This window comes from Pan troglodytes, chromosome 8, assembly GCF_028858775.2.
Source record: "Pan troglodytes isolate AG18354 chromosome 8, NHGRI_mPanTro3-v2.0_pri, whole genome shotgun sequence".
In the NCBI taxonomy this organism is placed as follows: Eukaryota; Metazoa; Chordata; class Mammalia; order Primates; family Hominidae; genus Pan; species Pan troglodytes.
In genome coordinates, this window is record NC_072406.2 from 92,690,729 (window position 1) to 92,834,363 (window position 143,635).

Below are 143,635 nucleotides of genomic sequence, written 5' to 3' on the forward strand. Positions count from 1 at the left end.
AACGATGTAGGCAGGCACTGACAAGGCACAGCAGGAAGGCAGCTCAGTGCCCATGACGGCCAGGAACTGGGTACCATTTCCTCAGCAAAATGGGATAGTAACTCCCACACTGCAGCTACGCACTTGGGCAGTGGTTCACAAGGCCAGCAGCCACAGCATCACCCCAGACCAGCAGCAGCTGCAGCATTACCCCCAGCACTTGTTAAAAGATGCAAATTCAGGCCAGGTGCGGTGGCTCGTGCCTGTAATCCCAGTACTTTGGGAAGCCAAGGCGGGTGGGTCACCTGAGGTCAGGAGTTCGAGACCAGCCTGGCCAATGTGGTGAAACGCTGTCTCTACTAAAAATACAAAAAATGACCCGGGCATGGTTGTGGGCTCCTGTAATCCCAGCTACCCAGGAGACCGAGGCAGGAGAATCGCTTGAACCCGGGAGGCAGAGGTTACAGTCAGCCGAGATTGCGCCATTACACTCCAGCCTAGGCAACAAGAGTGAAACTCTGTTTCAATAAATAAATAAAAATGCAAATTGTATGCCCCTTCCTTCAGGCCTATGGGACCAAAAACTGGGATGGGGCCCAACAAAATGTTTTAACCAGCCCTTGGGTGGTTACAGAAGGATAGAGCCAGAATAGACTAACCACTGTAACAAACATTACCTATACTTGGGAGGCTTTGAAAAATGTTTATTTAGCCGGGCGCAGTGGCTCACGCCTGTAATCCCAACACTTTGGGAGGCTGAGGTGGGTGGATCACGAGGTCAGGAGATTGAGACCAGCCTGGCTAACACAGTGAAACCCCGTCTCTACTAAAAATACAAAAAATTAGCCAGGCGTGGTGGCAGGTGCCTGTAGTCCCAGCTACTCTGGAGGCTGACGCAGTAGAATTTCTTGAACCCAGGAGGCGGAGCTTGCAGTAAGCCGAGATCACGCCACTGCACTCCAGCCTAGGTGACAGAGTGAGACTCCCATCTCAAAAAAAAAAAAAAAAAAAAGAAAGAAAGAAAAATGTTTATTTTTTTGCTCATGCCACAGTCTCTGGTAGTTGCTGGGAACTAGGGTGGGATTCTCTGCTCCACACAGTCTTTCATGGACCCAGGTTCCTTTCCTGTTGCGGGTCCAGCCTCCTGTAGCTGTTGGAGGCATCTCTAGTCAGCTGGTGGTTGGGGAAGAGGTGAGGATCAGGGAGGGAAGATGGAGAGTACCCTGCTTGTTCTCACATTCTGCTGGCCGGAACTCACAAGCCACCTGAAATGATGCAAAGGTCTAGCTGTGTGTGTAGGAGAAAGAAGAGAGGCCAGATATTGGAAGACAGCAGTGGTCTGTGCCCCAGGTCCCATGGTTTAGGGAAGTGAACCTTGGCACTGGATTTCCTGGCTTTCTAAATCTCCCTTTATAGGCAACTTAGGGCCCAGTCTGTGGTGGGTGGATTTGCCTGGTTCACAGCCTCTGGTCAACCTTCTTTCTGCTCCACAGGGCGGCCTGGAGATGGTGGGCTCCTTGTCACACTGGGTGGGGATGTGGGCTCCATGGGGCCAGAGATGTGTGTGCTCTGTGTTCAGATTAAGGGACAGACGGCACATGAATTCCTTCAGTGCCCTCCAGATTTGGTCACTGGGGAGGGGTAGGCTGAGCAGTAGCTCTTGGGTCTGTAGCAGTGTGACCCTGGAAGGACTGTCCAGCTGAAAACAAGAGCCTGGGGCGTGGGGAGGGGAGGGGTTACTCAGGGTTCCATGAGACCTGGGTTTAAGTCCTGGATCCATCATTAGCAGCTATGTGAACTTATGCCTCACTTTCCTCAAATATGAACTTGAGATAATGAAATTACCTTCCTCATAATACTGTTCTAAGAATTGAATGAGGAAAGGTTTACAATTCGGCCCTGGTTGTTCCACTGGGGAGGGAACAGAGATTGGGGGCACAGGGCTCCCCTGGCCTGGGGGAGTCTGGCTCACTCAAGTTCTCAGTCATTTGCAAGGCAAGGACCCTGCTTCTTGCTCTGGGTCCGAGTGGCCTCAAGCCCAGTGGGCAGGGCCTGTGGTGTGGATGGACTCGTCTGCAGTGAGTGAGGCAGCAGGCAGAGCTGGCAGGCTGTGTGGTCTTTAGTGGGTACCAGGGGACCTGGGAGGGCCTTGTGGGAGGTTGTCCACGGTGTGAGCCAGTTTGCCATCTGGGGTCCTGGAGTTCCCTCCCGCCCTTTGAGTTAAAAAGAGTCAGTCCTGGGCTGAGACTTAATTGCGCTAGTGCTGAGTGACCTTGTGTCAGGGGAAATCGGATGGGGCAAAGTGTTTTCTAATTAGCAGGACTCACTGACCTTTCCTTCACTGTCAGCGACTTCTCACAGGGAGGCAGAGCAAGCGGGGCTGGAGCCCCGCATCTCTCTAATGGAGCCTATGTCCAACAAGGAGGTGGATGGCTGGATTCAGGGCCCTGGGAGGACTTCATGTGGGAAGCAGACCTCAGGAAGGGCCCTTAGTGATGGTGTGGGCCAGGGTTCTCACCTCCTTAGTCTCCTGTCCTGTCCATCTCCGCAGCATCCTAGGCAAAAGAAGCGGAGAAACACTCAAGCCACTGGGGTGGTTAGGGCATACTGGTGGCAATTGTTTAAAACCTTAACTAAAACAAGGTTAAGCAAAAGGAGTTTACAGGCTCTCATAGATGGGAAGGATGTGGGAGGGTCACAGACTGAGAGGAACCAGGGCTGTGGCTGCTGGAAGGAGCCTCACCACCGCCAGTGTGTTTCCTCCCCGTCGTCAGCATCTCTGCTTCTCTCTGCACGCCAGCAGCTCTCTCTTAGGGCACGCAGACCTTTCCTCTGCAGGGGAACACGAGTGCCGGCAGCCCCGAGTTAGTGACTATCATAGAAACTCAGTGTATTTCTCTCTTGTTTATCATTCCGAGTCCTGAGTCACAGGCTTGTCCAGCACTCAAGACTTTTTCTTTTCTCTATTTTTTGAAACGGATTCTCGCTCTGTCCCCCAGGCTGGAGTGCAGTGGCCCGATTTTGGGTGCAAGCGATTCTCCTGCCTCAACCTCCGGAGTAGCTGGGACTACAGGTGTGCGCCACCACATCCAGCTAATTTTTGTATTTTTAGTAGAGACGGAGTTTCACTATGTTGGCCAGGCTGGTCTCGAACTCCTGACCTCCCGCCCGCCTCAGCCTCCCAAAGTGCTGGGATTACAGGCGTGAGCCACCACGCCTGGCCAAGATTTTTTCTTTTAAACCTGGCGTATGGAGATGCTCACTAGGCAGACAGAATCAGCCACCACAGCCCACTCCCTCAGCCAGTATTACTTTGACTAAGTTAGTGAGGAACCGGGCCCCAGATTAAGAAGCAGAACTCACACTGTCATCTGCTGTGTGCCTGGCTGGCTCATGCATACCTTGTCTATCTAATGCGGACCAAAGCCCTGTGGCACACCCTGCTGGTTACCCCCAGTGATTACCCTGGCACAGAGGAGGAAAGGGAGTCGTGGGAGGGAGAAGGACTTCCCTGGGAGGTCTCTGGGCTGGCAAGTTGGGTGACACAGGTCCGGTTGGCTGCAAGCCTGGGCTCTGCTGTTGTAATCATAAATGTGTGTGTGTGTACAGTTGTTTACAATGTCAGCATGGGTGTCCTTGTTTGTTAGAGATACATGCCACTGCTCCCATCATGAGGAAAATCCTAAGCCCTCCCCATGATTTTTGCCAGTTTCTGGGGACTCATGCTTCTGGCAGCCCATGTGTCCCCAACTCCTGTGTCCTTTAGGGACCTCTTTTGAGCCCTGCCTCTATTCTGGCAGAATTAGAGAAAATTCTTTAAAAAAAAATAAAGTTTAAATTCATTTAAAAAAATAATAAAAAATCTCACGGCACGAGTTTTGATGAGATTTGGGGCAAGGTGGGCCACAACCTTGGGTTGTATGGCCACCTCCCCCTCTTCTTCCCCTGTTGTCTCTGCAGCTCAGAAACCCCAATTTCCTGGCCTGTGTTATGTGGAGGAGCTGAGCTCACCCCCTACAGCTTCATCTCCGAACCTAGCAAGGATCCTGCCCAGATCAGGAGATCCTCCTTTTAATAGAAGTTATTTACACTCCTTAGAAAGCAGTGGGGGTAGAACGATTCTTTTTCCTGATGCAGAGATGTAAAACTGGGACATTGCTACACATAATATTTTAAACCTGTCTTCCCTCTTACCAACGAACACATCACCAGCACCATCTATGCCAATACATTTCTCAACATCAATTTCAGTGGCTGTATTACATTTTATCCTACGGATGTGCTCTCATTTATAATCTAAACCACTTTTATTGAACACATCAGTTATTCTGAAATTTTCAGTGTTATGATGGATGTTGCAGTAATTATTCTTATATATGCACAGAACCCCCAGAGGACATGACTACTGAAGGCTGTGCTGGCAGGATCACAGGTAAGGATCTAGCAAATTGTCCCAGCTTCATTGACTGAGCTTTCATCCTTGTTGCACTACTTTGAGCTGCCATTTTGATCATATAATAATGATTTAGTAGAGCTCTTTTTTGGTTCAACCCACCTGTTCTTGTATCAGAACTGAAATGTTTAATTTTATAAATTTGAATAGTGGCACAATATAGAGTTCACTATTCCTCAATATTTTCAAGGCTGTTTCTTATCTGTTCATTCTTTTGGTTAACTTGGGAATCATTTTATCAAGTCTCTCTACTTCCCAATTTCCTTTCACCTTTGGCTCGAAATGATATTCAATGTATACATTAATTTGAGTTACATTTTGCTGCATAATGCTTGAGTTACATTTTGAGTATTACGTGTTACTCATAATACATATTGAGTTACATTTTGCTGCATAATACATTATCCCCAAGTTTAACACCTTAAAGCAGCACATATATATCTCATACCCTTCTGAGGGTCAGGAATCTAGAAGCAGCTTAGCTGGGTGACTGTGGCTCCGGGTCTCTCATGAGGCTGCAGTGAAACTGTTGGCCAGGGCTGGAGGATCCCTTCCAACCTCACTCCATGACTGTTGGTGGGAGGCTTCAGTTCTCCACCTGGCTCTCACAATATAATTTCCCCCAGAGTGAGTTATCAGAGAGAGTGTGCAACCAGTAATCTATCTGTTAGAATATGTCACTTCTGTCATATTCGATTGGTCACTCAGACCAACCCTAATACATGCGAGAGTGACTATGCAAGGGTGTGAGTTCCAGGAGGAAAGCATCATTGGAACCATCTTGGAGACTGGCTAATACACAGATAAATGGCACATCTGACAATATGGCATCTTTCTGAGTGTCAGTGTGGTGTGTTCCTATATGAATTTAATGCTATTAAACTTAATTAAATTGTAGGTATGCTCTCAGTGAAGATTTTTACTTTTTACATTACAGGTTTCCACACTGTTAAATTCATTCCAAGTATTTCATACATGCTGTTCCTATTATGAATGGATCTTTTTTTTCACATGGCATTTTCTAAGTAGTTGTTGCATTCATATAGGAGATGCTATTGATTTTGACACCCATAATTTCTCAGTGGAGACAAGGCAGAAACTACTCCAGACTCTCACCTGCTGTTGCTGATCCTTACATGGTGGCTGTGCCAGGCTCAGCCGCGCTGAGATGACAGGGCTGTCTGGCCATCATTGGTCATATGGACTTCAGATTTGAAAGGATTTTATGTAGAAGCAGAGTGCCTGATAGGACTCTCCGGGACCCCCATTTCTGCCCTGCTTGGCTCCCACTGGCAAGGCTGGCTCAGTTCCTGTCACCTTCTCCTGGACTTTGGCCAGAGTCCACTGGCTGTTTCCCCTGCCTCCTGCTCTCCCAGTGCCCTCTCCACACCAGTGCCAGAGCTGCTTCTAAGAGATGCCTCAAAGCCCGCTTCCAGCTTAGGAACCCCAGGGAACATGGATGGTTTCTCCATTGCCACTTCCTAGCCTTCCTGGCATAGGCAGGTCTGGTTTGCCTGCAGGTCCCTCTCTGGGGGGGTCCCTGCTCCGTAGATGCTGAGCCTCCAGAAGTCCGTTCTTTTATATCACATTTGAAAACCTTTGAAATGCATTATAGTTGAGTCATATGAATTATGTAAGTATATCCTATTCATTGTATAAAACAACACAGAATTGTCTAAAGTGTCATTTTTCTCCGCATTCCAAGAAAAAGCTAAGAAGCAATGCTAAACAATTAGGCGTGTGATCTTCTGTATTTTTCCCTTTGTCTCCACAAAAGTAATCGGACATACAGAATTTTTTAAATGGATTACCCTGTGCACAGTATTCTGCCTGGCGTCTTTTCATTTTATCAACGGTGGCCCACTTCCCTCGACGAAACAGTCAACTTCATTGTGACAGGAGTAGAGGTCCATGCTGGGCAACCCACCCCCATGGAGGGACACTCAGGTAGTTTCCAGTCACTTGCACAACATTGTTGCGTGCGTGGGCCTCCCGGGCCCGGAAGAAACTGCGTTCGCGTGCAACATTAAACACCCTACATGGGCTGGTGAAAAATGAAAGCAAAATAAGACCAGTTGAAAGGCGGCAGAAAACCTGTGTGACTACTCCGTGGCTCCCCTGCCTGGTTTCCAGCCGCGGACTCTGCTCTTCGGCGCGACCCCTGCTCCTGGGGTCCTCTGGGGTCCTCCCGCACCCAGGCCGCGCACACCCAGGTTGCGAAGCCGAGTGCCTCCCCGTGCGGCCGCCAGGGAGCGCCCCAGGCCTGGCCGAGCCCCCCGCCCTCCACCCCGCCAGGCCCAGGAGAATTGACAGGCGGGCCCCGAAGCACGTCTTCCCGGAAACCGGACCTCACCCGCTCCCGGGCTGCCATCCGCGGCTGGGTGACGCTCACGTCCCCGCGATTCGGTGTCTCTTGGCCTCCTGCCCCACTGACCTGGGAGTGCCAGGGATCACCCCGCCCCCAGCGAGATCCCCTCTATCGCACAAAATGGGCGCTAGCGGGGGTCATTCTAGTCCGGCGGCCTCACCCTCCCGACGGTCCTCCAGGGTGGCACCATCACCGTTCTCGCCCGCCTCCAGCCGGCCCATTCCTGCTGCTCCCTACAGCGTTGTCCCTGCCCCGTGCCCTCTTGTGGTCGTAGGTATCTGGACGGCCTGGGAAAGATAAAAAGAAGCTGCCCGCAGGAGCCCAGACCCCGGGGGCCTTCCTCCCCTTGTCTCCTCTTTGGACTCGGGGGTCCCCCACCAGCCACGGCGAGGGGGAGAAAGAGAATAGCTGGGCAGAGGCTAGGGAAGACCCCTGGTCTCAGAAACTGAGGGGAGCCAGGACTCCCGGTGGGGGAGTCGGTGCAAGCCCTGAGGTGGGTGGATGGGAGTCCAGGGCCACAGCTCTGCAGCGGACAGGCGAGTCCTGTGGCGGCTCTAGGAAGGTCTGGGCACACTGGGACCAGCCAGCTGGACCTGGGTCGGGAGGGGTGGGGCATCTGACTCCACTCCTGTGACCTGGACATTGCCTAGCTGAGCAGGAGCTTTGACCCTATGGGCTTACAGCTCATCTGAATCTGCTTAGTCCATCTTCCTGTTGTGTTAACCTTGCAGAGGGGGAAGAATGCCAACTCTCCACCCCCCTTCCATCACTCTTGGGTACCTGATCCACCTTCCACCCTCATGGGCAAGGAAGGGGACAGGAAGGTCACCAATCCAACCAAGCCACAGTGCCAAATCCTGTTGGTTCGTTTGTTTTCCCCTGGTTGGGTTATGTTTTCAAACCATCAACAGATTCATAGTTGCTAGTGGATGTCAAATTTCAAAACGGGGGAGTCCCAATACAGTGACTTGTCCATTAGGAAGCCATAGGCAAGCCACTTACTTTCTCTGAGCTTCAATATCCTTGTCCCAATAAGAAGGCATCTGTGATTAGCTCTGAGCACATATTTAGGGTGAGCTTTCACCCTAAAGATCTCAGCAACGGCAGCTTCTACCCACCTTCACACACCAAAGAGAGGGTGGGTTCTCTCCCAGCAGAAGGCAACATCCCGCCATTCCAGTGTGCTTCTGATCAGGGCACAGAGAAGAGCCAGTTTCATCTTCTTTCTTTTTGGTCAACTCCAGGCATCTGCAACAAACAAGATTAACAACAACCATTAAAACTGGCCCCTGGAGGGTTTATCTGTCAGCCACTCATGGCTGCAGGATCTCATTATATATAGGCCAAAGGGAAAGGATGTCTGCTTCCTTTCTGTCCTGGAATTCCAAGATAAAATCCCCTCCAGTTGTCTCTACTGATTCCATTTTGTTTTCTTTCTTGGCTATAACACAGATAGGAGGAAAAATCTTTCCTCCCCCAAGGCAGAGTTTTAAACGCATCATCTCAGAATGCCAAATGTTCTGGAAAGGAAGAAAGTTGGCAGCGAAGGAACCCGCAGAGAGAGGGGCTGAGAGGGCTGAGGGGCCCAGCAGCTTCTGGCAGGCTCCTCTGGTCTGTGTTTGAAATTGGCTGAAAAGACATGGAATTTAGTAGGCAAGTCTGCCTCCTTCTCCTCCTCTTATCTGCAGAGGAGAGATCAGTTCCCAGCTGGCCGGGGCAGTGTCATTGATATAGCTGGTGTCATTGTTACCTTCCACTAACAGATCACTCGACACCTACGGGCCCAGGCAGGGCTGGGACTGGGCATTTCCTGGCTGAGCTGGAGGCTTGGGCCCTTCCCATTGTCTCAGAACCCCAGGTGATGCCAAGACATGGGCTCTGCTGGGATGCCGTGCTTGGTGACCCAGGAGAAGGACTAGATTGCTCCTGGTGGTTGCTCCCCCTTGCAGAGTCCCACCTGCCCCTTTGGGTCCTGTTGCCTGGCCTCTTTTGCTGTCCTGGGTAGAGGAGATGAGTTCGTCGCTGGCTGCAAGCTGAGGCCAACTGACAAAGCTGCACAGAGAAGGGGCACCGAGAGTGGCCCCGGATTGAGCAGTCTGTAGTGCAGAGCAGCCCCTCGGGCGTTCTGCCTGGCCCTGCTTCCCCTGCTGGCTGCCCTTCTGGTGCGTGCATCCCAGGTGGCATCATGCTGCAGCAGATCCTGCACGACATGTACATCGACCCTGAGCTCCTTGCCGAGCTCAGCGATGTGCAGAAGCACATCCTCTTCTACAAAATGCGGGAGGAGCAGCTGAGGCGCTGGAAGGAGCGGGAGACTTGGGAGGCCCTGGCCCAGGACGAGGGTCTCAGGCCTCCAAAGACCAAGCGAGGTACGTGGCTGGGAGTCACGGAGAGGTAGGCCACCAGTCCCCCAGGAGGTAGAAAAATTAGCAGGGCCAGGCTGTGCCCTTCTTCAAGATGGGCACTGGGGTGATGAGGGCTGGGGGCTTGAAACCCTTGTCTTGTGGGCATCAGGTCCCATGAGCCTGTGCTTTTGCCTTTTGGCCAGGACCTTAGGGCTTCGAGGCTGCTGCAGAGGCTGTCCAGCGGCCCTTATTGGAGTCAGGGAGTTGGGACTTGCTTTGTCTTGTTGTGGAAGACCCGAGTTCTGGGAAGACACCATTGAGACTTCAGATTGTGCTCCGACGTGGTTGGCAATGGTAGGGTGAACGAGGGCATATTTGTGACCCTTGCCATTGGTTCTGGGCCAGGGTGTGGTGTAGATATGCAGTTCCTCTCTCCTTGGCATGCGTGGCACACCAGTTCTTGGCTAGAGCCCCTTCTGTGGACTGCGCCTCTCCCTCCAGATCCTCTGGCAGGAGGATGCTGTGGGTTGTCTCTGGAGCCCCACTGGGCATCCGGAGAGAGGGCATCAGGGAACGTCCCACACAATGAATGACCATCCCCAAATGGTCGTAGCAACTGCAGATGAGAAGCAAGGGCCTAGCCTACATTTCAGGTGTTTTGTATGCAAAGTCATGTGCCAGTCAATCCTATGGACTGGTACACCTGTGGGTGAAGGAAATCATCCGGGACCCCTGGGCCAGAAACTGGCAGGCTGCTGAGGCTTGGCTTGGCACAGGACTCAATCCTGCCAGGGATGGTAGTTTCTGTGGATGCTGCATGCACTTTACAGTTTGCAAGGCTTATGTGCCTTCACCCTTTGAAGTTTTCAATCCAGGACAAAGTCCTGTTTCAGAGCTGAGCACACAGCTCCCTTGGTGATCTGGCTCTTCTCCATGCCAGGCTCACTGCTGGCCAGTCCCCACCAGGTGCCACAGGCCACACCCGCATCATCTGGACATGCTTGCTCTTGTCTCTGGTCTTCACATGAGTGGCTCTCACCGTTGGGAATGTCCTTCTGCCTTCATCCACCTGACAGACTCCATCAGGAGTGGCCCCCCTGCCCTGGAGTGTTCAGGGATGCTCCTGCATAGGGCAGTACTTGCTCCTCTGTGTCTGCCTGGCATGTAGGACCCATGCCTGCCCTGGCACTTGCCACCCTGTCATTGTCATTCCTCATCTGCTTGCCTGGCTCTCCGATGGGCTCAAAGGCACTGGTGTGTGAGGGCTTCCTCCACTCTATCTTGCTCCCCTGGGCCCAGCACAGAGCTGGCACATGGTGTTAAATCCTTGTTTTGAACAAGACACAGCAGGACCCTGCCGGGGAGGTTGGGGCAGAGCTGTGACTTGGCTGCAGGTGGCTGCTGCCAAAGCTGGGGCCTTCCGGGCTGGGCTGCGCTGGCAGCTGCATCACTAACTGGTGAAATGACAAGCCACCTTGCCAGCACCACCCGGCCTGAGCCCTGGGGACTCGTGATGCCTGCATGATGACTCTTCTGGGAGGGAGACAGATGCCTGACAATTTAACTGCAAAAATATTTATACAGAGATTTGTCACACATTGACATCTACATTTTCATGTATAAATTATACATTAAACTCATTTGAGTTTCTGGTGCAGAAGATCCTTTTTCTGGTAATTAATTTTCTGATTTATAAAGAATGGAAAAGCAGGAAAGCACGCCGAGGAATGTGTGTATCCCAGGTCAGGATCCCACTTGGATCCTGGCTCTTTGCTTCGGTCCTGCCTTTTGGAACTGTCTGGGCATGCCACTGGGGAGCCTGGGGGCTGGCCCTGCCCAGGAGCCGGAAGAGCTTTCGGCCGGAGGGTCCAGGATATACAGTATCTGCTTCATGTCCTGGGGTCGTGATGAAGGGTGGCAACAACCTGTGAGCTTTACGTTGACTGGGTGCCTACCCAGCCCTTGCTGCTCCCGTGTCCCTGCGGGGTGGCAGGGCAAGCTCCCTGATTTCATTGCAGATAAGGAAGGTGAGGCTCAGAGAAGTGATGCGCTACATCCAAGGTCATCCAGCTGCTACATCTCATGACTTGGATCTGGGGTCTGGTGACTGATTTTTTTTCCATTCATTCACTTCCGAACTCGGGACTCCAATTAAACAAGTGAGCTGTGCACACATTCACTTGTTCACTCATTAACCAATTCATTCACTTATCCAGCATTACTATGTGCTGATTTCAGTGAATGGGACAGTGCTTGTCCTGGAGACGGTGGGTAGATGGATCATAGGGAACACAGCCAACTCGAGTGCCAAGAGTGAGGCTTGGTGCAAAGCAGCCGTGCCGTGTCCCAGGGCGGGAATTGTGCGGGGACGGGCTCCACGGAGGAATCTTCTCTTCCTTCCCTTGATGTTGCCAGAGGACTCAGGAGGCTCTCCAGATGCTGGTGAGACCCCAGCCCCAGTTGATGTCCAGGCTCTTGAAACTGTCTTGAGAAAGAACTCGGGAATGAGTCAGAATGATAGGAAAGGCAAGAAACTGTTAGTGAGAAGCGAAAGTACACACTTGAGAGAGAAGTGCGGGCGTGCTCATGAGAACGTGTCACACCCAGCAGAGTCTGGGTTTCTAATTTTATGGGTGTTTCTTTAATTAGGGGATGGAACACTTATTAGGTGTTCTGGAAGAGGAGGAGATTTCAGGGAACCCCCTGGGTTACTGTTTCCTTTCTTCCTTCTTTGGGTTTGCCCAGAAGAGCCATGGACAAGTCACCCTGAGTGGGATTTCAGCTGTTTTTACTCTCTTCCTTTGGGTTTTCTGTTATCTTGTTGTTTCTTTGTCTTGTTCTTGTTTTAGCTGTTGTTTGGGTTTTTCCATGCTCCTGTGACCACCCAGTGCTATTCTTGTCTCATTGACAGGCATCCTCTTTCCTGGTCCCCTCCCCACACATTTTTTTTCTGAAGGAAGCACCTGCTGTAGCCCTGCTGAGCTGTTTGCTGGCCCCTTGGGATCCCTGAGCATGACGTGGGTTAGTCCTGGTCAGCCTAGATTGACACTGGGCCTCCTCCGGGCCATCGTCCCCAGTGCTCTAAAGCCTTCCCTCTCCCCTCTTTTCTGGGAACATTCCTCACTCCTGGCAAGCCTGGCTTTGCCATCCCTTGGGCTCAAGTATCACTCCCCATGTCCCTACAGACAGGCAGGCAGGACAAGGTGTGCCTTGTGCCTGAGAACCTCACAGCCCCGGAGTTGTGCCTGGTGAGGGTGCGAGTAAACACTGGTGATGTGAATCATTCTCGTTTACAGAACCTAGGAGGTTTTCTTGATTCTGAGATCCACATTTGGAACCCACAGAAGTAAGCTTGGGTGAAAGCTTAGAGGCAGACTGTGAAAGGTAGGAAGGAGAGGAGATGAGGGCACAGCTGGACACATCACTTCTCTGAGCACATGGCATTTCTTTTCTGTTTTCACTTTACGCTTTGGCAAGAACCCTCTGATGTTCTATGCTGTGGTGGATGGTGTGGACCCCTCAGCTTGGTAGGATTTTTAAATCTAACATCATGCTTATTGTGCTATCACGTTTCTGACAAAGTTCGTTGTCCAGTATATTGAGTATATTGAGACTCAGAGAAGGCATGTTATCACATTATGTCCCAGCAAGACTTCAGTCAAACCCCTCTAGCATGGCCACGACCTGTGCAAGCTCGTTCTCTCCTCATTCTCCTTGGCCACCACAGGAATGCACATCCTGTGTTAGGAATTATGAACTTCACAACCCTGTGGACTCCTCTCTGCTTACTCAGTCATCCCAGGTTCTCAGGGCCAGAGCTGGGTGTGACCAGGGGACACAGGACTGAGGACACATGTCCACACTACTGACCCAGGAAGCTTCCCTGTTTGGACCTGTCAGTTCTATCTTTTTTTTTTTTTTCAGACAGAATCTCACTCTATTGCTCAGGCTGAAGTGCAGTGGTGTGATCTCGGCTCACTGCTACTTCTGCCTCCCGGGTTCAAGCGATTCTCCTGTCTCAGCCTCCCAAGTAGCTGGGATTACAGGCGCCCACCACCACAACCAGCTAATTTTTGTATTTAATAGAGACATGGTTTCATCATGTTGGCCAGGCTGGTCTTGAACTCTTGACCTCAGGTAATCCGCCCTCCTCGGCCTCCCAAAATGCTGGGATTACAGGCACGAGCCACTGTGCCTGGCCCTGTCAGTTTTATCTTGATTGACAGTTTCTGCTACTGTTAAATTGGTTCCTCTATGACCGCCTCTCATCCTTCTGGATGCTTTTGCCTGGGAGCCAGACGTCTTTCCCTCCCTCTCTTCCCACTCTCCTGTTTGTGAATCAAGGCTGCACACTCAGGAAGCTGCTTCTTTCCTTTAGGTTTCCTACCAGGCAGCCAGCCTTCCTATGCCTGCTCACTGTCCTGCCCTCATTCCAGCCAGCAGAGTGCTCTGAGCCCAGTGGGGTTCCAGCCTCTACTGCCTCCATTCTCCACAGCTGGGCTCAGGATGTGCTCCCAGATGCAGCCCTGGCCTGGGGCCTAAGGGACTCACCCTCTTTAGCATCTTCTTTATTTCTCAGCATCAAGTTGAGAGGTGACAGCGTGCTGGCTGTCCTCACAGCCCTCTCTCGCTCTCAGTGCCTCCTCTGCCTGGGCTCCCACTTTGGCGGCACTTGAGGAGCCCTTCAGCCCGCCGCTGCACTGTGGGAGCCCCTTTCTGGGCTGGCCAAGGCCGGAGCCGGCTCCCTCAGCTTGCAGGGAGGTGTGGAGGGAGAGGCGCCAGCGGGAACCGGGGCCAGCGTGAGTTCCGGGGGGCGTGGGCTGGGCGGACCCTGCACTCGGAGCGGCCGGCCAGCCGGCTGGCCCCACCGGCCCGGGGCAGTGAGGGGCTTAGCACCTGGGCCAGCAGCTACTGTGCTCAATTTCTTACCGGGCCTTAGCTGCCTTCCCGCGGTGCAGGGCTCGGGACCTGCAGCCCTCCATGCCTAAGCCTACCCCCTGCCTCCATGGGCTCCTGTGCCGCCCGAGCTTCGCCGATGAGCGCCGCCCCCTGCTCCACGGCGCCCAGTCTCATCTACCACTCAAGGGCTGAGGAGTGCGGGCACACCGCGAGGGACTGGCAGGCAGCTCCACCTGCAGCCCCAGTGCGGGATCCACTGGGTGAAGCCAGCTGGGCTCCTGAGTCTGGTGGGGTTGTGGAGAACCTTTATGTCTAGCTAAGCGATTGTAAATACACCAATCGGCACTCTGTATCTAGCTCAAGGTTTGTAAACACACCAATCAGCACCCTGTGTCTAGCTCAGGGTTTGTGAATGCACCAATGGACACTCTGTATCTAGCTACGCTGGTGGGGACTTGGAGAACCTTTGTGTAGACATTCTGTATCTAGCTAATCTGGTGGGGATGTGGAGAACCTTTTTGTCTAGCTCAGGGATTGTAAATACACCAATCGGCACTCTGTATCTAGCTCAAGGTTTGTAAACACACCAATCAGCACCCTATGTCTAGCTCAAGATTTGTGAATGCACCAGTCGACACTCTGTATCTAGCTACTCTGGTGGGGACTTGGAGAACCTTTGTGTCCACACTCTGTATCTAGTTAATCTGGTGGGGATGTGGAGAACCTTTATGTCTAGCTCAGGGATTGTAAACACACCAATCAGCGCCCTGTCAAAACAGACCACTCGGCTCTACCAATCAGCAGGATGTGGGTGGGGCCAGATAAGAGAATAAAAGCAGGCTGCCCAAGCCAGGAGTGACAACCCACTCCCGTCCCCTTCCACACTGTGGAAGCTTTGTTCTTTTGCTCTTTGCAATAAATCTTGCTATTGCTCACTGTGGGTCCACACTGCCTTTATGAGCTGTAACAGTCACTGCGAAGGTCTGCAGCTTCACTCCTGAAGCCAGCGAGACCGCGAGCCCACGGGGAAGAATGAACAACTCCAGAGGCGCCGCCTTAAGAGCTGTAACAGTCACCACAAAGGTCCGCAGCTTCACTCCTGAGCCAGCGAGACCACGAACCCACCAGAAGGAAGAAACTCCGAACACATCTGAACATCAGAAGGAACAAACTCCGGATACACCGCTTTTAAGAGCTGTAACACTCACCGCGAGGGTCCGTGGCTTCATTCTTGAAGTCAGTGAGACCAAGAACCCACCAATTCCAGACACAAAGTCACTCCCACTGCCCTCATGGAAACTGTATGACACCATCCTTTTCACTAGGCATCTGGCTTCCCTGTTTCCTGGGCCCGTCCAGTAGCCACGTCAACCTTGCCTGCTGGGCTTGGGCCCTCTTGGCTTCCGTGTGTCCTCTTTCCAGGCATGGATGTCCTGACCTTGCATGCCAGCCCTGCCTGGACCCCTGCACGGAGCCCTGCACCTGCCTGCAGACATTCCCATGGTGGCCCTGATCTCAGTGCAGTCCCTGCCCACCCTACCTCAAGCTCATCCCTACAATTCCTTCCCACAGCAGCTGCAGACCTTTGGACACACGAGTTAGCTCACGTATCCCCCTGCCTCGATGGTTTTCATGGCACTCATGAAAGGCACAGGCCTTTGCTGGCACCTGCCCACCTCTTCAAGCTAATTTCCACCATGTGCATCCCTCTGCATGGAATGCCCTTTCCCCAGATCCTCATGAGGCTCTTCTGGGTCATCATTCATCTCTCGGTTGAATGCAGAGTTCTTCACTGGTCACCCACTCGCAATGAGCCCCATCCCAATCTCTCTCTTTCAAAACCTGCCTACTTTTCTTCCTAGCACTTAGCATGTCTGCAAGTATATTTTTAAAAATTATGGTAAAATACACATAACATGAAATTTACCATTTTATCCATTTAAAGTGTGTAATTCAGTGACATTTAGTACATTCAAAATGTTGTCCAACTATCACCACTGTCTAGTTCCAGAACATTTTTCTCACTTCAAAAACAAACCTCGTAGCCATGAATGGTCACTCCCTAGCCCCTCCTGTGCTCAGGACCTGGCCACCACTGATCTGCTTTCTGTCTCCGCGAATTTGCCTCTTCCTCCTCTTTCTTCTCCTTCTCTCTCTTCCTCTTCTTCCTTTCCTCCTCCTTCTCCTTCTTTTGCTTCTCCTCCTCCTCTCCTCTTTCTCTTACTTTCTGTCCTCTTTCTTCTTCTCCTTTCTCTCCTCCTCTGCCTTTTCTTCTCCTTTTTCTCCTCCCTCTCTTCTCCCTTTTCTTCTTCTTCTTCCTCTCCTCCTTTCTTTTCTCCTCCTCTTCTCCCCTTTCGTCTACTTCCTCTCCTCTTGCTCCATGTATCTGTTTGCTTGTTTACGGTCCATCTCTTCCATTAGCCTAAAAGTGCCATGAGTCCATGGATGTTGCTTGCATTGTTACAGTTTCTATCCCAGCATCGAGAACAAGGTCTGGGGCAGAGATGGGGTGTGCATGGGTGAGTAGCGGCTAAGGTGCTTAAATGTGTGCTGTGACAGAGGGGTTTGACTGGGGACACAGATGCTAAGGGATTGCTTTTTTGAGTGAAAGGCTGTGTGCTGCACAATGTGACCTCTCCACCCCACTACACATAAAAAATCCTCACTAAAAGTATAGAAATCAGAATATATGTGTGCTTTGGGATTTGTTGTAGAGGCTGATATACAATAATATATGTATAAGCAATGATAAATCTGTCACCTTTTCACTTTTACTTACAACTCATTTCATTTTCTTATTTTCTCTCCTTTCTCTCTCTTTCTTTCTTTCTCTTTCTTTCTTTCTTTCTTTTTCTCTCTTTCTTTTTTTTTTTTTAGACAAGGTCTTGCTCTGTCATCTAGGCTGCAGTGCAGTGGTGCAATCTCAGCTCACTGCAACCTCTGCCTCCCAGGTTCAAGTGATCCTCGCACCTCAGCCTCCTGAGTAGCTGGGACTACAGGCGTGTGCCACCATGCACGGCTAATTTTTGTGTTTTTTGTAGAGACAGGGTCTCAGCATGTTGCCTAGACTGCTCTCAAACTTCTGGGCTCAAGCAATCCACCAGCCTTGGCCTCCTAAAGTGCTGGGATTATAGGTGTGAGCCACTGCGCTGGCCACTCATTCAATTTACATTTCTTGTTTTAGGATTTGAACTTGGGTTTTAGCCTGACCAATGCTACTTTTTTTCTTTGCATTTACTTGGTGTATATTTGCCTGTATCTCCCACCACAGCCTTTTGATGCCATTTTGTTTTAAGAGACTGTCTTGGAAAATGTATATTAAATAGCATATGGTTTTTGTTTTTTTTTTTTTTTTGATACGGAGTCTCACTCTTTTGCCCAGGCCGGACTGCAGTGGCACTATCTTGGCTCACTGCAAGCTCCACCTCCTGGGTTCATGCCATTCTCCTGCCTCAGCCTCCCGAGTAGCTGGACCTACAGGCACCCACCACCGCGCCCGGCTAATTTTTTTTGTATTTTTAGTAGAGACGGGGTTTCACCGTGTTAGTCAGGATGGTCTCAATCTCCTGACCTCATGATCCGTCCGCCTCGGCCTCCCAACGTGCTGGGATTACAGGCGTGAGCCACCGCGCCCAGCCAGCATATGGTATTTTAAAACTTACTTTCATAAATGCATTCAAGCTAATTATCTTTATCAGGAATGAAACATGATCTACTGAAGATAAGAAACATAAGCCTATTTTTATATTCTTCCCCATGATTTTGTTGGTGTAATCAAGGATGGTAACCTCAGATTTTAGTTGATTTTGTTTATATATTTCATCTCTCAAGATTTATTTTTTATGTTCATAGTAGAGGTTTTATAATGAAATCCCAATAACAATAGTTGCTTGCATGTTAACTCCACTTTGTCTGGTTTCATTGCTCCCTATATGTTTTCCCTCTGAGGGGCAGTGATAAATGCTTTATTTCCCCTTTGCCCCACTGTACAAGTGATTTGTCCAATCAAGCAGCGCACCCCTCACTGTTGGGATTCTTAGCACATTACACTGAAGTCACTAAACATCATGGGAAATTCTTGCTTAAAGCTGCCTTGCGCCCCATCCCTAGTCTTGCTGTCATAATATGTTCTTGGGACACCATTGATTTTGGCATGCTGATTTTCCTCAACCTCCTTCTTCAGTGTTTTCTGTTAGTTCCAACAGCTTTTTGGTTGATTCCCTTGGACTATCTAGGGAGCCATGCTGCACAGGAACACTGGGAAGTCAGGGGAGCAGATGCCCCGGATATCTGGACCATAGCTCTTTGTAGCTGTTGTTCACAACCCCTTTCCTGGACACTGGGGACAGTGATTCCAGGACAGTGCTGGGAGCGGGAGGGAGGGGTTAGGGAGGTGACTGACAGAATCTCCTCCCTGGTGTCTCTTCGTGATGTTTATTTACCATTAGTGCCCCATTTCTTTTGTTAAGAAAACACTTCCTGTCACCATGTAAATATTCAAGGAACAATTCTCTGGAGGAAATACTTGATCACATGTGTATAAGGAGAGAAAATGAGGTGTCTAGGGGTGAGGGACAGTGTCCAGAGCCCTATGGAGGACACTAGTTATTTCCAGGAAGACAAGAAGTAAGAAGCCTCTTGTGCCATGAGAGTTGGAAAGTTGGGGCTGAGTGTGGGTCTGAGGGACCAGTTAAGGCAGCTGGTGATGAATGAGATATTGCCAGCTTCTGAAGGGGAGCCCCAAAATCAAACAAGAAGAAAATCATTAGAAGTGGATTTATGGTGACACAGGGCTGTCCACCTGACCCCAGAGAGATGTCCTATCACCTGTCACCTGTAGGTAGGTACCCCTTGAAGCTCTGGTAGGTATTTGGAAGGCAAGCAGACCCTGACACTCTTCCAGACTTCCCACCCAAGGGATGCTCCCTTAGCTCATTTTCTGAGGGATTCTAAGGTGGGAAATAGTGTCATAGATCATTTTTCTTTCTTCTTAGACAGAGTCTCACTCTGTTGCCCAGGCTGGAGTGCACTGATGTGATCTCAGCTCACTGCAACCTCCGCCTCCTAGTTTCAAGCGATTCTCCTGCCTCAGCCTCCTGAGTAGCTGGGATTAAGGTGCACGCCACCATGCCCAGCTAATATTTGTATTTTTAGCAGAGATGGGGTTTCACTATGTTGCCCAGGCTGGTCTCAAACTCCTGACCTCACATAATCCGCCCACCTCGGCCTCCCAAAGTGCTGGGATTACAGGTGTGAGCCACCGTGTCCAGCCTCATTTTTCCACCCTTGGGTGGGCTTGATGTTATTTTCAAAATGCCTATGGCATGGTGGATGGATCCAGGCCAACTCAATTTCATCCTGATTCCACTGGGGTGGCTTTGGAAAGTCACCCATGCAATGAGAATAACAACTCTTTCCCAACAGTTTTTGGAAGAATTAAAAATGCTTCTTCAACAAGGGGGACAGCTTCTGCCACCATGCAGGTACCTAAGAGCCAGGTCATGCTCGTCTCCTTCCTTTCTTGGTTCTGCTGGCAGATCCCCTTGGAATTAGTCTGGGCCTCTTCCTGAGTGCTCCATCGCTAGCCCTAGTCTATGGGACCAGCCACATCACTGTCTAGCCAACCTCAGTTTTTCTGGAGTCTCAGCAATGTGGGGTGACTTAGGGAGCGAGGGCTTTCCTGTGTGTCTCAGATCATCAACCCTTGTGTAGTTTACACATTTACTTTTACTTTTTAGGATATATTGGAGGAAATTCAGTTTTTCCAATGAAGGTTCACTCTTGATTCTTGGGATGCTGATAAGCTTTTCAGATGAATGATGTAAAGATGAGGCATCATGGTGGGTGCAGGAAGAGCACACAGAGAATTGCTGTGATCTGCTGGTAGCTGTCGGCACAGCCTGTGGCCTGGGACTCCCTGATTGTGATTGTGTGGCTAAACGTAGGGCTCCCTCCTGAGCCAGGCAGTGGAACAAAGGCTAGGGATCTCCGAGAGCTGTGATGGGACTTGATTGTGTGTGTGTGTGTGTGTGTGTGTGTGTGTGTGTGTGTGTGTGAGTTTGGCATGTGTTCTGCTGGCGTTTGGGGCATGGAGAGAGAGCTGGGGCCAGACCTTTCTGTTCCTTCTGCCTGGACCTTGAGATCTGGTATGGCCCTGCCGTGCAGTGGGTGCTTCACCCAGGTTTGTGGCCTTGACATTGATGGGGCCTCACTTTCTGGCTCCCAGCCTCCTGTTCTGCCTCCATACAGCAGCCAGAAAGGTGAGACAGCTGTGCAGATGAGTGAGCTCCTCAGGGGTGTAGTCTGAGCATCTCCCCTGGAGCTCAGACCCTTCATCTGTAATGGGCACGGTCTTTACTGAAACCACCTCCCTCCAGGGGAGGTTGTGGGGATTAAGTGAGCCATGTGCAAAGTGCCTGAAGTCCACCCGGCGTGCACAGCAACTGCCGAGGGCTTCTGGTTCCTTTGCAGCCTGCCACCTCGCTCTTGTTTCCTTCCTGCCTTCCTCAGGCCCAGCAGTGAGGTTCTTATTGAGGCAGCTCCACCTGCAAAGGCCACCAGGGCCCACTGCTCCCCATCTTTAGCACCAGTGCTTTCCGAAGCTGCACAACCTCGACTTACCAGGTGGGCAGTGAGAGGAGCCAGAGCAGAGGCTGCTGTGAGCAGGCATGGGGTCACCCACAGTCACCGGTGCTGATGGCACTTGGTACCTGGCAGGCATGGGCATCCCCAGCAGTGAGGGTGGTTTTTGTGGCTGTGGAGAAAGATTAATATTTAATTAATTTAATTAATTAATAATTAATAATTAATTGTCAGCTTTGAGTAATCTGTGTCCACAAGGAAAGAACTTGCAGCCTTAGTCAGCTAAGGGCTTTTGGTGGGGAGCGGGGGGTGGGGGAAAGGGGTCCCTGGAAGCTAAGGAGGATGGGTCGGATGGCAGAGCAAGAAGTAAAGGCAGCTGCATTCTATAATATGAAGGAGAACTCCTCCAGATGGAGGGCCTGTCAGGCCTGTGCTAGGCCCTTTAAGGGCCTCAGCTTATCTGACCCCTCAGTGACCTGGAAGATGCACCCCTATGCATTTCATAAAATCTAAGAGTGCTTGATTGAAAGACACATCATTGTCTGGGCACAGTGGCTCACACCTGTAATCCCAGCACTTTGGGAGGCTGAGGCGGGCAGATCACGAGGTCAGGAGATTGAGACCATCCTGGCTAACATGGTGAAACCCCATCTCTACTAAAAGTACAAAAAACTAGCCGGGCATGGTGGCAGGCGCCTATAGTCCCAGCTACTCGGGAGGCTGAGGCAGGAGAATGGCGTGAACCCAGGAGGTGGAGCTTGCAGTGAGCCCAGATCGCGCCACTGCACTCCGGCCTGGGTGACAGAGTGAGATTCCGTCGCAAAAAAAAAAGAGAAAGACACATCATTATTTTATGTCCTACTAAGAAAGCTGTAAATTAAACTATGATACATCAATGGTTGTAAGTACATCCTGATTGAAGAAATGTTAAAATAGGTGTCTTTGAATCAATGAATAAGGTATTATTTCCATTTTAGTTGAGCAAGTGGAATCTCAGAGAGGTTTAGCAACCTGCTCTAAAAAACAAGTAGGAGTTGGAATTAGAATCTGATCCTAGGCCTGTTCTTCCTGCCACAACATAGGAAGCTTCCTCCACACTGTTTCTGCCATGATGAAAAAGATATATTGCAGGTGGTTAAAGATCAACACAAAAAAAGGAGAAACAAAATTATCAAAGTAATAAAATATTAGACTCTGTTGGGGGAGAGTGAAGCCTTTCTTAGAATAAAGCACAACAAGGAAAAGAAAAAGAAAAAGAAACATGACTTGATTTTTATTTTATTTTATTTTATTTTATTTTATTTTATTTTATTTTTTTTGAGACGGAGTCTCACTCTGTCGCCCAGGCTGGAGTGTAGTGGCGCGATTTCGGCTCACTGCAAGCTCCACCTCCCGGGCTCACGCCATTCTCCTGCCTCAGCCTCCTGAGTAGCTGGGACTACAGGCGCCCACCACCATGCCCGGCTAATATTTTTTGTATTTTTAGTAGAGATGGGGTTTCACCATGTTAGCCAGGATGGTCTCGATCTCCTGACCTCGTGATCTGCCTGCCTCGGCCTCCCAAAGTGCTGGGATTACAGATGTGAGCCACCGCACCTGGCCAACATGACTTGATTTTTAAAAATCTTAATAAAAGATGCCAAACTTAAAAAAAGAATGAAACTGGATTTAAATAGAAAAATATTTGCAACATATATAACAGGCAAAGGATTAGTATCCAGAAAATATAATGAAGTGCTCCAAATCAACTAGCAAAAGACAAACAACCAATAGAAAAATGAAGGAAAAAAAATGAACAAGCAATTGCAGGAGGGAAATTTCAAATCACAATGAAGATGCGAAAATACATTCAACTTCACTAATAAACCACCTCCACTCAAATTAAAGCAATCAGATTAGCAAGAGTTAGGAGAGTCTAAGAGTAGCCATGTTAATGAGGACCCAGGGAAAGAGATTCTCTCCCACACTACAAAGGGTGAGACACACAGCGGGACTGAGTGCCTGTCCCTTTCCAATGCTTCTGCAGGTTCCCGAAGAGCTTGGGCAGATAGGGATGGGGTGGTGGTGTCTTAGTCCAGGCTGCTATAAGAAATTATCACACACTGAGTAGTTTAAACAACAAACATTTCTCACAGCCCTGGACTCTGGATATCTGAGGTCAGGGAGCCAGCATGGTCAGGGGTCTGATGAGAGCCCTCTTCCTGGATGCCGATGGCTGACTTCTCCTGTATCCTTACATGGTGGAAAGAAAGTGTGCTAGCTCTCTGGCCTCTTCTTATAAAGGCACTAATCCCATTCATGAAAGTTCCATTTTGTTGACCTAATTACCTCTTGCCCTAATTACCTTCCAAAGGCCATACCTCCTAATACCATTACATTGGGACTAGGGTTTCAATGTATGAATTGCAGGGGTACACAAACATTCAGAATTTCAGACCATTGTTAGAGAACAGAGGCTCATGCCCAGGGTCACACAGCTGGTCAGTGATCCGTGGACCAGCAGGGAGCCTGAGTTTCGGTGCAGTTTCCCTTTCCTTCCCTTCTCCCAGCTGCTGCCAAAAGCCCAGGGACTGTTTGAACAGGACTGACTTTTGCTCCACTTTGCCTGGAGGGAGGTGCCTCTCCTGCACTGTTTCAGGGCTCCAGCTGGTGGATGCTGACCTGAGCTGCCCTAGCTTCCTGTCTCTCCCCTGGGATTGTTTTCCGTCCCCTCATTTCAGGATGCTAACGCTGTCCCCTCCCTGCTTCCCCATCTCTGCACCTCCCTGCTTCCACTTCCAGCCTGGAGGACAGCAGGGGCAGCTCCTGAGAAAGGCCACCAGCTGCTTATCTCGGCACTCCCTGTAACCCAATCCCAGCTCTCACTCCAGCTCGGAGGAGCTGGGTGGAAGTAGCAGGTTGTAGGCATCTACCTGTCCCTCTGCTATCTCTCCGAGTGGCTAGCATTACTGCTTTCGAGGTTTTTCTCACCTAAGAATCAGCAAAGCTTCCTATGGTTTTCCCATTTGGAAACAGATTTTGCCTTAGATGTTGGGGTCTAAATACTTTGGGTTCATTTTCATGTGTATTTACCCCATGTCGTGTTAGAATTACATAACCCTAGGCTTTAGGCATTTCTTTCTTTCTCCCTCTCTCTTTCTTTCTTTCTCTCTCTCTCACTCTCTCTCTCTTTCTTTCTTAGAGACGGAGTTTTGCTCTTGCTGCCCAGGCTGGAGTACAATGGCACGATCTTGGCTCACTGCAACCTCCACCTCCCAGATTCCAGTGATTCTCCTGCTTCAGCCTCCCGAGTAGCTGGGATTACAGGTGCCCACCACCACACCTGGCTAATTTTTTGTATTTTTTAGTAGAGATGGGGTTTCACTATGTTGGCCAGGCTGGTCTTGAACTCCTGACCTTAGGTGATCCACCCACCATGGCCTCCCAAAGTGTTGGGATTACAGGTGTGAGCCACCATGCCTGGCTGGCTTCATTTATTTCTATCCTAGTATTTCACTGGTGTGCTTTTTTTCTGGGCACCATGGTGGGGTTCTCACCCTCAAAACTGTGAGATGCTAAAGATTTAGGATGTCCTGTCCCTTGTCCCCAGGACATGTGCAGCTCCCTCATTTTACAGATTAAGTGATTTTGATCCCAGAGATTTTAAGGAACAGGACTGACAGCAGGGTCTGGGCTCCTCACTGGCACATTGATTCTGCTGTGTCTCTGTATTGAACAAATTGCAGACAGGGAAGTAGGGGTTGGAGGTGGGGCGTTGTGGATTTCCCAATGACAGTTACACCAAGTCCGGCTACACGTGGGGCATCATGGCCCCGGTGGGAGCTGTTCTTGGGTTTGTTCTTGTTCTAGCAAGAGAGGGTCCAGGCTTCATAGGAGGTGTGTCCTTGAGCTGGGGTAGAGGGGGCGCCATTTCACAGTTACAAGGTTGGAGGGAGTGATGGTGGTGGCTTAGCGTGACCAGCCCCATGTCTATGTTGCTCATACACAGCAAAGGCAGTGCTGAATACAATATCAAACAGCCTGGCTCTATTGGCAGCAGCCCCTGTGCCCACAGAGTGCTGGACTTTTGCCTCCTTTATGCCAGAGGCATGTATGACAGTAAGAGTGTCTGGGTTCCAATTTTGGCTACCCACTTTCTAACTGTGGCTGTTTCCCACTTATTAATTTGGCTTTGGTAAGATACTCATGAGTCTCTGAGCCTAAGTTTCCTCTTACCTAAACTGGAGATGATGATAATAAGTTCTGCATCCCAGATTTGTGAGGAAGACGAAATGATGGTCCCAGTGAAGCAAAGTATGTTGTAAGTACTTGATAAACATTAGCAGAGCACATTCCTCCTGTGCTTAGTGGAGTTCTAGAAGAACTTTTCCGGAAGACTGAAGTTCCAGAAGATTAAAGTTTACAGCTTAGAACAAAAGGCATCTGTGTTAAGAGAACACATCGCTGTTGGGGCAGCCGCTTCCTCGCAGGATTCTCTGAGAGGGGCCGTATCCTCAGCATGGGTCCTGCCTTTAGGAGCTGGTGCTGTAGGCACAGAGGGGGACGTCTGCACTGTATCTTGTGGTCCATAGTGTCTCCTGGTTTCTTACTGTTCTGAAGTTCTGATTCAATCTCTTTATAACCAGCTAGCATTACCAAATGTGTCAGTTCAGTTTCTCCAGAGAAACAGAACCAATTGGATGTACGTGTGTGTGTGTGCTTACATAATTATTTTAGTTTGTTTTAAGGAATTGGTTCATGTGATTGTGGGAGCTTGTCAAGTCTGAAATCTGTAGGACAGCCCAGCAAGGTGGAAACTCAAGCAGGATTTCTATGTTACAGTCTTGAGGCAGAATTTCATCTTGGGGAAATCTCCATTTTTTTGCTCTTAAGGCTTTTAACTGCTTGGGTGAGGCTTACCCACATGTGGAAGGTAATCTGCTTTATCTAAAGTCAACTGATTGAAAATGCTAATAACATCCATAAAATGGCCGGGTGCGGTGGCTTACGCCTGTAATCTCAGCACTTTGGGAGGCCGAGGCGGGTGGATCACAAGGTCAGGAGATCAAGACTATCCTGGCTAACACGGTGAAACCCCGTCTCTACTAAAAATACAAAAAATTAGCCGGGCGTAGTGGTGGGCACCTGTAGTCCCAGCTACTCAGGAGGCTGAGGCAGGAGAATGGCGTGAACCCAGGAGGCGGAGGTTGCAGTGAGCCGAGATTGCGCCACTGCACTCCAGCCTGGGCGACAAGGCGAGTCTCAAAAAAAATCCATAAAATAACTTTACAGTAAAACCTAAGCAACTAGGCACTATAACCTACTTAAGTTGACATAAAATTCACCATCACAGCATGTAATTAATTCCACTCACATGTAGCAAGGACCTACTGTGTGCAGTGTGCTTCTGCTATGAGAGATGCCAGGGTTTTGCTCATCAGACTCCTACAATATAGCTGGGTGGCCAGGCTTTTCAATAAGGACATCCTTTAGGAGGATTCTTCCAAATCATCTCCAAGAGAACAAGAACAGCAAGTACGGTCTAGAACCAGGAAGCTGTCTGCAGCCAGAGTTGTTTCTCTCCCCACCTACTGTTCACATTTCTCTCCCTGCCTACTGTTCACATTTCTCTCTGTGCACTTGCTTCTGCAGACCAGGTTCCAATGCTGTCCATCTGCAAACACTGCCCCCTAATGCTGTCCAGGGTCTGAATCCATGTGGCCTTCCATTTCCAAGATCCATTATTGTCTTTAAACTGAGAGGCTTCATGCCTCTCAGTTTGAATTCCATTCAGTGGGAGTCTGATTGGTCTAGCTCTGGTGCATACCTGTGAGTAAAGAAGCTGAGGTCATGGAGGAGGAGGGGTTGCTGCTGCTTTTCCGTTGAATGTCGTGGGGAAATTGCTAATATCTCTGCTGTGAACCATTTTGTCCTAGTCGGCCTGAAGCTTTCCTAGTTTTAAAACTGAAAGTCCTGCATCTGAGGAAGGCCCTCAGTTCCAAGCAAACTGGTACTATTGGTCACCCTACCTCTGCTATGTTAAACACACCCACGTGAAAGCTTCAGAAGAAAATGTGGGTTTAAGAACAGGTGGGTTTAAGAACAGGCGTGTTCGTGCCATATTAGTGCAGAGGAGGAAGGTAAGAGAAGGAAAATCTCCCTAGGTTATTTCTGGATGCAGTGACCTTGCAGCTGGGTTGTGAAGGAAACCCAGGTAAGACAATGTGATGAACATTTATGGCTTGGGCTTTCCAGCATTGTTAAGTGGAAAGTGCCTTTTTATTTGCAGGGAAATCTGAGTATATATACATATATGACCTTTCTCACTCCTTGACAGCTACAATGTGGACGTATATATGGTGCAAATTAAGAGTCAAGTTCTTTTTTTTTTTGTACATGAATGTCTAATTTTTCTAGTACTATTTGTTGAAAAAAATCCTTTCTCCATTGCATTATCTTGGCACTGTTGAAAAGCAATTGACCATGTACGTGTGGGACTATTTCAGGACTCTCCATACTATTTCATTGATTGTGTATGTCTACTCTTGCACAAATACCACATTGGCTGTTGCTTTAGGATAAATCTTCAAACAGTACCTTTATAGTAAATCTTATAACAAATTGCATGAGTCATTCAGCTTTGTTCTTTTCAACATTGTTTTGACTATTCTAGGTCCTTTGCTTTTACACATAAGTTTTAGAATTAGCTTGTCAATTTCTATAAAAAGCTTTCTGGGAATCTGTAGATCAACTTGGGATGAGTTGGCACATTAACACTATTGAGTTTTTCAATCCACGAAAAAGGTGTATTGCTCCATTTATTTAAGTCGTCAATTTCTTTCAGCAATGTTTTGTAGATTAGATCACACATTTTGTTAATATCTCTTAGTATTTCATGTTTTCTGATGCTATTGTAAATGGCACCTTAAAATTTAACTTTTAATTATTTGTTGCTAAAATACAGAAATACAATGGATTTTTGTGTATTAACCTTATAGCTTGTGACCTTGCTAAAAATCACTGATTAATTTGAATATCTTTTTTTGGTAGATTCTTTGAGATTTTATAGGTAAATGATTATGTCATATGCAAATGGAGACAAATTAAGTTTTCTCTTCAATATTCACAACTTTTATTTAATTTTCTTGCCTTATTGTACTGATTAGGGTCTTCAGTCTAATGTTAAACAGATACGGAGAGAGCTAATAAGCTTGCCTGTTCCTAATCTTAGAGGGAAGTATTCGATCTCCGGTCATTAAGTATGATGTTAACTGTAGGTTTTCATAGATGCATTTCTCAGAGTGAGGAACTACCCTCTATTTCTAGTTTGCTGAGAATCTTTACTAGGAATGGATATTGAATTTGTCAAATGTTTTTCTGTAACTACTGAGATGATCATAATTTGTTCTTTTTTAGTCTGCTGATAGGATTATTTTGATCGATTTTTGAATGTTGAACCAACCTTAAATTCCTGATAAAATCATATATGGTCATGATAATTTATCCTTTTTATATATTTCTGAATTTAATTTGCTAATACTTTATTAAGATTTTAAAAAATCTGTGTGATAGATATTGTTCTGTACTTTTCTTGAAATGTGTTTAGTTTAATATCAGGGTAATGTCAACCTGAAGAAATGTGTTAGAATATATTCTCTCCTCTTCCATTTTCTGGAAGTGTTTGTATGCATTTGGTATTATTTCTTCCTTAAATGTTTGATGGAATTTACCAGTAATGTCTTTCATTGTGGGCAGATTTTAACATATAAATTCAAGTTCTATAGTGGACATAGAGCTATTCAAGGTGTATGTTTTTTCTTTAGTGAACTGTTGTATATTTTGCATCTTTCAAATAATTTGCTTATTTTATCTAAGTTATCAACTTACTGATATAAAGTTGCTCATAAAATTCCCTTGTCTGTAGGATCTTTAGTGATGACCTCTCTTTCATGCCTGAAAGTTGTGTCTTCTCTCTTACTATCTTGATCAGTCTGCTGAGAAATTTATCAATTTCGCCAATGGCTTCAAAAACTAATTTTCGTTTGTTTTATTGTGGTTTCTTTTTGTTTCTCTGTCTTCCATTTTATCAGTTTCTACCATTATCTTTATTATTTCTTTCTTACTTTTACTTTTGGATTTAATTTGTTCTTGTTTTCAAGTTTCTTAGTGTGGGAGCTTAGACCATTGATTTGAAACATTCCTTTCTGAATATAAGCATTTGATGCGATAAATGTCTTTCAGTGCCCTGCTTTAACTACATCACATGAATTTTTACATGATATTTAAAATATTTCTTCAATTAAAATATTTTATAATTCACCTTGTGATTTTTTTTTTAAATTCATGGGCTACTTAGAATTGTGTTGTTTAGTTTCTGAATATTTGAAAGAAATTTTTTCAAGTATCTTTTTGTCATTGATTTCTAGATTTATTCCACTGTGGTTAGAGAACATAACACACATGATTTCAAATATTTTATGCTTGTTGATTTTTTTTTCAATAGCTGAGAATCCTATCTATCTGGTTGAATGTTCTGTAGGTACTTGAAAGAGAAAGTATTCAGCTGTCATGTGAAGTATTCCATAAATGTCAGTTAAGTTGGTTGATAAAGCTGTTTAGATCTTCTATAGCTTAATTTTTCCTACTTATCCTATTAATCACCAGAGGAAACTTTTTAAAAAGCAGCTTTATTGAGATGTTATTAATATGTCATATAATAATCATGCATTTATTTATTTATTTATTTATTTATTTATTTATTTATTGAGACAGAGTCTCACTTTGTCACCCAGGCTGGAGAGCAGTGGTTCAGTCTTGGGTCACTGCAACCTCCATCTTCTGGGCTCAAGTGATTCTCCCACCTCAGCCTCTCAGTTGCTGGGACTACAGGTGCGTACCACCACATACCCAGCTAATTTTTGTTTTTTTCTTGGTAGAGACAGGGATTTGCCATGTGGTCAAGGCTGGTCTTATGTGGTTAAGTCTGGTCTTGAACTCCTGGGCTCAAGCAATCTGTCCAACTTGGCTTTCCAAACTGCTAGGATTACAGGTGTGAGCCGCTGCACCCAGCCTTAAGTCATGCACTGAAAGCATACAATTTAATAGTTTTTAGTATGTACATAGATATGTGCAACCATTTGTTGCTTGTACTTTTGCTGTCATATTTAAGAAACCCTTGTTTCTGAGGTCATGAAGGTCTAACCGGAGCATGAAGATTTATGCTTATATCTATAATTTTCAGTTATTAAGATAGAGTAGCACATAATATTCTTTTATAATCACTTCTTGTTTTATATTGTCCTTTCATTTCTAATGGTATATATTTTTGTTTTATTTAATTTTTACTTAGGTATAACAGGCTGTTTCTTATTTTATTACATTTTCCAAAAAACAAATGTTTAGTTGTATTTATACTATATATGCTTTGTATTTTACTAATCTTAGCTTTTGTCTTCATTTGTTCCTTCTTCCTACTCTCTTTTATCTTATTTTATTGTTCTTTTTCTAATATCTTAAATTGAAAATTAGCTTATTCACATTGTATCTTTTTTACAATGCTTTTAAAATTTCTCATTATAAAACATTTGAATGAACAGGCACAATAGAAAATAATATTATAAATACCCATGGGCCCATAGTATATTTATCAAATGTTAACGTTAGTGTCTTATTTGTTTTTATTTAAACAATTCAGATTCAGTTGAGACCTACTTTGGTGCCTTTCCACAATCTTGCTCCCCATCTCTTATGCAACCCTTATTGCAAATTCAATGTTTATCATGCTTATATCTGTTTCTTACTGTAATATAGACTTTGTCCATAAGCAATATGTTGCTTAATCATTATATAAATGGCATTATATGATTATACTGTGATAACCTGAATTTAATTCTGTGGTCCTGCATTTTTTTTTTTTTTTTTTTTTTGAGACAGGGTCTCACTCTATCACCCAGCCTATAGTGTAGTGGTATGATCATGGCTCACTGTAGCCTTGACCTCCTGGGCTCAAAGGATCCTCCTGCCTAAGCCTCCCGAGTAGCTGGAACTACACGCATGCACCACCACGTCTGGCTAATTTTTTTACATTTTGCAGGAATAGGGTCTCACTGTGTTCCTAGGCTGGTCTCAAACTCCTGGGCTCAAGTGATCCTCCCACCTTTGCCCCCCCAGAGTGGTTCTGCATTTTTAAAAGAGCTGTAACTATGTTGTTGAAATCTATTTTCTTGCTATATAGTACTATATTTTTAAAATACACCTTTTTTTTTTTTTTTTTTTGAGACGGGGTCTGGCTCTGTCGACCAGGCTGGAGTGCAGTGGCGTGATCTCAGCTCACTTCAAGCTCCGCCTCCCAGGTTCACGCTATTCTCCTGCCTCAGCCTCCCGAGTAGCTGGGACTACAGGCGCCCGCCACCTCGCCCGGCTAATTTTTTGTATTTTTAGTAGAGACGGGGTTTCACCATGTTAGCCAGGATGGTCTCGATACCTGACCTCGTGATCCACCCACCTCGGCCTCCCAAAGTGCTGGGATTACAGGCGTGAGCCACCGTGCCTGGCTGCACCTTTTTTTTATTTTTATTTTTTAAAGTAAGGCTATTCATCATTTTTCAATTCATGTATAGGAATTATTTATATATTCTTAGATTTTTTTTTTTTTTTTTGAGACAGAGTCTTGTTTTGTCACCCAGGCTTTGGTATAATGGCATGATTATAGCTCACTGCAGCCTTGAACTCCTGGGGCTCAAGCCATCCTCCAGCCTCAGCCTTCCAAGTAGCTGGGACTATAGGTGCATACCGCCACACCTGGCTAATTTTTTTTTACTTTTTGTAGAGACAGGGGGTCTTGCTTTGTGACTCAGGCTGGTCTTGAACTCCTGGCTTTGAGCAATTCTCCTGCCTTAGCCTCTCAAAATGCTGGAATTATAGGCCTGAACCACCGTTCCTGGCCAAGCTTTTTTTTTTTTTTTTTTAGGGTTTTGTAAGACAATTAAGCTCTGATACACTGGTGGTGATTCTCAAAGTGTTGTTCCTGAATTCCTGGGGTCTGTGAGGATTTTCCTGGAGGTCTTCAAGGTCAACACTATTTTCACAATAACACTAAGAGGTTATTTACTTTCTTTTATCTTTACATTTGTACTAATAATGCAAAATCAATAGTGAGTGAATCTTTGGTGGTAGTCATTGTATTTTTCACCATCACACACTCTCGATAAAATCAATGATGGTTTCATTCCTTGGTGAAACAGTAAACTTCGTACTGTGTGACAAAATGGGAAGTATCCATGAAGCATTTCTGTTGCAAACTGATGTATGATGAGTGTTTTGAGAAAAGCATGTGTGATTGTTCAAATTACTTGCTGAACTAGCCTCTTTATTTGTGGAACACCATTTTTACTTGAAGAAACACTGACAGACAAGCTATATATGTTTTTTCAGACTTGGGTATTTGAAAATAAAGTGAATCTGTCACTTCAAGGAAAACAACTGATAGAATTCATGCCAATGATAAAAATTCAGCTTTAAAGCAAAAATTAAAATTTTTGGAAAACTTGTGTCTGCCACAATGGGCTTATTAGTTTCCAAATACATAATGACTTTTCTTGTAAGATTCATGGTGATATTTACAAATGTGACTTTTCAGATGTTGCAAAATAAAATAAGTCAGTGTTTGGAAGATCTGCTTGACTCAATGAACCAATATTCTCCAAAGAACCAATGAGTAATGTTGCAAAATTATGCATGGGTAAAAGATTCATTCAAAATGAAAAATAAACCAATGGATTTTCAACTTATTTTGCTTTTTAAATATTAAACTTTTTATTTTGAATTAACTTTAGACTTACAGAAGAGTTGCAAAGTAGTTCAGAGAATTCTCATATACCCAGCTTCCTTTTATGGTAACATGTTATGTCACTAAGGTACCCTGATCAAAACTAAGAAATTAACATGGCTAATAAATATCAATACAACAAAGTACAATAAATTTATTGATATGGTTTCAGATACCACATTGCAACTAACATTTAAGAAACTACGACTTGTTTGAGTTTTGATGTAGTATCAGAGATTATCTGAAAAAAATGATTAATTCCTTTTTCTTTTTTCCCAACTACATAACTGGATGAAGTCCAATTTTTCAAAATATACTTCAACCAAAATTACATTTTGCAACAGACTGAATGCAGGAGCAGATATGAGTAATCCACCTGCTTTCTATTAAGCTGGGCATTGAATAGATTTGCAAAAATGTAAAGCAAGGCCACTCACTCTTCCAATTACACACACACACACACACACACACACATATATAAAAATTCCAAAATCTCCTAATCCCCCTCCCTGCCCACAGCCCCCATCCCCTAGTAACAACTTTAACAAATTCCACATGCAAGTGAGATAATGTGGTATTAATGTGGTATTTGTCTTTCTGTGCCTGGCTCATTTCACTTAACGTAATATCCTCCAGATTCATCCATGTTGTCACAAATGACAGAATTACCTTCTAAGGCTGAATAATACTCCACTGTGTACAAGTAAGTCCTTACTTAACATCACTGATACGTTCTTGGAAACTGTGACTTTAAGTGAAATGACAAATATCAAAATCAGTTTTTTTCTCATGAACGTTTTAACAAAATGACATTGAATCAAATGACATTATTTAAAAGACTGACTGTATGTTGTTTTGCTTACAGTTGCAGTTTCCAAGAACCTATCAATGATATTATGTGAGGACTTACTTAATACGTACCACATTTTCTCTATCCATTTATCTGTTTATAATCACTTAGGTTGATTCCATATCTTGGCTATTGTGCATAATGCTGCAGTGAACATGGGAGTTCAGATAACTCTTCAGCATACGGATTTCATTTCCTCTGGATATTTATCCAGTAGTGGGATAACTGGATCATAGGATACTTCAATTTGTAATTTTTTTCAGGAACCTTCATACTATTTTCCACAATAGCTGTACTAATTTATGCTCCCACCAACAGCGTAAAAGGCTCCCTTTTCTCAACATCCTCTTCCACATTTGTTACCTTTCATCTTTTTGATAAAAGCCATTCTTACAGGTGTGAGGTGATATCTCAATGTGGTTTTAATTTGCATTTCTCTGATGACCTATGATGCTGAACATTTTTTCATATACCTGTTGGCTATTTGTATGCCTTCCTTTGAGAAATATCTATTCTAGTCTTTTGCCAATTTTTTAAATTGGGTTATTTGTTTTCTTCTGTTGAGTTGTTTGAGTCCTTATATATTTTGAATATTAACCCTTTATCAGATGTATGGTTTGCAAATATTTTCTTCCATCCTGTAGATTATCTCTTTACTCTGTTAATTGTTTCCTTGGCTGTGCAGAAGCTTTGTAGTTTGACATTATCCCATTTGTCTATTTTTGCTGTTGTTGCATGTGCTTTTGAGTTTATAGCCAAAAAATAATTGCCCAGATCAATGCCATTTTACCCTGTTTTTCAATTACATATTTGTTTTAGAATACATCATTATTTTTCATTAAATATTATGCAGTATATGTTAATATATGATGATTTACCATTATTTGAAATAAATATTTAAAATTTTCTCAGTTTTAACTAGGGGAAATATTGATAGATATAACCCACAACAACAGAAGCTCTTTGTGATACTCAGTATTTTTAAAGAATGTACAGGGGCTCTAAGAGCTAATTATTTGATAACTCTTGTCCTAAAGCGTGCATTATATGTGCTGAGTTAACTCTCCCACAAGGCATATAGGTTGGTACTATCCATATATCATCCTTAGGAAAATTGAGAAAAGGCATCATTCAAATTATGTTTCATAGGGCTTATTTCTCTTACAGAACCCCAATCAAGAAAAATTGTCCTGGATTTCCATACGTTGGTACATATAAAACACGTTGAACTGCAATTAGTAGCTAAGCCCTCTATAGATGTTAGCTGTTGTTATTATTTTTATTAATAGTTGTGATCATTTGATGATTACAGGTATTTAAATGTTTTCTCTCATTTGGTGTTTTGATTTTTAATTGTCTTTATGATGTGTTTTTTGTGTGTAGAAATTTTAAACCTTCATCTGTATTCAAATTTATCAACATTGCATCTTGCTGCTTATTCTTTTTATGTCTTGTAGAACAAATTCTTCCCTTTCCCAAAGTTATAATGATGTGCTTTTATATCTTCCTTTAAATGTTTTCAAGTTTCCAAGTCTTCCTTTTCACAGGCTCAGGAAACCACTCATGTCAAGATCACCAGTGACCTCCATGTTGCTGAATCCAGCATCCAATTCTCAGCCCTCATCTCATCTACCCATTAGCCGCACTTGCAAGATTCCTTTCTCCTTGCTTCCTGAAATTCTTTCTCCACTTGGCTTGGGATACTGCACTCACAGCTTATTCTCCTGCCTCACAGGCCTCTCTCTCCAGGTCTCCTTTGGGTCCTCCTCCTCTTGAAGTATTGGAGTGTCTCTCCTGGGACAATGTCCTTGGGCATCTTCCGTTTTCTACCAATTCTCACTCTCTAGCTGATCCCATCCATTTCCTTGGCTTTAAATATCATCTGTACACTGATGACTCAAAAAGTTTATTTCTTAGTCCCATCCTTTCCCCTGAATCCTATTTTATTCAACTGCCTGTTGAGTGTCTAATAAGCATGTCAAACAATTTGGCCAAAACAGAATATTGATATCTCCAGCCTCTTTCTTCCATGTTCTCCATTTTAGTAACATAACCATTAATTTTGTGGCTTAAGCCAAAACATTCATTCTATTGTTAAAAGGAAAACTTCAGCTGAAGTAAATTGTAGGAATTTAATTGAGGAATGAATGATTTGCCAATCGGGCAGCACTCAGAATCACAGCAAATACAGAGAGACTCCAGGGATGCCTCATGGTCAGAACAAATTTATAGACAAAAAAAGGGACATTGGAAGTGAGGTACAGAAACAGGTGGATTGGTCACAGGTTGGCATTTGCCTTATTTGAGCACAGTTTGAACACTCAGCAGTCTATGAGTGGCTGAAGTATGGCCGCTGGGATTGGCCAAGACTCCCCTGTTGTTACAGGCTGATACTCCTAAGTTACGGTTTCAGTCTTGTATATCTATTAAGTTAGGTTACGGTTCGTCCACAAGGACTCAAATAGAGAACAACAGAGTCCTTCTCAGGCCATATTTAGTTTGCTTTCACACTATCTAACTTTATTTTTGTGCCCATTAACCATCCCCTGTACCCCCCACCCCCAGCCCCACTACCCTTCCCAGCCTCTGGTAACCATCATTCTATCCTCTATCTCCATGAAGAACTTTATTTCTTTTCCTTTTTTTTTTTTTCTTTTAAAGAGACACGTTCTTGCCCTCTTACCCAGGCTGGAGTGAGTGCTGTGGTGTAATCATAGCTCACTGCAGTCTCCAGCTCCTGGGCTCAAGGGATCTTCCTGCCTCAGCCTCCCTGCTAGCTGGGACTAGAGGCATGCACCACCACACCCAACTGAAGAACTTTATTTCTTAAATTTCCTTATTTTTCTCAGATGACAAGAAATCTGGAGATGTGCTGCAATGGGTAATACTAGTTTAGCTGCTCGATAAGATCACCAAGGATCCCTTCCCTTCTTTCTTTTGCCTCCCCATCCTTAGCATGTGGCTTTTATCCTCATGGTTGCAAAAGTTTTCCAGTGGCTCCAGGAATCACTGCTTCATTCCTGGCAAGAAGAAGAAGGTCGGGTAAAAGTGAAGGGTGGTTGGGCATGGTGGCTCACGCCTGTAATACCAGCACTTTGGGAGGCCGAGGCGGGCGGATCACGAGGTCAGGAGATCAAGACCATCCTGGCTAACACGGGGAAACCCCGTCTCTACTAAAAATACAAAAAAATTAGCCAGGCGTGGTGTTGGGCGCCTATAATCCCAGCTACTCGGGAGGCTGAGGCAGGAAGATGGCGTGAACCCGGGAGGCGGAGCTTGCAGTGAGCTGAGATCGCGCCACTGCACTCCAGCCTGGGCGACAGAGGGAGACTCCGTCTCAAAAAAAAAAAAAAAAAAGAGTGAAGAGGAAAGGGGTTTCTCCTAAGAAGACTTATCCAGTTTGTTTGGAGAAGAAGAGCCCTTTACATGGAACGTCTGCCTACATCTTCTTTGTCAGAAATGGGGACATCTTGTCACTCATAGATGAATCACTTGCCAATGAGAATAATATTACCTGATGGGATTAGATCAATTTCTTTTTTTTTTTTTTTTTTGAGACCGAGTCTCACTCTGTCTCCCAGGCTGGAGTGCAGTGGCGTGATCTTGGCTCACTGCAACCTCTGCCTCCTAGGTTGAAGCAATTCTCCCACCTCAGCCTCCCGAGTAGCTGGGATTACAAGCATGCACCACCATGCCCAGCTAATTTTTGTAGTTTTAGTAGAGATGGGGTTTCATCATATTGGCCAAGCTGGTCTGGAACTCCTGACCTCAGGTGATCTGCCCACCTTAGCCTTCCAAAGTGCTGGGATTACATGCGTGAGCCACTGCGCCCTGCCAAATCAATTGTTATTTGTCCTTTGAGGTTGGGGTCAAAACTCACCTTTCCTAAAAGAGGGGGGATCTCTGCTGCTCCCTGAAGAACTTGGGGTTCTGTGGTGAGGCAAGCGTGGAGGGTGGGTAGTTAATTGGCAGTGTCTGCTGTAATAGCTACCCATTTTTTGCTGCTTTATCTTTTCCCCTTGCTTAGCAGGATTGGTAATCCTCTTATCATTTATTTTTACCCACTATTAATTTGAAAGTTTTATAATTCTAAGCAGTGGTTGCCTCTCTGTTTCTATCAGTTACAATTAAATCGGTGTTTCTTTACTATATATTGCTTGTAACATACTTAAAAATAGCAATGCACTCCTATATATATCTGGAGAATTACTGCTGCCTTGAGCATATAGAAAAACCTGAAATTTCAGTAGATTAATATGATGAAGGTTTATTACTTAACTATTTCACGGTTTGATGTGGGTTGGATATTTCTTCTGTGTGGCTTGCTTTCGAATATTGGATCATGGATCAGGCTGCTTTTTTTCCGTGAAATTCCACCATTTATTTCCAGCTGGGTGGACAAGAGTGAAAATGTGGAAAAGGCACACCAGCTGCTAACCACCTTAGCCTGGCACAAATCCCTTCCCTGACATTCCGTGGACTAGAATTCGATCACATGGTCCCACTGTACTGAAGGGAAGTTGAGGAATGTAGTCAGTCATCTGTGGGCTGAGGAAGAGACATAGGGTGGTGGACATTGCATTGTCACTGTCCTAAATTGTCATTCTGGCCATCCACACATTTCATTCTTCTCCTCCATCTAAAATACACTCACCACCTCTTGTAGGGGACACCTTCAGGTCCCAGCCAGTCACTGCATCCAGCTGAAAGTCCACTGTCTCTGGGGTTCTGCACTGGTCTCTATCAGGTCTGAATGTGCTGAGAAGACATATCATTTAAACACCTGTCACCCCTAAGGCACTATATACAGTGCTGGAGCAGGGTCAGAATACCCACTAAGGAAATGCCACCTGGAAAAGTGGAGAACGTGAGAGCCACAGTCTCCAGTCTATAGCATTTCTGAAGTCCTACAGGTCAGGACCGCAAAGTTTCCCTGCCTTGCAGTGAAGAGAATTCCTTGAGTGAACACTGACTTCAGCCTGGATGAGGCTTTTGGTCTATGATTCCCCTTGGCCTCCTCTGAAGGGAGTGTTGAGGATCACACCCTCTAGACCAGTGAAGCCTTTGAAACCTGCCTGCTGGTCATCAAACTTGGATGCCCAAGGGCCATTTAAGTCATGAACAACCAAAGATTTTTTAATCCAGGTTCAAAAACTTAGGGGGCTTCTGTTTGCTTCCATGTCCCAGTAACAACATCTAAAATTCTTTTCTAGACATATTTCTCAACTCGACATTCTTCCTTTGTCCCTTCACCTCTGTGCCTCTCTGTTTCACCTGAGGGACATCTTTCTTGAAGCTTTTTCTAAAAATAAGTGTGAGAGATGACACTTTTTTTTTTTTTTTTGAGACAGAGTCTTGCTCTGTCGCTCAGGCTAGAGCGCAGTGGCGCAATGAGAGATCACGTTCTTAATGTGGCTATGTTAGTCTGGTTTCTCCAAGGAGTACAGACAGGATGGGATTAATCATGCAAGGGTTTTATTAAGGGAAATGTCTGGGAGAGAAAAAGGGCAGGGAGCTGGAGGAGGCTGAGGGAGTCATTGTAAGCTTGACCTTGAGTGAAGGAGAGGGCGAGGGACAGTGGGCAGAGGTGTTGCAGGCAGCTGTGCAGTCCAGGGAAAGCAATCTTTTGGCAAGGAGGTGGGTGTCTCCTGGGAATGAGCCTAGCATCCTCAATAAAAGGCTAACAGCAGCCTCTGGGAAGCAGGGCCTTGGGCAAACGCAAGGGCACAGGAGCTGCGGGGCTTGGTCAGTGATGCTCCCTGTGGTTGAAGGTGGACAGAGCACATCCTCATGGTCACCATAAGAACTTCACAGAGCCTGACCTGCAGGTGCCGTGTGCCCTTCGTCACTTTATTCACCTTAGAAGTTTTCCTGTGCTCTGGCATACAAAACCTTTAAAAATCCCATCTCTTGCAATGTCGATCCTGGTATATGAAGAGATGCTTTTTCAATCCTACAACATCTCAAATTTCTGTATTTGTTCTATTCCCTTTCTTTCAGCTTGCAAAGCACTCAGTTCTTTCTTGAATTCATTTCTTTCTGTTAACACCTTGCCAAACACAGTCACTAGCAACCAACACTTATTCCTAATGTTCTATTTTTCAACCTCCTCCCTTAGAATGAAAAGTTCAGAAAGCATGGGGTCTGCCTTTGAAGTTACAGTGTCTAGCTTTTTAACTGAATGTTTTGCTGCTGCATAACATGGATCTCTAGCCTGTTAAACATCGCTCACCACCCAACTGCTAAGGCAGTAACACAGTTTATATTTCTGTTTCAGCAGCACCCTGCTTCTGGGATACATTTTTATTTTAATCCTGTAATCAGTGGAATCTGCTGCAACAGGCAAACTGAGAAATTTCAGTGGCTGAATTTAACACAGGTTTATTTCTTGCTAGTGTTACTGTCTGTTGTGGGACTGGGAGACTCAGGGCCCCAGGCTGCTTCATCTCACACCACCACCTGATTCCTTGTTTCTAGCCAGTGGACATGAGGCAGAGAGTGCAGAGTGGGCCCACCATCTCCTAACTGCCTTGGCCCGGGAGTGACACAAGTTTCTTCCTTCAGAGAGTGCTGCAATGTCCCTTGATGTTCTTGTAGCAAAGTCCAAAGCTTGTACTGCTCACAACACAACAGCCAATAAGTTGAGAGACAAGGTATTGGGGCAAGGAAAGCAACTTTATTTCGGAGACCCAGCGAACCGAGAAGATGGCAACTAGTGTCCTAAAGAACCTCCTAAGCTAATATGAATTTTGGGTTTCTTTTATGTTAAGGGAAGGGGGAAGAGGCGGGGGGGTTGAGATCGAAGGGTGAGCAATGACTATGGACATCTGGGTGGCAGCGAGGGTAAAGTTCTTTGTCCTTGGTCAGGTCACAATGCTCTTATAAATTTTTAACATGACATCGTTACTTGTGTGTACACCCTCTTTGTCTCCTGGGGGGTTCGTTTTGGGGAGGGGCTGTTATCATCCTTGCTTTACAGTTAAACTATACACTAAATTCCTCCCATTGTTAGCTCGGCCTATGTGCGGAGGTAAGCAAAAGCAGTTAACCTAAAAGATATCACTGCAGGGGCCGGGAGGTTAGGAGTAAGTTGGAACTAGTCATGCTCGGCCTCCTTTTCACTGTACATTCTCTCTGCTGGAGATGGAAGGAGAGCTCAGTCTTGGACGCCCACCCCTGCAGGCTGGTGTGGCTGTTGCGTTTCTCCCTAGAGGAATAGAGAGTGGGAGATGGTTGTGGACCCGCCCCCAGGCCAGTGTCTCTCTGGCATTCTTTTTGTGGATGACAATGTTCCATAGAGTGATGTGATGGTTGTTTACCACTGGGCAGCTTAGGTCATTCCTTACTGATTGAAAATCAAACTTGTTTCTTCTTCCTTCTTCTATTGTGAAGCAGCGAGTGATAAGCACATCCAATGGCTCCTAGGGGCAGATGGCGAGGTCTGGGTCTGGATCATGGGAGAAGGCCCTGGTGACAAGCCCTACGAAGAGATCTCTGAGGAGCTGATTGCAGAGAGGGCGCGGCTGCAGGCACAGAGGGAAGCTGAGGAGCTCTGGTGAGGGGTGTGATGGGGTGTTGGGTGGGGCCTAGGCATGGAAGCTATGCTTAGCCCCACGCACAGCTAATTTTTGTATTTTTAGTAGAGATGGAGTTCCATCATGTTGGCCAGGCTGGTCTCAAACTCCTGACCTCAGGTGATCCACCCGCTTCGGCCTCCCAAAGTGTTGGGATTATAGGCGTGAGCCACCATGCCCAGCCTTAATGATGGTATTTTAATTGAAAGATTCTAAAATCAGGTAAACAACACCGAAAACTATACAAAATAAAGAACAACTCACACCCACCACCTAATGTAACCATAGTGAATGTTTAGTTAATACATGCTTTGTAAATTGTTTTATTCACACCTTGACAAATTGACTTATAGATCCAAAATGCTACTTAAGATTACTATATGGTACAGGTATTTATTATATGATATGAGAAACCCAACTTATTGGTCTTACTGATGGACATTTCGGTTGTTTACCATTTTTTATATTATAAAAATAATCTGACAAGCATCTTTTACATGCATCTTTGTTTTATTTACTTATGAATTTATTTACTTATCATTTTGTTTTGTTTTTTTGAGACAGGGTCTCACTCTGTTTCCCAGGCTGGAGTGCAGTGTCATGATCAAGGCTCACTGCAGCCTTGATCTCCTGGGCTCAAGTGATCCTCCTGCCTCAGCCTCCTGAGTATCTGGGACACAGGTGCATGCCACCAGACATGGCTAATTTTTCAAATTTTTAGTAGAGACGGTGTCACACTATGTTGCCCAGGCTGGTCTTGAACTCCTGGCCTCAAGCGATCCTCCTGCCACTGCCTCCCAAAATGCTGGGATTACAGGCATGCACCACCATGCCTAACCTACATGTATCCTTGTACGCTTGAGTGAGTGTAGAAAATCTAGGAAATGGGGTTTCTAGCATAGTTTTCCTGGCTTCCAGAACAATTGTGCCGATTTACACTCCCATGTGTGAGAATGCCTATTTCTCCCTGTCTTTGCCAACACCGAATTCTGATAGACCAAGGAAAAATTGCTCATTGTTTTTATTTCAAGTTCTATTGTTAGGTGGTCCTTCAGTTTTTCACACAAGCTTATACCTGTGGTGCTCTCTTGGTAGGAGACAGAAGGAGGCAGAGATCACCAAGAAGTTCCGGGATGCTCTGGCCAATGAGAAAGCCCGGATCTTGGCGGAGAAGTGGAAAGTGGAGATGGAAGACCGCAAGGCTGCCAAAGTCCTGGAGGAACGCATCCACGAGGAATTCAAGGTGGGCCAGCGCATGGGGCCCCTGCGTGCGGCCACCTAATTAGCCCCTGAGACCACTGGGGCTGACCTCTGGTTTGGATCAATCCTTGGCCATTGGTTGGTACTGGGTGCTTTATGAGAATAGAAATCTGTAATGTCTGAGCAGGAAGGAACTTGACACACCATTTGGGCCAATCCACTTCTGTTTTTTTTTTTTTTTTTTTTTTTTTTTTTTTTTTTTTTTTTGAGACGGAGTCTTGCTCGTCGCCCAGGCTGGAGTGCAGTGGCGCAATCTCGGCTCACTGCAAGCTCTGCCTCCCGGGTTCACGCCATTCTCCTACCTCAGCCTCTCGAGTAGCTGGGACTACAGGTGCCCACCACCACACCCGGCTAATTTTTTGTATTTTTAGTAGAGACGGGGTTTCACCGTGTTAGCCAGGATGGTCTTGATCTCCTGACCTCGTGATCCGCCCGCCTCGGCCTCCCAAAGTGCTGGGATTACAGGCGTGAGCCACTGCGCCCGGCCGGGCCAATCCACTTCTTATTTTACAGATGAGGAAACTGAGGGTCAGACAGAAGAGACTTGGCCAAGTTCGCATATAGTAGTGGTTAAGGATAGACTCAGAATCAGAACCGGCGCCTTTTGCATCCCAAACCACCGGTCCAGAAATGAGGCCTAGAACATTCCTTGTTCATAATATTCAGGTAATAACACTCTTCTGGAAATATTTATGAGGATTCAAGGAGATGATATAGTCACATTTTGTGGTCTAGGATAAAGAGTTATTGGTCTATTGACAGGTGCTGGTTAGAACAAATAGTAGGTTTTTCCGGTAACGTTGAGCTTTTTAATGGAGGTCTAGAGTCATCCTAGGGACATGACCTTATGCTGCTAGAAGCCATGGCCAGAGTTTGATGGAGCTGTTAACGTGTGTGCAGAGAGTCTTGCAGTTGTCAATATACTCATGGCATTTTCCCATTTAAAAAATTTTAAAACTTTGTTTTGCCCCATACTAATTAGACAGTGAGGACATTGGCCTTGCCTTGCCTTCCCTCCCCTCCCCTCCCCTCCCCTTTCTTTTCTTTTTTGAGACGGAGTCTTGCTTTGTTGCCCAGGCTGGAGTTCAATTGCGCGATCTCGGTTCACTGCAACCTCTGTCTCCCGGGTTGAAGCGATTCTTCTGCCTCAGCCTCCCGAGTAACTGGGAGTACAGGCGTGCATCACCATGCCCGGCTAATTTTTGTATTTTTAGTAGAGACGGGGTTTCACCAGGTTGGCCAGGCTGGTCTGGAACTCCTTTGTGATCTGCCCGCCTCAGCCTCCCAAAGTGCTGGGATTATGGGTGTGAGCCACTGCACCCGACCAGTGTTGGCCTTTTCATGTATGTTGCAAATATATATATATAATTTTTTTTTTTTTTTGAGACGGAGTCTCCCTCTGTCTCCCAGGCTGGAGTGCAGTGGCACGATCTCGGCTCACTGCAAGCTCCGCCTCCCGGGTTCATGCCATTCCCTTGCCTCAGCCTCCTGAGTAGCTGGGACTACAGGCGCCCGCCACCACGCCCGGCTAATTTTTTTTTGTATTTTTTAGTAGAGACGGGGTTTTGTGTTAGCCAGGATGGTCTCGATCTCCTGACCTCGTGATCCGCCCACCTCGGCCTCCCAAAGTGCTGGGATTACAGGCGTGAGCCACCGTGCCTGGCCTATGTTGCAAATATTTTTTATCAGTGTTGATTTTTTCTTAAATTTGGTTTCAGTATGTTCAGATGTACACAGGATTAAACTTTTAATTGGCAAAATCTATCAGTCTATCTTTTTTCATTATTTGCTTCATGCTTAGAAGAATCTGTGACATCACAAGCTTATAAAAATCTACGTTGTTTATATGTCTTTCCTGATTTTACTTCTCTCCAACTAGTTTTCCTTCACTTTGGAGGGTGGTGTAATAGAGGGCTCTTACTTTATTTTCTTCCAAATGGCAGCCAGTAGTCCCCATATTATTTATTATGTAATCTGTCTTTTCCCTTCTCATTTGACTTGCTGCCTTGATTGGATTCTTACTTGTTACTTACTTATGGACCTTTTTGTGGATTTTTCTTCTCTGATTTATTATTCCTGAGCCAGACTTAATTGTTTAATTACTGTAGCTTTAAAATAAATTTTAACATCTGTTAAGGTAAGAACCCTACCATTACTCTTCATTTCCAAAATGTCCTTGGCTAATCTCACCCATTTTTTTTTCTGCCAGGGAAACTTGAATTATTTTGTCATTATCTCCCACCCTCTTAACAACAAAGACCTCGGTGATTTTCATTAGAATTGCATCAATTTATAGCTGTCTTTGTGAAAAATGGACACTTTTACAATATTGAATCATTGAATCTTCTTGTTCAGAAATGTGATATGTTATTCAAAGGTTCTTTTTGTCTTTGTTAATTTTTTAAAATACCTTTATAAGTGCTGACCACCTAATCCCAAACTTTCTCAATAACTTTTATCTATATACCTATATGCTTCTATTTTTTGGAACTTGGTAAAATTTATTTTCTTTAAATGCTCCACATTTGTTTTTTCTTTTTATTTGAGATAGGGTCTCACTCTGTTGCCCAGGCTGGAGTGCAGTGGCACAATCTCAGCTCACTGTAACCCCTGTCTCCTGGGCTTAAGTGATCCTCCCTCCTCAGCCTCCCAAGTAGCTGGAACTGCAGGCATGTGCCACCACACCCAACTAATTTTTGTATTTTTTGTAGAGACAGGCTTTCACCATGTTGCCCAGCTGGTCTTGAACTCCTGAGCTCAAGCCAACCACCTACCTTGGCCTCCCAAAGTGCTGGGATTACAGGCATGAGCCACTACACCTACCCATGCATTTCTTTTTTAGTTAAACTTTAGGTTTAATATTCGTTGTTGCTATTGTGAATAAGATTGTACCCATTATTTTTAAACCTATTGTACTTGCTAGTTATATATTTGGATCCACAGCCTGTGGTTGAGACACTCAGTGAACCTGAGAGTCTGGCCAGATGGCCCTAGTGATCCTCCATGAGTGTTATTAATCTCCTTATTTAATTTTCCCATGAGTTGTAAATTTTTTAGCAGATTTTCCTGAGTTTTTATTATCAATTAATTAATTAATTAATTTGTTTGTTTGAGACGGAGTTTCGCTCTTGTTGTCCAGGCTGGAGTGCAATGGCGCAATCTCGGCTCACTGAAGCCTCCACCTCCCAGGTTCAAGTGATTCTGCTGCCTCAGCCTCTCAAGTAGCTGGGATTGCAGGCACCCGCCACCACACCCAGCTAATTTTTGTATCTTTAGTAGAGATGGGGTTTCACCATGTTGGTCAGGCTGGTCTCGAACTCCTGACCTCAAGTGATCCACCCACCTTGGCCTCCCAAAGTGCTGGGATTACAGGCATAAGCCACCCTGCCTGGCCTCTTGTGAGTTTTTAAATGGAGTATAATGTGGAAAACAGTATTTGGAAACAGTATGTACCCTCCACACATTTTATTTTTTTAAAATTTCAAACATGAAGAAAAGTTGAAAGAAAAAATAAAATGAATACTCATATATTCTCCATTTAAATTCACCAATTATTAACATTTTACCACATTTGCCTTCTCTCTCTGGCAAATGTGGTAAAATATTAATAATTGGTGAATTTAAATGGAGAATATTTATATGCTCACTCACACTCATATACACTTTGTTGTTGCTATTGTTTTACTAAACAATTTTAAAGGAAGTCATGGATGATGATATTCTCACCCAGGGGCTGGCAAACTATTTTCTGTAAAGGGCCAGATAGTAAATATTTTAGGCTTTGGGAGCCAACTGTCCCTGTCACACAACTACTCAACTCTGCTGCTGTAGCGCAATAGCAGCTACCGACAATTTAGAAACAAAGGGATGTGGGCTGGGCACGGTGGCTCACACCTGTAATCCCAGCACTTTGGGCAGCTGAGGCGGGTGGATCACTTGAGGTCAGGAGTTCGAGACCAGCCTGGCCAACATGGTGAAACTACTAAAACATGGTGAAACTACGAACAATACAAAATACTAAAAAATACAAAAATTAGCCACACCTGTAATCCCAGCTACTCAGGAGGCTGAGGCAGGAGAATTGCTTGAACCCAGGAGGCAGAGGTTGCAGCGAGTGGAGATTGAGCCACTGCACTCCAGCCTAGGATCCTTAGTTTGCAGATTCCTGATCAAAACCTAAGAAGTTCAGCATGCATCTCCTATGAAGAAGGGCATTTCCCTCCACAGCTATAAAAGTCATTATCACACCTATTGAAATGAACAATAACTCCATAATAGTAATTCAAATCCAACCCACAGTGGAGAGATACTTAGTTTATGTTGCTGGGTTTTGCATATGATTATTTAAGTCTGTTCGGGAAGAAAACCAATTCTTTTTATCTCTCTCCTAACCGTGAAAGCACCTGCTCTAATTTCTGGCCTTCCTCTTTCCCACATGGGGGCTGAGCTCCAGATACTGGAAGAGTGGCTCTGTGGAGCTGGAGTCCTGGGGCTCAGCTCACAAGGAGATCATGAAGGGATTAAGGTATGAGTGGAGGTTTTCTGGTCAATGGTCTCCTTGAGAACCTCAGTGATAGAGTGGGTGAGAAATTGTGGGATGTTCTATGCTGGGGCTCATGAAGGATCACTAGGGCCATTTGGCCAGACTCTCATGTTCACTGAGGGTCTCAACCACAGGCTGTGGATGTTATTGCCAAGGAAGGTTATGATTATTATGTGTTTGTTTTGGTTCAAATATTAATTTGATAAATGTGAATGTTTAAACTTCATTAGAAATAGTAATCCTGATCTGGCATATCTTCATTTTGAAGAGCCTCAGAAATGCCTTGGAGAGGCTCATTAGGGCACTATCTGTTAACAACATTAGAACAAGTACTGTGCAGTTGAATGGTCCAGGTTCATGAGCTGAGATATCTTCTGTTCACTCTGCCTGTAAGTGCACTGCCCTTTTGCTGTGTGGAACTCTTCATCACAGGAAATAGTTAAGCCTAGGCTAAAACATGATCTGAAAGGTTTCTGTGGTAGGTTAAATGGGATTTGTGGCAAATTGTTTGCCCCTCCTCCCTTTGAGAGGTAGGATCTATTCCCCCTCCCTTTTTGGCTGCGCCAGCCTTATGACTAGCCGTAATGTGTAGAATGCAGTAGTAATGACTGATATAACTTTTTAATTTTTTAATCCGAGATGGAGTCTCACTCTGTTGCCCAGGCTGGAGTGCAGGGACATGATCTTGGCTCACTGAAACTTCTGCCTCCTGGGTTCAAGTGATTCTCCTGCTTCAGCCTCCCAGGTAGCTGGGATTACAGGTGCACACCACCACACCCAGCTATTTTTTGTAGTTTTAGTAGAGACAGGTTTCACCATGTTAGCCAAGTTGGTCTCGAACTCCTGACCTCAAGTGATCTGCCTGCCTCAGCCTCCCAAAGAGTTGGGATTACAGGCATGAGCCACTGCGCCTGGACTGATACAACTTTTGAGGAAAGACTATAAGAGAGCTGAAGTTTCTACTTTTCCCTCTCTTGCGATGCTCATTTTTGGAAGCTGTCCTATAAGAATCCCTACTACCCTACACTACACACTGTAAGGAAACCCAAGTTATCCATGCAGAGAGGAAGAGGCTACATGGAGAGGCACTGATCCACCAGACACATGAGCAAAGCCTTGGTTCTGCCAGCCCATCCCAGTGAATGACCCCAACCAAATGATTGACCTCAATTGATACCAAGTGGTGCAGAAGAGCCACCCAGCCAAGCCCTTCCTGAATTGTTACCTGCAGAATCATACACAAATAAAATAGTAGTTGTTTCAGACCACTGAATTTTCTGTTTTTTTTTTTTTTGAGACGGAGTCTCGCTCTGTCGCCCAGGCTGGAGTACAGTGGCGCAATCTCAGCTCACTGCAAGCTCCACCTCCCAGGTTCATGCCATTCTCCTGCCTCAGCCTCCCAAGTAGCTGGGACTACAGGTGCCTGCCACCACGCCCGGCTAATTTTTTGTATTTTTAGTAGAGACGGGGTTTCACCATGTTAGCCAGGATGGTCTTGATCTCCTGACCTTGCGATCCACCCGCCTCAGCCTCCCAAAGTGCCGGGATTACAGGTGTGAGCCACAGCGCCCGGCCTTTTTTTTTTGTATTTTTAGTAGGGACGGGGTTTCACCGTGTTAGCCAGGATGGTCTCGATCTCCTGACCTCGTGATCTGCCTGCCTTGGCCTCCCAAAGTGCTGAGATTACAGGCGTGAGCCACCACGCCTGGCCTTAGACCACTGAATTTTCTGGTAATTTGTTACTCAGCAGTAGACAACCAAAAACAGCTTCACCAAGGGATTTATGCATTGGGTTAGAGATTGGCTTAGATAATTTTTTTTCTTTCTTTTTTTTTTTCGAGACAGGGTCCGGCTCTGTTACCCAGGCCAGAGTGCAGTGGCACAATCTCAGCTCACTGCAACCTCTGTCTCCTGGACTCTAGCCATCGTCCCACTTCAGCCTCCCAAGTAGCTGGGACTACAGGGATGCACCACCATATCTGGCTAATTTTTGTATTTTTTGTAGCGATGGGGTTTTGCCATGTTGCCCAGGCTCATCTGGAATTTCTGAGCTCAAGCAATCCACCCATGTCAACTTTCCAAAGTGAGATAATTTTTACTGTGTCTTTCAACAGTAGGGTTCTAACATACTGAGTCTTGCTTGTAGGAATGTACCAACAACCTTCATTTAATACTCTCTTTTTTTCCTGAGAACCTAAGGGGAGGCTGTTTGTTGTGGGGGAGGAGGGGAGAAATAAACTACCAGCTCTCAAAAGCTTACAGGGTGCCAGAGGAGAGAGAGACAACTCCATGAGCAACCCTTAGTGCCAACCACACCCCGGGGAGTATAATGGAGGGCAGAGGAGTAACTTTAGAGGTCTGGGCATGAGCAAGCACAAGAGATGGAAAGGAGAGCTGTAGAATGATGAATGGTCTGCTGGAAGGAGAGATAAAAAGTTCACGATGGATGGAGCCAGACATACGCCTGGAAAGGAGGTAGGGTGTGAAGCTCTTAAATGCTACATTAAGGGGGTGGACTTTCCTCTGTGGGCAAAGCAGGATCTTGATACAAAGAAGGATGTGGTCAGATGAAGTTTTAGGAGCACCACTGATGGCAATGATGTGATTCAAGTGATGAGTTTTCAGGCAAGGAGACTAGTTAGGAGATTTTTGCAATGGTCAAGGCCAATGAGCAAGGGTCTGGACAGAGTCTATGACAACGAGGAAGGAGAGAAGGGGATGGATATAGCAAAATGGTGGTGGTGAAATCAATAGGGCTTGGCATCAATTAGATGTTGGGATGAGGGAAAGTAAAGAGCAAAGACATCCAAGTCCCAAGCTGGGAGATGGGGAGATGGCAGCACCATCCCACCATGGGGAGCTGGGGAGGGTGTGCAGATTTGCAGGGCACAGAAAGTGCTTAGATTGACTGCATTGAGGGATTTTTGCCCCACAGAGAAGGGAGATAAGTGGAGGCTGGAGGAGAGGTGAGAGCTTGGGTGAAAAGCCTGGTGATGGAGAGAGGTGGGCTGGGCTCACTTTCTGCAGCTCATGTTGAGGATGTAGGCAGGTTCTGCTAATTCTCCAGGTCATGGAAAAGGTAATAATGACAACTGCATTCTGAAAATGGAAAAAAAAAATCCCAGAATCTTTATATTGGGTTACAGAGGGAACTCTGAAGATCAGACAGCCGGAAACCGGTTTTTAAAAACCATTCTGCTGTGGCTGGTGCCATTTGAATGTAATTTACATGCATATAAAAGTGTTCCTTTAGAAAAAAGGAGATCCTGAGGCCAGATAAAATTTGTATTTATTTCCCCCGTGCTTTCTTAACTCCTAAAATTGCTTCTGGACATTTCTCCTTCTGTTCAAGACCACAGAACACGGCTCAATAAACATCCTGTGCTCTTCTTCCACCCGGGGTCCTGTGACCTTCCTTCTCTGCTTGCAATCTCCCTCCCTCCTCCCACTCCCACCTCTTCCTGGTTTTACTCTTAACGAACAGATATGGTTGATTCTGTTCAGTGGTTTATTAATTTTTTTTCCATTTTCTATTCAAGGCCACTCCCTTTTTTTTTTCTCCTTTAAGTTTGGAGTTCCTTTTGGCCACTTAATGAACTCTTATACAACTTTAGAAACGATTACTGCTTTATTTCCAATAAGATTAGAAGTGGTGGGAAAATTTTCTACTTCTCAATTTTCTCTTGAAAATTTTAGACTTTACCAGAACTTCTCTAGGCAAGGCTGACGCCGACAAAACAACATGATGTGGTGTACCCTGTCCCTCCCAGGGATCATCACAAACCCTGTCTTCTCTTTACCTGTTTGATAACTCATTCACTTCTCTGGTCAGCATTTATGGAGCACCTGATATCTGCTATGTCCTGTGCTGTGAGCTGGCAATGGACGAATGAACAGCATAGGTTTGGTTCTGCTTTTTTGGAGTGCTTCAGTTCACTGTGGTGTTATTGGGGCCAGACTAACAACAAAAATGAGGATGCCTTTGTCACCTGAAAAATGATGAGGTTCATAAATTTGGAAAGGGGAGCTTTATATCTCATAAAGGGTTGCAGCCTGCAGGTGGCTATTTTGACAGGCTGGGAAGCCCAGCTTCTGGTCAGAAGCTGGTAGCAGGCACTTTGAGGCAGGGAAGAATGAGACAGGAGTTTATGCTGACCAGGTTAGCTGAGTCTACATATTACAATTAGACCCTATACATCAAAAGGCAAAGCAGAGGGCGTGAAGGCCCTTAGGGTACATCCTCTGTAGACTGGCCAGAACTACTCTGTGGTCGGTGGTCTCTTATCAGGAAGGAAGGCTGGTCAGTTGTTGTGTCAAAACCATGAAAAGGGAGGGGCAGCATCAGGCTGTTGGTTGATATCAGTCTTTCAAAAGGGCTGGTTTCTATTTAGTCCTTAGGGAAGAAAGCCTAATGGTGGTTACTGAGGCAAGTCTGATCTCCTCTCCCATCATGGCTGGGAACTCAGTTTTTAAAGTTTCTCACGAGTCCCCTTGGCCAAGAAAAGGTCTGTTCCATTGCTTAGGGGGCCTAGGATTTTAAAAAATTTTTCACTTTCCAGAAAAGGCATTTGTCTTGATGACATTTTCCACAGGACTGTGGCAGACCCTGGCCTCTGTGGGTTCCTGTGGTGTGCTGTTACTGATGGGTTATGAGGAGAAGGGAGATTGAATACGCTGGACAGCTCAGAGGGCTTTGGGCAGCCAGAGCAAGGCGATTAATTCCTAGGCAGCAGGGGAGTCTTTGCGTATCTGGCCTTTTGGCTGCTAAACCTCAGAAAAATGGGCTTTTCTTTCAGTGGTATCAGATGGCTCAGAGAATTCTGGTAGTTGCAACAGCAATGAGAATTTTTAGGCAATTTCAGCTTTGAGCGTTATTTTAGCAAGACCATGTGTAATGCAACAGTAGTTGCAAAATGTTTTCCTTTGTCGTCCCCATCCTTGTGAAGAGCTTTCCTTTATCACAGTAAATGGCCAGTCATTTTCCTCTGAGATGGGCGGTTGCTGTAGGCCTCTGGTTCCCTGGGTGGTGTCCTACTCTCCAGGTGAAGAAGAACTGATTGAACATGGCCCTACAATTTAACTTGCTGCTTCCTTTTAGTCACAGCCAGTTGAAGTAGGAACATTGCATTGTAATCTGAGGTGGTTAAGGGCCACTTATCCACCATAGGCCAGTCAGACACTTATCCACTGTGTGCCAGTCATTTCCTGGGCTCCAATCTCCTTGTTATGGGCTGAATTATGTCCCTGCTAAAATCTGTATGTTGAAGTCCTAATCCCCGAGACCTCAGAATGTAACTATATTTGGAGATAAGGTCTTTAAACAGGTAATTCAGTTAAAATGAGATTGAGTGGGTTAGACCCTACTCCAATATGACTGCTGTCCTTATAAAAAGGGAGATTTGGACACAGACGGGCACACACTCAGAGGGAAGGCTGTGAGTGACACAGCAAGAAGGCAGCCAGCCAAGGAGAAGGGCCTCAGCACGAAGCCAACCCTGCCACACCTTGACTTTGGATTGCAGCCTCCATGATTGAGGAAACAGAGTTCTGTCATTTAAGCCTCCTCAATCTGTGGTACTTCGTTATGGCGGCCTGAGCAAATTGATACACTCCTTATCTGCACAAGGAAGTGGCAGCATGCAGTTGATGTCCCTCTGGCTCTGACAGGCCTTGACTGTGTTCTTCCTGACACCTGCTCCTGCCTGGAAGACCCCAGTGGGTCAGGGGTGGGTCCTTTGGTATACTTCAATAGATCAACAAGCAGATAAAAGGAGATAACTGTGCATTTTTACTCCTTTGTTTTAAAAATGACAAGATTTTTGTTCCTTCTGACCTGACATAGACTGGGGACTTTTCTCCAATTCAATGATTAATTTTTTAATGCTAAAAGTAGACAAAATTCCGATTTCCTTATGACCCACTCTCTAAGAGTTGGGAATTAAGGGCTAAAGAAGGTAAGTGACTTCTTCTAATTGTTCACCAAATACTTTTTCATCTGTTTTTTCCAGGCTACCACCTCCCTCCCTCTGGCCAGAAGAAGAGGGAAAGTTGAAAGGGAAACGTTGGGGTGTTGGGGTATCAGGCAGAGTGAAGGGAGCAGGAGGGAAACGGGGAGATTAAGGAAAGGTCTGAATTCTGAATGGTGGGACCTGCAGCCAGGGTTGCCCCTAGGGTGTACAGAGTTGGCAAATATTTCTTTGTGCAGTCTTTGTTTATATTAAAAATCCGAGTCACATAAAATCAGCCTTTTAGCACTATTCTGGTGACCCAATCTCATGTGATCCTGTGCTAAAAATACTGTGCTGGCAAGGGCTTCATCTGGTTGCTAGGCTACCCTTCTGGAACCAGGACCCCCGCACTGGGGCCCAGGGTGACTTCATAAATAGGAATCCTGGAGTTCCTTGGGATATCTGCTCAATCTCTTGATGAGGGATATGGTCAGAGAGCACCCTGAAGGAAAGAAACAGAGTCGGGCTCATGTAGAACCTATTCTGGGCCTGGGGCACCTTACCTGGACAACACCACCTGCCCTTACCATTCCTGGGGGGACTAACTATTTCTGGCCACTCCTGAGGGGAGACTTGAGGAAATTTACAAGAAGGTGCTTTAAAGCATGGGTTTCTGTGAAGCATGGGGCTCAGGCCAGGGGCCCTGCTTGCTGCAGGCAGTCCTGCCTGCAGCCTGCTCCCCTCCAACTCCTGGAATGCTGGGGGTGATACCACCCAGGAAGGACAGAGGAGAAGACACTGAATAATCTCAGAGGAAGGGCCTCTAGATACTTACATCTGAGGGTCCTGCAACATGGCTGGTTCCTCCTACGATTGCCCTAGAGCAAAGTCCTCTCAATGAAGCCTGGAGCATGCTCTCTGAGTTTCCTATTCAGATATTTACTTCTCTCTTGAATATGAATAGTCAGGGAACATCAGACTGCCGAGAAAAACCTTTCACATGTATGACAGGCACCAAATCAAACGAACTTAAACCATACTCGCACACAGAGGAAACAGACCTAAATCAGAGCACGTGGGAAGAAAATGCCCTAAAATCCTCAGAGAAATGAGTTATTGCATTCATAAAACAAGTGCAAGATGCAATGAAGAGAAAAGAACAACCAAAGAATAAGAATGAGAGCTTGGAAATTACACATGTGATAGCTGAAATAAAAAACTCAGTAGAAGGTTTGGAAGATAAAGTCGATGAAATCAACCAGGAAGTAGAAGAAAAAAGACAACAGATGGAGCCGGGCGCGGTGGCTCACACCTGTAATCCCAGCACTTTAGGAGGCTGAGGCGGGCGGATCACCTGAGGTTGGGAGTTCAAGACCAGCCTGACCAACATGGTGAAACCCCGTCTCCACTAAAAATACAAAAATTAGCCAGGGGTGGTGGCATGCACGCCTGTAATTCCAGCTACTCGGGAGGCTAAGGCATGAGAATTGCTTGAACCTGGGAGGTAGAGGTTACAGTGAGCCAAAATCGTGCCACTGTACTCCAGCCTGGGCGACAGTGAGACTCTGTCTCAAAAAAATAAAAAAGACAGATGGAGAGCAAGAGAGGAAAATGATAAGGCAGTTAGAAGATAAACTCAAGAAGACCATTATTTGACAAATAGGAGCTCTATAAGGAAAAACAAGAAATTAGAAGAGAAGAAATTATCAAAGAAATGCTAAGCAAAGATGTATTAGACTGGAAAGATAAGAGACTACAGACTGAAAGTACCCCCAAGTGGCCAACACAATCAACGCAAGAAAATCCACACCAAGGCACATCATATTAAAAAGTTCAGAACATTGGTGTTAAAGAGACTTCAGGGGCTCCCAGAGAGAAAAATAAATGCCTTGTGCAGAAGAATGAGAATCAGAGTGGTAGTTCTGGATGATAGAAGACAAGGAAGTCTTTAACATTCTGCAGGAAAATGATTTTTAATCAAATTCTGTGCTCAGCTAAATTGGCAGTTACATGTAAATGTGGCATATAGACATTTCCAGACAAGACTCAGAAAGTGTCTCTATGCATTCTTAGCTGAGAAGTGTTAAATGCTGCTGCAAAATGGCAGAGTGGTCAAGAAAGAAACAGGGGCTCCAACTCAAGGAAGGTTGAGAGGTATGTCATTGGTGGGTGGATGGAGAGGAGGCTTAGGTGGTAACCAGTGCAGATGGGAGAAGAAAAGATGGCACCCGGGGTAGTATGTCCTTTGGAAAAAGATAACTTTTGTATTGTCTGTTATAAGAAAAAGCACTTGGTTAAACACAGAGAATGATTTACTACATCTGAGAAAACTTTGGGAAAATTCGATATTCAGCTTCAAGATGTATTAACCCAGGAAAAACCAGAAAAAATGACTGGAAAGAAAAGGCTTCCATACCTATCATATTTTACTGAATTTAAGTTACCTTTAATAGCAAAACATATCATTATTTAAGAGGATAAAAGTGTTGCTTATTAAAAAGCAAGCTGTAAGTTGTAAAACATCCAAATTTCAGAGATGTTACAAGGTTAAAAAAATGTACTTTTTGGAACTGATGAAAATAGCACCCTATTTGGCTTTGCAGCAAACTATTTTGATGCTGATTATTGACTTAACTACAGATTATGAGGCAAATTTATTATGAGGCTGAGGAGAGAAAAAGTATGGCGTATGGATGTTCACCTGTGGGAAATATAAGTGCTAAATATGCATGTGCCAAAAAAGAAAGGCAAGATTTAACATCTAGATTGATAACTTGATAAATCAAGGATTAGCAGCATTAATCAGACACATGGACGTAGCCAAACAAAGGAACAGCTAACATAGTTGAGAATGGTGGCCTTCAGGCATTGGTTTAATTAAGGTTGGTTGGATTGGGTTCTGGTGAAGTTATTTAGAGACTGCTGATTTTCATTAGAAGCCTGTGGTTCATAATGTATGTTTAACACATACATGTTACTTTGATGTAAACAAAGGTAGAAGAAAATACACACAGGTATAACTTTTTTAGAGCTCAGGAGTGGGACAGAAATGGGAAATTTAGGGACCCCAAATCTCTCTCTCTGAGACTTTATCCAGGCTTAAGGTTAAGACATAATCATACCCTGCTTCACTGGCTTTCAGGAAGAGACCAGACACCTCTCCCTGTGTCTTCCCTCCCTCTTCCTCCAAAATGAAAGTACACCTAAGGATGGCACAGACTCCCCTTTTTCTTTTTCTTTTTTTTTTTTTTTTTGAGATGGAGAGTCGCCCAGTCTAGAGTGCAATGGTGTGATCTCAGCTCACTGCAACCTCCACCTCCCGGGTTCAAGTGATTCTCCTGCCTCAGCCTCCCAAGTAGCTCGGATTACAGGTGCATGCCACCATGCCCGACTAATTTTTGTATTTCTTAGTAGAGACGGGGTTTCACCATGTTGGCCAGCTGGTCTCAAACTCCTGACCTCAGGTGATCTGCCTGCCTTGGCCTCCCAAAGTGCTGGGATTACAGGCGTGAGCCATCGCGCCCAGCCAGGATGGCAGAGTCCTCTTACCTCTGCAGTAAGATGTGGAGTTTACACTTTGTTCCACATATTTCTTTTTTCTTTCTTTCTGAGAGGTGACAGCGTGCTAGCAGCCCTCACAGCCCTTGCTCACTCTGGGCGCCTCCTCTGCCTGGGCTCCCACTTTGGCGGCACTTGAGGAGCCTTTCAGCCCACCGCTGCACTGTAAGAGCCCCTTTCTGGGCTGGCCAAGGCTGGAGCCGGCTCCTTCAGCTTGCAGGGAGGTGTGGAGGGAGAGGCACGAGCGGGAACCGGGGCTGCAAGCGGCGCTTGCGGGCCAGCTGGAGTTCTGGGTGGGCGTGGGCTAGGTGGCCCCACACTCGGAGCGTCGAGCCGGCCCTGCCGGCCCGGGCAGTGAGGGGCTTAGCACCCAGGCCAGCGGCTGCGGAGAGTGTGCTGGGTCCCCCAGCAGTGCCGGCCCACCGGCACTGCACTTGATTTCTCGGGGGGCCTTAGCTGCCTCCCCGTGGGGCAGGGCTCGGGACCTGCAGCTTGCCATGCCTGAGCCTCCCCCTCCTCCATGGGCTCCTGTGCCGCCGAGCCTCCACGACGACGGGCGCCCCCTGCTCCATGCCACCCAGTCCCATCAACCACCCAAGAGCTGAGGAGTGCGGGCGCACGGCGTGGGACTGGCAGGCATCTCCACCTGCGGCCCTGGTGCGGGATCCACTGGGTGAAGCCAGCTGGGCTTCTGACTCTGGTGGGGACTTGGAGAACCTTTATGTCTAGCTAGGGGATTGTAAATACACCAATCGGCACTCTGTATCTAGCTCAAGGTTTGTAAACACACCAATCAGCACCCTGTGTCTACCTCAGGGTTTGTGAATGCACCAATCGACACTGTATCTAGCTACTCTGGCGGGGGCTTGGAGAACCTTTGTGTCCACACTCTGTATCTAGCTAATCTGGTGGGGACGTGGAGAACCTTTGTGTCTAGCTCAGGGATTGTAAACGCACCAATCAGCGCCCTGTCAAAACAGACCACTGGGCTCTCTGTAAAATGGACCAATCAGCAGGATGTGGGTGGGGCCAGATAAGAGAATAAAAGCAGGCTCCCCCCAGCCAGCAGTGGCAACGGGCTGGGATCCCCTTGACGCTGTGGAAGCTTTGTTTTTTCACTCTTTACAATAAATCTTACTGCTGCTCACTCTTTGGTTCCACACTGCCTTTATGAGCTGTAACACTCATAGCGAAGGTCTGCAGCTGCACTCCTGAAGCCAGGGAGACCACGAACCCACCGGAAGAAACGAGCAACTCCAGACGCACTGCCTTAAGAGTTGTAACACTCACCGCGGAGGTCCGCAGCTTCACTCCTGAGCCAGCGAGACCACGAACCCACCAGAAGGAAGAAATTCCGAACACATCCGAACATCAGAAGGAACAAACTCCGGATACGCCACATTTAAGAACTGTAACACTCACCGCGAGGGTCCGCGGCTTCATTCTTGAAGTCAGTGAGACCAAGAACCCACCAATTCTGGGCACATTTGTTTCTTTCTTTCTTTTTTTTTTTTGAGACGCCCAGGCTGGAGTGCAGTGGCGCGATCTCGGCTCACTGCAACCTCTGCCTCCTGGGTTCAAGCCATTCTCGTGCCTCTTGAGTAACTCTTGTTTTTGTTGTTGTTGTTGTTTTTTCTTTGAGATGGAGTTTTGCTCTTGTTGCCCAGGGTGGAGTGCAGTGGTGCGATCTCAGCTCACTGCAACCTCCTCCTCCCGATTCAAGCGATTCTCCTGCCTCAGCCTGCCTAGCAGCTGGGATTACACACATGCGCCACCATGCTGGGCTAATTTTGTATTTTTAGTAGAGATGGGGTTTCTCCATGTTGGTCAAACTGGTCTCAAACATCTGACCTCAGGTGATATGCCTGCCTTGGCCTCCCAGAGTGCTGGGATTACACGCGTGAGCCACGACGCCCAGCCTTTTTTTTTCTTCTTAAACTTTTATTTTAGATTCCAGAGGTGCATGTGAAGGTTTGTTACAAGGGTATATTGTGTGATGCTGAAGTAAGGGTTACGATTGAACCCATGACCTAGGTAGTGAGCATATTACCCAAGAGGCACTTTTTCAGTCATTCCCCGTCTCCCTCTCTCCCACTTGGCAGTAATCCCCAGTGTCTGTCATTCCTGTCTTTATGTCCATGAGTACCCAGTGTTTAGCTTCCACTTATAAGTGAGAACATGCAGTGTTTGGTTTTCTGTTTCTGTGTTAGTTCACTTACTATAATGGCCTCCAGATGCATCTATGTTACTGCAGAGGACGTGACTTCATTCTGTTTTATATCTGTGTAGTATTCTGTGGCATTCCACCTGTTTCAACCCATTTTCTCCTCACCACCACCTTGTCAGTTAAGTTAGGTGGCACGATCACCACCACTTTATTACTAAAACACCAGGGTTCCATCCAGGTCCTACTGCTTGTGGCACAGAAAGTCAATCACCTAGATGATGAGTATTGCCAAGGAAGAAGGCTTTAATCAGGTGCTGCAGCTGAGGAGATGGGAGCGCTCAGCCTCAAATCCATCTTCATCTCCGTAGCTGACTAAAACTAGAGGTTTGTGTAGCAGGTAAGAAATGTAACAATGTGTAAGAAAACAGAAACTAGGGAGGAGTTAGGAAGCAATCATCTCATTGAGGGGTCAGGCATCTCATAGTCTGGTTGTGGTGATCTGGTGAGTTTCAGTAATTTGATACTTTTTGAGAGGCCTGAGGGATCTTTTCCTGAGGAAGCAATTCAAATAAAACAAATATAAGTTTCAAGCTTTAAGACCAGAAGTGATAATTTTTGCGTTTATCCAAAAACAACTGTCTATGGGAGTACTGGGTAATTTCAATTTCATACATGTAGGGACTGAGGCTGGAGAGGCCACTGCTGCACTCTCAGCCCCATCCACTGCAGAATCCCAGAGATATTTCTTTCTCGTTTCTCTGAAGTGTTGTGGTCATCTCGTGTTGTTCTGTTCCCATGACATTTTAGAGGAAAGAGGAAGAGGAGAGGAAGCGAGGAGAAGAGCAGATTCGCCTCCAGGAAGAGCAGAGGGCGAAGGAGCTCTACTGGACCCTGAAGCAGGCTCAGCTGCATTGCCAAGCCAGTGAGAAAGAGGAGCGAGAGTGGGAAGAACAGTGTGAGTAGAGCTTGTGCCTCAGGCAGGGAGACCAGTCCCGCCTCCCCACCCACCTCCTCCCACTGCTGATGTACTCATTCGTCATTTCCATTCGCTCACTCACCCCATCAGCCTTTACTTGGACCCGGCCATGTGCTCAGTCCTGCTAAGAATTTAGAGGGTAAGTTAGGCTTCATCCTTGAAGAGCTTACCTGCCTGTTGGGGATATTTCATTTTCTTTTTCTTTTTTTTTTTTTGTTCTTTTTTGAGACGAAGTCTTGCTCTGTCGCCTAGGCTGGAGTGCAATGGTGCGATCTCGGCTCACTGCAACTTCTGTCTCCCAGGTTCAAGTGATTCTCCTGCCTCAGCCTCCCGAGTAGCTGGGATTACAGGCACCCGCCACCACGCCCAGCTAATTTTCGTATTTTTAGTAGAGATGGGGTTTCACCAGGTTGGCCAGGCTGGTCTCAAACTCCTGACCTCAGGTGACCCACCTGCCTCGGCCTCCCAAAGTGCTGGGATTACAGGCGTGAGCCACCACTCCCAGCCGGGGATATTTCTTGTATTAAAAAAATAAAAGCCTAGCCTGGGCAATATAGTGAGACCCTGTCTCTACAAAAAAATAAGAAGTATTAGCTGAGATTGGTGGTGGCATGTGCCTGTAGTCCCAGCTACTCGGGAGGCTGAGGTGGGAGGATTGCTTGAACCCAGGAGGTCGAGGCTGCAGTGAGCCATGATTGTGCCACAGCACTGCAGCCTGGGTAACAGAGTGAGACCTTGTCTCATATTCTACCTTTACTAAGTTGCCAATAATTTCCTGGCTCTGTGCTAAGCCCTAGGGATCCAGGGATGAGGAATCACAGTCCTCATCCTGTAGAAACTCATCAACAAGAGCAGCAGACAGATATATAGACTAAGGGCTTGAAGGGAGGATGTAGCACATACAACATGGTTGTCCTGGTGGGTCTCCAGAAGAGGTGTCATGAAGTGAGGCTTGCTGGTGACACAGGAATAAGCAAGTCAAAAAGGCTGGGAAGGGCACTGTAGGTAGAGGCTCCAGCATGGGCAAAGGCTTGGTGACAAAGGAACACGGCATGCCTGGGAAGTGTGGGGTGGTGAGAGTTTGGGGAGTGTCAGGTTGGCAAGAAGCCAGGTGGGGAAGGGAAGGTGGAACTAAGTTTGGAGGGCGGTGCTTCCCTATGTACCTGGGATTTGTTTTATTTGGGTATGGTAAGACATGCAGGCCCAGAAATGACACTTGTAAAGGAAGACGTTTTTACTCACAGGTCCCTAGAGACAGGAGGCACGGCAGGCCATGCAGGGCCACATGGGGAAGCCCCAGGGTGGGTCAGGAGGCAGAGGGAGTGGGGGAAAACATGGGCAAGAGTGTTTATTGTGATTTCCTGGGGAAAGGTAAGGGGAGGCAGGCTAGGCAGGCTTCGGATTGGCCAGTGTAAATAACTAAACTGAGCTCTTGGGTGTAGGGGCTGTCTCTAGTTTTGCATCATCTGGCAGTGGGGTGATTAAGGCAGGGAGACGGTGGCTCAGAGTGTGAAAGCCCAACAAGGGAGGTAGTTGTGGGTTGGGCTTCCAATTGAATGGTTTGCATATGAAGGTGCACTTGTGGGCAAGCCCTTTACTGTCCCTATGAATTGGCTATTCCTGGGAGGGGCAATCTCTCCAGAATCAGAAAGGCCTCAGATGTCAAAAAATCAGAAAATACAGAAAATGAAAAGGCATGATTAATACACGTGGACAGTGGGAAACTTCCAAAGGCTAGTGACACGATCTAGCAGGGTTTTGGGAAGAGAGCAAGGAGGAGGCTGTTGTGATGGTACACTTGACTGATGATTGCAACTGGGGCCATACAGGGAGAGCAGAGATGTGAGGTGTCTTCTACTGGCCAGCCTTCTGGTCCTCAGCATGTCTTAATCTTATGCCAGATTCATTAAATAGACTTGAAAATGGAGATACAACTTACATACGTAAAATTTAGCCTTTTAAAGTGTACAATTTAGTGGTTTTTAGTATACTCAAAAAGTTGTGCAATCATCGCCACTAATTCCAGAATATTTCTGTCACTTCAAAAAGAAACTACCAATTAGCAGTTACTCCTTCCCCCACCATATCCCTGGAAGTTACTCATCAATTTCTGTCTCTAGATTTGCCTATGATGGACATGCTACAACATGAATGGACCTTGAAAACATTGTGCTAAGTGAAGTCAGACACCAAAACATTATGTGGCTTTTGGTGTCTGACTTTGCTTAGCACAATGTTTTCAAGGTTCATTCATGTTGTAGCAGATATCATTCCTTCCTTCCATTTTATGATTGAATAATATTCTAATGTATGCATATACCACATTGTTGTTTGTCCACTTAACAGTTGATGAACATTTGGGTTGTTTTCACTTTTTGGCTATTTTGAATAATGTTGCTATGAACATTTATGTACACGTTTTTGTGTGAACATATATTTTCAATTCTCTTGAGTATTACCTATATGCCTAGGAGTGCAGTTTCTGGGTCATATGGTATCTTAGTCTTCTATTTCTATAACTGAATATCTGAGACTGAGTGACTTACAAAGAAAATAAATCTATTTCTTATAGTTCTGGAGGCTGGGAAGTCTGAGATTGAGGGGCTGAGTCTGGTAAGGGCCTTCTTGCTAGTGGCGACTCTTCAGAGTCCTGAGGCAGTGGAAGGCATCACATGGAGATGGAAGGTACACTAAGAGCCAAACTGGCTTTTTTTTTTTTTTTTTTTTTTCTTGAGTCGGAGTCTTGTTCTGTCACCCAGGCTGGAGTGCAGTGGCGTGATCTCAGCTCACTGCAACCTCTCCCTCCCAGGCTCAAGCAATTCTCCTGCCTCCCTAGTAGCTGGGATTACAGGTGTGTGCCACCACACCCAGTTAATTTATGTAATTTTAGTAGAGACAGGGTTTCATCATGTTGGTCAGGCTGGTCTGGAACTCCTGACCTCAGGTGATCCACCTGCCTTGGCCTTCCAAAGTGCTGGGATTACAGGTGTGAGCCACCATGCCCAGTCCAAACTGGCTTTTATACAGGCCTGCTCTCTTGATAGCTAACCAACTCCCATGATAACCCATTAACCCATTAATACATTAATCCACGAAAGGATTAATCCATTCTTGAAGGCAGAGTCTTCATGATCCAATCATCTCTTAAAGGTCTCACCTCTTAACTGCCACACTGTCTTCCAAAGTGACTGCACCATTTTATATCCTTATTAGCAATGTATGAGGGATCTAATTCCTTGACATCCTTGCCAACCCTTGTAATTTTTTGTGTTTTTTATTATAAAAGCCTTTCTAGTGTGTGTGAAGTGACATCTCATCGTGGTTTTGATTTGCATTTCCCTAATGACTAATGATGTTGAACATTTTAAAAATGTGCTTTATGGCTGTTTATATATCATCTTTGGAGAAATGTCTATTCCAATTCTTTACCCATTTTTGAATTTTTGTTGTTGAGTTGCCAGAGTTCACTATATATTTTGGATATTAATTTCTTATCAGAGATACGGTTTGCAAATATTTTCTCCTATTCTTTGGGGTTGTCTTTTCACTTTCTTGATAGTGCTTTGAAGCACAAAAAATTTTAATTTTGATGAAGTTCAATTTATCCATTTTTTTGGTTGTTTATGATTTGTGTCTTACCTAAGAAACCATTGCCTAATCCAAGGAAGGTCACACTGGCTTACACCTATCTTTGTTCTAAGAGATTTATAGGTTTAGCCCTTACATTTAGGTCTTTGATCCATTTTGATTTAATTTTTGTGTGAGGTAGGGTTCCTACTTAATTCTTTTTCATATGGCCATCCAAATTGTCCAAGCACCATTTGTTGAAAAGACTATTCTTTCTCCATTGGATGGTATTGAAACTCTTGTTGAAAATCAATTCACCAAAAATATGTCTGTTTCTGTACTCTGTCTCTCTGTCTCTTTTTTTTTTTTTGAGACGGAGTCTCACTCTGTCACCCAGGCTGGAGTACAGTGGTGTGATCTCAGCTCACTGCAAGCTCTGCCTCATGGGCTCAAATGTCTATCCTCCCACTTCAGCATCCTGACTAGCTGGACCACAGGCATGCACCACCATGCCTAGTTTTTTTTTTCGTATTTTTATTAGAGACAGGGTCTTGCCATGTTGCCCAGTCTGGTCTTGAACTCCTGAGCTCAAACGATCTGCCTGCTTTGGCCTCCCTAAGTGCTGGGATTACAGGCATCAGCCACCATGCCTGGCCTGTTTCTGTACTCTCAATCCTGTTCCATTGATTTATATGTCTGTTTCTTATGCCAGTATGACATAGTCTTGATTACTGTAGATTTCTTGTACATTTTGAAATTGGGCAGTATGAGACCTCCATGTTTGTTCTTCTTTTTCAGGATTATTTTGGTTATTCTGAGTCCTTTGTATTTCCATTTCCATTTTAGAATCAGCTTGTCAATTGTTGCAATAAAGGTAGCTGGAATTTTGATAGTGATTACATGAAATCTGTAGATCAATTTGGAGAATATTGCTATCTTAACAATATTTAGTCTTCCAATTCATGATCACAGAATGTCTTCCCATTTATCTAAATCTTTAAAAATCTCTTTCAATAATATTTTATAGTTTTCAGTGTAGAAGCCTTGCCCTTGTTTTGCTAAGTTTGTTCCTAATGGCGTATTCTTTCTGATGCTATTGTAAATAGAATAGTTTTCTTAGTTTCGTTTTTGGATTGTTTATTGCTAGTGCATAGAAATGCAATTGACTTTTGTATATTGATCTTGTATCCTGTAACCTTACTAGCCTTGTTTATTAGCTGGAATGTATCTTTTTGTGTATTCCTTATGATTTTCTACATACAAGATAATTTCATGTGCAGATAGAGATAGTTTTACTTCTTCCTTTCCAGTTTGGATTCCTTCTATTTTGTTTTCTTACCTAATTGCTCTGGCTAGAACTTCCAATACTATGTTGAATGGAAGTGGCAAAAGGCAGCCCTCTCTTGTTTCTCATCTTAGAGGTAAATTTTTAGTCTTTCACTATTTTGTTTTGTTTTGTTTTTTGAGACAAGGTCTCATTTTGTCACTCAGGCTGGAGTGCAGTGGCATTATCTCAGCTCACTGCAGCGTCAACTGCCTAGGCTCAAGTGACCCTCCTACCTCAGTCTCCTGAGTAGTTGGGACTACAGATGCACACCACTACATCTGGCTAATTTATATATATTTTTTTTAGTGACAGGGTTTTGCCATGTTGCCCAGTCTGGTCTTAAAACTCCTGAGCTCAAGAAGTCTGTCCACCTCGACCTCCCAAAGTTCTGGGATTACAGATGTTAGCCACCATTTAATATGATGTTAGCTGTGGATTTTCATACATAACCTTGGGTTCCGGAAGTTCCATGCTTTCTTAGATTGTTGGGTGTTTTTATGATGAAAGGGTGTTGGATTTTATCAAATGCTTGTTCTGCATCTGTTGAGATGATCATATGTTTTTTGTTCTTTATTCTATTAACGTGGTGCATTCCATGGCTGAGTTTCATATACTGAGCTAGTCTCACATTCCTGGGATAAATCCCACTTCTTTATAGCATATAATCCTGTTTATATGTTGCTAAATTCCATTTGCTACTATTTTGTTGAGGATTTTGCATCTGTATTCATAAGAGATATTGGTCTGCAATTTTATTTTCTTTGATGTTTTTGTCTGGTTGTGGTGTCAGGGTAATACTAGCCTCAAAGCACAAGTTGGAAAGTGTTCATTCCTCTTCTATTTCTCATGATGAATTTGTAAAGAGGAATTAATTTTTCTTGAAATATTTAGTATAACTCACTAGTGAAGACATCTAGTCCTCGGGTTTCTTTACGGGAATTTTTTTTGATTACGAATTTAGTCTCTTCACTTGTTATGAACCTTTTCCTCTTGAATAAACGCTCACTGAATTCCTGTAGGCCTTTGGTTAATTTCTAACAATCTGAGAAAGTTGGCTCTGAGGATTTTCCAGTGTTTTCATTGTTTTATGGAAGAGAGGATTTTCAGACGTCCTTAATTCACCTTTTCCACTGATACCTTTTTAAGCTGACATATAATTAATTTGGTGCCAGTCCTAAAACACCCAGAACTTCTGGGACAAATCTGGGGCCATAACTGGGCAGTTGGGAAGGTGGATGTGTGGAAAGTATTTAATTTTGTGTTGAATCTTTTTTTATTCCAAGTGACCTAGCATGTAATCAAATGCTGGAAAAGGAATAAACCAAACAGAATCTAAAAAATAAAAATAAAAAAATTTAAAATTTAATTTTTATTTTGTACAATTTTTGCACCATGAGGCAGTTGCAATTTTTAAGACACCAGTGTTCCTTCTGCTTCTCAGCATTGATGTCTCAATCAGATTTTCCTAGGTCTCTTGGGCCCTGGCAGACCAAGGGCTATGTGCCCAGGCCCAGAGCAGAGATTATCCTGTATGCAGATGCCTCAGAGTAGCAATGCCAGCACAGTGCAGTGCAAGCCTCATCTCTCAACCAGGTCTTCTGTTTCTCTCTCCTAGGGACTTAGTGTTGTATTTACAAAAGAGCTTGAAAACTGGGCTGTCTTTGCTCTCCAAGCTCCCCTATGGCTGCTGTTTTCACATATGTTTATGCTGAAGCCCACTAGGTAAAGAAGGTGTGAGCAGCTGGCCCGGGTGAGGAGAGTGAGGGGGCCCATGGTCCCTGGCCCCCTGAATCTTCCCCGCATCTTGTGGCTTCAGGGACCCCTCTGTGAAATCCTTTGGGCTGTGTGTAATATATTTTCAACACTATTGCCCTGGCCTAGTGGCTGCCTTTAGCTTGAGATTATTTTTTCTATTAAGGAAAGTTCCCTTCCTATCTGAGTGACCGCTGTACTCAGAGGCTCTTTGAATCAATGAAAGCCTAAGAGATTGTGCTATTCAGATAAGAGTCAAATCTCAGGCCCACTCCAGCAGTGTAAGCAGGGGACAGACTCCTCTGTCCTCTCCTCCTGGAGTACCAGAGTGGCGAGTCCACCCAGGTCTTTAATCCCTCCTTAATAGCGTGTTCAGGGAGTAGTCCTATCATTGGTTTGTGGGAGATGGAAAATGATTGGTTCCCTCTATTTGTAACGAGAATGGAATCACATTATGGAATGCATGTGTATGCAGTTGAAATTACAGTGGGATTTTGCTTTTAAGTCTCCATTCCTTGTTACTTGGGTATTGGTGTGTCCTTGGGCTGGGGAGGGAAATGTGGGTGGGGTCTGTTTATATTCAGGACCATGCCTCCTTTTCTCTGTTGACCTCTTCCAGCCTTGGGACCTGGGTTTCACTGTTACCAGTTACTTCTTCCTTTCAGAGTTAAAATTATACAAATGCAACATTGTGGTCAAAGCTCATTTTTTTATCTGGGGCAAGCTCCTAGGCGATGCCTCAGGGGCATACGCTCAGGAGAGAGTGTTCCCCTTGCTCATTGATAACGTCTGGGCAGCTGCTGTTGAACTATTTCATGCCCATTCACACATGGGTTGGAGTTGTTTTAAGAATTGCCAAATACTGCTAAAAACTGTGCCCTCACTAAATTCATCTGAATGCCCCAAACCCTGAGAGTTCACAAAGCGTTAGGACAGTCAATGCTCATGAGCCGAGAACAGCCTCATAGCAGAGCATTGGTATTTCTACTGTACTGATAAGGAATCTCAGACTCAGACTCAATAGGGAGGTCGGGGCATCAGGCGCAAATGAAGGCTTTTCTTTTTCCTTACTCTTGGCCTAGTGTTCTGGCCTGCAGCTTAGGTATCTCCAAAAGCAGCCTGTAGGAGGGATGTCTTTGGTCATTGGCCTCACAGGCCTCCAGGGGTCCATGCACAGGTAGTTCCTCATGGGTTCCGTCCTGTGGAGTTACTGCGGGGCATTCCAAGGACTGCCGAGGGGTGGCTGAGGTTGCGGGAACACTAAGCAGACATTACAGTCTATAACAAGTTTGTTTGAAATAACAGAATAAAGGCAGATGGAGGCTCTATCTTTACTGAAGTTCAGTGCTGGTGGGTAGCTCAACATTGATCTTACTCGCAGAACGTTTCCCTGCAATGCTTCCTCCTGCCGCTTGGGGGAGATGCTTGTCATCTGCACCCAGTTAAGACTGAGGAGCAACAGTATACGCTTGGCCTTCGGTATTCTTGGGTTCTGCATCTGCGGATTCACTCAACCTCTGACAGAAAATATTTGGAAAAAAACAATAAAAATAACATAACAATAAAAATAAAAATACAGTATAGCAACTATTTACATAGCATTCATATTGTATTAAGTATGATAAGTAATCTAGAGCTGATTTAAAGTATATGGGAGGGTGTGCATAGGCTATACGCAATCCCTACACCATTTTATAAAAGGGGCTTGAGCATTCGCAGATTTTGGTATTCATGAGAGATGGGGAGTGGAGGAGGGGTTTCCTTGAACCAATCCCCTGAGGATGCCGAGGGACAATTGTACATCAATTGAGCTCCTACTGTATGCCAACCATTGTATTAGACATATTTCCTCCCCTCAAAATCTCAGCCTGGAAAAAGAGGCTTACATGCCCGAGTTACAGTTCAATAGGTAGGTGTGCCAACATAGGTTCGTATAAAATACATGGGGAGGCTGGGCACAATGACTCATGCCTGTAATGCCAGGACTTTGGGAGGCTGAGGCGGGTGGATCACCTGAGGTCAGGAGTTCGAGACCAGCCTGGCCAACATGGTGAAACTCCATCTCTACTAAAAATACAAAAATTAGCCAGGCGTGGCGGTGTGCACCTGTAATCCTAGCTACTTGGGAGGCTGAGGCAGGAGAATCTCTTGAACCCGGGAGGTGGAGGTTGCAGTGAGCTGAGATCGTGCCATTGCACTCCAGCCTGGGCAACAGAGCGAGACTCCATCTCAAAAATAAATAAAATAAAATAAAATACACGGGGAGAGAGTGAATCCCTTTCAGAAGGGAGAGCATTTGGAAAGGCCCTGCAGAGGAAATGGCATTTGGTTCAGGGAAAATGGGTGGGCGAAGAAGGTGGGACAGGGTGTCATAGCAGAGGGAACTGTGTTGAGCAAAGCAAGATCATTGTGTGCATAGGTCATGGCATGTGTTGCAGTGTGGTGGCAGCCTGGGGTTCTGGTGATGAAAAATGAGGCTTGAAAGATAAGATGAGAAAGAGTTTAAAAAGCATTCATTTAAATTCAGGATGAAAGAGGAGGCAGGTGGAAAGAGGAGGCAGAGCAAAGGTTTATACTGACAAAAAATCGTGAGCCATTACAAAGTTGTCACCCGAAGCTACTGCAGTGTGTGGGAAGGAGCACTGGACTGGGAGTCCTGTTCTAGCTCTGCCCGCTTACTAGTGTGACCTTGAGCAAGCTCTTGCTCAGTTGCTCAGTTTCCTCATTTGTAAAATGGGGTTAATCATGTTGAGCTGAGGCCTGTTGGGAGGGTAAAATGAGAGAGAGGAAGTAACAGTGCTTTCTAAGTTGTAAAGGTCTGTGTTCATGAAGTGCTCTTCTTTTTTAGCTACACAATGGGACGGAAAGTTAAGAGCAGGGCTGGTTTCTCATTAGGGATGGAGAATGGAAATCGTCTGGCCCAGGAGCTGCTTGATTGCTCATTAATGTACGGTGTGGCAACTGAAAATGGGAAAGCCTCTGAAAACAGAAAAGATGTGATCATTCAGGCCCTGTGGTTTTAGTTCCTCATCTTAGCCTTTCTTAAAGAATGATGAGTTAAACTCCAGAGCCTGTCATTCACATTCAACAAAACCATTCTGCACTCAATTAATTTAATATGAAAGATATAGTGGGCCATTAATCTATGGGGGAGCAGCAGTTTTTGATAAAACACCCAAATTAAATTTTCCAAGTTAGAAAAAAGGGAAATTATCCCATTTAGTATTACTTGAATACCATTAGTTATTCAGTTCAACAGAGAATTCAGTCAGTTATTCAGCAGAGCTCTGGCTTCTGAGACTCTCTGAATACATCAGGCACAGAAATTCATTTCATAGTTTTTCAACTGTGAACTTGTAGGAGTGTGGAGTTAGATAACATCTAGTTGCCCAGAGATTTAGAGATGAGCTAGCCTGACTTGAGAAATGATATTATTTGTAAAAACTGGACATTTATCATTGCTGCTGTTACTAGGTTAGAAATGTAAGCAGGACTTTGGAGTTGTCAGAGGGACTTGTGTTCACCTGTGGCTCCTTGACCTGTGTCATTCTGGTTGTGGCCTTTAACCAACAATCTACACACTGGTTGTCTCACTTCTTGCCAGGTTGTTGACAGAGCGGAGTGGGAAACGTGGGCTCAGGCCCAGGTCAGGGTCCAGTGATATGGGTTCCATTTCCTTTCTTCTTAAAAAGGAGTGCGCACCAGAGTCGGGGTCAGTGATACTAAAATGCTGTAGGCTTGAGACAGGTAGAGCCGGAAGGGGCTTGTGGGGGTAGAGTCTGGGCTGGGAGTGGAGTGGGCACAGCAGAATTTTGGGCTGGGAGGACAGCTGAAGGAGAAGACAGAAGAAGGGCTTTCTCTATCCCTTGATGGGATGGGACATCGTGCAGTTTCTCCTTGGACATAACTGACTTGAAACTCTCCTTGAACTCTAGGTGCCACATATTTTTGGTGTTATAACTCAGAATAATGCTAGCCTGAGCTCCCAGGTGGCCGATTAGTGTCCTGCTTAGGGTCCTCTCTCCTCTTGAATTAGCTCAGGAATCCCTGGGGGCTTTATGGTTCCCCAAAGCTGAGTCATTACAACATTCACATGGGTGTGAAGTGCTCTGGTCTTAAGGAACTCCTGCAGTGGCTCCTGGAGGCCACAGGGGGTCACTGTTGGCAGCCATCAGGCGTTGCCCGCAGGGTTCAGGACCACAAGGGTGGTTGGCTGCCGACCTCAGAAGCCTTGGATAAGGGTTGAGAGAGCCCTTTCCCTTGGCCCAAGTTTAGCTGTTGTCGAACTTTGCTTACCTCATCTTGAGTGCCAAACCCATTCTTCCACCAAGGGACCGTGGCTCCTGCAGGCCGAGTCACAAAAGGCCTGTGTGATACCCTTCAGCATCTCGGCTGCCTGTTTTCCCTCCCCAGGGGTCAGAGGCTTTTCCTGCTCACACTTATTTTTTCCATTCTCTGACAAGAGCCCCTGACTCCACACATCTCCTCTGCTCCCACATCACTTCCCCACCTCCACTCAGGGATGGACCCTTTCTAAAGGTGCCGTTTCAGCTTCTTTATCTCACAGTAAACACGACAATAACAGATAATATTTAATAAACCTAGCCCATGCCAGGGCTTTCCAAGCCCGCCATTTACTGTCCCATTTACATCTCAAAGCAACCCAGTCAGGCCACCACTTTATGGACAAGGAAAGAAAGTATAGATAAGGTAATTCAGGTTGCCCAAGATCACACGGAGCAGAATTTAAACACATGCACTTTCACATACAATTCAAATCTTTACTGATGCCTTTCCCCATATTATAGGATGATTCATTAATTTTCAGGGACATTGTTCTATTCACCCAAGGGATTACTACAAATTAATGTTGCTTTGAAGCATGGAGTTTCTCTGCAGGATGTAACCGGATCATCTGAATTCTACAGGACACTGAGCTTTTTCTGTCTGGGCAGGGGAGTAGGGTGGGCCTGAGATTTCTGAGCTGACCCGGTTGGTCTGAGTTGGTGAACACAGCTGCACAGAGGCAGGTTTGTAGCTTGGTGGGAGTGTGGTGGAGCTACAGTGCAGAGTGGTGTGTGTGTGTGTGTGTGTGTGCGCGCGCGCGCGTGTGTGCGAGGGAAGGAGCCCACTGAGCTGAGAAAGTAAGGAAAGTAGGCAGGGCACTTCTCAGGGCCTTACCTGGCAGGCCAAGGTGTTTGTATTTTCTGTGTGCAGTGGGAGCCACTGAAGGCTTTTGAGGAAGAGAATGGTAAGATTAGAGCTGGGCTTTAGGAGAATGGGTTTAATCTTTGTGTGACAAATGGCTCAAGGCCCCACCTGTCTGAATTCCAAAAACCCGGCTCCCTAGTCTGCATACGATTTCCTTCTGTAACCTGCCTGCCTGTCTGTCACTGAATGTCACTGTCTCTCAGGGGCTGTAATCTTCCAAAAGTCACAGTCCTTGTAGGGCACGAGCTTCTAGTTTTTAGTTTGCAGTCAAATGTCTGCAAAGCCCATCCCGGGGCATCCTGACCTTGTTGGAACCTTTCGTCACAATACAAGGCTGGTATCATGGTGTTCTTAGGGTCTGGAACTTACAGACCTCCCTTTTGAGTTTTAGAAGCCGCAACATACGGATGTCTTCTCAGGGCCACTTGGCAGACACAAGGCCCTTCCTTGAGGAACACAAAAAATGGAAGGCCGGAGAGAGGGGTGTCTTGGAGTCTTGTAACATAAGGAGTGACAAACCACTGAAACCTCGGTTTTCTCTCTGGAATGGCCTCTTCCCTTTTCTTTCTCTGGAAAACTCTTATTGATCTTCCCACACCCAGTCAAATTATTTCCTGTGATGGCTGCTGGCTCCCTAGCAGAATGCGAGGCTGCTGCCCCTAAGCTCTGACAATACTTTATTGGTCTCTTTTTTAAATTATGCTCACTACTTTCTTCATTATGCTAGAGATATTTGTTGGTCTTATTTTCTCAACTTGCCCCTGAGTGCCTTGAAAGAAGGATTTGCTTCACTATTATCTCTGTATCCAACTCAGGGCCTAGTGCAGCGCTAAATACTTAAATTGAGTTCAATCAGTCATACAAAAATACGTATCGCCTGCCGACTGTGTTCTTGGCACTAGAATATAGCAATGAATAGACCAAAGCAAACTCTCCACCTGCCCTCGTGGAGTTCACAGCCTAGTGGATATTCTGTATGGGACACCCATGGGGGCACTTCCATAAATACCTTCTGAGGGACAGACTTCATGCTGCCTTCTTCAGATCTGGGAGATGTTCTGTTCCCAGAAAGGGTTCTTTGACAACTTGTGAAGTAGAAATGCTTTCTTTCAGGAACAGGTCTACTGGCCTTTATCCTGCAAATACTCACAGTGCAGTTCTTGGTAGGTGCCTGCTATGCATGTCTTGAGTGGCACTGGAGTAGAAAGAAACTAAGATTTTACTCTGAGAAGAGAAGGTGACTCACTAGGGCTGGGGCATTAGCCTGGTGCCATTAGAAGAACAAGGCCAGCAAGAGGTTTTTTTGCAAAATAGTTGGATTTTAGAGGCAGATAGGGGCCTGCCAAGATGCAGTGAGACTACAAAATAATTGGTTTTAATTCCAGAATTTGCCTCTAATGGGTTTTGTTCCCTTTCCGGCATTTTCCAGGTCCCAGACCTCCCATTTGAGATTTAGAAGCACAGATATCTTTTCAAGGCCACTTGGCTGAGACAGGGCCCTTCCTTGAGGAGCACAAAAAGATGGAAGAGGTTGTGCGTGGGGGTTCACTCTTATAACCCCAGTACTCTGGGGAGGCCAAGGTGGGAGGATTGCTTTAGCACAAGAGTTCAAGACCAGGCTGCGCAACATAGTGAAGCCCTGTCTCTACAAAAAATTAAAAAACTTAGATGGGCATGGTGGCGCACACCTGTAGTCTCAGCTACTCAGGAGGCTGAGGTGGGAGGATTGCTTGAGCCCAGGAGGTCGAGGTTGCAGTGAGCTGTGATCGCACCACTGCACTCCAGCCTGGGTGACAGAGTGAGACCTTATCTCAAAAAATGAATATATATACATCTATTAATATATGTGTATGTGAAGACAGAGGGCTAGAGAGCGGGGTGTCTTGGAGTCTCGTAAGCTGTTAGAGTTAGCAGAAGATCCTCTTCCCCCTCCCTGCCCACACAGTCACCTACCAGCTCTCAAGGTCATGGGAAACCAAGAAAGGGTTCCAGAACTGGGACACCAGTGTTTCCAACAACTCATCTTGTGGTAGCAGGAAGGACAGTTCCTGGCCTGGTCCATTAACCCAGTTGGGCAAATTGCTGTCCTTCCTTGAGCCTCAGTTTCCACATGAATAACATGAGGAGGTTGGGCCAGATGGTCTTTAAATGCTCCTTTGTTTTTTAGTAGGAAAGAGCTCTGGTGTCAGATACACAGGGTTTTAAATCGAAGGTAGCTGCTTGAGTGGTGGGGCCACGGGGTGGAAAGAACTGTGTGGGTTTTAGAGCCAGGCACACCTGGGTTTCTGTCCAGGCTCTGCTCCTTATTAGCTGATTTACTTTGGGCTAGTTACTTAACCTCTCAGAGGCTGGTTTCCTCACCCATAAAGCAGAAATAATGATGTTCCCTGCCTGGGTGGTTGGGGGAAGTCCCTTAGTGAGATAATGCAGGGAAGGTACCAAGCCCAGGGCTTGGCACTGTCAATGTGGGTGACGGTGGTGGTGTCTGGAGATGCTGGCCACCTTGATGGGTGAGCTGAGTGGGCAGAGGATTTGAGGATCTGCTCTGAGCAGGGCACTCCCAGGAAGAAATAGATAGGGAGATGGAAATTTCCACCCCAAGGTGGCTTGGCCATTCTGGAATGGCGTCACAGGAACAACCAGACAACCCTAAACCGTCAGGGTATCTTTACCTCTGTAGGGACAGGCTTGCCCTAGGGGTGCTGCTAGGGCTGGGCGGGGCCTGCTCTGTCATTCTGGGTTCTGAGCTTCCTTGCAGCCAGGTGAATCCTGAGGTTCCTGGACTATTAGTTTGGTGCAAAAGTCATCGCGATTTTTTGCCACTACATTGCAATTACTTTTGCACCAACCGAATACTTCCTGTCCCAGCTGGCGCAGTGCACCGCCTGGGCTGCAGATCTGGGCTAACGTGCTGTCTTTCTCTTTCCAGTGCGCCGGTCCAAGGCGGCTGATGAGGAGAGGAGCCGCCGAGCCCAGCGCGCCCGGGACGAGTACCGACGCCACTCACTCCGTGCTATCCAGAAGGGCACGGTCGCTGGCCTCAGCTCCATGTTCCGGGAGCTTGGCCAGAGCCATGAGCAGGAGGCAAGACTCTACCACCACCTTCCCGGCCCGGGTCCGCCGCAGCCCCTTGCCCTGCCGGTCAGGTGGGTCCAGGCTCCGCGTTGGTGTGGTTGGGGCAAGGGCCTTGGATTAGGGCGTGGGACACCGGGGTCCCAGTCCCGGTTCTGCCCCAGATTTGCTGTGTAGTTTGGGGCTAGCATTTCCCCTCTGGACCTCAGCCCTAGTCTAGGGTAGGAGAGGGAGGAGAGATGTGGGAGTTGGAGATTTGTAATAACTTTGGAGTTCTGGGAGCTTTGACCTTTTTAAGGTCAAGGATTCCTTTGAGAATCAGAAGAAAGCTGTGTACCTTCTTCCCCCTCAAATATGCATATATAAAGATCTAGAATGTTTGCATACAATTTGAGACTCTAAGGGCCTCCAGTTAAGAACTTGTAGTGAGACCTCAGATGGGTAAAGCATGGCCGGGCAGCCTGGACACCAGGGCTTGCTGCCTGTCGGAGCCCCAGGCAAGCCAGTTTTTCTCCAATTGGAATAGTAGGTTTGCAGTTTAGCATGGTTGGTTGCAGGCGGGTCCTCACACACATTTGTGTCCCCTGAGGGTTTGTTTGGCAAGGGCACTTAGGTGACTGTCCGAAATTGCCAGGACCAAAGGTTAGGAGGTTGCAGGGAACCCCTCTTCCTTCTACCTGCCCCCACCTTAGGCCACCCCAAGGTTTGGCCTCTCTCCTCTTGGGTGCCCTCCTTCCCTCATCATTGTTGAACAACCACTGTCCCCAGGAGGGCCAGAGGCTGGGTGGTGAGCACCTGCCGGCTCCTTTAACCTCAGGTAATCTGCAGAAGAGTCCAGTCACCCCCAGATAATGAAGGGGTATCTGAGTTTTACTTTGCTTCTGCCTGCAGTCTAGGGACAGTTGATGATGTCTTCATTTCTTCCCGTCCCCCCTTCCCACCCTTTCCTTTCTTGTCAAGTATAAGATTCCCAAACCAGAAGGTTTAAAAAGGTATACTGAGAAATGGCTGACTCCCTGTCTCCTTCCATCTACTCCATTCCCCCTTCTTCCAGAGGTCACTACTATTCTTAGTTTTTTTTTTTTTTTTCTTTTTTTGAGACAGAGTCTTGCTCTATTGTCCAGGCTGGAGTGCAGTGGCGTGATCTCAGCCCACTGCAAGCTCCGCCTTCCAGGTTCACTCCGTTCTCCTGCCTCAGCCTCCCAAGTAGCTGGGACTATAGGTGCCCGCCACCACACCCAGCTAATTTTTTGTATTTTTAGTAGAGATGGGGTTTCACTGTGTTAGCCAGGATAGTCTCAATCTCCTGACCTTGTGATCCGCCCACCTCGGCCTCCCAAAGTGCTGGGATTACAGGCGTGAGCCACTGCATCCGGCTCTGTTCTTCGTTTTTTATGTATCCACTCACTTTGTTTTTGCAGTTACCGTCATGAAAGGCCTTATTCCTCCTCTTTTTTTTTTTTTCTGGAAAAGTTTGTATTTTATGCATGGGGTTCTGCACTTTGATTGCTTTCCCCTCATTTAACTAGTTTTTAGAAGGCTTTTCATATCAATTCTTATATTATCTATTTAGGCTTTTTTTTAAACAGGTGCATAGTATTCTATACGATGTGCTGTAAATGATCTTTTTATTGTGTTGTCTTTTCCTTATTGATTTCTAAGAACTCCCTACATATTAGGGAAGAGGATTCTTTTGTCTGTGATAAACATTTTTTCTCAGTTTGGCACTTATTTTTTGATTTTCATATGAAATTTTTTGTCATGCAGGAATTCTTGATTGTTACAAGGTCAAATTTTCTTTTATATCTTCTTTTTTGTTTTGAGACGGAGTCTCACTCTGTCTCCCAGGCTGAAGTATAATGGCACCATCTTCGGTCACTCACTGCAACCTCCGCCTCCCAGGTTCAAGTGATTCTCCTGCCTCAGCCTCCTGAGTAGCTGGGATTATGGGTGCGTGCCATCACATCCGGCTAATTTTTGTATTTTTAGTAGAGACAGAGTTTCACCATATTGGTCAGGCTGGTCTCGAACTCCTGACCTCAGGTGATCCACCTGCCTTGGCCTCCCAAAGTCCTGGGATTACAGGTGTGAGCCACCACACCCGACCTCTTTTATATTTTCTAAATTTGGGGGCATAGTTAGAAAAGCCATCTCCTCATCTATGCTTTTTAAAAAAACCTAGAATTTGTCCCTCAGGCCCATTTGATGGAGCCACATGGACCATGGTGCAACCTGGCTCTGGGCTGGCTTTGTGCAGCCAATAGGGGAGCAGTGGCCTCATCCAGAGTGAGCCTCAAAGGGGACAAGCAGCTGTGCATACAGGGCAGCAGGCCCAGGCAGTGAGAGGGCCCTCCTACCAGCCTCTCTCCTGTAGCCGCCCCATGGGACGGGTGCCCATGGCCTCACTGCTGTCACCTCTGTGGCGCCTGTCAGCACACCTCATCTGTTTGTGCTAAGGGCAGATGCATGCCGCTGATGGGAGGAGAGGTTCAGATTCAGGAGTGAGGCTTTGGGCCAAGTGGCCTCGTGGAATACACATCTAGTATTTATACTCTTTTTTTTGTTTTTTTTTAGTTTTGAGTATTTATTATCCTTATTTTAATAAAATTTATTTAATTGTACATTTATTAGATTTAACTTTTCTAAAAAAATTTGAGACTGAGTCGCTCTGTCGCCCAGGCTGGAGTGCAGTGGTGGTCCGATCCTGGCTCACTGCAACCTCTGCCTCCCAGGTTCAAGTGATTCTCCTGCCTCAGCCTCCCAAGTAGCTGGGATTACAGGTGCGCGCCAGTACACCCGGCTAATTTTTTGTATTTTTAGTAGAGATAGGTTTTCACCATGTTGGCCAGGCTGGTCTTGAACTCCTGACCTCAGGTGATCCGCCCACCTCGGCCTCCCAAAGTGCTGGGATTACAGCCATGAGTCACTGTGCCCGGCCTGTTACATTTATCTTTTAATGATGGCTGTGTTTAACAACTGGCTTAGAAAATTCCTGAAAATTTAACAGTCAGCTCTTGTGGACCAGTATACAAGCTGCTCACATATCTTTTTACCCAGGCCCTACTCTTTACTGCTGGTATGACTTTGGCTAGTAATTTCAGTGCCAGTATCTATACTAAGGAAATTATCTGCAAATTGGAAAAAGCGCAAAGATGATTATCATAGCATTATTAATAATGGCAAAAAGTCAGAAGCAATGTAATTGTTTACAGTGAATTTTGGTTAAGTCAATTCACTGGAATGTTTTCTGAAAATAAAAGTGACTCCTTTGAAGGGTTTATAACAAGGGAAAATGCCATAGATTAGCTGAAAAAGAAAAAAGAAGTGAAAACTGTCTAATTTATATAGAATGATCAAAATTTTAAGGTATATAAATGTAGCATTTATATTCTGGGGGAGTCAGATTCCCTGCTTAGAAACTCTCTGCTTAGAAACGAATTCAAATCGACTGCTTAGAAACAGAGGGACAAGAGTGAGTGAATTTATTTTTTGCTGTTATATATAACTTCCTATTGCCTTCTAAGGAAAGCGAGTCCTAGAAACTAGAGGAGTTTTTCCACCGAGCACAGCTATTTTTTGGGGGATGCAAATGTGGAAGAAGAGGCTGGGTGAAGCAGGCTGCCCTGCACTGCTTAATGAAGAAGAAAGACATCTGAGGTTACTGAGAAGGAAGAGTGTGAGGACTGGGAACACAGGCTGGCTCTCTGTAGGGCTGTAGGGGGTAAAGGAAAGCCCAGAGTGGCAGCGAGTGGGAAAACAGGGGCTGGAGGCCAACTCCACAGATGACGGCTGTAAGCCATGCAATGTAACCTCACCCTCTGTCCTTCCAACATCTTTTCTCAAATCTACAGTGTTCACTACTGTGTGTATGCATGCATGTGCATGTGTGAATGTATTCAGTTTAGGGCGAGTAAAGAAATGCCCCATGGATTTATTCTGGGCTTATAAGGAGGTACGCGGAGCACAGTGTCAAAGTGAGGGTACAGGGCAAATACGGAGACCACATGAGAGGACAGCTGACATTGATTTTATAAAAAACAAGGATAACCGTGAATTCTAAATGCCAGTACTATTAGGTGGATGGCAACAACAAAATAAGAATTTACCAGGCTCCTGTCACTCAGTTGGAAATGGTGAAGAGGCTTTGGTTGTTCAAGGTGGGCTGTTGCCTTGTTCCTCAGATGCTGTATTGTTATTATTATTTTGAGACAGAGTCTTGCTCTGTTGCCCAGGCTGGAGTGCAGTGGCACGATCTCAGCTCACTGCAACCTCCGCCTCCAGGGTTCAAGCGATTCTCCTGCCTCAGCCTCTTGAGTAGCTGGGAATACAAGTGCCTGCCACCATGCCTGGCTAATTTTTGTACTTTTAGTAGAGATGGGGTTTCACCACAACTCCTGCACTTTTGTAAGGCAGAACCAGGACAGTGAACAGAGAGAGAAACCGGAGAACCTCAATTTGCTCTGGAAATGGCTGAGATTTCCTGCCCAGAAAATAGAAAGTATGACAGAGGAAATGGAGGTGGAAGGAAACAAAACCGCACATTGGTAACTATGGATGGAATGGGTGAGGGACTGAAGGCACGGAGGGCGGGAGGAGGAGGGGCACGGGAAGAGTTTAGATGGGGGAGCAGATCAGGCCAGACTGGTCTTGGCCTCCCAAAGTGCTGGGATTACAGGCGTGAGCCACCGCGCCCGGCCCAGATGCTGTATTTTTGTGCCATGATTTCATGCACCATGGTGTTACTGCATTGTACTTCACCACACAGTTGTGGGTGCCCCTGTCACGTGTTGTGTGCTGCCAGCTCTTAACTATGCTTTCAGTGTAGCCCGAGTGCAGGGGGGTCTCATGTGTCCAAGTCTGTGTAAGCATCTGGGAACCGCAGTTCAGACACGAAAGCAATGACGAGCTTGGCTCACCTGTGAGAAAACTTTAAAACGTTATCTACTCCCTCGTCTAAACTCTTCCCGTGCTCCTCCTCCTCCCGCCCTCCGTGCCTTCAGTCCCTCACCCATTCCATCCGTAGTTACCGACGTGTGGTTTTGTTTCCTTCCGGCTCCATTTCCTCTGTCATAGTTTTTATTTTCTGGGCAGGGAATCTCAGCCATTTCCAGAGCAAATTGAGGTTCTCCGGCTTCTCTCTCTGTTCACTGTCCTGGTTCTGCCTTACAAAAGCGCAGGAGTTGTGGCAAAGGCAGGCATCCCCTCAGAGGGCGGGGAGGGAGAGGTAAGGAGGGGACAAGACCCAGAATTCTTTCTGAGAGAGAGAAGGGGATGGGACACACTCATTTCTTTCCGTCAGGAGCCTCCTTCATCCATGCTGGTATTTATGCCCTGGCCATGCTCGAGGGAAAATGTGCCTTTTCTTTCCCTCAGACATCCCCTCCTAGCCTCTTTTCATTCCCACCTGTGTGGCTGTTTTTTGAAACAATCGGTAACAGTTTTCTTTTAAATAAATAATAACAGATGGTACATTATAATCTGCAAAATGCCTTCGAGTACCTGGGCTGTTTTAATCCTCTTTGTAGGCATGGATATGGGCACCATGCTTAGCATATTCATTCCCTCATGGCCCTCCCCTGCCCCTTCTTCCACCCCCCCTTCCTGCTCCTTCTTTTACCTTCCTCTCCCTTCCTCTTTCCTTCCCCTCTGCCTTCCTCTCCCTCCGCTCTTTCTCCCTCCCTGACTCTTCTGCCCTCCCCCCTTTCTTTCTCTTCAGCAGGACCTGGGAGCGCCCGCTGCGCCCAGTCTCCAGAGATGTCATCGTCCGCTGGTTTAAGGAGGAGCAGCTGCCTCGCCGAGCTGGCTTCGAGAGGAACACCAAGTTCATCGCCCCCTGGTTCCATGGTAGCACCATTTTTCTGGGCCCTGTGCCAGATGATTTCCACATCTTTGCCTCTCTCTGGGGTTGGGGAGGGGTGCTGAAGGACAGTTATAATCAGGGGGCAGAGGACTTTAAGCAATCTCCATTCTGTCCCTCTCCCAGTGGGAGTCCAGGAGGCTGCAGGCCCCAGGGATGCTCAATGGGCCTCTCAACTCTTCTGGGAAGGGATGAACATGGCTCTCGCCCACTGCTGTCACCTCACAGCCTCTGTAGCCACCAAGGGCCCCTCAGAGGCATCTTCTTTGTGGTCATAAGACAGTGAGCCCTGAGAGTTGCATGAGCTCCTGGTGGCTAGGACCCCCATCCCTGGATCCTGGCCACAGCCTGTCACACTGTAGGCTCTGGGTACATACTTGTTGATTAGATGACAGATGGCTGAATGAAGAGGTCAGTGTCACCCAAACATAGACTGTTAGGGCAGGGTGGCTCCTTGAAAGTCCCTCCTTGCTCACCTTGTTTCCAAAGCTCTGGCCTTTTTCCTGTTCCTCAAACAAGCCATCCTCTTTCCCATCTCAGACCTTTTGTGCTTGCCGTGGCTCTGCTCACGTTTTCTGTCTTTCAGCAGCTCTTTGCATGGCTGGCACATTCTCATTTTCCATCTCAAACATCCCCTCCTCAGAAAGGCCTTTCCTGAACTCCTTACCTACAGCAGCCTTCCCCAGTGTCCCTCAGCTCACCCTGCTCATTTCCTGGACAGAGTGTGCCCAGTTGGTATTTATCAGATTTACTTATTGTCTGTCCTCCCACCTGAATGTGAGCCTGTGAGGTTAAGGAGCTTGTTTGTTTTCCCTGTGCCTGGCTCAGTAAGTATCCATGGGAAGAATGGATGAAGGTGGGAAGAAAATGTCTGGATTGGGATTAGATCCCAGGCTTTACAGTTCCGAAGAACAGCCCTTGCTTCTCTGCATTGAAAATCCAGAGCCACACATGTGAGGGTCAGATTAGCCTTCCCAGGTGGTCTTAATGCTTGGTGAGGTCAGGGACCTATGTATTAGGCCTCTCTGTATTCAGCCCTCACCCCTGCCTCTCACCCAGGGACCAAGTACAGAAATACCTCCAAGATGAGCTTGCCATCTTCCTCTGTTGCCACTGCTGTTGAGCTCTCCAACCCAATGAATAGCATCCGTGTCATGTTGGTCAGATTGGATATGCCTCGGTCACAAATGCTTCTGAAGTCTCAGTGACCCCCACCAGTCAAGGTTTATTTCTTACACATGTTACGTGCCCTTGGGAGTTGGTTCAGACTTTAGTCTGCGCCTCAGCCTGAAGGAGCTGCCTCTATTTAAAACGCTGATGGTCAGTCAGGCGCGGTGGCTCACGCCTGTAATCCTAGCACTTTGGGAGGCTGAGGCGGGAGGATCACTTGAGGTCAGGAGTTTGAAACCAGCCTGGCCAACATGATGAAACCTTGTCTCTACTAAAAATATTTTAAAAAATTAGCCAGGTGTGGTGGCAGGCCCCTGTAATCCCAGGTACTCAGGAGGCTGAGGCAGGAGAATTGCTTGAATCTGGGAGGCAGAGGTTGCAGAGAGCCGAGATTGCAACATTGTACTCCAGCCTGGGCAACCAGAGCGAGACTCAGTCTCAAAAAAAAAAAAAAAAAAAAAAAAAACATTGATGATCTCATGACAGAGGGAAATGAGAGACTTGGAGAACCACACATTGGCTCCTAAAGCTTTTGCAGGAAACTGACACGTGAAGTTGTTGCTCACATTCTGTTAGCCAGAACCAATGTGGCGTCCATGGTACAGTGGATAGTTTCGAAGGATAATCTAGTCTGTTATGACCACCGTCCAGTTTCAGACCTCTTTCTTCTCCCAGGTCACCACACATCTGGCAGAAGGTTGGACTGGCTCTTTAGGGCTCAGAGAGAAGACAGCACTCATGGCTGACTGAGCCATGTGTCCCTGGAGCTGGTGCTGGGGATTCTCTGCCTCTCCCTTCTGTCCCAGTTATGTGTCCCTGTAGCCCCAGTAGAACGTCCATTTAAGTCACCACTGTGCTTTTTCTTCAGACGTTACTATGGTCATGGAAGTGCAGCACTGGCATCTTAGGGAGCTGTGGAGTGTAACTCAGGAGTGGCACGTGGGTGAGAGTGGGCAGCTGTGCCAGGTGCTCCAACTGCCTTTGGCAGCCAGTGGATAAGGTGCGACCAAGGTGCTCAAATTATTTTTAGCTTTGTTTTCTTTTTTGACTTTTTTTTTTTTTAAAAGGTAACTTTTATATTGTCACAGAACAAACAGAAGCAAGATTTAAGTCTCACAATTTATGTAGCTAATTTCATGTTCTTCTGACAGTTCTACCATAAAGCATGCAGAAAAGTTGCTGTTACACAGGCTGGAGCTATTTTGTGACAGAATTTTCATTGATCTGTGACAGAAGGAAAGAAAAAGGCTCACATATGGAGGGTGGCCAAGTAACTTTGCTTAGAAAGGACTGTGTCATATTCTAAGATTATATCCTTTCCTCGGTTTTAGTGTTAAAATGTCCTATCTTTTATGAATTGATGGGATAGTAAGTCATGGTTATTTTTATATATTGCCTTTGCTTGAAAAAGTAAAAAGTTAGCAGCCCGGGACCTTCCCCACTCCTGCTTTTTTTTTTTTTTTTTTTCAACTTTACTCACTTATAAAATCCCAAAGTCTGGAACAGTGAGTGTGTTCCCACTTCTCTTTCAATATAGGAATTCCCTGGTGGAGGGGCTAGGACTTCCTCTGTACCAATTCCTACAGAGGCAGGTGGCCTGCACCAGTCTAATTTGTTAAGGAGTTTTTGCTGCAGGTTGGCAGGGGACTCGGCTCTCGCTGGGCTTGGTTGGGCGTCTCAGCTGGGGCATCTCTGCACCATGGATCTATTACACTCTTCTGGGACCAGTGGGCCAGCTCAGGCATGCTCTTCTCATGGTGACAGGACAGACATCAGAGAGCAACTGGAAGCATGCCAGGCTCTTGAGCCCTAGTCTTAGAGCCAGCACCTTGTCACTTTGCCTTGTACCTCACAGAGCTGAGGAATGGGAAAATATATTCTGTCTTTTGCTTACGAGGAACTGCAGAGTCCTATGTCAAAGGGTGTGGCAACAGAGAGGGAAGAAGAATTTGAGCCAATAATATAATCTGTCAGAATCCCAATACAAATCTTTTCTTTCCCAAATAAAAGAGTCTTAGTTAATTCAGTTAGATTTCATATGCAGGTTAAACATGACTACTCGAATGATTTCCTTCCCTTTCCTCAAACACATGTGGATTTGTGCCAGTGTTATCCAAACAGCAAGTAGACAAAGAATCTGAAGATATGGGGTCCATTCTAGAACTTAGCGGCTCTGAGACCTTGGATGTGTCCTTTAAATTCCCCATCTGTGAAACTGGCGTTGTAACATCTACTTCACAGGACACTTACGAAGATTGAGCCAACAGGAGTGCTTTGTCCACCATAAAAAGCCATGCCAGTGTGTTTCCTGATGTTTCCTGGGATCTGGGGTCAACCACCAGAGGCTCCTTTGGGAAATCAGGTTTGGGGAAATGGGCATAGAGTGCAGAGTGAGAGGGGACTGGGAACAGGCTTTTCTCTGGGACCACAGGGTTCTAGGTAGAGTCTCCTGGGTTACAAAGAGTGATAGTAATTCCTTGTTCCTCCTTCGTTTATTGTTATGTTCCAGGAATTGGGAGAGAGATTGTAGTTATATCAAACTACTTGTGAGAAATGCTAGTACATATAACCTTGGCTTTGGGGAAAAAAGTATTTTCGAAATTCGACATGTATCTATTAAGAACGTTCTCTGTCTGAACATTGGCTCAGTCAGAACCCATTTCTCTTCCTGAGCTTTACTTCTTTCTACAAAAACAGTCACAATGTGGTCTATGATTTATTGTCTGGGTGACAACCCATTGGCTGCCTTGCTGCTTGCCCATAGGGCTTGGCACAGAATGGGACTACCCGGTGGGTGATATCATTGGCATTGATAAATTATCTCCATGTGACCCTGCTCAGGTGCTGGGAGTGGATCTCAAGCGTGGCCTCACCTGGGCTTGGGTGGGCCTTTGGCTGTCCTCTGTAGGGTGTTATTGGCATGCTTCTTCGTGAGCAAGCACAAACGGGGGACCCCACCTGGGAGGAGGGTACTCCCCAGCCATGTAGACAGTGCAGGGATCCCAGCAGTGAGGGGCAGCTTTCTTGTGAGATGCGAGAGCTCCAAAGTAGAATGGACACTTCTTCCCACCTGCTTCCACTGTGACCTCAGAATACATTCAGAGAAGAGCACTGAAGGTCACAGAGCTGCTAGGGTCTAGAATGGGCCCCACATCTTCAGACTCCTCCGGATTGCTGTTTGGATGACAGCACACAAACAAAACATTGCTGTGTTTGAGGGAAGGGAAGGAAATATAAATCACAGAAGTCATTTTAATGATTACTTCGGGAATGTTTATCTTGGAAAGGAGAAGCTGTGGGGAGGAATGGGTAGAGGAACAGAACCACCCCCTCAGTCTCTGGAGTTCTGTCTTGAGAAAGGGGGATTGCTAAAAAGGTCAAAACTGGGCTCCAGGTGTGTGAGGCTGTTTTTGTGTTGCTGTAAACAAATACCCGAGGCTGGGTAATTTATAAAGAAAAGTGGTTTAATTGACTCACAGTTCTGCAGGCTGCACAGGAAGTAGCACCAGCATCTGCTTGGCTTCCAGGGAGGCCTCAGGGAGCTTTTACTCGTGGCAGAAGGCGAAGCTGGAGCAGGCATGTCATGTGGCGAGAGTGGGAGGAAGGTGGGTAGCGGCAGGTGCCACACACTTAAACAACCAGATCTCATGAGAACTCACTCACTGTGGTGAGGACAGCACCAAGCCATGAGGAATCTGCCCCCATGACCCAAACACCTCTCACCAGGCCCTACTTCCAACACTGGGGATCATGTTTCAACATGAGATTTGGGTGGGACAAATATCCAAACCATATCCCTAGGGATGGATGGGGATTCTGAAGAAACACATTTCACTTTAGTAGAAGAAAGAGCATTTTTGATGGCTGCACCTTGCTATTTGGGCAGTCTTGATGGCTAGCGAACCCCCCAGAATGGGGAGTGAGGGCCTTTACACCCTCTGCTCCTGACCTCTGCCATGCAGTGTGGTTCTGAGGGCAAACACTGCTGATATTGCTCCAGGGCCCTGCCCCTGCCAAGCCACTGAAGTTTGCTCAGGTTGTCATGAACATTGGAAAGGTTGGCCGGGGCCTGGGGCTGGCCACAGGGTAGGTGCCTGGGAGTCTGTGGGCTGAGGACTGAGGATGTTCTCCACCGTGTGACTGTCGGACTTCACCTTGCTCATTTCTCTGTTGATGTTGTGTTGATGGTATAGAAACTGAGGTGTAAGCAATGGTGATCCCCTCCTGGGTAGCCCTCCTGGGAGCCCTGTGGATGAGGGGCAAACCCACTGGCCGTCCTGCAGGGAGGAAACCCCCAGAGAGGTGGAAAGAACTGTGCCCTGGGAGGCAGCAGCTGAGTGGGAATGGAGTTGGGGCTTGGCCCCTCTGACTGCATACACTGGGAGGGAGGTCACCTCTCTGAGCTGTATGGAGCAGGAAGGGGTTGGACAGGCTGGCTGCTGCTGACCTTTGCCATCCTCGGGCTTGATGCTGCCATGCAGTCCTGCATCCCATGGCACTGCCAATTACTGCAAGAGCTGGTCATGGTTAGCCCTTTACAGGTGACCCCACTGAGGACCAGAGAGCTTGAGAAACTATCCCACATTTGTCCAGCAGTCAGCAGGGGAGCTGGGATGAAAAACCAGGTTTCTGGCTCTTAGTTTTACCTATTCCATTCTGGCTGTCTCTTTGCATATACTGCCATCCAGGGATGGAAACTGGGACAGAAAAGCGCCCTCTCTGCATTTACAATCCCTTACTGTATATTCGGAGAACTTCTTTTAGGCTCGGCCTGGGTTCTTTATTTTAAATCTCACCCCTCCTCATTCCTGACCTTGGCAATCAGAGCTGGCACTGGTTTCCTGACCCAGCTTGAGGGAAAATCTGGGGATGCCCTGTTTGGTCTTTGGGATTACTCCCAGGAACTAGAATTTCTGGAGCTAAGAGGGAGAGAGTGTGCCAGTCCAAACCCCTGTTCTTGGCTTCCAGGATTAGTAGGAAGACAGGAAATGCTGGTGAAGATTTGGAATCTGTTGAGAGGGGACAGTTAGGATGGGGTTCTTGGGATCTTGGCAGTGTGGACCCAGGCACTAAAAATTCGTGTTTAGCAAGGAATTGCTGAAGAAACCAGGAGTGGAGAAAATAATAACACCCACTACATAGTAGTGTTGTGAGGATTAAATGTATCAACATTTTTAAAGTGTTTAGAACATGGTGTCATGCAATAAATGCTTTGGTTTGTTATAAGGAATAGACAAACATGGTGGCACATCAGGAACCGAGGCATGTGCAAGGTGATTCATCTCTTTATGGCATACTAAGTTATGTCACTGCTATCACTCAGAAATAAAGAAAAAGACCTGTGCACAAAAGAAAGATGACACTGATTTAGCCTTCCAAAAAAAAAGTGCAAGTCTGAATTTTCTTCTATTATGAGTATGATACCCATCTTGAAATATTTTTTAAAAGTCATTAGGTGTAACGCAGGGGCCATTTGGAAGGTTGGTTAGCATGTCACAATCCATCATGGCAAGCGAGATTGCTAATTTTCTTCTCTTGGGCAGAATTTGGAATGGAAATTTTCTACCAACTCTGACCTCAAATGCAAAACTTTCTAAAGGAGAAAAAGAAGTAGGTCAGTTGACCCACTTTCCTCTTAAGTTCTTGCTTTAGCGGTTCCAACTGAAAAATAAAGGAATATTTTCCTTCATGTTTTTTTCAAGTGTGCACTGGCTATCTAGTCTCAAAAAGAGACTACAAAGAAGAATGAGACTATTTTTGCTTTAGGAAAGCGTAGGTTGTAATGGTGTTCCTGAAATTTTAACCCTTTTCTATCAGCTGTCTGTAGTTCTGGTGTCCACTTTGCTTCCAAGCCTCGCATCCTGTATGGGGCTGTGTCTGTCTGGTGCACAAAGGTACCTTTTGGATCAGTGGCATCCCTGGGCAGAGGACATCTGACTTTTTACTTCTTGTCAGATGTACATTGGCTGGTATCCATGGGATGTGGTGGTTGGCCTCACCTGTGGGATTATATTGGCTTTTTGTGTTTTAACTAATAATTTGGGAACAGTTACTTTGTGCTGGCATTGTGTCCAGTAAACCTTGAACATCCAGTATTTCACTTACTTCCCAAACAACTCTCTGGACTGGGTAATAATGGTAGCCATTACGTACATAGTGCTTACAGTATGCTGGACCGTCTTCTAAACATTTCTCATATGTTCATTTATTTAGTCCTATGTGACATCACCATGCACTTGCTGCTAGCGTTAGCCCCATTTCACAAATGAGGAAGCTGAGGCACAGAGAGGTGAAGTCAGTTGCCCATGGTTATGTTTTTAGTAAGTGGGGGAGGTGGGATTCAAACCCAGGTGATCTGGGTTCAGAATCCATGCTCTTACCTGTGATGCAGTGCAGCCTTGCTGCCATCTCACAGCTGAGGGGAAGGTTCAGTGGCTGCTCCAGGGCACACGGTGCTCTGGGGAATCAGTTCCTTTCTAGTCCAGGTGGTCTCCTTGAGGGTGGAGAGGTGGCCATTTTCTTTAGGAGGTGCCCAGCCATCTCTGGGCTGTGGAGCCAACACTGCCCTGCCTTACTGCTAACCAGGAAAGTGTCTGCTCCTCCTGAGGCTGGTGCCACCCTCCTATAGAATTCCTGAAGAATGCCATCTGGGTTCCCATATAGTTTGCAAAGTCCTTAATGCAATTAGGGTAAAACAGGGAATTGTGTGTTTCAGATTGTTGAGTTACCTAGACAGGGGCAAGAGAAGACAGACTCCCTGAGTAAAGGCATGTAAATAATTCATTTGTTGATTATTACTGTCAAGTTTGTGTTGAGTGCTAAGTACAGGGTGTGTGGTGATGAACAAAACTGATGCCTTCCCTACCCTCATGGAACTTACATTCACTTGTGAGAATAACAAAAAATTCAAACTGATGTAACCTAAAAGAGAATTTTCAGCTCATAAGACTGAAAAACCCACAGATAGGTCTAGCTTCAGGCTTTGCTTGATCCAGGGAGCTTAGGCTTTTCAGCAACCAGACTCTCTCCATCTCTCAGCTCTGTTGTTTTCATTACCAAGCAATGCATCAGCCTGAGGTTGCATGCCTGCATTCTCCCAGGCTCAAATCCAGCAGAAGAAAGGGCCTGCTTGTCTCTCAACAGCCCCAGTATTAGTCCCAATAATCTGCTTTGTTGGGTCTGGGTTGGTCATATGTTCACTTCTGGACCAGTCACTGTGGTCAGGCAGGTGATCTGCCTTGATTAGCCAGCCCTGGGTCATATGATCATGCCTAGAGTAGGTGGGTGGAGAACACCCTATTGGAACTGCACAGACTGAGAGTACGTGGCTTCCCGAAAGGTCACAGTTCCCTTGCCAGAAGACAGCCACTGAATGATACCGGGCAGGCAAGACCAATCTGTGTCCACCACATAGGGAAAAATAACCTGGCTTCTGCTCTAGTGAAGCTGTCAGTCTAGCCAGTGAGACTGACATTAAACAATCATGCCATAAATGTATACATCCAATGGAGGTCAGTATTATACAGGATCTTGCCATAGCCAGTTTCAGAAGTCATTTTACTGGGTGATACCACTCTCTCATGAACAGCAGCATTGGTGATTAGAACCTGGCAGGTCAGCTTGGAGCAGACATTCATAGGCATGGATATTGCCTCTTGTGCATAAATATATCTGGGACCAAGAAACTCGTCCAGTGAAACCCTTGTCTGAGCAGTTAGCCATGGTTAAATTTCATTTGGCGTTATAAAAAAAAGAAGGCCTTTGAGCTCATTCATCACAATCTCTGTGGCTTTAGGATGCTTTGAGATACTGTTGAGAATGAAGAGCTTAATAATTCCAGCCTCCTTAATGATACTGTCTGGAAAGTATGGCGGTCAGAAAGGAAAGTCACAAAAATGAATGAGAAATAGCTAAGTGGTAATGGAGGTGTTGTCAGCCGTTGAGGCGTAGCTGCGGTGAAAGCTTTAAGAAATATGCACGTCAGATAAATTGAGGTCCATAAAAAGTGAAACGTCGTGGCTGGCCTGCCTGCGTTTCTTTCTTTTGAGGGTGAAGTCCTAACCGAGAAATAAAAAGAGCTCATTTGGTTACTCAGGTTCAATTCTGAGCTAATAATTTCAGGGAATGGAATGGAGGTGGAGGGGCTGGGAACAGAATTCTGGGTTGGCTTTGAGGATTTGCTAACATACGGATTTATGGCTCTGTTATTGCAGAGTGTCTTCTGAAAGTATACTTACAATGCCTTTCCTTTCCCGGGGTGCAGCTGATTAGTGCCCATGGAGTAAATATTGTAATAGTGAACATGAAGTTGTTGGTGCTATCTGAGAACATCTGTATGGAATTCAGGGAGACGAATAGGGGAGGTGTCAGGAAGGATGCACCGGGATTTGTGCTCAGGGTGTAGTAACAGAGGAGTTAGGCACTGTTGGCCCCACTGAGGTGGGGCCAGCGGGGCTGCAGTGGCCTGCCTGTGATAGTCAGTGCTGGCGCAGGAAGGGTGAAAGCAAGCCTGGACTTGTTTGTCAGGCCAGTGTTCCTCAGCTCTTCTGCATTCCCTGCCTTCTCATCTTTACTCACTGCAGCCTGTAACCATGGGAGAGAGGGTAGCTACCCTGAAGGATCTCTGTCCCTGTGTCACAGCCCTGTCCTGTTCTACAGAGGCCCAACCGGGAGTGCTATGGTCAGTATGGCAGCCTCAGGTGCTTGGGCCCAGAGGAGCTCTGGACACCTGCAGATGGGCCCAAATGTGTCTCTCCTGAAGTCTCCATCAAGGCCCCCAATCTAAATGCTGGGCTTCTGCCTCAGTTCCCTTAATTATAACTCTGCCACTTAATTCACTTCTGCCACTGACCCTTGGACTTTGTGGCTTAGGCCAAGGCCTGGCTGCAGCAGCCACTGTGGTCCTATCATCCATTGTCCTCCTGGGATTGTTTCACTTAATATGGCCAGTAACTGTGGGTGATACTAATGTAATTCCATCTGACCACTTAAGAGAGATTTACTTGTTCAAGATCAGGCCATAGTGGCAGAGAGATGATTGGAAATTGCTTTGTTTGGCTTTAGCACCAGCTTTCAACAGGATAGTATATTTAATCTCTTTGTCCTTGGGGATGGATCTACCCAAACTGAAAAGACTCTGTCCTGGAGTCTGGGCACTCTTCCGTTTTGCAGATGTTTGCAGCCACTCCTTATCCTCCACATTAGGCTTCTTTGGGCATTGCTTCTTGAACTGTGGTCAGCCTTAAAATTGGTTAGGACTTGGAAATGATATCTTGGCTCATCCAAAACAGCAGTCTGCTGAGAGACTTCCGTAGGCTTTGTGGCAGGAACAGGTTATACAAATCCACACCTTGCCCACACATTCTCCAGGTCATTGTGCATGGAAGGCTGATATGGTTGGGCTCTGTGTTCCCACCCAAATCTCATGTTGAATTGTAATTCCCAATGTTGGGAGAGGGACCTGGTGGAAGGTGATTGGATCATGGGGGGCGGTTCCCTCTCTTGCTGTTCTCATGATAATGAGTGAATTCTCATGAGATCTGGTTGTTTAAAAGTGTGTGGTACCTTCCTTTTCACTCTCTCCTGCCCCCATGTGAAGATGTGCTTGTTTCCCCTTCACCCTTCTGCCATGATTATAAGTTTCTTGAGGCCTCCCAGCCATGAAGGTCATGGAAAATGGCCATGCTTCCTGTACAGCCTGTGGAATTGTGAGTCAATTAAACCTCTTTTCTTCACAAATTACCCATTCTCAGGTAGTCTTTATAGTAGTGCGAGAACAGAGCAATACAAAGGCTCTGGATGTAGAATCTGGATGTGGGTTGTACCTGGGGAGGACAGGTTGCTTACTGTCTAATAAGAGTACAAGCCTTGTGAATATGACTGACTTAAAAGAATGCTGCCTCCCTATCCCAGCTCTGCCATTTATTAGCTACAAGACCTTGGCAAGTAACTCAGTCTCTCTTAGCCTGATTTTCCACTCTACAAAAATGGGGAGAATAAAAGTATCTACCTCAAAGAATTGTTACAAGGATTGAATGAGCTAGGGCTTATCAAGCTCTCAGCACAGTGGTTAACATAATGCCAGGATTCCATAAATGCTAGTTATGGGATTGTAATTCTAATTACTCAGTGATTTATTCAACACTCTTTATTGAGGGCCTAAGTTCCAGACACTGTTCTAGACATGAAAATATAGTAGGGGAAAAACCCACAAAATTCTTGTTCTCAGAGATCTTATGTTTGCAAAATTTTGATAATTTTTAAATAAACTCTTATGGAAGCTATGTTTCTTGCATAAATTATACCATACACTACAGTTTTCTTGTTCTATAACTTTTCTTTTTATTCAGTTGTTAACGTTTTTAAGAGATTAATGGTCTATGTCCATGTAAGTGGTTCTCAACAGGGTGACTGTGCCACCAGGGGACATTTGACAATATCTGAAGACACATTTGATTATCATAACTGGGAGATGCTTTTGGCATCTAGCAGGTAAAGGCCAGAGATGCTGCTAAACATCCTGCGGTGCACAAGGCAGCCCCCCGGGACAGGCAAAATGTCAGCAGTGTTGAGAAACTACGTCTATATTTTTATCTACATCTCCTTCAGACTTAAATTTTTTCTAGGAGGAAGTGCAACAGATGGAGCTTCTTATTTACTTGTTTTTATAAGTGATCTCATCTTACTTTGGGCCTACATTTCCTGTTGATGACTAAAAATAAATAACTTAAAATTTCCCATTAAAGATAATCCTATCTCTGGTGTAAGAGTCTCAGTTTAACTGTGATTTTCTAGCAAATATTCAATCATTTTAAGCTCAGAGTTCTGCTTCTCCTTGCTTGATGGGTCTCTCCAATGTCATTTGCCTTCGTCAAATGTCATCTGGGTATAGGGAGAGCTCACAGCCTTGGGAGGATGCCAAAGAAAGGCCCTGGTCAGTGGCTCATCTATGGGCCTTGTCCTGTTTTAGCACATCTACTGCTGATGGTCCACAGCTGGTGGAAGGCTGGTCTGATTTCCAGCACAGCAGGGGTCTGAGGGTCCCCTTCCCTGCAGTGATCATCCCCTAAACATGACCTGGCCCTACCTTGACTCTTTCTGGGGTCTCTTTGCTATATAGCTGGGATTACAGGTGTGCACCACCACGCCTGGCTAATTTTTGTATTTTTAGTAGAGATGGGGTTTCACCATGTTGGTCAGGCTGGTCTCAATCTCCTGACCTCATGATCCTCCCACCTCAGCCTCCCAAAGTGCTGGGATTACAGGTGTGAGCCACCACGCCCAGCTGAATCTTGCCTTTTTTCTTGTGGCCACTTGGGGAGCTGGACCATTTTTAATTATTTCTACCTTTTAAGAAGTCCTAAGTGCTGAGAGTTGAGTTCATCAGCCATCCCTCCCCTGCCCACCCCCATGGCTTATTATCATCAGAAGACACAGGCTATTTCTTATTAATTTACTTATTCTCCTTCATTTTCATTCCCTTTCCTCTCCAATAAGCAGCCATTCTGATAGGCTTCACATGTATCTGTTGAAAGGGTTCTTATGTATACATTGTGTATATATCACCTTATAGGGAAGTTGTTCTGCTCCTTACTTTTTCATATGATGATGTCATATGTGATTTGACCTCGATGATTTTCTGTGGCTAAGTTTTACATGAAATTAGTTTTCCTGAATTTTTGCAGTTAAACGAGGGCCAGGAAAGTATTTCTAACTCCACGGAGCTGCTGCTTGTGTAGTTTTTGTGTAGTGTTCCCAAACAGGGCAGCTTGCTTTCTGAAGTCTCCAGGCTCTGTCCCTTCCCCATGGGTCTATACTTTCTCTTTCTTTCCTCTATTTGCCTGTATTTTGCTCAATTTTTATTTCACTCACAGTGGTGGCAGGTGGCCCTGGAGGGACTCATGGTGGGCTCCTTGCACTCACCCAGGGTTGGGGAGGGCAGAACTCTCCCTATTTTTAGCTGCCACTCTCAGTTGGTCTCCTGCTTTCCAGTGAATTCTGTTGACTGCTCTTGGATCCATTAGCCACCCTTGTTGTTTATTTCTTCTTTCTCCCGTATAGACATTGGTATCATGAAGGTCTTGTGTTAGTGGTTTATTCCTACCACCATTTGTATTTGGGGTTTTCTCGGCCCATTTGAGCTGTTATAGCAGAATACCTGAGACTGGCTAATTTTGTTTGTTTTGTTTATTTATTTATTGAGATGGAGTCTCACTCTGTCACCCAGGTTGGAGTGCAGTGGCGTGATCTCAGCTCACTGCAACCTCCTCTCCCGGGTTCAAGCGATTCTCCTGCTTCAGCCTCCCGAGTAGCTGGGATTACAGGCGTGTGCCACCACACCCGGCTAATTTTTGCATTTTTAGTAGAGACGGAGTTTTGCCATGTTGGCCAGGATTGTCTCGAACTCCTGACTTCAGGCAATCCGCCTGCCTCGGCCTCCCAGAGTGCTGGGATTACAGGCGTGAGCCACCGTGCCTGGCCGAAACTGGATAATTGATAAAGAACAGAAATTTATTGCCTTACAGTTCTGGAGGCTGGGAAGTCGAAGATCAAGGCATAGGCAGGTTTGGTGTCTGTGAGGGCTCAGTCCTCGCTTTGAAGATGGCACCTTGAATGCTGTGTTCCCTCACAGCATAAAGGTAGAAGAGAATGAACCTGCTGCTTCATAAGGAGCCTAATTCCATCCATGAGCCCTCCATCCTCACTACTTAATTATCTCCTAAAGACCCCTTCTGTTAATACCATTATGTTGGTGACTAAATGTCAACATATGAATTTTTATGGGCACAGACCATAGCAAGGCTCGTGGGGATATCTCATGACCTAATTTGTTATAAACCTAGTCTATGGACTTCCGGTTTTGTTCTTTAGTTGCACTGCCTGTTCTTATTTGGAGATTTGGAGAGATTTTAAAATGATGTTGCTGCCCCTGTAGCCATCTTCCCAGAATCTACTCCCCTTACCCCATACTTACCTATATTTACATGAATTGTGAGGTGCTTTAAATATCATTTGTGTTTACTTATCTCACTGAGCATCATGCCGTTAGATGCCTGCTGTGTGTGGCTCTGTTGTATTATTTCCAACTGCTGTACAGTATTCCACTGGGTGTATCCGCCTAATTTCACTGATCTACTCCCCAAGTCGTGGAAACCCAGATTGTCTACAATTAATCATTTAGTTCCTTGCATTGGATCCTTATGGACCTGTGCAGTGTCTTTCAGCAGTGGAGTTGTTGGGCTGGAGTGTACTTTATTTAACGACGGGGGCTGATGGCTCTCGGAAGGCTGATCTAGTTTCCACTCCCCCAGCCGTATATGAGGGTTGCTCTACCTGTGCGCTCCAAATCCCACTCTAGAATGTGGCAGAACTCCTGGATCCCCTCCATTCCTCACTGGAACTTGGTGAGGCTGGGAATCACCATCTTTAGACTTCTCTCTCTACACATACCATTTCTGCTTAGCTGGGGCTACATTATGCAGGCACAGGGTAATTGCTAGACTCTCCAACAGAAACTGGGGTACAGGACATTCTGCTTTCAGCTACCTTCTCAGACCTTCTGGGGTGTGGGTTGCAGAAGAGGGATTAAGGACAGCTCCTCCAGTTCTTCTCTGCCTCTTCCCAGCTCTAGCCTAGAAAACGCTCTTTCCTTCTCTTTCCTGTCTGGCAGGGACCTTCATAGGACCTATCCTATATCCCCTCTAGAATAGGTTTATAAAACTATGTTCAGATCTCTAAGTATTGCTCTGAATATAGAGGGAGTTTCTAGAATGTGAGAGTCACTTTTTATATCTCTGCCATTCCTGGCTTGCAAGACTACTGACTTTCTAGCCCAGAGTCTCAAACCTGGCTACATGTTAGAATCAACTGAGAATGTTTTCAACCATACCACTGCTTGATGTAACCCAGATGAATTAACCAAACTCGCTCTAAGTGGGACCTGGGCATCAGCCAAGGCTGAGAACTATACTTCAGGGACACAGACAACCAGCATGGAAATCGAAAACTGATTCGTGACTCTGTTGTTCTAGGTGGTAACCTGCACTGCCTCCAAAGGACATTGATCAATTTTGAATGAATGCCATAGCAGTAATGTGTGAGAAGCTGCAGAACAACAATATTAAAATATTTTTAATATTAAATATTGAATACTTACCATGTATGTATATACATATGTGAAGGGCATAAAGAAAGCTTAAGTGGGAGCAGCACCAAATCCTAAAGCCCTCACCTGTGTGCTTCTCTCCATTGTAACCTCTTTTTAACAGATATGATCCCTATGCTGAATATTTTGTCCATTATTTCTTTGCTTCATTTATTGCTATATATTAATCTCCAAATGTTTAGCATTGTGAGCTTTTCAACCTAATATAAATGGAGTCACAGTGTATTTATTTTTCAGTTATTTGCTTTTCTCATGCTTCATTGAGAAAGTTTTTTTTTCTCATTCCATTTTTCCACCTCTGTTATTTGGAGATTTTACCACTCTCAATGTCTATCTTCCAGTGGTTAATTTAGACGATTTAATATGTACACTTAGCAGATTCTAAAGTTAATGCGGCTGTCCCTTGGTTTCTTTGGGGGATTGGTTCCAGGAACCCCTGTGGATACCAAGATATGCAGATGCTTAAGTTCTTTATGTAAAATGGCATAACATTTGCATAAAACATATGCATATCCTTCTACACTTTAAATTATTTCTAGATGACTTATAATACCTAATATGATGTAAATGCTATGTAAATAGTTGTAATGTATTCTTTTTATTTGTATTTTTAAAATTGTTTTCTTGTTGTTTATTCATTTTTGGTTTTGAATTTTTTTTTCTTTTTTTTTTTTTTTTTGAGACAGAGTCTTACTCTGTTGCCCAGGCTGGGGTGCAGTGGTGTGATCTTGGCTCACTGCAATCTCTACCTCCCGGGTTCAAGCGATTCTCCTGCCTTAGCCTCCTGAGTAGCTGGGACAACAGGCCTGCACTACCATGCCTGGCTAATTTTTGTATTTTTTTTGTAAAGACAGGGTTTCACCATGTTGGCCAGGCTGGTCTCAATCTCCTGACCTCAAGTGATCTGCCCACCTCAGCCTCCCAAAGTGCTGGGATTACATGTGTGAGCCACCATGCCCGGCCTGTTTTTGAATATTTTTGATCTGTACTTGGTTGAATCTGCAGATGCAGAGCCCACAGACAGGGAAGGCTGACTCTATATATCTTTACTCTCACCCTAAACAAACTTTTGAAACTCCTACTCCCTACTGCTAAGATATTGTCTAGTATTATAGTTCCATCTTTTTCAAAACCTCAAATTATCCATTATTATTATTGTCTTGTAAGTCAACTTTTTTAGGTTGACCTGCAGTATCTGTGCTCATCATTTGTTCCGGTATCTCTGATTTTCTATCCAGGATAATTTTTTTTTTTCTTCCTGAAGTACATCCTTTAGAATTTCCTTTAGAAATCAGCCAGCTCAAATTATTTTCTGAAGATTTTTTATTTTGTTCTTTTCCTTGAAAGGTAGTTTCATTAAACACAGTTATTTTTCTCTCAGCATACTGAAACTTTTATTCCATTGTTCTCTGGCTTTTATGGTTGCAACTGAGAAGTCCGCTGTAAGGCTAATTATTTATTCTTTGTAGTGATTTGCATTTTCTGTCTGGTTGACAAAAGAAGAATTGAATATCTTTGCATAGTTTTATAGTATGTGTCTGTGATAATTGTTAACTATTCACTCTTAAAATGTTGCCTCCTCTCCTCTCCTGTGGGACTCGGATTCTATATATGTTAGACTTCCCATTCCATCTGCCATGTGTCTTAATCTCCTGAGATTTAGATTAAGCTTCTCTCATGTTAGATTTATATAAATGCCCCATGGATGTGTCATGCCTGGTCTTCATTCTGACTTTTCACTCATCTTGTCCCTTCTCTCCCTCACACCTCATTACTACCCCTCACTGCTTACACAGAATCTATCCGGCCTTCAAGGCCCACCTCACATTCCCATTCAGTGCCTCCACAGAGCCTTCCCTGATTTCTCAACCTCTTCCTTCTTGTTTATTTCACAGCATTTACCATCCTTTGCATGAGACAACATGGTATAGAACAGAGAGAGCACTGGACTTGGAGTCCGAGGACCTGAGTTCAGATCCGCCTCCACCACTTAATAGATTCTCTGTGACTATTAAGCCCTGTGACTTTGGGTGAATCCCTTCTTTTCCTGACATTCAGTGTCCTCAGTTGTGAACTGGTTATAACAGGGTTGATAGGAAGACCAAAGGAGAAGGGTCACAGTGGCCCCAGATCGTGCCTAATGCTGGCTGTGACATAAGCGTCTCACAGGAGCCTGAGTGTGTCGTTTAACCTCTGTGCGTCAAAATGGAAGCCATTTCTGGGAGGGTAGGGGTCAGAGAGCCAGATATCAATGGTACACTGTGAAATGTAGCCATGAAGCAATTCTTAAGTGAGGAAGCCCTCACTGAGCTGAAATCCTTGGCTCTGAACCGTAATCCTTCAATCCATTTTCCACACTTGAACATTCTTCTATCTTTCTTCTGTATAGGAAACATCAGTGGCTGTCCGCTGCCCTCAGAATTAATCCTTTCAATGGTATGGAGAGCCCTTTGGAGCTTGACTGCTGCCTATCGTACACCTCTGGCCATTGCCCAGCTCCCAGCTTAGCCCTCCCTCCAGCCACAAAGAGCCACTTGCTAATGACTTTTGCAATCTTCCCTCCTTGCCTTGCCCCCTCTTGTCCCTTTCTGGACTCAGTCTAAACATCACTTCCGCCGCTGGGCTCCAGAACTGGGTGGGGTGCCTCCCTTAGGTGCTGCCACAGTGCCTGAGCCAATAGCTTATGTGGCCTTTATCACCATTGCTCACAGTTAGCCTTTTATTTTTATATTACAAAATTCCCATCAATCTTCATTTCTGTCCAGAGTCAGAGCTTCTAGAAGGCAAGAACTGTGTCTCATTCACTGCTGACTCCCAGGTGCCAAGTTTGGGGCCCGGCTTCTAGATGGTGCTTCATACATATTTATTAAAGGGAGGAAGGAGAAAAGGAAGAAAAGGAAGGAAGCGGGGAGAGAAAATGTTCCTGGAAACTATAGGAAAAACAATGTTTACCATTGTCTGGGAATGAGAACTGGCTCAGAATCAATCTTCAGTTGCATTCTCCAATATTCATTCTAAAATTGTCACCCTGGAGCGTTGGCTGGTTAGGCTGCATCCCTTAGCCAGGCCCAGTCATTAGCAGAGTGAGGAAGTTTCAAGGACTCGGACAGTGTGCTAGCTCCCCAGCTGGAAGGGGTGAGGTAGGGCCTTCCCCTGTTTCCTCAGCCAGGAGGTTGTAGGGTGCTCAGAAGAAGCAGAGGTGGGTGATGATTCATGCTTAATTCCCAGACCCTCTGCAGTTGGCTGAGAGGCAATCCAGGGGGAGAGAGAGATCAGAGGGTGATATGGTTTTGCTGTGTCCCCACCCAAATTTCATCTTGAATTCCCACGTGTTCGGGAGGGACCCAGTGGGAGGTAATTGAGTAATGGAAGCAGGTCTTTCCTGTGCTATTCTCGTGATAGCAAATAAGTCTCATGAGATCTGTTGGTATTATAAGGGGGAGGTTCCCCACAGAAGCTCCTCTCTTTGCCTGCTGCCATCCACGTAAGATGTGAGTTGTTCCTCCTTGCCTTCTGCCATGATTGTGAGGCCTCCCCAGCCATGTGGAACTGTAAGTTCGATAAACTTTTTTAAATTGCCTAGTCTCAAGTATGTCTTTATCAGGAGCGTGAAAACGGACTTATACAGAGGGCAAAGTGAATGGGGAAGGAAAACATAGATTCTCCTTGCAAGCATCCTATGCTAATTCTCTTGAGGGGTTGGGTTTTCTATGGAATGCTGTTTGCTATCCTGAACTATGAGGTTATATTACCTTTGGTTTTGTGCCAAATTGCAATTTTGATTTCTAGGCAAATGTATTAGGCCATTCTTGCATTGCTATAAAGAAATACCCGGCCAGGCGTGGTGGCTCATGCCTGTAATCCCAGCACTTTGGGAAGCTGAGGCGGGTGGATCATGAGGTCAGGAGTTTGACCACCACCAGCTTGACCAACATGGTGAAAGCCCGTCTCTACTAAAAATACAAAAATTAGCCAGGCATAGTGGCGCATGCCTGTAATCCCAGCTACTCAGGAGCCTGAGGCAGGAGAATTGCTTGAATCTGGGAGGTGGAGGTTGCAGTGAGCCGAGATCGTGTCACTGCACCCCAGCCTGGGTGACAGAGCGAGACTCTATCTCAAAAAAAAAAAAAAAAAAAAAAAAAAAAGAAAAAGAAAAAGAAATACCCAAGACTGGGTAACTTACTAATATATAGAAAAGAGGTTTAATAGACTCCCAGTTCTATAGGCTGTACAGGAAATACGGCCCTAGCATCTGCTCGGCTTCCAATGAGGCCTCAGGAAGCTTCCTATCCATGGTGGAAGGCAAAGGGGAAGCCAGCATATCACATGGCGAGAGGGGATGCAAGAGAGAGAGAGTGAGGGGGAAGATCCTACAGACTTTTAAACAACCAGATCTCACAAGAACTCACTCACTATCCTGAGGATAGCATCAAGGGGATGGTGCTAAACCATTTGTGAGAAATCACCTCCCACTAGCCCTACCTCCAACACTGCAGATTATAATTCAACATGAGATTTAGAGGGGACACACATCCAAACTATATCAGCAATATCAAAAAGGAGGCAGGATTCACAGAGACCTAGACAGTCTCCCAGAAATGGCCCAGCTAAGTTTATGGTGCTGATGTCACCTTCAGCAGCCTATGTTTGAGAGAATTGAGTGTGTGTGTGTCAGGGGTTGTGGTGGGGGACACAGCCTGACAGTCCTATGACCATTGCAGCTACCAGCACCAGGCAGTTTGCAGCACTAACACATGTGTAGAATACTTAGTGCATCCAATGCAGCTAGTTATATTGTATTAGATATTTATTGTGATTTTTAAGCACCGTGCTAAACGTATTCATGCATTAACTTATTAATTCTCAAACAGCCTTAAGACATAGCTATTAATATCAATACCACTTAATAGATGAGGACCTCAAACTCGGTTTCAGAGAGGTTGAAGTCACCTGCTCTCAAGGCCACCCATGGAACAAGTCCCGGGTTATGATTTGTGTCCATGCTCTTCATCACTGCTGCAGAATCCCTGCCAATGTCCCAGGCATGGAGGATGTAAAGATGAGTTGTCTGTGTCCGTCAGGTCTTCCATGAAGCAGAAGAGGAAAGACTGATTGGAGGAAATGCCTGTGAAGGACAAAGGGGGAGGGTGCTGGAGAAGGTGGGGGGAGTCTTCAGAACACGGTACACATCTGACACCTGTGGAGGGAGAGAGGGAAGAAGGATGATTGGTAAGTGAGCCTGCTCCTGGAGTACAGCTCAGAGAAAAATCTTGGCCAGGCTGATTGAGAGCCCCAGAGCAAAGACTGCCTGCTAGAGGAATCTTGCTTTGGGTAGGAATGGTGGCTCTAGTACCCCTGTGCCCCCTGCCCTTGACTGGAAGCACCCTAGGGAGAACATGACCCCATGGAGGATCCTGAAGGGCATGATGCTGCTCCCAGCAACAGGTCTCTGTCTTGGAGGGAGGCCTGAGCTGCTTGCTCCCATGGCAGCCACAGGCCCCAGCCTTGAGCGGCTCACAGCCTATTTACTAATCTACTGTGGGGTTTTGGCAGGATGTTGTGAAAACCCAAATGTGGGATATCCATGACAGTCTCCTGGGAGATAAAGGATTTCCTGATCAGCTGAGCAGGTTGCACACTGAACTGGGGGACCTGAGGGGTGGGGATAGTTGGGGAGAACAGAGGATTGATGTGCAGGCACTGCCTTTCCCAATCAAGCTATAGGCTTTGTGGTTTTGGCCCAGAGAGGCACATTTTTCTAATTCAGTTACTCAGGTCATCTTTTCCTAACTTGCACAAAGGTAGAGTGTAGGCTGCCCGTAGCCCATGATTCTGGGGAGAGAAGAGGATGGGGCTTTCAATGAGGAGTCAGGGTCAGCTGGAGTGAAGGGGGCTGGGATGTGGCCTCAGTCCAAGGTCGGCTTGTGGGGAGCAGCCAGTACCAAACAGTGCGATGAGCCCAGAGGGGTAGGTTGAGGCGGGGCATAGAGCCTGCTGTCTGCTGTGCCTGAGCCTGGGCTCTGCTGGAAGTCAGGGGAAGCTGCTCAAGGGTTTTAGGTGGGTGAGACACATAACATCGTCACTTTGGTATTACTGGTCGTTTTGGCATTTTAAAAGTCAAGTCCACAAAATAACGTGTTGGCAAGTGTTGGAGGAAAGAGACCCCTTGCACATTCTCTTAAAGCATGAAAATACAAATTAAAATAGAAGTACCCCATAATCTCAGCAACCCCATTACTGGGTATTTATTCAAAGGATATGAAATCAGTATGTCGAAGAGATATCTATACTGCCATGTTGATTGTAGCATTATTCACAATAGCCAAGATAGGGAATCAATGGAAGTGTTTGTTTATTTATTAATTTATTTTTGAAATAGAGCCTTGCTCTGTTTTCCAGGCTAGAGTGTAGTGGCATGATCATAGCTCACTGCAGCCTTGAATTCCTGGGCTCATGTGATTCTCTCACCTCAGCCTCTTGAGTAGCTGGGACCACAGGCATGTGCCACCATGCCCAACTAATTTTTTATGTTTTTGTAGATTCAGGGCCTTGCTATGTTGCCCAGGCTGGTTTTGAATTCCTGGGCTCAAGCGATCCTCCCACCTTGGCCTCCTAAAGTGCTGGTATTATAGGCATGAGCCACCACACCAGGCCTAACCTAAATGTCTATTAACAGTTGAATGGATAAAGAGATGTGGTGTATGTGCACAATGGAATAGTATTTGGCCTTTAAAAAGAATGAAATCCTGTCATTTGTGACAACATGGATGAACCTAGAGGACATTATGCTAAGTGAAATAAGTCAGGCACAGAAAGACAAATACCTCATGATCTCACTTAAATGTGGAATCTAAAAACATTGAACTTACAGAAGCAGAAAGTGGAATGGTGGTTACCGGGGCTGGGAGAGGCAGGCACTGGGGAGATGTTGGTCAAAGGACATAAAATTTCATTTAGACAGGAGGAATAAGTTCAAGAGATCTATTGTACAGCTTGGTAACTACAATTAATGATATATTATATACTTGAAAATTGCCAAGAGAGTTTCTGTTTGTTTGTTTGAGACGGGGTCTTGCTCTGTCACCCAGGCTAGAGTATGGTAGCATGATCACACATCACTGCAGCCTCGAACTTCTGGGTGCAAATGATCCTCTTGCCTCGGCCTCCCAAGTAGGTGTAGCATCTTCATGCCCAAGTTATTTTTAATTTTTTTGTGGAGATAGTTGTCTCCACAAAAAGTGTGGAGACAACAACATGGGCTATGTTGCCCAGGCTGATCTTGAACTACTGGGCTCAGGTGATCCTCCCACCTCAGTCTCCCAAAGTGCTGAGATTACAGGTGTGAGCTATTGTACCCAGCCAAGAGGGTAGATTTTTAAGTGTTCTTACCACAAAAAATATGTGAGGTAAAGCGTATGTTAATCTTAAGTAGATTGATTTAGCCATCCCACAGTGCATACATATATCAAAATGTCATGTACACCATAAATATATATAATTTTTATTCATCAATGAAAAAGTAATAAACGTTACAATAAAGATACTTGTTTAAAAGAAAAAAAGTTGAATCGTATATAATTTGACTGTAGTCTCCCACCCTAGTAACACTCCCCTCCTCTCCAACCCTAGCCCCGCTACCATATCAGCTTGAGGTGCTTGGAGTGGGGATGAGGGTGACATCTTCTGGTCCCTCTTCCTCCTAGGCCCTGGCCCTGCGTCTGGCCCCCCTTACTTATCTCCCTGCTGCAGCCTCTTTTAGGGCCCGGGTGTTCTGGTGTTGGGGCAGGGAGGTAGGTGAAGGACAGTGCCAACTTTTGAGGGATCCTGGACTTTCCCTTCCGGTCCTCTTTTGTCTGTCCCTACTTTTTTGCATGAAGCCCCCAAGGCCTTCTGGGGGGAAGCAGCGGGGTGCATCCTCCCTCTTGCATGGGCCAGTGTTTATTTTTCAGGTGTCCTGTGGCGAAAGGGCTCCTCACTTCCTTCCTTGTCTTACTCTTCTTCCTTTTCTGCTTGTAGAGCTTGGCTGGGGAGGGGTGGCTGGCTTGGATGCCTCTTGCTGTAAATCCTGGGCAAGGAGGAAATAGATGGCCCCTGGTTGCGCCAATTGTCTTTAAAGGGTGCAGCATTTGGCAGTGTGGTTGCCTCTGTGTCCTATGCCTTGGGCACAAGGGAAGTCTCGAGTGTGCCCTGTGAGGCAGGAGAGTGATGGGAGGGGAGCCTGACTGCGGCTCGCTCGAGAGTGGCTTCGGGGATTGGGGAGAAGTCACAGGTGTGCTGAGCCTCTCAGGGTCATGGAGATGGGCAGCCCAGCCACTCTGTCCCCATGCCTATCACCGATAGTGTGGAAAGGGTAAGTCCATGGGTGAGCAAAGGGACAATGTGTTGCAATTCACCTCTCCTCCAGAATAACAGATGCTAACAGGATCCAGCATCTCCACAGCTATTCTCTATGTATGAAATGAGTTTGAATACTTTATTCAACTTGAAAGTCATAACATACCTTCTAAGTATTTGGGTTATGATCATCTAAATGTCAAAGGACACTGGAGACCTTGAGGGCTTGGCTGAAAATTCCATAGCCAGGTTGGCAGAGGTCGGGGGTGGGGGTAATCCAGGTCTTCTGGCTTCCCCTCCTCTTCCCACCTACTTGCCTCTGGAACCTGTTCTACATCACCCCTCCTATATCACCCAGATGACAGCGGCTTCCTGAGAGCATTTCAGGGGATTGCTACCAGCATATTAACGACTCCAAGGCCAACCAGAATTCCAAATTGTGATGAAACCGCATTGTGTAGGAGTGCAAGTCCTTAGAAAGTTTTGATCTCTGAGCTGAAGTGAAGCTTGATTCTATGCCCCTATGAAGAAACTTTTTGCCTGGTGTCCACAGGTATTTGGAAGAAGTCTTTTTACTTTTTAAGGGAAACCCCTATTTTTAGGTGCTTATTTATGGTACTAGAGAAATAAGTGAGTTAGTCATCAGCAGCCATTCTGGACTAGTCTTTAAAGCAGGCCTCTTAAGGCTTTTCACAAGCCTGTTGACTTATATTTATAATCAATAATGCTATAATCACAGCTCACTACTAATTCCTTGCTTACCCAATTAATCCAAATCACCCTGGCTCAATGTGGAAGAAAGCATGCTCAACTCACGTCCTAGTAGAAACTCTGCCCCCAGGCTCACAGCGGGTGGCGCTGGGCCAAGATGCCCTCTCTGTGGAAGGAGGCATGTGCTTGGCCAGCCCTTGGGGCTCTTTCCTTCCTGCCACCCTGGACTGTGTGGATGGCATGTGCACTGAGCCACAGGGTGAGGGGCAGGGAGGAGTGGAGAATCGTGGGGGAGGCAGTCGCAGAACCTGCTGTGTTTTTTTGTTTTTTTCTATTTTAAATCAGGAATTATTAGCCGAGAAGATGCAGAAGCTCTCCTGGAGAACATGACTGAGGGAGCATTCCTGGTCCGGGTCAGTGAGAAAATCTGGGGTTACACCCTCTCCTACCGCCTGCAGAAAGGGTTCAAACACTTTCTTGTGGATGCTTCTGGGGATTTTTACAGCTTCCTGGGAGTGGACCCCAATCGCCATGCAACGCTCACGGATCTCGTTGATTTCCATAAGGTATCCCTCACAGGGATACTAATGGGGGGGAGGGGGAACTGGTGGAAATTGGAGCTGAAGAGAGAGCTAGAGCAAGAGAAGCAAGGCTGCTGGCTCTGGGCAGTGGGGCTGGAGGGTCTCAGAGATGTAGAGCATCAGGGCAGAAGAGACCAGAGGTTGTCCACACGGGGCCCGAGGGCCCACTGTTCTGCTCTCTGCTTCACTCTCTGGGGCATGCGGGCACCTCTCACCCTGGTCCTCAGGCCTCTTCTCACCTTGGGTACCTGAGTGCTCCCTCCTGTTAACACAAGGACTGGATGATCATCCCTTTCTCCAAGCCTGGGTCTCATCTCCAACTCATTCCCAAGAACGTCTCTCATGAGGACCTCCAAGCCAGACCTCTAGCAGCTTCTGAGAGTTAGCTGAAGTGCAGTAGGCAACCCTGTGATTAGAGAAGCTTTTCTAGTGGTGGAGTTACCATGTCTCTTATTTGAACTCCAGCTTAACCACTTAGTACATGTGTGACCTTGAGCCAGCACCTTAGTCTCACCAAACGTCAGCGTCCTAGCCAGGCAAATGGATGTGAATAATACTTAGCTCGGACCCTGTGAGCATTAAATGAAGTCAAGTACAGAGCAGCGCTTTGTGACTGTGAAGTGCTTATGGAAAGTCTTGTTTCTCAGCATTCTTTTTGTTATTTGTCCTCCTGCCATGGACCCTATATTGGAAAAGATGTTGTCTTCCAAGCAGTGTATGTAGTAAGAAGCAACGTTTATGTTCGTGTGGCCGTTGGCATCATTAGTAACTGGGAGAAAGCCAGAGGTGGAACTCAGTGACCTGGAAGGGCAGGACGAAGGATTCCGAGGGGCAGAGTGGTGGTAGCTCCAGCGTCCAACATCTAACCAAGCTTTGTGGGTATAGATGGTTTCACAGAATGACTTGACGGTCTCACTGGGGTTTTGGTATAATAGGGACTCTTAGGTTTGTATTGCTTTCTCTTTGTCTCTTCATGGAAGTCCCTAGAAATTCAGGGACAGCCCTTGACCTTATGAATAATACACATGGAGAATCACCCATTCACAGATACTCGGGCACTGAGTGTGGAGTACTGCCTGGAAACTGGACTAACCAGGATCAAGGTCGATTTCTATGTGTTGGGAAGAGCCTTCTAACAGAGGAAAGCGAAAGGGAGGGGATGTGAGGACATTGACACGTTCTCTGTGTCAAGCACTGATCCTATTGCTCTACATCCATGCTCTTATTTAATCTTACCAGTAGATCTGTGAGGGAGGCATCTTTTTATTTATTTATTTTATTCATTTTTTAATTATACTTTAGGTTCTAGGGTACATGTGCACAACCTGCAGGTTTGTTACATAGGTATACATGTGCCATGTTAGTTTACTGCACCCATTAACTCGTCATTTACATTAGGTATTTCTCCTAATGCTATCACTCCCCCTTCCCCCCACCGCACAACAGGCCCCAGTGTCTGATGTTCCCTGCCCTGTGTCCAAGTGTTCTCATTGTTCACTTCCCACCTATGAGTGAGAACATGCGGTGTTTGGTTTTCTGTCCTTGTGATAGTTTGCGAGAATGATGGTTTCCAGCTTCATCCATGTCCCTGCAAAGGACAGGAACTCATCCTTTTTTATGGCTGCATAGTATTCCATGGTGTGTATGTGCCACATTTTCTTAATCTAGTCTATCATTGATGGACATTCTGGTTGGTTCCAAGTCTTTGCTATTGTGAATAGTGCTGCAATAAACATACGTGTGCATGTGTCTTTATAGCAGCATGATTTATCATCCTTTGGGTATATACTCAGTAATGGGATCGCTGGGTCAAATGGTATTTCTAGTTCTAGATCCCTGAGGAATCGCCACACTGTTTTCAACAAAGGTTGAACTAGTTTACAGTCCCACCAACAGTGTAAAAGTGTTCCTATTTCTCCACATCCTCTCCAGCATCTGTTGTTTCATGACTTTTTAATGATCACCATTCTAACTGGCATGAGATGGTATCTCATTGTGGTTTTGATTTGCATTTCTCTGATGACCAGTGATGATGAGCATTTTTTCATGTGTCTGTTGGCTGCATAGATGTCTTCTTTTGAGAAATATCTGTTCATATCCTTTGCCCAATTTTTGATGGGATTGTTTGTTTTTTTTCTTGTAAATTTGTTTAAGTTCTCTGTAGATTCTGGATATTAGCCCTTTGTCAGATGGGTAGATTGCAAAAATTTTCTCCCTTGCCTGTTCACTCTGATGGTAGTTTCTTTTGCTATGCAGAAGCTCTTTAGTTCGATTAGATCCCATTTTTCTATTTTGGCTTTTGTTGCCATTGCTTTTGGTGTTTTAGTCATGAAGTCCTTGCCCATGCCTATGTCCTGAATGGTATTGCCTAGGTTTTCTTCTAGGGTTTTTATGGGTTTAGGTCTAATGTTTAAGTCTTTAATCCATCTTGAATTAATTTTTGTATAAGGTATAAGGAAGGGATCCAGTTTCAGCTTTCTACTTATGGCTAACCAGTTTTCCCAGCACCATTTATTAAATAGGGAATCTTTTCCCCATTTCTTGTTTTTGTCAGGTTTGTCAAAGATCAGATGGTTGTAGATATGTGGTGTTATTTCTGAGGCCTCTGTTCTGTTCCATTGGTCTATATCTCTGTTTTGGTACCAGTACCATGCTGTTTTGGTTACTGTAGCCTTGTAGTATAGTTTGAAGTCAGGTAGCGTGATGCCTCCAGCTTTGTTCTTTTGCTTAGGATTGTCTTGGCAATGCAGGCTCTTTTTTGGTTCCATATGAACTTTAAAGTCGTTTTTTCCAATTCTGTGAAGAAAGTCGTTGGTAGCTTTATGGGGATGGCATTGAATCTATAAATTACCTTGGGCAGTATGGCCATTTTCATGATATTGATTCTTTCTATCCATGAGCATGGAATGTTCTTCCATTTGTGTCCTCTTTTATTTTGTTGAGCAGTGGTTTTGAGTTCTCCTTGAAGAGGTCCTTCACATCCCTTGTAAATTGGATTCCTAGGTATTTTATTCTCTTCGTAGCAATTATGAATGGGAGTTCACTCATGATTTGGCTCTCTGTTTTGTCTGTTATTGGTGTATAGGAATGCTTGTGATCTTTGCACATTGATTTTGTATCCTGAGACTTTGCTGAAGTTGCTTATCAGCTTAAGGAGATTTTGGGCTGAGATGATGGGGTTTTCTAAATATACAGTCATGTCATCTGCAAACAGGAACAATTTGACTTCCTCTTTTCCTAATTGAATACCCTTTATTTCTTTCTCCTGCCTGATTGCCCTGGCCAGAACTTCCAACACTATATTGAATTGTAGTGGTGAGAGAGGGCATCCCTGTTTTGTGCCAGTTTTTAAAGGGAATGCTTCCAGTTTTTGCCCATTCAGTATGATATTGGCTGTGGGTTTGTCATAAATAGCTCTTATTATTTTGAGATATGTTCCATCAGTACCTAGTTTATTGAGAGTTTTTAGCATGAAGGGCTGCTGAATTTTGTCAAAGGCCTTTTCTGCATCTATTGTGATAATCATGTGGTTTTTGTCATTGGTTCTGTTTATGTGATGGATTACATTTATTGATTTGCATATGTTGAACCAGCCTTGCATCCCAGGGATGAAGCTGACTTGATCGTGGTGGATAAGCTTTTTGATGTGCTGCTGGATTCAGTTTGCCAGTATTTTATTGAGGATTTTCCCATCGATGTTCATCACGGATATTGGTCTAAAATTCTCTGTTTTTGTTGTGTCTCTGCCAGGCTTTGGTATCAGGATGACGTTGGCCTCATAAAATGAGTTAGAGAGGATTCCCTCTTTTTCTGCTGATTGGAATAGTTTCAGAAGGAATGGTACCAGCTCCTCTTTGTACCTCTGGTAGAATTTAGCTGTGAATCCGTGTGGTCCTGGACTTTTTTTGGTTGGTAGTCTATTAATTATTGCCTCAATTTCAGAGCCTGTTATTGGTCTATTCAGTGATTCAACTTCTTCCTGGTTTAGTCTTGGGAGGGTGTATGTGTCTAGGAATTTATCCATTTCTTCTAGATTTTCTAGTTTATTTGCATAGAGGTGTTTATAGTATTCTCTGACGGTAGTTTGTATTTCTGTTGGATCGGTGGTGATATCCCCTTTATCATTTTTTATTGCGTCTATTTGATTATTCTCTCTTTTCTTTATTAGTCCTGCTAGTGGTCTATCAATTTTGTTGATCTTTTCAAAAAACCAGCTCCTGGATTCATTGATTTTTTGAAGGGTTTTTTGTGTGTCTATCTCCTTCAGTTCTGCTCTGATCTTAGTTATTTCTTGCCTTCTGCTAGCTTTTGAATTTGTTTGCTCTTGCTTCTCTAGTTCTTTTTGTTGTGATGTTAAGGTGTTGATTTAGATCTTTCCTGCTTTCTCTTGTGGGCATTTAGTGCTATAAATTTCCGTCTACACACTGCTTTAAATGTGTCCCAGAGATTCTGGTACGTTGTGTCTTTGTTCTCATTGGTTTCAAAGAACAACTTTATGTCTGCCTTCTTTTCGTTAGGTACCCAGTAGTCATTCAGGAGCAGGTTGTTCAGGTTCCATGTAGTTGTGCAGTTTTGAGTCAGTTTCTTAGTCTTGAGTTCTAATTTGATTGCACTGTGGTCTGAGAGACAGTTTGTTGTGATTTCTGTTCTTTTACATTTGCTGAGGAGTGCTTTACTTCCAACTGTGTGGTCAATTTTGGAATAAGTGAGATGTGGTGCTGAGAAGAATGTATATTCTGTTGATTTGGGGTGGAGAGTTCTGTAGATGTCTATTAGGCCTGCTTGGTGCAGAGCTGAGTTCAAGTCCTGGATATCCTTATTAACCTTCTGTCTCATTGATCTGTCTAATATTGACAGGGGGTGTTAAAGTCTCCCATTATTATTGTGTGGGAGTTTAAGTCTCTTTGTAGGTCTCTAAGGGCTTGCTTTATCTGGGTGCTCCTGTATTGGGTGCATATAAATTTAGGACAGTTAGCTCTTCTTGTTGAATTGATCCCTTTACCATTATGTAATGGCCTTCTTTGTCTCTTTTGATCTTTGTTGGTTTAAAGTCTGTTTTATCAGAGACTAGGATTGCAACCCCTGCTTTTTTTTGCTTTCCATTTGCTTGGTAGATCGTCCTTCATCTCTTTATTTTGAGCCTATGTGTGTCTCTGCATGTGAGATGGGTCTCCTGAATACAGCACACTGATGGGTCTTGATCTTTATCCAATTTGCCAGTCTGTGTCTTTTAATTGGGGCATTTAGTCCATTTACATTTAAGGTTAATATTGTTATGTGTGAATTTGATCCTGTCATTATGATGTTCGCTGGTTATTTGGTTATTTTGCCTGTTAGTTGATGCAGTTTCTTCCTAGCATCGATGGTCTTTATAATTAGGGATGTTTTTGCAGTGGTCGGTACTGGTTGTTCCTTTCCATGTTTAGTGCTTCCTTCAGGAGCTCTTTTAGGGCAGGCCTGGTGGTGACAAAATCTCTCAGCATTTGCTTGTGTGTAAAGTATTTTATTTCTCCTTCACTTATGAAGCTTAGTTTGACTGGATATGCAATTCTGGGTTGAAAATTCTTTTGTTTAAGAATGTTGAATATTGGCCCCCACTCTCTTCTGGCTTATAGAGTTTCTGCCTAGAGATCAGCTGTTAGTCTGATGGGTTTCCCTTTGAGGTTAACCCGACCTTTCTCTCCCGCTGCCCTTAACATTTTTTCCTTCATTTCAACCTTGGTGAATCTGACAATTATGTGTCTTGGGGTTGCTCTTCACGGGGAGTATCTTTGTGGTGTTCTCTGTATTTCTTGAATTTGAATGTTGGCCTGCCTTGCTAGGTTGGGGAAGTTCTCCTGGATAATATCCTGAAGAGTGTTTTCCAACTTGGTTCCATTCTCCTCGTCACTTTCAGGCACACCAATCAGACGTAGATTTGGTCTTCTCATATAATCCCATATTTCTTGGAGGCTTTGTTCGTTTCTTTTTACTCTTTTTTCTCTAAATTTCTCTTCTCGCTTTATTTCATTAATTTGATCTTCAATCACTGATACCCTTTCTTCCACTTGATCGAATTGGCTATTGAAGCTTGTGCATGCGTCACACAGTTCTCACACCATGAGTTTCAGCTCCATCAGGTCATTTAAGGTTTTCTCTACACTGTTTATTCTAGTTAGCCATTCGTCTAATCTTTTTTCAAGGTTTTTAGCTTCCTTGCGATGGGTTCAAACATCCTCCTTTAGCTCAGGGAAATTTATTATTACTGACCTTCTGAAGCCTACTTCTGTCAACTCGTCAAAGTCGTTCTTCCTCCAGCTTTGTTCTGTTGCTGCTGAGGAGCTGTGATCCTTTAGAGGAGAAGAGGCGCTCTGGTTTTTAGAATTTTCAGCTTTTCTGCTCTGGTTTCTCCCCATCTTTGTGGTTTTATCTACCTTTGGTTACGATATTGGTGACCTACAGATGGGGTTTTGGTGTGGATGTCCTTTTTGTTGATGTTGATGCTATTCCTTTCTGTTTGTTAGTTTTCCTTCTAACACTCAGGTCCCTCAGCTGCAGGTCTGTTGGAGTTTGCTGGAGGTCCACTCCAGACCCTCTTTGCCTGGGTATCACCAGCAGAGGCTGCAGAACGGCAAATATTGCTGCCTGATCCTTCCTCTCGAAGTTTCATCCCAGAGGGGCACCTGCCTGTATGAGGTGTCAGTCAGCCCCTACTGGGAGGTGTCTTCCAGTTAGGCTACACAGGGGTCAGGTATCCACTTGAGGAGGCAGTCTGTCTGTTCTCAGAGCTCAAACACCATGCTGGGAGAACCACTGCTCTCTTCAGAGCTGTCAGACAGGGACGTTTAAGTGCAGAAGTTTCTGCTGCCATTTGTTCAGCTATGCCCTGCTCACAGAGGTGGAGTCTACAGAGGCAGCAGGCCTTGCTGAGCTGTGGTGGGCTCCACCCAGTTCGAGCTTCCCCATCCACTTTGTTTACCTACTCAAGCCCAGCAATGGCAGACGCCTGAGGGAGGCATCTTAACCCCATTCCACAGATTAGGAAACCAGGGCTAAGTTTTCATGGTTAGGACCAAGAGTTAAGCCTCAGGCTGTTTGCCTCTAAAGAATGTACTTTTTCCACTAAACCATATTGTTTGCTTTTCCTGTATAATAGAAGCTGCTTTAGCAATGATGAGCTCCTTGTCCCTGGAAGTGTTTCAAGCAAAGGATAAATGCTCCTCACTCAGGACAGATTCCAGAGAAAGGCTAGACCAGAGATCTCTGAAGATCTTTATTCTCTTCCAAATCAAAACCTTTGAGACTCACAGTTTCATTTCTAACACTAAGGAGAGATATCATTTATGCCAATGTGGAGATCTGGTGGCCAACTTCTATCAATTAAAATTTTAATTACACAATTAGTTCATGATTACATTCTAAGAAAAATCAAATACAATACAAAGTGAAAGCCTCATTCATTTCAAGTCTCTATTTCTGTCCTCTACTTTGATTATCAATTTGCCATGTATCTTATCTAAGTATCTCCTGAGCAGTAACATAAAAACTTATGTATGTTTTTATGAGAAATCAACTCTTCGGGTCACTGTAAGGTTTTAATGAAACATCACTGTGTGAAGTGCTGAAACAATATACCTGACACTTGTAATTTCAGGACATGCTGGCTGTCATTCAGATATATCTATGAGCTCTTCCTATGTTAATCAGTATACCAAACCTTGTAAATGCCATGTGGAATTCCATGGTATGGATGCATATTACAGTTTAACTACCCATTCTCCTTTTGATGGCCACTTATCTGGCTTCTGATTTTTCATGATCTTGAACAGTGCTGTAGAGACTTCCCTGTGTGTCACTATGGATACATGTGCAGTATTTCTCTAGGATGGGTCCTGGAACTGGAATTGCTGGAGAGAAGAGTATGCACATTTTAATTAGAAAAGATCTGCCAGATTGCCCTCCAAAAATATGGCGCCAGTTCAGTCTCCTGCCAAAACTATATGCGGCTGTTTCCCCGCACTGCTGCCAACACTGGGGCCTATCAATCATTTCATTTTTCTCCATCAGATGGGCAGACAATCTACTGTGGTTTAGTTTGCATTTGTCTGATTACCACTGATGCTGAGGATCTTTTCACACGTTTCACGGCCACTTGGATTTCTTCTGTGAATCATCCTTTCGTATTCTTTGTCCATTTTTCTATTAGGATGTGTCTTTCTTTTTGATGTGACATTTCTTTCAGCTGCTGAATTGCTCTTTAGTTATGAGTATTCTGCTTTTCAGTTCTTCTACTGAAATTTTTTCCTTTTAATTTAAATGGTCATGCTTTTGGTTTCCAGGTTCTTTAAGTGGTTCTTTTTTTTTTTTTTTTAAATAATGCCCATTCTCGTTTCATGGATGACTTATTTCTTATTCCGCTGAGGAGAGATTAATGCACATCTCTTAAAGCCTCTTCTGTTTGCTTTATAGACTTGATATTTTCCTGGAAATCATTTCTATTGTTGAGTTCAGCCTCTTTCTTTTATGGTTATAATTTTGCTTAAATGCCTATAAATTTTAGGCTATGAAGCGATCTTCCAACTTAAAATTTTCTGTCTATCATGAGTGGATACAGTCTAGTTTCCCAAATTCAGTGTCTTCATGCTGTAGGGGTTGGAGTTGACCGTGAGTGGCTCATCTTTTGGGCATGGGACTGTCTGAACTTTTTGGGTCTCTCGGGGCTTCCAAGGAACTGTGTGCATCTCCTCATTCCCTGACCTGCTTGAGGCAAACACCTACTGGAGTCCCTCAACTCTTCCTCGGCTTGCTGTAACTGGTGTCCCACATTGACTCCTCTGACAAGCCCCTCCTGCATGTCTTTTGTTTTTCAGGGATTCTTGAATATGTTTCACTTTGTCGATGACAAAGTTTTTTTTTTCCAGTACTTTTTATGAATTTATTTCTTTTTAAAGGCAGCTCTTTTTTCCTGTCACTTCTAGAAATCTGAATGAGAGGAGACAAATGCATATTCTTAGTTTCTCTGTCTTGAACCACTCTCTCTCTCTCATAGATGTGTATTTCCCTGTCTTGATTATAAGTGGATTTTCCTTTTTTTTCTGTTTTAGGAGGAAATTATCACTGTTTCAGGAGGAGAGTTACTTCAGGAACCCTGCGGACAGAGGGACAGCCCACCAGACTACCATCTGTTGTTTGAATAATTTTTTTCCTTATCAATTGGATTCATTTTGGTATCCTGTTTTTGAACTCAGCTTAAGAACTTCTCATCTCAAATCCTATGGCCTTCTGGAAGATCCACCACTATCCAAAGGAAAAAGTAGATTAATATGTCTCAAGGGATATGACATCTATGGCATAGGGCTACTGGTCTCATCCCAGCAATCAGGACAGAAATTGCTAATAGCTCATGCAACTCTTTCATGAAGAGCTTAGCTATGACCTTAGAAGACAAAGCCTGTTTGTCATGGCTTCTGTAAACCGAGCTCTTACAGTGCGTGGACCATGTTTTAATAATCCAAAATAATTCCAGTGCCGAACCCTGAATTTAACATATGGTAGACATTCAGTAAATGTTTGTTGAATGAATGCATGTCTTCTAAAAGTTTTCCAACACAAATTAGCAGTGGTTTCTTGTAAATTATTTCCTACTCGCCACTCTATAAAATCATGGCAATAATAGAAGATTATGAAGGATTTCTATGGAGGACATAAATGCTGCATCTTTCATAATCTCCATTATTACCCTCATTGATATTATCATTGGAATTATCTAAGGTGAGCCCCAGTTTCCAGAGCAGCTGATTGACACTGTCCTGCCTTCCTTATTTAACCTCTTCTTTTGCCACTCGCCTTTATCTTTGAATCATATTTTGGCCTTGGTTTTGCAATGGTTTTATGTAATCCTACAGATGTCTTCAAGACCTGGGGTGAGTTATAAATGCAAGAATGGTTTTTAGAAATCTGATGAGGCCTCTGCTCTCTGGGATGTGGCCCTCTCTATGCAGGTTGCTCCAATGATTAGCTCTGTCCTCATTGTCCTTTTAATTCCCTTGTCAACTTAATCTCAGTATGTTGCTTATATTAACAAGAAGAGTCACCCAATAACTCCTCGATAACTCTCAGTGATGGTATCTGTTGGTGCATACTTGTGTTCCACAGTTATGGCCATATACACAGAGGTAGTATATGATGAAGAGAAGATTACAGTCTTTACAGTCAAGAAGACTTGGGTTCATATCCTCACCCTGGAACTTACTAGCATTATAATGCTTGCAGCATTGTGTTTGGTGAGAGGAAAAGAATGAATGGATTCTAGGAATGTTAGGGAACGATTTACTTTACCTGATGGCTGTATCAAACATCTATGCCCCACTTCTTCTCTTGCCTCACCTATTCCTTAGATTCTTGGTCACTTCTCTACCACAAGCCACCAGCACTATAACCAGTTTTGCGTGGGTTCTGCTCTTCCTCCCTATGTTGATCAGTGTCATGTGAGCATAAGCCAATGGTAGCTTGCCACATGCCCCATCTCCCGTTGCTGCAGAGGCATAAGACAGAAGAGATGGGAAGTGAATGCCCCATGTGGTGAATCTGGGATGAATGGGAGTCCTAGGCTGGTAGATCGTTTTTCCTCCTTCTTCCTCCTGGAGGAAGGAGTCTTCCTCTGAGAGTCATCTGTTTGTATGGTCTTTTAGAAGACAGTCCTGTAAGATCGAGCAACCAGTCATGATGAAACCAAGTGGTGGCCGGATCAGTATGACACCCTGCTGCCCCCGTTTTTAATTCTTCTCTGCCTTGCCCTGCTCTCTCCTGTTGCTCTGGGATTGCACTTCTGAATGAAGTAGCAGCTCATAAGCTTTTGCCACAGGCTCTGTCTTTTGGGGAATCCAGGATAAGAACCCATCATACAGAAGTGTTCAATAATATCAATTTTGCAACTCACTCAGCTCCATGGCTTCCCCCGGTCTGCCTGTCTCGCTACATGCATAGTGAAATGATGGAAGGAATCTGCTTTCTGAACTCTAATGTGCCTTCATTGATTATCATTAAAATTATCATTAAAATTGCCTTATTTCTATGGACTCAGAGGAATGATGTTTTAGTTTTGGCTCTCTGATTTACCAACTATGTGACTTTGTCCAAGTCATTTAACTTCAGTAAACCTCGGTATGACTGAAAAGGGAGTTTTCTGTATGGCTGTCACTAGGTTTTTTTGTGGGTTAGTTAAATGATAAACATGAAAGCTCTGTCCAAATGAAAAAGGTATTTCTAACAACAACCACAATAACAATAACAACTTAGTGCTTAGCCCATGATGTATCAGGGGATATGATGTGATGATTTTCAAGGTGTTGGAGGAAACTTCTGTTCCAAGAACTCCCAGCAGCTTTGAAAGCAGACTGAGATGGGTTGAGACCCTGAATCCCTGGGCTGTTGTTCCTGTCACCCCTAATTAATATGTGAGAGACAACAGCTGGGTTTTCCATCCCTAACACATTTATTTCATTTTATTTGGGGCCTGCAATTTCTGCATGTCTCATATATTTTAGGTTTTACCTTTTTACCTGGCTTTAAAATAAATCCCTTGTAAGTTGTCCTGCAAATGAAATTACTGTCTGGAAAACTGCAATTTCATCTTGAGAGTTTTATTATGCTAATAAATGTCAGGATTCTCATATAAAGGAGTTGCCTTTTTTTTCCCTGAGCCCTACAAATATAATAAAAAACAGCTGGTCAGCTCCAAGACTCAGGAAAGGAAAAATTTACAATCTATAACTAGAAAGAGAAGTTGTAAAAAAAAAACACTATGCAACTTAATGGAAAATAAATTTCAAGGAATGAAAGGATAACTTGGAGTACAGATTTGGGGAGATCCTTGTGTGGCAGAAGTATTTTTAGGGACCATCTAAGGGGCATGAGCTGAGAGGTTATGGAGAGTGTTCCCCAGGAGGGGAACATGGGCTTGAAGACCTGGGAGCCTGGGGCATTTGTCCCCCTTTTGTCCCTTTGATCATTATTCTCAGGACTAAATTGCGATCCTAGATGAATTTCTGTATTCTTTGGACTACAGTTTCTTATGTCAAATTAGGTGAACATTGCCTATTTCAGAGGGTGGCTGTGAAAATAACAGAAGATTTTGTTATAGTAATGACAAATACTGTTTTAAGCCGTGTGTGTGTGTGTGCGTGCGCATTCATGTGTGAACTCTCACAGCCATGCTTAAGGGAGAAAATGCTATCATCTTTATCTTGTACATAGGGAAACTGAGGCACAGAGAGGTTCAGAACATTCCCAAGGTCACTTCCTTGGGAAGCACAGGGAATGACCACAGTCACGTATCAGTCTGAGTGGACCTTAAACTGCGTAAACAAACACATGATGGTTGTTGAAAATGCAGGTTCTCCTTCAGCGGATCTGGGATTGGGCGTGAGGTTCTGTATTTCTGACAAGCTCCTGGGTGTTGCTGATGCTGCCAGACTATGGGTTACACTTGGAGAAGCCAGCCTTGAAAGCAGGGGTTGGCAAATTATAGCCGCAGGCCAAATTCAGCCTGCTGCTCGTGTTTCTACAGCCTGAGAGATAAAAATGGTTTTTACATTTTTAAATGGTTGGAAAAAATTAAGAAGAAGAATATTTTATGACCTGTGAAAATTACATTAAATTCAAATTTCAGCTTCATAAATAAAGTTTTATTGGGATTCAGCCATACTTATTTGTTTACATATTGTCTTTGGCCACATATGGCCTGTAAGGCCTTAAATATTTACTCTCTGGCCCTTTGCAGAAAAAATTATGACGCATCTGTTAGGAATTATTTTGCTTTCTTTCTCTGCTTTATCTAAATCTACTCTTTTTCTACCATCTTTATCTAAATCTACCATCGTTTATGCTTCAGAGAAATCTAAGTGAATGTATTAAATTTTCTAGTAGTGTTCCATTTTAATTTTGAATCTCATCTCATCTCTAGAAAAAGATTCTCTTCCTTGTGAAAGGATTCTAACCAAATGTAAGTGAGTAGTATCATAATTATGTAGATATTTAACATGGGCATATGATCATTTACCTTCTAGATTTATTATATTTCCTACACATAACTGTGTATGTTTTGCCTTTCAGTCTGTGAGGTCCTGGAAATCAGGTGATGCCATATTTATCTGAGTACTTTAGGGTTCCTGGAATAGTTGATAAGGAATTACATCTGTTACGTATTAGGAACAGACAGATTGTGCCCATTTCAAAGACCCACTTTAACCTTTGGGGGACCCCTATGATAGAAAAGTCCGCGGTGAGAATTCTGGCAGCTTTGGGTTTGGAATCTTGAATCTAGTACTGCTTTCAGTTGTTAAGACAAATAAACAAACAAGCAAACAACTAAACGAGATTGAGAAAGTAAAAAACAGCTCTGCTGACAGCTAGTCTGAGATGGGCAAACTGAGAATTAAAACAGAAATCACATCTTGCAAATCTGCTCTGTGACTTGCAAAACAGTTAAACAGAGCCAAGCCACAACATACAGGAGAAAGTGTCTAAACTCAAACTCTTCTAATCAGCACATGCAGACCCGTATTTTTTAGAGAGGACATCAGACAAACTGATCTAACAGTCATTCCACATGACTTTTTAAAAAAATTGTGGTAAAATATACATAACATAAAATTTACCATTTTAACCATTTTTAAGTATACGGTTCAGTGGCACTGAGTCCATTCACATCGTTATGCAACTGCCACCACCATCCATCCACAGAAAACTTTTCATCTTACAAAAATGAAACTCTGTACCCATTAAACATAACTCCCCATTCTCCCCTCCTCCAAACTCCTGGCAATCACCATTCTACTTTATGTCTTTATGAGTTTGACTATTCTAGGTACTTCACATAAGAGGAATAATACAGAATTTGTCTTTTTTGTGTCTGGTTTATTTCACTTAGCATAATGTCTTCAAGGTTCATCCATGTGTAGCATGTGTCAGAATTTCCTTTTTAAGGCTGAATAATATTCCATAGTATGTATATATCACATTTTATTTATCCATTCAACTGTCAATGGACACTTGGATTGGTTCTACCTTTTGGCTATTATGAATAATGTGGCTATGAACATGGGTGTACATCTCATAACTTTTGCGTTCTGTAGATAAAATTACTGACTGTTCTAGCAACTCCCTAGTTTCCAGATTCTGACCAATCCCTGCCAAGAACCTTTAACTCCAGCTCCCCAGTCTTAGTGAGTACGCTTTCCTAACTTTTACCTTGTCACGTTCCATGATTCATCTTGTATATGTGCTCTCTTGCTGCAACAAGCTAATAACCTCAACTTTGGCTGCATGTGTATTGCTAGTAGGCTTTAGCTGATAGGCTTTAAGAAGACATTATCTGTGAAGCGTGCTGTCTGTAATAGACACTCAGTAAGACTCCATGCCTTCTCCTGGCTGACCATGCTGAATAGCAGCTGTGAAAGCCCTTCCTTGAGTGGAGTCTTCTGTCCGTTTATATCCTCATCTCAAGATGAGCTCATGGTCTTGCTGGGCTTATGAGCTCATCCCAGGAGACTGTGTGAAGTGGCGTGAGGTGATAGAGGCAGAGACATACTCAATAATGGCTGTGTCAGCTGCTCTTCTGAAGGGAACTTTCTTACCCTGGAGGCGCCGAGGGTCAGAGGTCGCTCAGTCATAGGTACCCCCTAGAGAGAAGCTGAGGAGGAGGAGGCTGGGGGAGCACTCATCCCCTGTAGAATGAGGAGGCTAGCAGAGCTTGTTCATAGTGGACCTATGACCCATTTGCCAAGAGGCCTCTGCTATTTGTGGACATCTCCTCCTGCTTCCCCACCCCCAGGTAGGAGGAGACAATAGAGTATAGAAGGAAGAGTAATTCTTGGGGGTCATCAATATGAATCTGAATTTAAATGGCAAAGGAAGAAGGGAAGACGCTTCCAGGAAGAAGAAACAACTGGCATCAGCAAAGATCTGGAGTCATGAAACTGTGTGTCTATGTGTGTGTGTGTATGAATGTAGGCCTGAAATGGGTTTTTTTCTCTTTTTTTTTTTCTTTTGGAGATGGAGTGTCGCTCTGTTGCCCAGGCTGGAGTGCAGTGGTTGCGACCTTGGGTCACTGCAACCTCTGCCTCCTAGGTTCAAGCGATTCTCCTGCCTCAGTCTCCTGAGTAGCTGCGATTACAGGCGCCTGCCACCACACCTGGCTAATTTTTTGTATTTTTTAGTCGCGATGGGGTTTCACCATGGTCGACAGGCTAGTCTGGAACTCCTGGCCTGAAGTGATCCACCCACCTTGGCCTCCCAAAGTGCTGGGATTACAGGTGTGAGCCAACACGCCTGGTCTGAAATGGGCTTTCTATACACAATACCCATGCCTGATTGCAGAAACTAAACATTTGCACAACCAAATTCTTCCTACGGGAGCCATTCTGTCCAGATTCTCAGCCATGAGCCAAGGGTTTTGGACACTTCTGCAACCTATGGGGGCAACAGCAATTTGTACTAATAACTTGGTTATTGGCAAAAATTTAGCCTAGACCCTCCGTAACTTGGTTTGTTCCTCATCTGCCTTTTCCTGACTCTTTTAATCAGTATTGTATGTTGTTAACTACCTTTTATGTCCTTATGCTCACAAGCCTCTGGTTAATTTCCCGCTTATTCTTACATCTTCATGGGTTTTTATATTTGGCTTATTCAGATTGGTTGCAATTATTTCTTTTCATTCTGTCATTAACAATTCTTTTTTTCTTGGGCAGCTGCTGGGCAATTTGATAAGGTGGGGGAACCCAACCCCTTATGTTGGGCATATGTGTGCTTTTCAGCCTCGTATTTCTTTTTTTCTTTTTAAAAAATTTAAATATTTTTATATTTTTTAAAAATATGTATTTTTATTTTTATTTGAGACAGGGTCTAGCTCTGTTACCCAGGCTGAGGGCAGTGGCGTGATCTCAGCTCACTGCAGCCTCGACCTCCTGGGCTTAAGTGATCCTTCCACCTCAGCCTCCTGAGTAGTTTAGACTATAGGTGTGCACCACCACAACCAGCTAATTTTTGTGTTTTTTGTAGAGATGGGTTTCACCATGTTTGCCAGGCTGGGGTCGAACTCTTGAGCGAGCTCAAGCAATCTGCTTGCCTCGGCCTCCCAAAGTGCTAGGATTACAGGTGTGAGCCACTGTGCCCGACCCAGCTTCATATTTCAACTGGTAGCTGGTTGTTGAATAGAACCACAGAAAGTTATTTGGGATAATTATGCCTCTTCCCTTATTTCTAGTTTCTAATTTATGGAAAGTTGGAAAAACTAATGGCAAAGAAAATAAACAGAACAACCAAAATATTATACCACAATTTAAAAAATGAGTATTCTAATATATAACTAAATTCATTAAAAAAAAAATCTGTGAGCTAATAGCCGAGAGTTTTACTCTAGCATACTATTTTAGGAATTAATCAGACACCTCCCTGAGTCTACCTAACAGAATATCATTTTCTGTGAACAACTGAGCAATTTGTTCAAGAGGCATGGAATCCCTGAGCAAATGGGCCATTGGAAAACTAATTAATGATGTTCTGGTTAGAATCATTCTTAATTTTATAAGCAGATACTAACTCATAGCTGAAACAGAAATGTAAAATCATTTTCAGAACAACTTAACCTTTATTACTTAGTACCTACCGAGGGAGGAATGCTGTGTGTTAAAAGCATTTACCTGACACATATAGAGAAACAATGAGGCCCAGGCTAGTGGATAGAACGCACATAGCTGTTAAAGAGAAAATGTCAGTATTCACAATGGAGATTTATGTTCTCAATTAAGCAATTCAATTATTGGTCTAAGGGAGATACCATTACTCCAAACAATTTTAAAAGCCCGTGAACATTAATTTTTAACGAATTGTACTCAAAAGTACAATGGTGACTCAAAGAGGAGAAGTTAGAGACACAATTCATAGACCTTTGCAAGCTTCTTCTCTTGTCACTGTTTCTTTTCTTCAGGTGGAATCATTCTTCGGTTCCACTGAATAGTAATTTGTCTTTTTCCACAGACCCCTGAGGATGGCTGGGAAAAGAAGATCCAGGAACTGCTGGTGTCTGTACTAGTTACCGCCCTGATAGGAAAGGTGGGGGGCCTAAAAAAAGGGTTGCTTAAGGAGGGTTCATTTAGAAAGGTGGGGTACAGGAGAGTCACAGTGGGAAACCTAGTGACCCAGGACTTAGTAGCACCCCAGCCTTTACCCACCTGGCCCATAACAACAAAGGAGGGAACAGTTTAGATGAGAAGAGAGATGCACACAGAGTTGGCCATTTTGGAAGGGCAGGGTGGGACTGTGTCCAGGGACAAAGCCAGCCTGAGCCAACCTTGCAGTGAGGCAGCCAGGCAATAAATAAGTAAGTACCCAAACCTCACCCTCTTCCCTCCTTCTGATCTCTGCTGGGCTCTCATTGGCTGAAGCAGCCTAAGGCCATAGGGTTAGGAACTCTTGGCGTAATCTATACATGTCAGCAGAGAAGGAAAAACAGTACATCTTGTTGGCGGGTGGGGGGCAGGGGGCGGCGAGCTTAGTCCTATGGTGATTCTGTAAGAAATGCAAAAAACCCCAGTTGTTCCTACTCACATAGAACACATAGCACTGAACACTTGACCTCTGATCAACAAAAGGTGTGGGATATTTTTCCCCACCAACAACCAATTCTCCAGCAGACACCAGCTGGATATCCTATAATTTGATTCAATTCTGACACTGCCTGGAATTAGAGTCAGACTCTGCAGGTTAAGGGCTCAGCCCCACAATACTGCCTCCACTGCAGAGATGCCAGTCACAAGCCCCCAGGTTGTTGCCTGTACTTCAGACCAACCAGGTATAAGTCAGGGTTTCTATGATGCTCTCCTTGGGTTGAGCTCATAGACCTCAGGGAAACGCTTCCTTACTAGTTTATCATAAAGTACTTGATGAACAGCCAAATGGAAGAGATGCACAGAGTAAGATATGTGGGAAGGGGCATGGAGATTCCCTGCCCTCTCTGGGTGCTCCACCCTCCAGGTACCTCCATGTGTTCATCACTCCAGGAGCTCTTTGAGCCTTGTCCTTTTGGATTTTTATGGAGGCTCCATTACATAGGCATGAATTGATTACATCATTGGCCGTTGGTGATCAACTCAATATTTAACCCCTCTCCCTCTCCAGAGGTTGAGAGGTTGGACTGAAATTTCCAACCGTCTAATCACATGGTGGGTTCTGCTGGCAACCTGCCCCCATGCTGAGGCTATCCAGGAACCCACCAAGAGTTAGAACAAAAGGTACCCCTATCATCCAGGAAATTACAAAGATTTTTGGAACTCTGTGTCAGGAACCCTCATCAGAGACCAAATATTAGAGAAAAGATTCTCCTAGCATCACTGTCTACAAAGGTTTAGGAGCACTGTCTCAGGAACTGGGGGAAGAGACCAAATACATATTTCTTATTATATCATAATATCACAGCGTCCCAACTTGTCTTGCCAAACTTGAGTTCTCTCAGATACTCAGAAGTTGTGTCTCTGCCTATTCTCCTGTTTCATCCACCACAATCACCTTTCCAGGTCTCCTCAGAACATCAGTTAATGTGCCTCTTTCTCTTGCTTTGAAGGCAGAAGCCATAGCTCTCACCAAACCTCCAGCATTTAAACTTTGCTGTGGAGTCTACGTGACCCCACCACGAGGTGACCCTCACCTTTCCCTCCATACCTGGGGAGACAGACATGGCAGTGGTCACTGAACCCTGGGATGACACGCTACCTCATCCTTTATGACACCCTTTGATATGTTGCTTTTGATGCATTTCTTTGTATCCCATTTGGTTTCATTTTTAGCAATAAACTCATTCTTGGTACATTTCTGTTCTAGCTATGATCATTTGAATAGTCTCTAATTAAAGGTTGATTGCGTTTCTTCCAGCTTCCCCCACTCTCCCTATGGAGTGAGTAGATTCTTTACTTTTTGGTGTCTCCAAAGATGAAGTAAACAACAGACTTGTGAGATTCCTCAGAAAAGGACACAATTGAAGTCAGCACACTCTGAGCTCTCTTGTCTTGGCCTCCCTAGTGGTTCTTTAACTGAACCTGTAGTTCACGGTCCCTGCCCAAGTCCATCCAGGCTGGAAGTTGGGGCTCTGCTGCTAGGAGAACATGTAGGCTTTGGGTTTCACCTACCAGAAAGCTGTCCAGTTTCTCCATGTAGTTGTTTTATGGTTTCTGCAGAAGTAGGGGATAGCCATTCAAAATGACTGTTGTCATTTCCTAACTGGCTAATTGGAGCATGAGATGAAACTACTCAGGTGATTTCTGGCAAATTAGAAGGGAGAGGTGAACTTTAACTATAGTTGGGGTTTCAGGCTGAGTCTGATATGGCTGCATTTGAAACTTTGCAAGAACAGAAGGATAGAAAACAATTTCGCAAAGAGGTAAAAGATCTTCAGTTGTCTGCTTTGTCTGTGTAGCCGGTACATTGCTGGATTACATGTCAGGAGTGAACAGGAAGATCTAAAGCAGTTTCCAGTTATACTCACATTAGAATAATCCAAACAAACAAACAAACAACAATGTTCTGACTCAAGAGATGGTGATACCATTGATATGGGGTGGGCCTCTGCATTGGTGTATTTTAAGGAAATAGGGTGTCTATGTTTCCAAGGTCAAGTGCCCTCTTCTGTGGGGCACTGGATAGTGAGAATAGGTTGATGTCTTTGTGAGGATTATGGCATTTAATCATCATAACTATGGAAGCTGTGCAAGAAATGCAATTGATTTTTTAACCCAATTTATACCAATTTCCCATTTTGGTGAAAATAAAATTTGGTTATTTCAGGTTAATGTCAGCCAATTTGTTACTCCCTCTTCTTCCTAAAGTGGATTTACTTCACTGGTTGGGACTCACAACTTATCCTGGCCTGTGATGGGGCTGGCTAGGTGTCTGCCTTTCAGGAGAGGTTCTATCCTACTCACCATCCACTGATCCTAGGGTTCTGTCCTGCTTCCCTGATGAACCCTGACAGAGGGTTCCCCCTATAGCTCTCAGCCATAGGATTCACACAGTACCAGCCCATAGTCTCGTCGCAGCTTCAAAACCCTCCAGGTGTGCTCTCTTTCAAAGACATCCGGGAAAGGGCTTGTCTTCTTTCTGGACTGTCTCCATCCAGATGTATGGGAACTGACTTGGGAGAACAGGTACCTTGGGTACCTCCACGTGGGCTTCCCTCCTCTGCTTTGATGTGGGGGATTTGGGAAGGCTTGCTGTCTACCCTCAAACCCCGGCCAAGCTGGGCGTGCATGCCCTTCTCAGGGCTCAGCCTGCAGGGCTCCAGGTGCAGGCTCCTTTTGGCACTGTACAGCAGAATATAACTATCTTGTTCTCTTCTCCAGTTCTTTTTCATTTGCCAACTTGGAGGGTCTCTTTCTAGCCCAAGAGTTGCAGTGGGCAAGGGTGAACTGGTTTCTTCTAATTTGTGGTCTTCTAAACAGGTCACTTACACTTGGACTACAGCCTTTGAACTAAAAGCCCAACTGTGCATTGGTAATTGTGAAGCTGGGCGATGGGTACTTGGGGGTTCATGACACTTACTTCTACTTGTGTATATGTTAGAAATTTTCTATGGTTAAAAAAAAGGTTTGAGAAAAATTTCAAAAAGGTAAGAATTTGATCCACAGGTTCTCTAGTTTCCTTGTAAAAACATTCCTGATGCGTGCTTCATGTCTAGATTTCTGAACGGGGGAGGTCTTGGGCAAAAATTAGGAAGTATGCGTGTTTCCGTGTTTGTGTTTGTGTGTGTCTCTGTCTCCATGTCTTTGTGTGTCTGTCTCTGTGTGTATCTGTGTCTGTCTGCCTGTGTGTATATATCTGTGTGTGCTGTGTGTCTGTATGTGTGCTTGTGTGCATATCTGTGGCTGTGTGTATGTATGTATATGTCTGTGTGTATCAGTGTGCCTGTGTGTGTCTATCTGTGTGTGTCTGTGTATGTATCTGTGTCTGTGTATATCTGTGTGTCTGTGTGTCTGTGTATCTCTGTATGTGTTTGTGTGTGTATCTGTGTGTTTGTATATCTGTGTGTCTGTGTCTGTGTTTTTGTGGATTTGTTTGTGTGTCTCTCTGAGTGTCTGTGTGTCTGTGTGTCTATCTGTGCCTGTGTGTATGTCTTTGTGTCTCTATGTGTTTGTGTATCTGTGCCTGTATGTCTGTGTGTGTGTTCTTTGTGTATATCTGTGTGTCTGTGTCAGTATGTGTTCTCTGTGTGTATTTGTGTGTGCCTGTATGTGTATCTGTGTAGGTGTGTCTGTGTGTTTGTGTGTGTATCTGTGCCTGTGTGTTTGTATCTGTATGTGTCGATGTGTGTGTATCTGTGTGTATGTCTGTGTATCTGTGCCTGTGTGTATGTCTGTGTGTCTTTATGTGTTTGTGTGTCTGTGCCTGTGTGTATGTCTATGTGTCTCTATGTGTTTGTGTATCTGTGCCTGTGTGTATGTCTCTGTGTATGTGTGTGTTTCTGTATGTATCTGTGTGTGTGTCCTCTGTGTGTTTCTCTGTATATCTGTGTGCATCTGTGTGTGTTCTCTGCGTGTATCTGTAACTCTGTGTGTGTGTCCTCTGTGTGTTTCTCTGTATATCTGTGTGCATCTGTGTGTGTTCTCTGTGTGTATCTGTAACTCTGTGTGTTTCTGTGTGTGTCTGTGTCTGTGTGGGTGTTTCTGTGTGTGTGTCTGTGTGTGTCTGTGTCTGTGTGGGTGTTTCTGTGTGTCTGTGTCTGTGTGAGTGTCTGTGTATCTGTGTCTGTGTGTCTCCATGCGTGTGTGTCTGTGTCTGTGTGCCTGTGTCTGTATGAGTGTCTCCATGTGTGTCTGTGTGTCTGTGTCTGTGTGTGTCTGTGTGTGTGTGTGTGTGCGCATGCCAGAACAGGCCCAGTGGAGCACCAGACAAGCCCCCTCCTCTTCCTGTTGTCACCCAGCCTGTCCCCTGGTCCTGCCTTGCCCTTGCTGACAGCCTAGGGTCCTGGGGAATTGTTCTGAGTCCCTCAAGTCCCTGATTTAGTCCTTGGCCTGCAGGGCTGTCACTAGCACTGCACTGGCTCCAGTGTTTCTCATCCCCTCTTCCCAGGCCCCTCCTGGAGCCCTGCCTGCTCTCGCCTCCCACCCTTTCTGTGTTCTTGTAGCACCGTCCCTTCTCCCACTGTGACCGTGGGTTGTCTGTGTTCTGGAGGACCAGAGCCCTTTGGAAAGCATCTTGGCCCTTTGGCTTGATTGCTGGTCAAGGACCCAAAACATGCAGAGCATGGTGGCACCTCCTCACAAGGCCTGCTCTCCACGAGCCTCTGGGGTTTTGAGCTGTCAGTCTCTCTGATGTCCTTTGCAGCCATCACTGCACTTTGTGAAACCATGATGTGTTAATGCGTTGAAAGTAATAAGAGCCCTTGGAAAGAGAGCAAGCTGAGGGATGGAAGACCTCAGCCCACGGCCATGGCCCTGCTGGTATTGAGCCTTCCTCTGAGAGGCAGCTTGTGCCCAAAGTGAGTAGGACACCTTGCTGGTCACCCACAGTGCCAGGATAGGAGGACCTGCTAGTGGCATCAGTAGCAGGTTGCTACTGGACAGGTTCCTACTAGGTTCCTTCTAGGCTAGACTTCCGCTGGACATCACCTAGATGGCCTCTGTGCCTGCCTCTTCTGATGCCATCCTGCCAGGTGTGTATCCTCTGGCTCTTTGACACCGGCGTCATCCTGGCCACAGGCTCTAGAAATGTGCTGTACCTGGTCTCTCTGTCAGGCTCTTCACTTGTTGGGGCCTCCCCAAGAGTCCTTGGCACAGTCCTCTGCCTGGTGAGCCACATTGGAAACCTCTAACACCTCCGGCCGGGTGCTCTATCACGTGGGATCCGACCCACCAACCTGCATCTGCCTCTCCTACATTGCTGGCTGTTCAAGTGGCCAGGCCCAGGTCTTGTGGTCTCCAGGCAGCAGGGGCTGGGGATTTTGTTGATAGTAGTGTATTAAGGTTCTCCAGAGAACCAGAACCAATGGGGGGTGTGTGTAAACATATGCACACATATGTACAGACAGATACACCTATACAAGAGATTTACTTATGCAATTGACTCACGTGACTATGGAAGCTAACCCAGGATGGGCCGTCAGGCTGGCGTGTGTCTTTCTGTGTGTGTTCTCTGTGTGTATCTCTGTCTGTGTATGTCTTTCTGTGTGTGTGTGTGTGTGTGTGTGAGTGTCTCTGTGTGTGTGTGAGTGTGACTGTGTCTGTGTGTTTCTGTGTGTGTGCCTGTGTCTGTGTCTGTGTGTCTGTGTCTTTGTGTCTCCGTGTGTGTGTCTCTGTGTCTGTGTGAGAGTCTCTGTGTGTCTGTGTCTGTGTGAGCATCTCTGTGTGTGTGTCTGTGTCTGTGTGTGTCTGTGTGAGTGTCTCTGTGTCTGTGTGTCTCCGTGTGTGTGTGTGTCTGTGTCTGTGTGAGTGTCTCTGTATCTATGTGTCTCCGTGTGTGTGTGTGTCCATGTCTATGTGTGTCTCTGTGTGTGTGTCTGTGTGTCTCTGTGTCTGTGTGTCTTTGTGTGAGTGTCTCCGTGTGTGTCTGTGTCTGTGTGTATCTGAATGTCTCCGTGTCTGTGTGTTTGTGTGTGTGTGTCTGTGTCTGTCTGTCTCTGTGTCTGTGTGTGTCTGTGTGTCTGTGTCTGTGTGTCTCTGTGTGTGTGTCTCTGTGTGTCTGTGTCTGTGTGTCTCCATGTGTGTCTCTGTGTCTGTGTGTCTGTGTGAGTGTCTCCATATGTGTGTGTCTGTGTGTCTGTGTGAGTGTCTCCATGTGTGAGTGTCTCTGTGTCTGTGTGTGTCTGTGTGTCTCCGTGTGTGTCTCTGTGTGTGCGTGTCTGTGTGTGTGTGTCTGTGTGTGTCTGAGTGTCTCCGTCTGTGAGTGTCTGTGTGTGTCTGTGTTTCTGTGCGTGTGTGTGTGTGTGTGTGTGTGTATGTCTGGAGATGCAGGGAGATGCTGATGTTGCAGTCTAGTCCGCAGGCCTCTGCTGCAGATTCTCTCTTGCTCCAGGGAAGTTAGTCTTTTTTTCTATCCAGGTCTTCACCTGAGCCAATGAGGCCTACCCATATGATGCAAGGTGATCTGTTTAACTCAAGGTCCATCTATTTAAATGTTAATCTCATCCAGAAACACCTGCACAGAAACATCCAGAATCAATTTTCACCACATTTCTCAGTACCAGGGCCCAGCTGCGTTGCCACCTACAATTCACCACTAGAGCAGTCCTCAACTCCAGAGGCCAATGCTGGTGGTAAGCACTGAACTACAGATGGCACGACTGATCATGGTGACCTACAGGAGGGCCTTGCTTGGTGGACCCCTCTATTGATGGTCTATCACACTCCTAGGCCAACCTCTATGCCTCAGACTGAAAGGACTCAGAACATTTTAGCATCCCCAAACAGATCTTTGCCAAATCCCTCCACTCTGCTTCTTCACTCTAAAATGGGAGCGGGAAATTGCCTCTGGGTTCTGCGCTTTCTCTGGGTTTGGCCAATTCCAAGGCATGGGACTAAAATTAGCCCTCCCTCCAGAGGCTGCCTGGATGAATTCCTCTGGCGCTGTCCCTGAAGGTGCATCTGTCAGCGGCTTATGAGTCTGTCCAGTCCTGCCTTCCACTTGCTGGCAGGTGCGGAGAAGTGAGCCACTGCAGCCACTCGCCCGTATCCTTTGGGTGTTTTATGTGACTTCTGAAAGTCACTTGCATTAGCTCCAGCTTCAATCCTCTTCCCAGGGGGATGAGACGTTGTAGTGCTGCTGTGTCTGAGAAATCCAAAGCATGTTCACTGCTCTGGAGATGAGAGTTCATTGAGCAGGGACAGGAGACTCCACCAGATCCTTTCTAATCACAGGGAGCCTCTGACCTCAGACACACTGGTCAGAACTTGTCAATAATGAAGAGAATGTAAACCCAGATAGGAATGCCCTTACCCTTGCCTGGTTTCCCACTGTTCGGGTCTGTCCTTGTTCCGTTTGCTTCATTTTACACCCTGAAAACCATATGCCCCACCTAGACAGTTTAATTCACTTTTGGGACACTTTCTGGTGGCCTGCTAAGCTCCTGCCCAGTGCTGGGTGCCGGGAACATAGAGGTGAATTAGACACACAGGCAGCGCTGGTGGGGTCTAGTGGGCTTATGGGAGCAGACGGCCTCATGGCTCTGCCCCATCCCCAGTAGCCTGTTTTGCCCTTGCTGCTACTGACACGGCACTTTCAATAGCCCACGGCTGCTGCTTCTCCTCAGAGGACTGTTCTAGGGTAATGGAGTCACTTTGCAAGGAGGTGTCTCAGAGTTTATGTTTCCACCCTCCTTCTCCAGCCCTGGCTGCCATGAAGACAGGCCATTCAGGTATGGGGTCTGGAAGCCCAGATACTTGCCTTGGGTTGGGACAATGCTGAGGCATAGCTTACCCTCTTGAGTTCCCCTGGGGGTCAGTCTGAAGACACCTTCTGCTTCAATTTTGCCTGAGATCATTCCCTGGCTTGGCTTCCTCCTCTTCTTGTCCCACCCACTTCCCCGCCCCCGGCTCCCTCACCATCTTCCCTGGGAGAGCGTCCTTCATAAATCACATGTGCGTGACATGACTCCTCCTCTCAAGGTCGGCTTTGGGGAGGTTTGTCCTGAGGCAGTCATAGAAACTTAGAAAAATACGAAACCATGTGATTAAGTTTAAGGGGTGCTGGGAGAACAGTTCAAGGACTCGTGTGTGTGTGACACATGGAGGAAGGTGTGTCAGGGAAGGCTTGGTTCTACCGTGATGCTCATGGAGCATTGCTGATGGTGGCAGCGCAGGAGCAGGCTCAGCCTGCAGGGCCATGGCATTGGCAGTGCATACATTGCTGGCTTCAGGTGCTTGGAGGTGGTGGCAGAGGGTTCATCCCTGGAGGGTTCTGTGCTATAGTCTTGCTTGTGGCTCTGACTGTGCTTTTCTTCATCCCGTCCACCTATCTAGCTGCTTCCTCTAGCCTTTCCGGTAATACTGTGAGTTCTTTCTCGGCCTTCCTCTTTCTGTTGCAACAAAGAGCCCTGCCTAGTCCTCGAGTCACAAGTTTGGCGAGGATTGAGGAAGGGGGAAAGTGAGTGGCATGTGAACAGGCACAGAGTTGTGAAAAGGCACCCTCTTGGGGAGCTGCAGGAGTTTGGCATTACTGGGGTTGGACTCAGGGGTGAACTGGAGAGGGCTGGCAGCCAGTACAGAAGGATCGTATGCACTCTAATATGGAGATGGGACCTAGGTTGTTTCAGTCACTCTGCTTCAAAATGTCATCCAGATGTGGACATAGGCCTTCAACACTACAGGCCTAAACTCTTTGACTGTGTAATACATTGCACTCTGTTTTATTTACAAATGGACATTTCTGTAACATCTGCTGCCTCTAACTTCCTGGATCCATGGATACAGAGCTAACAGTAGAGAAAGGGTCTCCATTTATCTTAAATTCCAAGCTCTCTCACGCAAGAGGAGCCAAGGGAAGGGGGATGATCATTTTCAAAGCACTTCACATTCTGTGTCTAATCTGGATGTATTATCATCATCATCTCACTTTACAGATGAGGAAACTGAGGCTCAAATAGCTTACCAAACTTGTTGAGGTTGCTCAGTTACAGAATACTGATGCTAGTGCATGAACCCAGACCCTCCCGCTCCACAGCATCCAGTCTTTCCCTATGTGCTCTTAGATGATTTATCTGCAGGTCTTGTTTCATTGTCTGCCCAGCACACATGTGAATTACAGCTCACCTCCAGTGTGGTGACAAGGCATCAATCTTATTTCTTCTATGTCTTTCTAGTTTGGATGTGAGAGAAGATGTGCATTCATCAGGGATGACTGAAACCGCTGCTAAGGATTCAGCTCTAAACTGACTGTAAGCCTCTGGGTTTGCAGCTAAAGGTGGGTCCAACCTTGGCAGCCAGGGACTAATAAATGAAACTATGACATCCATAAACTTGAGATGCTGTGATTTACACTTTTGTGTAAATCAGTATCCGTATCTAGTATCCACTGGCAGTGAGTTGCTGAAGCCATGAACCTATTGGGAAAAATCCATATGATGGTGACAGTCACCACTTACTGAATGTCCACTACATGCCAGATACCACACAAGGCACCTTTATATGCTATCTATACAGTCCACACAAAAGTGCAGTGAGGTAGGTGGGATCATGCCCATTTTCATAGGTGGAATTCAAGGTTCAGTATATTTAAGGACCTTGTCTGGAACCACACAGCTAGCAAGTGGAAAAACTGAGGTTCACACAATTTGGTCTGACTCCACAGTCCACGCACTTCCATCTAGAATCTTGCTACTCCAAGTCTTGTGCTTGGACCAGCAGCATCGCCTAGGGGCTTGTTAGAAATGCAGGATCCTAGGCTGTCCCCTAGGCCTAGCTTACCAGAATCTGGATTTTCACCAGATTCCCAGGTGATGTCTATGCACGTGAAATTTCAAGGCACTGCTGTGGGCTGCACAGCCTCAGCTTCGTCCTTTCAAGATCTTGTGGATGGAATCCTGATTGCCATAATCTCAATTGAGCATGAACACGACTCTCATGGAACCTTTCCTTTGCCCTCTAGTGTGGAGAGTTGTCCCATTTTAGTCCCCTATCTTACCTAAGGATCTTCAACCACTGGGGACTGGCCCAAAATCAATCAATCAATCAATCAATCTCTATCTATCATTTATCTATCTATCTATCTATCTATCTAATCTATCTTATCTCTCTATCATCTATCTGTCTATATATCTCTATCTATCTATCTATCTATCTATCTATCTATCTATCTATCTATCTATCATCTGTCATCATCTATCTAATCTATCTAATCTATGTCTATCTAAAAAGGAGGGGCGGCCAGGCCTGTGATACTGTGATTTCCGTTTGGCCAGCAGGGGGCACCCGCAGCATCTCCCACGGCAGCCTCTTGAGCAGCAGGAAGAAAGCTGGGAAGTTCAGCTTCCTGCCTGTAAGGAGGGTGCGGTGGACGGATTAAGAACAACGCTGGGAAGGAAAAGCCTGGCTCTCAGTTTGCTCCGTGTGGAGCAACCGGCTTTACAGAGCTGTGGCGCAGAGGTGGAGAAAAGCTTTTGCAAATGTGTGTGTTTCAGAGTAAGTGATGGATCTAATCCCTGGGAAAAGCCCATGCTCCTCTCTACCGGCTGCAAACCAGCCCTGGGAGGCAGGTGCGTGTGGTCGGGAGTCAGGGGCCTAGCTTCTAATTTTGGTTGTGCTAGTAACTCACAGCGGGACTTTGGGACTTGGTTCTTTTTCTCAGCCCTAGTTCCCTGGGCTGTCTGAGACATAAAGTGCATAAGATCACCTCGAAGTTCTTTTCAAGCAGTAACAGTCTATGAAGTCATAATTAAAATGTCCTAGGAGAACGCTCTCTACTTAAAAGATTTTTTTTTGTTAAATCAAACTGTGCAAAGCTAATTATCACTCCTTAATTCGTCTATTTTATAATTTCCATTTTTTCTACTTAAGTTTTCTTTTTTTGGTGTAAAAGTGAACATTTATTTAAAATATGAAAAGAAAACACAAAACACAAACTGAACAAGCGCCAAATACCACAAACATCCCCAAACCCAGAACGATGACATAGTATGTATTACAAAATAACTTCCTAACACATCTCTATAAGAACTTTCATCTTCCTACAGTTTTTCTTTTTTTTTTTTTTTTTTTGGCTTCATATGCTGTAGTCATCTCTTCATATATTGCAATTTTATAATATTTTTCATATAAAAAATTAAAAAGATAAGCCAACCTTTTCTCTGAGTTGATAAACTTTTGTTTTATTATTGATCGTTGTATGCGATTCTGAAGCCATACAACTTCGGATACTGACTACTCATTGTTTGTAGTGTTGCTACAGGATTGTACTTTTCAAACAGCAAATCTGAAAGATCATATTTCACCCAATTCCCATCAACAAAGAAAAAATTGTTGCATTTACAACTGAATACTCTGTGTTCTTGAATATATTCTTGAGAGTCGAGAACTTCCATTTTGACTAAATGCCAGTGAGAATTCCAGATTGTGGAATTAATTGTATATATTTGATGACTTAAAGACTTTTTCACAGATTTAACTTCTGGCTCTGTATATTCTAAGCCTTTTTTCCCCTCCATTCCCATTTACTTCTGGTGCCAGGTACAGTGGGACACGTTCCTAGGGCGACAGAACTGGTGGTCCTGTACCTGCAGGCGAGGGTGTCAGGTGAGTGGCCTGGGGAGGAGTTCTGGAAACCATTCGCACGACAGGCTTGCTCCCTGCAAAGCTGTGCGGGGAACCAGGGGAAGTCCATCGTCACTGCTGAAGGATTTCTGCCTGCAGGGGGCAGTGCAGGCCATTGGCTGTGGCTGTGCCAGGCTTTGACTTTACCCAGGAAAGGCTGCAGAGGGATGGGTGACTGGAAAATCCTCTTTCACGTGTAAGTTTTTTTCACCTCTCCTGAGCTGGTTCAAACCTCAGTGTCATTTCCCTCCTCTCTGATGTGTCCTTTGTTCTCATTCATTACTCTTCTTGCCACATTCTGAAAGTCTGGAACATTCCCAAAGTCTGCTTGGAACAGACATAGCTGCATCCTCTTACTTCAAACCACAAGTTGAGGATCAGCATAAGAAAACGAAGCTAATGTTTTGTTTATTCTATTCCTCTCAAGGATATGTCTCAGGTAGGTCTCCCTGACTGTGAGTCTCCAAGTTTTTTTTTTTTTTTTTTTGAGACGAGGTCTCACTGTTGCCCAGGCTGGAGTGCAGTGGTGCGATCTCAGCTCACTGCAGCCTCAACTTCCTGGGCTCAGATGATCCTCCCACCTCAGTCCCTCTGAGTAGCTGGGACTACCAAGTACGTGCCACCATGCCCTGCTAACTTTTGTATTTCTTTTGGTAGAGATGGCCCAGGCTGGTCTCAAACTCTTGGGCTCAAGCAATCTGCCCGCCTCAGCCTTCCTAAGTACTGGGATTACAAGTGTGAGCCAACATGCCTGGCCAATTATCTAAGTTTTTATTTTATTTTTTTTTAATTAAACCTCATAAAAGATGTAGTGAGCCAAACTCAGAATGAGGAAAAGTCTGTTAAAAAGGTAAACTGAGGCACAATAAAATTTTTAGAGTTTATTTGAGCAAATAATGATTCATGAATTAGGCAGCTTCAAACCAGAAGTGGTTCTGGGCAGCTCCACCAAGGGAGAGGCTTTCACAGGCACATGGAAGTAAAGCCAAGAAAATGTTTGATGGGTTAGTTGGACAGTTGCCTTGTTTGGTCTATCCCACTGGAAAGTCACTCATAACAATTGTTAAGTTTTTGGCTGTTTCTGATTCGTTGAGCTTCAGTTTTGTTTTTCTTTCATGTAGGCATTTACAAGAAATAGCCCAAGTTAAATTTTGCTTGTATTTGCAAATCAAGCAAGGTTAGAGTCACTTATAAGGCCTAACTGGTTTTGTCTCCACAGGGATTCTTCAGGCTTGGCCCCCATTTTAATTTACTTGAACAACTTTATATGACAAATGACTCCACTTTTTCATAAAAGAAATGGCATGGAAAAAGGGGGGTGAGTTGGGGCAGTAACTTTTAGGTGAAAAAAAACAAGAGACAGATCACTGAGTGCAATGTGTGGACATTGTTTGGATCCTGATTTAAACAAACCGACTATAAAAAGACCACCTGTGAAACATGTTGGGGCATTTGTGCGTGGTCTAAAAGTTAGTCGATACTGAGGAATTCTTAAGATGGTTGACTGTGATGTGATAGGTGATAGTTTGGATTATGCTCCAGCAAATGGGTGTCACCCTCTACTCCCCTTCCTTAGCTGTAGGGGTTAGACAGGAAGGAGGCGGCAGATGCACAACCCCAGGGATTAGGTGACAGGGACCTTAGTTAAGGGGGTGGCAGCAGGGTTAGTGGGAAGGGGACGGACCACGAAACCATTTTTCTCTCTCCATCTTTCCCATCTTCTTTTCCTCATACAGTTACACATTTTCTTGCCCTTAGGCTTTCCTAAGGGCCCTTTTCAGGACGCCCTCCCTCACTCCTTCCTCTTCCATATTCCCTTAAGCCAGTCAGGACTCTGATCTTGCTGTCTCCAGTGCAGCACACTCTGTCCATTCCCTTCCCTGAACGTCCCCTGTATTCCCAGGCCATTGCTCACAGGTCAGCCCTGGGTCATATGCTTATCTCTCCAGCTGGACAAGAGACTCTTTGAGGAAGGGCCAGAACTGGGTCTGATGTCAACTTCACTCCCTACATCCTGTGTGCTCAGAAAAAGTTCACTGATTGAGAGGTCCACCAAGTTCACCAGGCAAACACAAGTTATCTTGGAATATGTCTTTTCATCGACAGAGGGTGACCCCAGCAGTGCCTGTGCCACCTGGAGGGGAATTTGGAGGCAGTGGGAGCACCAGGCAGCAACCTGCAGACCCCCTGGAGGGTAATAAGTGACAAGGCTTTATTTCATCTTGTCCCATCCCTGACCATCGTCCTTCAGAGAAGCTGCCTTGAATAACGAGGCAGGACTTTTGGCAAATTAGACCCTGGTGGGCTCCACTGCAGTGGCTGTCAACACTGGCCACACGTTAGCACCATCTGGGAGGGCTTAAAATCAAGCCTGATGGTGAGCTCTCTGTACCTCCTCCAGACTAATTAAAGACTAATTAAAACAATCTCTGGGGAGTGGGGGCCCAGGCATCTCACATTTTCAAACCTGTTGAGATGATAATGATTGTAGCTGAGGCTGAGAAGCACTGGGCTGTGGGAGTCTTTGCCCCACTACAGAGCTGAGATTTAATGGAGCCATTTACAAAGCTGCTGGCTGGTCCTTGTTGGCTGTGCCAACAGGGAGAACAAGCTCACAGTATTTTATTTCTATATAATACAGTCAGTAGTCCCAATAGAAAGCAAGGAAAGGTTCTTAAAGCCATGTGCTTCAGGAGAAAACTGGGGTGTGGGACTTGCTGCCAAGAGGAGAAATTCAGAGGGATGGGATAGAGGCCTGTTTGCAGAAGAAAGAGGGGCTGGACAAGTAGTTCAGAAGCATTCACACTCCTTGTTCTGGGATGGGATGGGCAAGGGGCAAGAATGTAGGAGGGAGGGAGCCTGAGGAAGCATCACTACTCCTGGGAGTCATAGTATGAGGAAGAGCTCTTATGGCCCTGAGAGGATGGGGCTGCCTGGAGCCCAGGGTCCCAACCTATCACTTCCCAGGGAGGGTGAAAGTGTCCCTGTCCCTGGGGGTCCTCATGGAGGCCTCTGTGTCATTGCCAGCCCTTGCCCAGAGGATGTGTCCTGTCAGGGGGAGGGTGTGGCATGGCTGGGAGCTGAGCAAGGCAGGTATAGGTGGCAGAGGGGCCATGGTAGGAGGAGAGAGGTACTAGCCAGCTCGGCCTCTCTCCCTCACAGCACTGCCCCGCTGTGTGACCTCTGAGTGGGGAAAAGGTATGAAGTACTTACATGATGCTTAAGGCACAAAAAGTAACATATTTTTTATTCTTTCTAAATGATACACAATCCAGCTCTGAGATTCAGCTCGTGAGGAAGCCAGGTCTGGTCGCTTCTGGCCTCTCCCTAAACAAGAGCTCTGAGGCTCACAGGATCCATGTTGACTGCCTCTTTCCTCTCCTTGCTCTGCCTGTTAAGGGCATGGCTTCCTCGAGAAGGCTACCCTGAAGCCCCATGCAGCAGCCCTTTCCTCTGCCTGCAGCTCGGGCTAAAAAAGCTTTGTTCCTTTGTTCTGAGACCTTGCCATCCTTGGAGTATTGGGCCTGAAACGGGTTCTGGTTACAACTAGGAGCAGAAACCCAAACCCTTCTCCTCCTGCAACTTATCTGGAAACAACACTTTTCTTCAATCTGCAGCATTCAAAGCTGCAAACTCTTCACCTTTGACCAGCTGTTCCCATTGGATTCACCTGGGGCACTTTAAGAACTGCTGACTGACTGTCACTTCTAGATTTCCTGATTTAATTGGTCTGGGTGCAGGCTAGGCATAGAGACTTAAAGTTCCAGGTGATTCTGATCTGCAGCCAGGGTTGCGAGCTGCTGCCAGCCCAATTCCTCTTCATTAGGCATAGAGAAGTTTCATGGACCCAGCTGTCTGCAGAAAGCAAGTGGCTAACATCAACACAGGATGCCAAGTCTCCCACCTGCACAGATCCAGTGTCTTTAAAAACCTGTGCAGGCTGAAAACAGTGTCTAAAGGGTGGCCCTCAGTGACCAGCATGGCACCACTCACCTGGGTTTTTGAGAACAAAAGCTTACTCACATACTCACCTAGCAAGTAAGGGAAGCCCATGCCTTTGGGACCAAAAGTTCTGGCTGTATTTGAGGCGGAATAAAACACAGCTGTTTCACATCCAGGTTATAGTACATTTCTAACAAATCATTCTACTACGCTAGCTTACTTCTTTTTGCCCAGTTTGAATGCCAGTTCCATAATGCCAGGGATTACGTCTATGAGTTTTCTGCTGTATCCCTACTTTACAGGACAGAGCCTGGCACTAAGGCAATCTTTGTCACAAGAACAGATGAATACCGGAATGGATGGATGGATGGATGGATGGAAGGGTAGATGGATGGATAAATGCATGGGTGGGTGGATGGATGGATGGATAGGTGGATGAAAGAATGAATGGATAGATGGGTGGGTGGATACAGGATGAGCATGTGGATGGATGATCCAGAATCACTGCCTCCTGAGATGCTCTAGAAAATCAGCCTCTCACTCAGGATTTGTATTAGTTTGTTCTCACACTGCTATAAAGAACTACATGAGACTGGGTAATTTATAAAGAAAAGAGGTTTAATTGACTCACAGTTCTGCATGGTTGGGGAGGCCTCAGGAAACTAACAATTATGGCGGAAGGCAAAGGGGAAGAAGCATGTCTTACCATGGTGGAGCAGGAGAGAGAGAGAGAGAGCAAGAGGGAGAGAGAAGGTGCTAAACACCTTTAAACAGCCAGATCTTGTGAGAACTCTATCATAAGACAGCACTAGGGTGATGATGCTGAACCCTTAGAAACCACCCCCGTGATCCTATCACCTCCTACCAGGTCTCTTCCCCAGCACTGGGGATTACAGTTCCACATGAGATTGGGATGGGGACACAGAGCCAAACCATATCGTAGTTCTTTTCAAAAGACAGAATTGGCGAGGGACGCCTGAAAGCAGAGTAACACGTCAATTCAATTTTTAAAAAGGCGAGAACTTCAGAGCCTAGGAAAGTTTCCTTTGAGCTATTCACATGGTCACCATTTAAGATTTTGTGAGTAGCGACCACATTGGCCTCTCTGTCTTGTGACACACACTCCCCATGATTGGGAAGAGAAAGAAAGCACATTCTTAGGAAAGCCATCAACCTCACAGAGTGACCTTTCAGGTACAATGATTTATAAGAGAAGAAAAAAACGCTGCAATAAAAAGATCTCTTTCTTTCATTCTTTTCCAGCTACCTTTATTCCTAAAGGGAATATCTTTTGAGTTGCCTTTTATTGCATCATTGTATAGGCCTTCTCTCTGCTACCTGTATGGAAGGGAATCCCTCAGGGCTCAGATATTTCTGAGCAGGTGGGGGGGTGTTGGGAGGATTCAAGGTGGCTGTTGTCAATTCCTGTCCTGACCTGGTTTCATTCCAGCTGTTCCTAATTGGCATGCAGGGCCTGCCGGCTTCTCCCATCTGTCTCTTCCTAGTGAGTGAGTAGAAGGTAGGCCATGCCCCTGAAGTATGCAGCCTCCCATCTTCCAGGGACATTGGATCCAGGCCTGTCTGCAGGACCAAGTCTTGAGTGGCTGCAGGTTCTTTGTTCACCTTATGGAAACTTTTGGATCTTGACATCAGGCCTTGAGGACAGAGGGGTGAAGAGGAAGGCAGGCCATGGCCTTAATTTTGCTCTCTCTTTGTTTAGTAAGAACTCCTCAGTCAGCAGTGTGTTCCACTACCCTGATCAGCTCTCACCTCTGACCTTTGCCTAGGCAGGAACTAAGCCCACCAAACCGTTTTTAGACTTTGCTGTGAACAGTAAGCCCATCTCCTGGAGGGGAGTCAGTGCTCTGCCCCCCCACCCCCGTTCCATGCAGCAGGTGCACGAGATGATGGCTGAAGTGTGCTCAGTATCCAGCCTGCCTAAGAGGAGCCGCTCAGCTGACGTGGCTCCTAACTCAACACAGACAGTGCTGCATGCTAGAACCAGAAAGGATCCAGTGAACCAGCAAGGGGCAGCTTATTTTGAGGATGTGATCCTTCCTGGGGGAGTCCTGCTTCTGTCAGGCATGACATTCCAAGTAGTTACAGATGACCTCCCAGAAACCAAGGGCAAAGACCAGACCTCTTGTTGGGCAAGGTTAAATTGTTCACTACACAACATCCAAATTGAGATGTCAAGTAGACTGTTGGGTATATGAGTCTGGAGTTCCATGGAAATGCCTGAGCTAGAACTAAAATGGTTGGGAGCCTTAGACATGAGGATATTATTGAAATCCAGGGGTAGGTAGAGGAGGCTTGAAGACAAAGCCTGGACACTGTACCATTTAGAAGAGGCATAGAGAGCCCGAGTCAGCAAAGCACACTGAGTGGTAGCAGCCAGTGACTTAGGAGGAAACTAAACCCTTTCATGTCTTTGATATATATAGAGATAGATCATTATGGTACAATACCAGAATGGTTAAAGGTGTCAGAATCATAAGTACCAGAGAGTTTGAAAGGAAGAAATATTACTAGTGTTTAATGGAGCACTTAATATGCATTAAGACTTATGCTTGCATTGTGTACAAAACTTCAGCAGCTATCTACTACTTTGAATTCTGCATTTTATAAAAATTACTAGCATTTAGTGAGTGCTTAATATGAGTTAGGATTGATGTTCACATTATGCACAAGACTTTATGAGGTATCTTTTCTACTAAATTCTCCATATTTCAGAAAAGGCGTTAAGTCTTAAGAGGGTAAAGTAACTGGCCCAAGGCCAAATGAGATTTACTGCATGTCCATCTGACTCTAAAGCCCTTTGGTTAAGGACTAGGCAACACTGCCTCTCTGGGGCACTGGGGACTGAGGAAGGAATGAGAGGCCCTTGGAGAAGACAGAAGGCGCTTTCTGTAGGGCTATTGGAAGCAGACGTAGAATTGCTCTATGCAGCAGCAGAAGGCAGCCCCAGGGCCATGCTGGAGCTACTGAGGTGATTTCATTTGGCACAGGGAAGCCTTTCTGATACCTATGGCTCTGTGAGCCACACGTAGGTAGTGGCATTCCTTACAGCAGTGTGTTCAGGGAGGCGTGGACAGTGTCTTCTTTCCAGTTCACCCTGCTGCTCCTTGTGTGTGACAGGCTGCTACTGGGGGCCAAGCTCTTTTTCTGAGCTTTCCTTTTTTTTTTTTCTTTCTGTGCTTTCTGGGCGATTAAGTGTAATTCAAATACCACAATCCACTTACTTTTTTCACACCTTGCCTCCAAGGTTTATTTCCCATACCTTCAATTTTCTTTTCTTTTTTTTTTTTTTTTTTTTTTGAGGCGGAGTCTCACTCTGTCGCCCAGGCTGGGGTGCAATGGCGCTATCTCGGCTCTCTGCAAGCTCCGCCTCCCGGGTTCACACCATTCTCCTGCCTCAGCCTCCCGAGTAGCTGGGACTACAGGCACCTGCCACCACGCCCGTCTAATTTTTTTTGTATTTTTAGTAGAGACGGGGTTTCACCGTGTTAGCCAGGATGGTCTCTATCTCCTGACCTTGTGATCCACCCGCCTTGGCCTCCCAAAGGGCTGGGATTACAGGCGTGAGCCACCACACCCGGCTAATTTTCTTAAATGAAAATCAGCCAGTCAATAAGCTGCAATTTAGTGCATGTCACGTGGCTGGTGCTATACGGACTAAACTGGGCACTAAATGTGTGTCAGGTACTGTGCTAGGCACATTCCAACAACCCAATGAGGTAGGGATTACGATTCCCATTTAAAGGTGGGGAAGCTTCAGAAAGGTGAAGTTGCAGAGCCAGGATTCAAACTTTAGCCGGCCTGGCTCCAACCCCCATATATAATAACTCTGACTTGACCATGGTGTTACACTTCTTGAGGTTGTCCAGGCTCATGTGCAAGCTGTCTTGTAAACCTTACTGGTTAATTAGAGGATTGCCGTGTTTCTCACCATAAGCCATTAGCAGTAAATGAGTAAGTATTGAAGTTTTGGTGAAGGCTTAACATCAGAAAGCTTAGCTCAGCAATAACGTGGTTCTTCCTTGAATATCAGCTGTGGGCAATAGGGGCTGGACACCCACCCACGTCCATAGCTGCCAGTATTTATGCTGACCCAACACTTAGGCAGGGCTCAGCCTGGGACGTGGGTGCCTGTGGTAGGGGAGCAAGCACTAATTTCTACATTATTTGAATCTTCAGCTTCATGCTGTTTTTTTGCCTAATGATACTTTGTCACTAAATCACTGTAGAGTTTGCAAAGTGCCTCCTCCATAATCTTATGTGATCTTATACCTGGAGGCACGCAAGGTAGGTGCTACTGTTCCTGTTTCATAGGTGAGGAAACTAAGATCCAGGGAGGCTGAGCAAAATGCCCCAAATTACAGTCAATTAAGGCAGAACAGGGACTCCCATCTGCTTTCTGCTGCCTTTCCAATGACCTACATCTGCCTACCAGTACCTTGACTGTGGGCCCAGGGAGAGGAGTCTAACCGCCTTCCAGAGCTGGAGAGGTAAGTATTGGGGGAGAAAAAGAAAAAAGACAACAGCTATTGTGTTTTTCTGTGGGAAGTGCTGTACAAAATTTGATTATCTCCAGATTCCAAGCCAAGCCTGGCAGCTGGGCTAGTACCTAATTCTTAGGCTTGCCCATGCATGGAGGAAAATGGGATACTGAAGACATATAAGGCATTATTGCTGCATTAATGAAGGAGCGCACAGTGATTGCACTGTGAAATTTACCTGGCAGCTCAGCAGGGAAATTGCAGCTAATTAATTTTGCCTGACTTTATGGAAGCTTCCCATTTTTAATCCTCTCTCTGCTTTATGCCAGAACGTGAGTGAGGGGGATGTGGATGGAAACGTAATCTGTTACTTGCAAAGTAGCTTCTATGTGTGGTGGCCTGGCATTTACTCCATAGCCCACCCTCATTTTCCAGCACAGATATTCTCTTCTCATGGGGCCTGGGCGGAAAGAAAGAGGGTTTCATTTCAATTCCAGCAGAACTGCAGAGGAATTGAAAATAAGGAATTCAGAGAAGGAAGAAGAGGATTTACGAGGCTGGCTGTGCAGATTTGATGGAGAAATTCAGAGCATTTTTTGGAGCTGGAAATGTTCTCAGAAGTCATCTATTCAATCCTATCGATTCTAGCCCTTCCTTGTAAAGTGTGGCAATCTCTGAGTCAGTCTGGACTGTGACCCAGGAAATTGACCTGTAAGAGGTGAGCTTAGACAAGGGCCCATGGAGCAATTATTGTCCAGTGCTTGATAAGGCCTAAGGATTGGGGGCGACATCTGAAAATGATCTGTGGCTGTAAGGATGGAAAACAGCATCTGATCCAGGCAGGTCATTTAGATCTGAACTGAACCATGATTAACT

At 45.4% G+C, this 143,635-nt stretch overlaps 1 protein-coding gene and 2 long non-coding RNA genes across 4 annotated transcripts; 2 read left to right on the plus strand and 1 right to left on the minus strand.

The window, feature by feature from the left end:
- Nucleotides 1-2,463: 2,463 nt before the first annotated feature.
- On the minus strand, nucleotides 2,464-7,366 carry LOC134807186 (uncharacterized). The gene is made up of 4 exons (XR_010146973.1): nucleotides 6,961-7,366; nucleotides 6,244-6,476; nucleotides 2,723-2,811; nucleotides 2,464-2,534 (listed from the first exon to the last, which is right to left on the minus strand). It is a non-coding gene; the product is annotated as an uncharacterized LOC134807186 (long non-coding RNA).
- LOC134807187 (uncharacterized) lies at nucleotides 4,323-6,239 on the plus strand. The gene is made up of 2 exons (XR_010146974.1): nucleotides 4,323-4,411; nucleotides 5,370-6,239. It is a non-coding gene; the product is annotated as an uncharacterized LOC134807187 (long non-coding RNA).
- Nucleotides 7,367-8,882: 1,516 nt separating the features above from the next.
- On the plus strand, nucleotides 8,883-116,107 carry SH2D4B (SH2 domain containing 4B). 2 transcript variants are annotated; one of them, XM_054659754.2, is made up of 8 exons: nucleotides 8,883-9,169; nucleotides 40,675-40,837; nucleotides 41,952-42,099; nucleotides 59,140-59,287; nucleotides 74,095-74,311; nucleotides 79,954-80,081; nucleotides 104,819-105,039; nucleotides 114,138-116,107. In XM_054659754.2, the coding sequence occupies exons 1-8, from the start codon at nucleotides 8,986-8,988 to the stop codon at nucleotides 114,228-114,230; spliced, it is 1,302 nt and encodes a 433-aa protein (XP_054515729.2). In that variant the 5' UTR covers nucleotides 8,883-8,985; the 3' UTR covers nucleotides 114,231-116,107. The 2 variants fall into 2 exon arrangements, with proteins under 2 accessions (XP_054515729.2, XP_001153936.4); XM_001153936.7 differs by lacking the exon at nucleotides 104,819-105,039 and having other exon boundaries at nucleotides 79,957-80,081.
- The last annotated feature ends 27,528 nt before the right edge of the window (nucleotides 116,108-143,635 follow it).

Coding starts and splice junctions, on each gene's coding strand:
- SH2D4B (XM_054659754.2), top strand. CDS start 8,986: ATGCTGCAGCAGATCCTGCACGACATGTACATCGACCCTGAGCTCCTT. Junction 9,170..40,674: donor GCCTCCAAAGACCAAGCGAG/GTACGTGGCTGG, acceptor TCTATTGTGAAG/CAGCGAGTGATAAGCACATC. Junction 74,312..79,953: donor CCCCTTGCCCTGCCGGTCAG/GTGGGTCCAGGC, acceptor CTTTCTCTTCAG/CAGGACCTGGGAGCGCCCGC.